Source organism: Astyanax mexicanus, chromosome 25 (assembly GCF_023375975.1).
Source record: "Astyanax mexicanus isolate ESR-SI-001 chromosome 25, AstMex3_surface, whole genome shotgun sequence".
Taxonomy (NCBI): Eukaryota; Metazoa; Chordata; class Actinopteri; order Characiformes; family Acestrorhamphidae; genus Astyanax; species Astyanax mexicanus.
In genome coordinates this window covers 7,206,167-7,318,763 of record NC_064432.1, presented here as the reverse complement: position 1 = coordinate 7,318,763, position 112,597 = coordinate 7,206,167, and the positions used below count along the sequence as shown (strand labels likewise).

General features: G+C 37.4%; 1 protein-coding gene across 3 annotated transcripts; it reads right to left on the bottom strand.

The window, feature by feature from the left end:
- Window positions 1-2,775: 2,775 nt before the first annotated feature.
- Window positions 2,776-97,548, bottom strand: pax5 (paired box 5). Of its 3 annotated transcripts, none has more exons than XM_022681744.2 (11): window positions 97,285-97,548; window positions 67,690-67,855; window positions 60,272-60,469; window positions 57,835-57,899; window positions 52,707-52,832; window positions 40,832-41,022; window positions 26,175-26,307; window positions 19,246-19,347; window positions 11,226-11,312; window positions 10,407-10,493; window positions 2,776-6,087 (listed from the first exon to the last, which is right to left on the bottom strand). In XM_022681744.2, the coding sequence occupies exons 1-11, from the start codon at window positions 97,328-97,330 to the stop codon at window positions 6,005-6,007; spliced, it is 1,284 nt and encodes a 427-aa protein (XP_022537465.1). In that variant the 5' UTR covers window positions 97,331-97,548; the 3' UTR covers window positions 2,776-6,004. The 3 variants fall into 3 exon arrangements, with proteins under 3 accessions (XP_022537465.1, XP_022537467.1, XP_022537468.1); XM_022681746.2 differs by having other exon boundaries at window positions 26,175-26,304; XM_022681747.2 differs by lacking the exon at window positions 97,285-97,548 and adding an exon at window positions 84,591-85,366.
- Window positions 97,549-112,597: the final 15,049 nt, after the last annotated feature.

Genomic DNA, 112,597 nt, shown 5'->3' with positions numbered 1-112,597 from the left:
ATAGATAGATAGAGAGAGAGATAGATAGATAGATAGATAGGTAGATAGATAGATAGATAGATAGATAGATAGATAGATAGATAGATAGATAGATAGATAGATAGATAGTGTTTGTTAGCATGATTAGCTCTAAAGTAGCACTTGTTTGTATCATGGCAAGTTGATTGAGTTTGGATCTAGTGATCAACAATCTTCATACTTTCAGCAAAATATTTCACTTTTCAAAGTTCTGGGAAGAAAATGTTCTTTTTATATATTAATACTTAAACATTTACCCTATGTGGATGTTCAGTTTTTATTCTTTAAAAAAAGATTCTTCACACCTTATTTTCAAAAATGTCTGATTTTAAAAAATACCTATTTGTGCGAATCCTTGTCGAATCAATATCAGAAGCAAAATTAACACAATAACGTTCAAAAACGATTCAAAAGTATGTTGAATCTACGTTTATTTAAACAACATTAATCTCGGATATTAGAACTGATTTATTTGTGCTCATACAGCTCTGGAAAAAAAATAAGAGACCACCTTAAGTTTCTGAATCAGATTATCGGATTTTGCTCTTTATAGGTTTCTGTTTGAGTTAAATGAACATTGTTGTTTTATTCTATAAAACTACAGACAACATTTCTCCCAAATTCCAAATAAAAAAGCTTTTAGACCTCAAATAATGCAAAAAAAAAAAACAAGTTCATATCCATACATTTTTAAGAGTTCAGAAATCAAACAATATTTGGTGGAATAACCCTGATGGTTTTAATCACAGTTTTTTTTATGCATCTTGGTTTCATGTTCTCCTCCTCCACCAGTCTTACACACTGCTTTTGGATAACTTTATGCTCTTTACACTCCTGCTGCAAAAATTCAAGCAGTTCAGCTTAAACTGGTTTGATGGATTGTGATCGTTCATCTTCCTCTTGATTGTATTCCAGAGGTTTTCAATTTGGTAAAATCAAAGAAACTCTTCATTTTTAAGTGCTCTCTTATTATTAGTAGATTGATTATGCAGACAAGCTTTTGTATGAACGTTGTTGAATGAACGTTGATTCAATGTCGGCTTGTCAACACTAACCGTTGCCCATGAGGGAATGTTCAATGAAGGTTGTTGTTGAGGTGGTTAGTCCATCATCAACGTAAAAAAAAGGGTGCAATGCAAGCAAAATAGTAACGTCTGTTTGATGTTTTTTGCTATCAGGGCAGAGTCTAAAAGACGATGAGGCGATGAGGAGGAAGGTTACCTTGCCATTGACACTCTCTCAGTGCTTCCTTATCCTGAAATAATTTTCTCCTGGGTGGGAAGGGATGGATTTGCGGGGCGGTAGAGAGGGAATGTGATCAATGGAATAGTTTTAATATGCCTAATCCTGATGGCATTGGAGAGAGGGGTTAGGAAGATGTGATGAGATTACAGAAGAGAAAAAGAGAGAGAGAGAGAGAGCTAGGGAGGAGGTGGAGAGCAGGTCGGGTGGGATAGAGTGAATGAGAGAAGATGAGAAAAGAGCTCGGACGTTTGGTTTTGATGGCACAGCAGGTTTTAAAGTGTCCCTGTGGGGAGGGGTTGCGTGGTGGTGACCTGGCAGAGGACAAAAGGACTGTGTGTGTAAGAGTGTGTGTAAGAGTGTGTGTAAGAGTGTGTATAAGTGTAAGAGTGTGTGTGTACAGTACAGGTTTGAAAGGAGGTGACGTGAAGGGCAAGAACCGCACCAGTAAAGCCCACTCAGTGTTACTGCTCAGCGTCACAACTGTCAATCACTGTCCTCTGAGCCAATGGGAGGCTTCTCCCAGTCGTCTACCGTAACCTGGGGTGGGGGGTCGAGTCAACGGCGAGGTCCAATCCCGTTACAGTGGGATGGATAATTGAGAACAGCTGGAATATCAAAGAGGAAACAGCTGTGTTAAATTCGGCGTAAATATTTCCTGCGTAAAGGTCATTAGGGGTTGGGGCAAAATTTTGATACTGTGATATATCATATTATTATCGATACATAGAAACAAATACACAGCTCTGGAAAAAATGAAGAGAGCACTTGAAGTTTCTGAATCAGTTTCTCTGATTTTTATATTATAGGTTTATGTTTGAGTAAAATGAACACTGTTGTTTTATTCTATAAACTACAGACAATATTTCTCCCAAATTCCAAATAAAAATATTTAAGTCATTTAGAGCATTTATTTGCAGAAACGTTTTGGTGGAATAACCCTGGTTTTAATCCCATGTATCGATAATGTATCGCAAACAAAATTTATACAATATATCGCAATATCAATATTTTCTCCCACCCCTACAACTTATTCTTGTATCATAGTGTTGGGTTTGGTATGGTCAGATTTTTAAGGTTTTTATTACCTTCTCTACACAGGTTGCTGCAAAATGATCACTTATGAAATGCCAATAATCACTTTTTTTGTTTAATTAAGTGTAATTGAACCCTTAAAACGAATAATCATAAATAAATAAACGTATCCTAATCAGTTCTTGTCCTCGCTATTGTACGTGATTTTTTTTAAATTTGTGCCTTCCTAAATGAAGAAAATTGAGTCTGTAAAATAAGTTTGGAAAAAAGTTGTCAAAATAAAAAAGGGGTAATTCATTGGAAGGGCTCAGAGGTTCTTAATAAATTAAGAGTTCTTCCTAAAATATGTCTCTTCATATTTTATAATTCTTTACTTCCAATTTTACAAAATTAAATGTTTGGTAAGTTTAAAAAAGGACAAGTATGACTGAAGAATCTGTTTATCGTTTTACGTAATATATTGTATTGAATTAGAACATTGAGGTTCTAATTCTACCCTAATTGAAGGCTTCTTCCCAGAACTTTAAAATGTATTACTTTTAAGGAAACAAATGTGTTTTTGTATAGAATTGTGCAGGGAATCGTTTATATTTAAGAGCATAGCGGAAGAAATGTCAGATAGTGTATAAAAAAAAAGAGCTTGACGAACGTTTGATTGACCTCTCGTTTGGTTTCTTTAGGTAGTTGATTAACCGCGTAGTCTGATTGCGTTTTAAGAACTTTCGCTCGGTCTCTTCAGTCTGAAACACAACTCTCTGGTCAGTGGCACTGCATTGATTGTTGATTGTTGGTTGGTGGGCGGGGTCAAATCACATGTCTGTCAAATCACATGTCTGTCAAATCACATGACCTGTCTGTCATGCGGGCGGGTGTTGCTTTTTTCAGTATTTTAGTGACGCGTGGTCATTGTGGATGTGACTCGGTAGAAAAAGTAAAGGCACTGTCCTCGATTTCAGCTGGTGTACTTCAGGTTCATAATGCCTCCGGCTAAAAGGTTAAAAGGTCAAAGTTCACCAGTAGCACTGCGGTGAACGGCATCAAGGGTTTCTTTAGAGTTGCATAACGCGCAACTTAAGGTCTACAAACGAAGGTAATCCTAACACTACCTCACACGCCAGAAACGTCCAACATAAAAAAGGTCAAAACTATCAGCTTCTTTATATATATATATATATTTATACTGTACTGTATATTCGTAGATATATTCCGTTCGTTTTTTTATTTGTTTGTTTGTTTTGTTTTGTTTTCACATTTCACGTCAAGGTTTTGGTGTCTTTTGTGAATTGCTACTATACCTACATACACTGTTTCGTCCACTTAAAAGCTACTCAGCAATGCACAGGGTATTCAAACCAATGAAAAAAACAAAAAAAAAAGAGAGAAAGGTAAAAAGAAAAGCAACCGGGAAATGCACATCACAGACAGACAATAGCTAAATAAAGACACGCTGGTCTTTTCCTCTAGAATCTAAAGTTAGATATGGATACATAGGTCAACGATGGGTTCGAAAAAAGCTCTGGTGGTGGCAAACGATAGCTGAATAGCCTTATAATAGCCTTATAATACATCTTAGAAGGACACACAGAGACACGATAACGGCTTTACATGGTCGATGGCGTCACAAACAGGATCGAGAATCCGTAGAGTTTGGTAAGGCCTTCACCTCGGTTTCATGCATTGTCTTGGCGCAGTTTGAACGGGAAGGTGGTTTAGTACGTATATATCTCTGCTATGATTTGTCTCTGTGCTTTATTTATTGGAGATGGAGCTTGGATGGAATCTTTGGGGACGTTAAAGGAGACAATGACATCACATTTTGTTATGGGTTGGTGGCATTTCGTCAAAAACAGGATTCGAGAATATTAGAGCTGTAGTTTCTGTACAGAGTTTTTAGAAGGTGTATAAACTTCAACAAAACTCATTCAAAAAAAAAAAAAACATCTCACACTCAGTGTTACAACAGCCTGAAAACTCTTCCAAACGTTGGATGTTCCACAGCGTAGCAAAACGTAGCGTAGCACTGTTAACTTGTGTCCGCGGTAAACTTTTACACATACATTTATATATATTACTCTGTCTCCATCATAAATAGCTTTAAATCTGACAACAAAAAAAAAACGCACACTCGACCAGGGCATTCTGTACACAAGTGATTCGCATTTATCTACACCCAGAAGAAAAAGAAAAAAGAAAAAGAAGAAGAAGGAGAAGGAGGAGGAGAAGAGTGGCTACTGCCGTCCAATCAGCTCCGTTATAAAACCGTTAAAAAAACTACAACTCCGCCCCTCCTGTGTGCTGCTCAGTATACAACATGATTACAATCCAGTGTATTAGAAAAGAGTCCAGCTTGTACTTTGTCAGAATCTCGTCGTCACAACGTCAGCAGGGATTGAGCTGAACTGTACATCTTGATTAGCAACAAAAAAAATGATGTTAGCTTTGAAAGCACTGCAGTTGATTTGATTGGAGATCCAGATCCAGGACTGGTTGGTTGGTTGGTTGGTTGGTTGGTTGTTATGGTTAAATTCACTTTAACGTAATGAAAAAAAAATGGTGTCTGTGGTGTGTTGAGGTATGTGTTTAGCATTGATTTGTGGTTGGTGTGGTTCTCTGGTTTTGTTAAACTAAAGTACTAGTACTCCAAAAATGTTTTCCAACCTATGCCATTTCCATCACTGTCCAATGAAAATCCAAAGAAGTATCTATGGAGTCACATCAATGTCAAAGGTAAAAAAAATCAATATGCGCTGAACAAAATATGTCTCTTAAGCTTCATTTTCTCCTCTCTGATGTTTTTTCCCTCTCAAATTCACAGTTCTCCTCGCGCGCTATGAGAATTACCTGCGACTGCTGTTTTCGCTCGAGTGTAGAAAGGGGTGGTTTTGACAGTTTGTGGGTAGAGTTAGAATCTCCTCCCTCAGCCAATGTTATCGGCTGATATCTCCAGGGTTTGTGAAGGACCGCCTACAACCAAAAGCCGGAGGAGGGCGAAGAAAAAGACTGTTTTGTTTGGATGTTAGCATAGCCTGCAAGCTAACTCTCCTGCTGTCCTTCTCCTTCCCACTTCTTCAGCTCTTGGGAGTAGGCGGTCAGTCACAAGCCCTGAAGATATTTGCCAATAGCATTCACTGAGGGAGGAGACCCTGGCCCCGCCCCCAGAACGTTGAAAACAATCTGCAATCTTCAACAAAAGCCTCACTTGAGCAAAAACAGCAGCCTCAGGTAATTTGAGAGGACTCAAAAAACTCTTTAAACCACCTCTTTGAAATTATAAATGAAGGGCACCTAACTTTTCACACCTAAAGTGTGAATCTGTCAACGAGTTTATAACCTTTAAGCACTCACCCCTTGGAACAAGAAAGTAAATACAGGAAGAAGCTCCTGTGTTCATAGATGTAGTTTTTATCTAAATGTATCAAAATCAGGATCAATTTAGCCTGGATTGGTCTTTTTTGGTTTTAAAAAGTGTGTGTCTGAGTGTCTGCATAAAATGACGTAGGCAGAAAGTTGTCGATGGGCTTGGATGATTGTGATCGGCAGGAAAATGACATGTTTACTCTTCTTCGCTCTATTCTTTCTTCTCCTTCCTTCTTCTTCTTGTCCTCCTCTTCCTCGTGTGCAGGCAGTCTCGTGTGGGCTGTCGCTGGTGCTAGCTCGTCTGCTCTTCCTCTGTCTTCCTCTGCTCCTCCTCCTCCTCTCTCGGGCATGGTCAGTGACGGTCGTAGGCAGTGGCAGTCGCTGCGGCAGCAGGTCCTGGCCCCCTCGTCGCTGCGCTGTAGTAGTATGGAGATCCTGTAGAAGGAAAAGAGGAGGACAATTAGGGGTCCATTATTGGCGTAAGAAGATATTGATATAATTGAGTATTGTTTTTAACTTAACTTAAGTTTTTAACGCATGTCTTAACACATTGCGCACTGTAAAAAAAAGCATCCAAACCTGCCCACCTGCAATTCCCCCAGTGCCATTTCCACACCCCAGGTTGCCGAGTATAGAACACAACAGCACAGGCAAGCCAAGAAAACATATGAGCTGGCTACATTTCTCCTGAACAGCTAATCACTGAGCTTCAGTAAGGTTTGCTAACCAAGCAAACAGAGTCACACAAAATCCACAATGCATTCGTTTAAACGTGCCATTTCCATACCCCAGGTTGCCAAGTATAGAACACAACAGCACAGGCAAGCCAAGAAAACATATGAGCTGGTTACATTCATCCTGAACAGCTAATCACTGAGCTTCAGTAAGGTTTGCAAACCAAGCAAATGTGAGCTGATGTATCAGAACCGAGTCACTGTGCTTTCCTCCGAGCGCGCTGGCTAATTGGCCTTCACCCCTTGTGTTGAGGCATCACTAGTGATAAAGGATATACAGATGAATGGCAGCTGAATGGGTAAATACATTGTAGAGAAAATGGGGAGAAATTTTTAATTTAAAATGATTATTTGTCATTTTTGGGCACATTGAACACAGTCCTACACACTCTCAGTGGCATTCAACTCCAGGCAACTCATTTTACTTGATAAACGGCATAGGGTCTTGCATTGTCTTGTTGAATTATCCATCATTTGCTGACTTTTTTTTCTTATTTTAGTGAACAGACAGAATAAACACATCATAAACATCAATGTATGACTGCTGGTCCCGTTTTGACAGGCAATTTGTTCACCATTATTTTTTCAAAACACAACGTGGAAAAAAAAAAACCCTGGCTGAGGAGGAACAGGCGGCTCAGTATTAGCATGATTTGAAGGCGGTGACTGGAGCAGTTTGAGTCAGTGCTGTTATTCTTGCTGAGATCTTAAATGACACTGTCATTGCCCGAGGCCGAACCCTGAAGGAAAAAAACAATTTCCAGGCCTATAAGACACAGATCCATCTCCATCAGTGTGCTGCAGTTAAGTGCTGATAGACCTCTCAAAGATGAAAGGCCTTTAGTATCACACGGGCTTAAGAGCAGAACATTTTTCTTCATTAAACAGAAAAAAGGAGGGAGGGAGGGACGGAGGGAGGGATGCAAGGAGACATACCTTTGATATACCTTTTTAATACAGCCATTCAAATTACACGATTAAGATTTTCAAAAAAAAAAAAAAGGCTGCAAGCTAACTCTCCTGCTGTCCTTCTCCTTCCCACTTCTTCAGCTCTTGGGAGTAGGCGGTCAGTCACAAGCCCTGAAGATATTTGCCAATAGCATTCACTGAGGGAGGAGACCCTGGCCCCGCCCCCAGAACGTTGAAAACCACCTTTTTTTCTGCAATCTTCAACAAAAGCCTCACTTGAGCAAAAACAGCAGCCTCAGGTAATTTGAGAGGACTCAAAAAACTCTTTAAACCACCTCTTTGAAATTATAAATGAAGGGCACCTAACTTTTCACACCTAAAGTGTGAACCCCGAGTTTATAACCTTTAAGCACTCACCCCTTGGAACAAGAAAGTAAATACAGGAAGAAGCTCCTGTGTTCATAGATGTAGTTTTTATCTAAATGTATCAAAATCAGGATCAATTTAGCCTGGATTGGTCTTTTTTGGTTTTAAAAAGTGTGTGTCTGAGTGTCTGCATAAAATGACGTAGGCAGAAAGTTGTCGATGGGCTTTTCACTGTAACCAAAACAGGTCTGACCAGAGACACGGGCGACACAAGACCCGTGAACCTGTAATACCACAGCAACCACCTAGCAACATTGTAGCGCCTATATTGCACCATGAGCGAGGACTTGAGTTTCACAACTTGTCCTATAGCAGTGACCTGGGATGCCAAAGTACCCACTTAGCAACACCATATCTATCTTTTGGCACCACTTTAGGAACCACCTGAAATATCTTAGGCACCACTTAGCATAACCATAGCAACCGCTGTGCAACATGGTAGCAATTTTTTTGCATTTATTTAAAACTTAAAACACCAGCAACCAGAGATGTGGACTTGAGTCACAAATGGCTCAGATCCTTGTGAAAAACGTAGGATGCCACAGCAGCCATGTAGCAACAACATTGCAACCACTAGCAATATGCAACGACAAGGCACCCATTTAGGAGCACCACATCAACCACCTAGGGAACCACAGCAATCAAGTAATTGCACCACAGCAACCACCTAGGGATGTGGACTTCAAACCTGAAATACTATAGGAACCACTATACAACACTGTAGCATCCATCTAGCATTCACTTAAAACACACCAGCAATCAGATCCTTATAAAAAACGTAGGATGCCACAGCAGCAACGTAGCAACAACATAGCGACCACTAAAAATACTTTAGCAACAACTTTGCAACCACTAGCAACACCATGGTTATAACTACCTGCAATGACAAAGCACCCATTAGGAGCACCACATCAACCACCTAGGGAATCACATCATTCATGTTACTGCACCACAGCATCCACCTTGGGACCACAGGGATTTTTTAATACAGCTGTTTAAATTATACTTTAACCTTGTATGTAAATAAAGACATTTTGTTCACTGGGGCCAAATCAAGACGTGGACTTAACAAGAACTTTGAACCTGAAATACCATAGGAACCACCATGCAACACTGTAGCATACATCTAGCATTTACTTAAAACAACCAAAAATGTGAATTTGAGTCACAAGTGGCTCAGATCCTTATAAACAACTTGTCCCATAGTAATTACCTGGGTGCAACAGTAGCCATTTAGCAACACCATACCAACCACCTAAAATACCCTAGCAACCCTTTTGCACCACTGTGGTATCAATTTAGCAACCACATAACACCATGCAATGCCAAAGCACCCATTTAGGAGCGCTACAGCAACTACCTAGGGGACCACAGCAATCAAGTAGCAGCACCATAGCAACCACCTAGATCACCACAAAATCAAATTCAGCAGCCAGAAGAGCTACAAACCTTCAAACCATCTGTAACTTGTTCAAAAGCAACCACCCAGAGTACCACAGCAACCACTTAGCAACACTAAAACAACCACCAGGGATACCACAGCAAGAACCTTGCAATACTATAGCACCTGTCTAGCCACCACTTAATAACACATTAACAAAAACCTGGAGTACCAAAGTAAACATGTCGCAGTACCACAGCAACCACTTTAGTAACAATATCAATCACATAGTAGGCACCAGAGCAACAACATAGCAATCATTTTGGAGATGTTCTGAAGCAGTTCACTTGTTCTCTTACTGCCTAAGTAGGTCCCTCCTTTTGATAGATAATTAATATTATTAATGTTATTCATATCACCAGTCTTAATGTTATGGCTGTGAATGAGATTGAGTGTGAGAGGGTGTTAGGTGTTGACATCAAGGTGACACTGATCTTTGCCTTGGAACACTTTATAGACACACACACACACACACACACACATACATTTTTGGCTCCAGAACCATTTCATAGTGTGTAGAAGAGTTTAAAAAAATAACTTGGAAAAATCAGACCATTAATGTCCCAAAGTTGTTCCATGTCCTAACTTTGATGGTGTGCACTCTTGAATTTGTCCTCATTTTGCACTATGCAAACACTCTACTGACCGGATCACCTGCCAGCTTAATAGAGTTTTTACTGAACTGGGAAAATCTGCTTTTTGCTATAGATCAACAATGAGTTGAAAATCTCTTGCTGGAGTCGCTCAATTACTTTACATAATTACCTCCAGACAGCCTGGAACGCTTTTACTTGTTATATTTTCTGTTTTGCCCTTTTGGCCTTTTACCTTTTTATTTATTTTATTAATATTTTCTTTATACTCTTACCTTTTAGCTACTTAATGTTCTAATCCTCTTTATTTTTGTGTGTTTTTTATTTTAGCCTGAATTGTTTTATTAAATCTTAAATTTTGTTTGTTTTTGTAATGCTTTAACCATCACATTGTTTATTGTTTTGTTTATACAGTTCCTTATTTTAGTGTACCCGATTGAACTTTGATTTTATTTTAGTTTTAAGTTTATTTTTCCATTTTTCTTTTGGCTGTAAATGGATAGATAAAAAAAGTGTTACTCTTAAAGATTGATGAGGTTGATGAGATTCAGCCTACAGCAGTTTGACACACTGTATAAGGGAAAAAAAAACTCCTCTCACGATTTGTGGGTGTGGTTTGTGTGGGTGTGGTTTATGTGGGCGTGGCTGTACCTGCAGGCTGTGGAGTCTGGCTGGGGAAAAGGCCTGATGAAGCTGCTCTCTCTGAGCCCAGAAGAGAACCGTACTCCTGCTGAAACACTGTGGAAAAAAACAAAACACACATGGGTCAGATATAGATATATCTGTTATATATATTGGCAGTTAAACAGGGGTTCAGATTTTTATTGTTAAATAAAAAACATCCACCTAAAAAAAAAACATTGCTATTTTTGTATAGTCCTCTCCTGCTTATCACTTATGGTATCAGTTATGTGATTTTCAGGCTGTTAGGCAGCTGCTTAGAGGAGCCCATTGCTGCTAATTGTTGAAATTTGAAGACAAAGTCAAATAATTTATAAAGTTAATTACATAATTACTTCAAAAGTATTTATGAAGCTACAATGAAAGAAAAATCACTTTTAGCTCTCGTAGTAGTGAAATTTGAGATTTAAATAAGCATTAACTTTTAACATTTCACATTGTTGCATACAAGTTGAGAAATGCAGCATTAAAAAAACTATGCTATAAGTGGCCTACATAAGAAAAAAAGGGGTTGTATTTACAAACATTCTGATTTTCTTGTTTTTTTCTTAGAAAAGCTTTGCAATATTCACAGTAACAGAATAGGTCCCCACATTTTTTCATGCTATTCTATGCAAAATCCAGCATGGTTTGAACCACCAAGGCGTGTGTGATGATTTAGGCATAAAGTTCACTTCCAGCTAAATTAGCTTCTTAGCTTTTTTGTAGCTTTTTAAATCTATAGAAACAACCATCAGATAAGTCCGTTTCTGATCAGCCACAAATCGTTCTGTTCTGTGGTTTACTTACCCAGCAGGCTGGGGTTGGGGAACCTCCAGGACTCGTTGTATGTTGAATACTGTGGGTGTGAGTATGGACTGCCCGAGAATTCACCTCCTGATGCGAGAAGACAAAGACAAAGAAAGAAAAGAGATCAGAACTGGTGTAGTATATCACACCATTCTTACACTTTTGAAACCTCCATTGTCTGCAGTAGCTACTAAAAGAAAATGTTCAGAAAAACGAGTCGATCAGGAAAAGCACCCATGTCTACGTCGACCCGTAAATTATAGTATTCATGGCCACGCCCACCTTGGCTTGCGACCGCCCAGAGGCAGAGATGATAGCCGAGCAGCAAAACCGCATCGCCAGATAGGAGCTAACAGTGCTAAAAACAGCATGGCAGTACGTTCCTGTGTTATTTGTGCGAATATCTCATTAGTTTTATATGCTTTTCCCAGTAACAGTTCTGTTCTAAAAATACTAGTTTACAGTAAAAATCCATCCCGAATTTTTTTAACTTCCGGAGATGGACTACCCACCTCTGTGTGTAAGTAACTACAGGTTTACATAGGATCTTCAGGGGATTTTGCGTTTTACAGAGATTCTAAGACTAGGTCAGTATGGGCTGAACTGCACTGATCAGGGCATTATTACACATGTTGTAAAGTAACATATGACATTGCAAAGACTGTTATTAGTGTAAACATGTCTTTATTTTGAACTGTTTCTAACTGTTGTTCATTTCGCTGCCTCACAGTGCTGTTAGCCAATCAAAGGCAATATGTTTGCATGTAAGAATATTCAATATTCAAGCAAGAATTCACTTATACTAGAGACCACAGACTTTTTAAAATGAATAAAAACACAATAGAATATTTTTGTTTGTTGGGCAACATTATGTAGATCACTTTTTTGTTAGGGGCATCATGATAAAGCAAGGATGATTAAAATAATCTACCCTAAAATATAATTTATTCCATAGAAGGTTGGCAGACAACATTTCTCCCAAATTCCAAATAAAAATATTGTCATTTAGAGCATTTTCTGGCAGAAAATGAAAAAAAGCCAAAGGATGCAAAGAATAATGCAAAGAAAACAAGTTCATATTCATATTTATAAAAAATGTTTTAGGAGTTCAGAAATCAATATTTGGTGGAATAACCTGGTGGTTTTTAATCAGTTTTCTTCATGCATCTTGGCATCATGTTCTCCTCCACCACCAGTTTTACACACTGCTTTTGATAACTTTATGCTCTTTACACTCCTGGTGCAAAAATTCAAGCAGTTCAGTTTGGTGGTTTGATGGCTTGTAATCATCCATCTTCCTCTTGATTATATCCCAGAGCTTTTTTTCACTTTGGTAAAATCAAAGAAACTCATTTTTTAGGTGCTCTCTTCTTTTTTCCAGAGCTGTATGATGATTGGACGTGCTATGAACAGTACAACACTACCACACCATTAGGAACCTCTACAACTCAATCAAACACAATGCTAAGAATTGCCCTTATCAGCCTTAAATGTTCCTCTTATACTGTCCTATTTTTATAAGATTTTAATAAAGTATATTTTATTAGTGGCCCAAATTAATCAAACAAAAACACAAAAACATTTATTGCTATTGGCTTGGTGTTTAATGGTTTAATGGGTAAGACTATAGCAATTATAGAATTCCTGAACATATCTAGCCAAAACTAAAGCATTTATTGACCTTATTGTCCAAAAGTGGTGCTGAAAGTTCCGAATACCTAACGACTGAGTGTGTGTGTGTGTGTGTGTGTGTGTGTGTGTGTGTGTGTGTGAGAGAGAGAGAGAGTGTAAAACTCTAGGACTATCAACTGCATGCAAGTGTCAATTTGCGATGGTTTTTCTCCACCGTTGCTTCACTAGTTTTCTCTCTCTTTCTCTCTCTCTCTCTCTGGGGATCTCTCTCCCTCCGCTGACTGCCACAAGCTTAGAGGCCCCATCTCTCTCTCTCTTTCTCTCTCTCTCTCTCTTTCTCTCTCTCTCTCGCTCTCTTTCGCTCTCCATCTCTCGCTCTGTCCGTTCTGCCTGGCTGCTTTCGGAGCCCCCTCTCCCCCCGTGTGTCAGCCCCCTGCTGAAAGAAAGGGAGCGTGAGCTACTGTGAGCGCGCGCGAGAGAGAGAGAGAGAGAGAGAAAGAGTGAGAGGAGGAAGAAGAAGGGAGGCACAGAGGAATAAAGTGGAGGAGGAAGGAGGGATGAATGATCGAGACAGGGAAAAATGGGAAATAATGCTCGCCTGATAATCAATTTCCCTCAAATTGTTTTTTTTTTTATTTATCTCGTCTTATTTGATATTATTTTTATTCGTGGCCTAATACATCTCCATCCACCCTGACCTGAGATCTGTTCTGTTTTCTAAACAGTTACAACAATCAGGATAAATATTAGCAACAAAACCCTTCTGGCGGTATTCCTCCACACTGCGGTGTTTAAGAACTCCAGCAGCACTGCTGCACATAATACTAATACTACCACCACCATGCTTAGCAGCATCACTGCAGAGCTGAGAATTGTGGAGGAACTGTGGTGGTCCTGATCTTTGAAGAACAGGGTGAACAGGACTACAATCTGTAATTCTAGAACTACAAAGTGCTCCTGTATGTAAAATGAGTGTAGAAGAATCAATTTCTGAATCAGTTTCTCTGATTTTGCTATTTATAGGTATATGTTTGAGTAAAATGAACATTGTTGTTTTATTCTATAAACTACAGACAACAGTTCTCCCAAATTCCAAATAAAAATATTTAAGTCATTTAGAGCGTTTATTTTTTATGCAGAATATGAGAAATTGCTGAAATAACAAAAAAAAAAAGATGCAGAGCTTTCAGACCTCAAATAATGCAGAAAACAGTTTTAAGAGTTCAGAAATAATGAATATTTGGTGGAATAATCCTGGTTTTTAATCACAGTTTTTTCATTTGCAATTTCATGCATCTTGGCATCATGTTCTCCTCCACCACCAGTCTTACACACTGCTTTTGGAAAACTTTATGCTCTTTACACTCCTGGAGCAAAAATTCAAGCAGTTCAGCTTGGTTTGATGGCTTGTGACTCCATTTTTTTCTAGAGCTGTATATACTAACACGCTAAATGAAAATGCGTACCTAAACTTTCCCTCTAAGTAACTTTTGTGTAATGACACATTACATGATAACATCATTTTACGCTAAAGGCTAAAAATGAGGAACATAACTATATAAAGTATATTGGTAGAAAAACTTTACTTTACTATGTCATCATCTCTAATTTTGTCTATTTTATACTTTTAATATGCTTTTCTTCTTCATCTGTTTTAAATTAAATTGTAAATGAATATAAAAGTCTCCAAACTATGAAGGAACACATAAGGAAAAGTGTTTAACAAACCAAAAAAATACTTTGTTAACTTTGCTGTTTGCTGTTAACTTGTTAACGTATCCTTTGCAATGCTTGCTCTTCTTTTACTGGTCCTGATGAGTGCCAGTTTCATCATAACATAATTATTTATTTTTTGGGGCGAAAACACATGAGGATACTTCAGATTGACTGACCTTTCTTCTTTGCGTAGCTAAATAGTTCTTGTCATAATATGAATCATACCACAGTTAGTTCTGAACCTGCAATGTGATTGGCTGGGAGGCGTTCTATAAGTGCTGGTAACTGGTATCAGCAGGTAACGCACTGTAACCAAAGCTCTCCATGTATTACTCTGTCACATACAGGTAACCTAGCATCGATGCGGCGCTTACAAGTCATACAACGCAGCTACAAACAGAGCAGCCATGGAACTACTTTCTCTGCCTCTTTAACATAAAATCTTTCAATAAACAGTGATAATGGAACTGCGGTACGATTGCAATAATACACTCCAGGTTCGTGCTATAACGTGTAATATTGAAACTGCACAATATTACACCTTATAGCACGAAAAGGGCAAGAAATGTGGCAAATTAACTACTAAGATGAAGTTCAGCACAGCTGTTAACTGAAAGCTGAACTTTCCAGGTGACTGTTTTGAAAAATCTAAAATATGAGGACTTTAGTATTATTCTACAAAGCGGAAAATTTTTAAATAATGAAAAAAAAACATTGAATTTAAGGTGAAAAAAGGATCTTAGTTTTGGTTTGATTTAGACAAGAATTTCTATTAGCTAAACGCAGTTTGCGATCTCAAGCTCTAGCTGGCTCCGCAGGGCAGCGATGGATGGAGAAATACAGTATCAGGAAGGACGGAGGTGAAAGGGGGTCATCGCCGCGGTTACCGCTTCCCTCCTCGTCATGCGGAGTGTCAGGTTGTTTAAGGAAGGGGCTGAGAAGAGGGGGATGAAGCGATGTGAGGGAGCGAGGGACGAGGAGGGGGGGGGGGGGGGGTTTGGGGTCCCCGGCGAGGCGACTAGGTGGCAAGGTCGTAAATGCTTGTCAGAGGAGAGGGAAACACGGGGGACGCGGGCGGAGCCTCTGGCAGACAAGGTTACGCCTCTTCCTCCCAACAAGACCTCCCGAGTCACGGCGGCGACGCGCTGACAGGATGTACGCTGACGGGCCGAGACAATGCTGTTGTTGTTGTTGTTGTCGTCGTCGTGGCGGTGGTCCTCGCTGTTTTGGTCGGGGTTGTTTTCGCAGCGTTGAGGGACCCGCTGCGTGCTGGAGGATGCTGGGAGATGTTGAAGGATGCTGAGCTTCACTGAGTCTTTTGTTTAGTATTCCCCACAGTCAGGCTTCAGGAACGGGGACCGGCGGAGACTCGCTGCTCGCTGTGTCGTCTCTGTGCTCTTACAGCGCAGAGTTTAGCATTTTGAGGTTATCGCTATTTGAAAATCGCAGGCGTTCTTAACCTTTACGCGAGCGACCAACACAAAGTAGCAAGTGACTGTGAAGTACGAAGAAAATGATACATGGTTTTCAAAATGTTTAAAAAATAAAAATCTTAAAAAAATGGCGCCCAATTTGTACTCAGCCCACTGTCTTCAGAAGTCTTTTATCATATTTTTTTTTTTCGCACTGGATTATAAGGCGCACCGCCAATAAACATAGCGGGAATAAATACATTTATGTTAGGAACAAAAGTTTACAATTTTAAAGCGAAAGGAACCAAAAGTTTAGAAAGCAGAAGCTTGAGGACATTGGGCTGCCTTGTGTGTGATAGGTCCAAAAAAATGCTAGAAGCCAATCGGGTCATAATGTCACTTCACCACGTCATAATTCACTTGCATAAAGTTGAGGAAAGTTCAACTATGTGTCGCCTCTCGCGCCCTCCGTAGGAAAAAGAATAGTCGCCCATCGTGTTGTGAATGGTCCTCTTTCTAGTGTGAACGCAAGGTTACAGTTACAGTTTTGTCTAGATTGGCACTTTCCTTATTAGAAAGGAAGCATGGCGACTCCCTTGTTCACTTCGATTTAGGCATCCTCAATAGTGTCGCCTAAAATGCGGCTTATAATCCAGTGTTGTTAATTAATAGTCTGCCTTATAATGTGAAACATATGGAACATCTTTCTAACCTCCCCCCTTTTTTCTAGGCTAGTTAGCTTTAGCGTTAAACTGGCAATGGTGAAGGCCCCTGAGAGAAAGCTGTGCGACCGGCGGAGGCTCTGTGCTCTTACAGCGCAGAGTTTAGCATTATCAGGTTTTCGCTATTTGAAAATCGCAGGCGTTCTTAACCTTTACGCGACTGACCAACACAAAGTAGCAAGGGACTGTGAAGTACAAAGAAAATGATACATGCTTTTCAAAATGTTTAAAAACAAAAAAAAATCTGAAAAAAGAGTGGCATCCATTTGTACTCAGCCCATTTGTATAAAATCCAGTGTGACTTACTGCCTTCAGAAGTCATTTCTGTTCATAAACGTCTATTTTCTGGTCTATTTTGTACATAATGTGCTTATAATGCGATTATAAGGTGCATTTTATGTGATACTAGCAACTAGTAACTACTGTAATAGTAGGAACAGGGGTGTCACCCTGTTTTTCTTCTTCTCTAAATTCAGCCTGGAAAGCTAAGCTAAGTTAAGCTAAGAAAACAAAACTGTAATTCCTCAAAAAAGTCCTCAGACATGTCAAACGAGCACTGGATGTTGATCTACACAGATTTAACGCAGTCCTAAAAACTGTTTCGTTTGGTGAGTAAAGCGCTTTTGCTTATTTACAGTAAGCTTAGAATTCCGCTAGGCGGCTAATGCCACACAACAGCTCTACACTGAGGAACCCTGAGTGCTCCGGTAAGCCAGGGTGATATTAGCTAGCGGTTCGTCCCACGTAGCTTGTTTTAATATGGTAAACAAGCAGACTACAGTTCGAAATACTCACCTCTGAACAGCAAGAGGCCTCAGTGGTTTGTTGGAAAACATTAATGACCAAAGAGCATCATGAAAACCAAGAAACTCACTAGAAAGCTCAGGGTAAAGGTAAAGTTGTGGAAATGAAAGGGGTATGGTAGAACTGGCACTAATGGCACTAAGTAGAGAAGCAGAGGGCCAAGTGGCCCATGGTCACTCTGGAGGAGCTGTAGAAATCCACAGCTCAGGTGGGAGAATCTGCCCACGGGACAACTATACATCTTTTAGGCTTTTAGGGAAGAGCGGCAAGAAGAAAACCAATTCTGAAAGCAAGCCAGAAGCTCTGTTGGTCTAGTCTCTCCAAAAAGTAGTTTCCATTACTTTTTTCCAATATTGTTTTCAAATAATTTACATTTTCATGCTTTTTTTTTTTTGTTTAACTAGTAGTGCGCCTTATAATCCGGTGCACCTTATGTATGAAAATAGACCAGAAAATATACTTTCTTTTTAGGCTAGTTAGCTTTAGCGTTAAACTGCGGTCAACTGCGTCTCTGGCGTAAAAAAAGGGACCCTGGCTGTGAAGTATTCAATGAGAGAATGGTGAAGGCCCCTGAGAGACAGCGGTGTGACATCGTTGGTGTGTCTTCGCAGCGCTCTGGTCGTACAATGCGGAATCTCGGCGGGTTTGTAAACCTGTGTACGCGAGCGCTAGTGGTGGCGTTAGAAGAAAGCTGGAGGAGAAACAGAGGCTGAGGGACGAGTGCGGGAGAAAGAAGGAAGGAATGAATGAATGAATGAATGAATTAGTCAAGGGTCAGCGGTGATTCTCATTAAAAACAAATTACTGATGTTGAGAGGGGACAGCTGTGAGACTGGGGCCTAATGGCCCCCGCCATCCTGGCTCTGAAACTCAGATACACCCCCACCAGCCACCAGCCACCAGCCTGCCCTGCCACAACCCACCAACCGACCGTCACCCCCCCCAACACACACACCAACGCACACACAAACCCAACTCGCCCCCGTCCAGCGTCCCAGAACCCCCTGGGAGTGTGCTGTCAACCTGGCAGACGGGGGGAGACAGGAAGTGGCAAAGACAAGCCCACCTCCCACAGGGACCTCAGCAGAAATAAAGGAGGGGTGAAAAGGAGAGAGCAAAAGAGAAAAAGCGAAAGACAGAAAGAGGGAGAGAGAAAGAAAGACGGTATTTGAAGAGCATAAGACAAAGCCGACAACTAGAAGAACTAGAAGTGTGAATTTGATATTTCAGGAATCAGTTTTTCTGATTTTGCTAACTATAGCTTTATGTTTGAGTAAAATTGAGTTAAAACATTGTTGTTTTATTCTATGAACTACAGACAATATTTCTCCCAAATTCCAAATAAAAATATTTAAGTCATTTAGAGCATTTATTTGCAGAAAATGAAAAGAAAATGGCTAAAACAAAGAAATAAAAGAAATAAAAAAGATGCTTTCTTAAAAAAAGCTTTCAGACCTCAAATAATGCAAAAAATAAAAAAACAAGTTCATATTCATTCATTCATTCTTTGGTTACAGTGCATTACCGGCTGATAATGGCTCTCACGGAGCGCCTCTCAGCCAATCACATTGCAGGGTCGGAATAACGGTGGCGTAATATTGCTTACAGATTAGTTTCACAGCAGTTGCTAAATAATGTATCATCTTCCAGTGATACTGAGCCTGCTGTTTAACTTATCTTAAACTGAAAGAGTATTATGGGATGTAGAGAGTTCAGTGTGTTTATGGAACTCACCCGGTACCATTCCTGTGAGCGAGGGGGCCGAGTAGCTGCCCTGCCCGGCCGGGGGAACGTGAGGAGGGTAACCAGGGAGCGTGGTGCTGGCCAGGTCACGACCTTGAAACACAAAAACAACCATCTTAGTCATTGATGACATCATCAAACGACCATAAAATATCAGATGCAAAAACAGCCCACCATTGGTTATGATGTCAAAATCTCATATACATATTTATGCCCATTAGACAGTCAGAGCAGTAGTTGGTCAGGTGGTCACCAACATTTGTAGATGTTATGTTATTTGTTAGGTTATGACAGAGACTGTAAAAAAGATGGATTAATGTTCATCCAACGTTTTACCTGCTTAAAGCTCCACTAGGTAGGATTGAGATTTTGTGCTCGTGGGCTCCCCCTACAGTTGTAGAGTGTAATAAATGATTCAGGCAGATTAGTTTCTCTTTCTCGTTTTATGGCTTTCACAGACATATTCGGTCTCTTTCCAGCTTCTGCCAGAGTGTCTGTATGTTAGTTTGTAAAGAATGAACCAGTAGTCCTTATAGAACTGTTAGAACTAAAGGTCGGAAAGCAGGTCGCAGTTCTCGCAAGCGTGGGTCGCGGCTGCCTCGCAAAACTTACAGAGTCTGGTTTGAGCTCGGAGGAGCTCCGGCACACGAGACACGAGAGCACCGCTATTCCTCCTATTACACCTCAATGCAGCGCTGAAGTGAGTTTGAAGCTGTAATTTTACTTCTTTAAAAAGATCAAACATCAAGGAAATCCTACCTAGTGGGGCTTTAAACGGATGTCTACTGGGCGCCTACTGGTAAGAATTTACATGTACCAGTCTGAAAGGTAGAGTACATTTTTTTTTTTGTAGTTTTGTAGTGAAAAGCCTGAACCCTGTGGTGGAAACATGCACTGTATCTGATGTAACAGATGATTTAGAAGGTCATACAGTCGTTCCTGGACCTGTACGACATTCCGTAACAGAGAGTGAAGATGAGCAGATCAGATAACGTGTGTTAAATGTCACGACTGTCCTCACTTAGCCCTGATAACGACTCTGTACACGCTTCTACTGCCCAGCGTTTTCCTTTTTTCCTTTAATGCGGCGTTCTGACTGTGCAAGCGCACCTGAGCTCATGTTTCTGTCCCAGTAATGGGGCCTTCGGTGCAATTAAACACACACACACACACACACACACACACACACTGATGTGTGACAGGGTCTGGCTGCCTCTTGTTCTTTTGTTTTTTTTTGGACACGTTACTGCGTTCACATTACAAGCCACTTTGCTAAAATAAGACTACCTTTATAAAGGGTTTATAAATGGTTAACAATTAGTTTATTAACGGCTACTAATTGGGTTGTAAATGCCTTAAAAATCAATAATAATCAGTTATAACACATATGAAGAAAGGGCAACAATATAGATGGCCTTGGGGTACAGTATTTGGGTACAAACAACAGGTCATTGTTGCCCTTTCTGCGTATGTGTTATAACAACTGATTATTAATGATTTTAAAGGCATTTACAACTTAATTAGTAACCATTAATAAACTAATTGGAAACCATTTATAAACCCTTTATAAAGGTAGTCTTATTTTAAAGTGGTACCAAAAAAACCTCATATGTGAGATACAACTCTTTATAAAGCTTTATAAAGGGTAATGGATGCGTTTGTTAGCAGCTCATATGTGAAAAAAAGGCCAGGCGGTTTGCTTTTGCTGTTTTTTTTTTTTTGCAGCTAGAGCTGCACAGCTGCACCAAGAGATGAGTTTGTGAGTACGAGAGAGAAGCACGTAGCGCTAATGCTAATGCGTGAAAGCAAAAAACGTTTACATTTATGACAAATGTTCATGGATCGGCTACGTATCAGATTTAGAACCACATATAAAAAAAGTGACTCAAATATGATTAAAAAAAAAATCGGATTTGATTTGGCACGTTCACACAGCCATGAAAAAATCAGATTTGAGTCACTTTCAGCCTGGTAATGTGAACCTATTCTATACAACTTTCCCTATCTTTGTCTCTCTCTCTCTCCCTCTATCTTTCTCACTTTGATCTCTCTCTCTTTTTTTTCTTTTGTTCTATCCAACTTTCTCTTTCTCTCTCTATCTTCCTCACTGATCTCTCTTCCATCTATCCTTCTTCTTTCTCTTGTTCACACCCTTATTTCTTTTTGTTCTATCTATGTATCTATGTATCTAACTTTCTCTCTCTCTCACACACTCTCTCTCTATCTCTTCATGAGGTAAAACTCATTAATGATCAATTTACGTTTGTACTAGGGATGGGAATAATCAGTGCATCGGATGATACGATATTATCACGATTATAATAATATCACGATCAGAGGTAAAAGTCTATATATAATATATATAATATATATATATATGTATATATATATATATATATATATATATATATATATATATATATACATATATATATATATATATATATATATATATATATAATATAGTCACCTATATGACCATAACCTTTTAACAGTAAAGAAAAAAATTGATCATAGAAACCTATGTCACTTGTTCTTGAAAATGTTTTATGGGGTGATCTATACAAATACTGTTTACTTTATACTTTAATTTATGATTTGTTTTGACTTTTTTACATCAAATAATTAAAAGTAACTATGTAACTTTTACTCAAAGTACATTTTAAATTGAGTACTTTTTTTTACTTTGACTCGAGTAGATTTTTAGATGGGTACTTTTACTTTTACTTGAGTAGAATTTTAGCAAAGTAAAGGTACTTTTACTTAATTACAAATTTTCAGTACTTTTTCCACCTCTGATCACGATACTGTGATTCTGCAATACTCAATATATCGTGAGATAGTTCTCTATGATTCTTTTTACTATCTGTTACTGTTACTGAAGAGGGTCAAATATTCCAAAATAAGTAAATACCAGGAATTATATTATAGATATATAGATGCTACATATCGATAATGTATCGCAAACGAAAACTGATACAATATATCACAATGCTGATATTTTGTCCCACCCCTAGTTTACAGTGCTGTTCCAAGACATCCAAAACACATGTCAATGTATTACAAAGAGAGAGAGAAAGAGAAAGAGAAAAAGAAAGAGAAAGAGAGAGAGAGAGAAAGATATAGAGAAAGAGAAAAGCTAGAAAAGCTGGAGGCTGGATAGACTCATCTCCTCCTCTATCCTCTGTTCTCCTGAGCTGCCATGTCCGGCCGTTTTAGTGAGCGCGAGGCGACAGAGAGACATTAGTGGAGACTGGATACTAATCCACTGCGGGTCAGCGGACAGGGCACACACACCAGCGCGCGAGAGGAACACACTCCTCAGAGAGAGGAGGCAGACAGGGCCAGGTCCTCCGAGAGCGATTGTCAGCCGGAGTGAGCAGTGGAGAGAGAGAGAGGGAGAAAAGAGAGAGAGAGAGAAGAGAGAGAAACGAGCAGCGAGAGAAGTTAAATCTGACAGCCCTCCAAGTGGGCTTTACCCTCCTACACTCTTCCTCCATTCCCCGTCTCTTTTCTACACATTCTACACTCAGCGGCCACTTTATTGGAAACCCCACAACCTCGCTGGTGTTCAGTTAGAGACTGGAGCCAAATTTTTTTCAGTTTTTTCTTCAAAGAACCTGTGACTGTAGAAGGCAGCTGTTCCTAATAATGTGGCAGCTTCTAACAGGGGTTCTAATTAAGTCGCCACCAGTGAGTGAGAGCACAAGGTACTAAATTAAGTGTTTCTAATAAAGTGGCCACCAGTGAGTGAGAGCTAAAGGTTCAAAAGTAGGTGTTTCTAATAAAGTGGCCACCAGTGAGTGGGGGCTAAAAGTTAAAAAGTAGGTGTTTCTAATAAAGTGGCCACCAGTGAGTGAAAGCACAAGGTACTAAATTAAGTGTTTCTAATAAAGTGGCCACCAGTGAGTGAGAGCTAAAGGTTCAAAAGTAGGCGTTTCTAATAAAGTGGCCACCAGTGAGTGAGAGCTAAAGGTTCAAAAGTAGGTGTTTCTAATAAAGTGGCCACCAGTGAGTGGAAGCACAAGGTAATAAATTAAGTGTTTCTAATAAAGTGGCCAATAAGTGTAAATACAATATAAGAATGTGGGTGTTTCTAATAAAGTGGCCACCAGTGAGTGGAAGCACAAGGTACTAAATTAAATGTTTCTAATAAAGTGGCCACCAGTGAGTTTCCACTCACTGGTGGCCACTTTATTAGAAACATTTAATTTAGCACAAGGTCCCAAAGTAAGTGTTTCTAATAAAGTGGCCAATTATTGGAAGCAAAAGATACTAAATTAAGTGTTTCTAATAAAGTGGCCATTGTGTGAAACACAAGGTACTAAATTAAGTGTTTCTAATAAAGTGGCCAGTGAATGAAAGCACAATATAAGAATGTGGGTGTTTCTAATAAAGTGGCCATTGTGTGAAACACGAGGTACTAAATTAAGTGTTTCTAATAAAGTGGCCACCAGTGAGTGAAAGCAGAAGGTAAGAATGTGGGTGTTTCTAATAAAGTGGCCACCAGTGAGTGGAAGCAGAAGGTAAGAATGTGGGTGTTTCTAATAAAGAGGCCAATTAGTGATACATACGAGAGTACTAAATTAAGTGTTTCTAATAAAGCGACCAGTGTGTGAAAACACAAGATACTAAATTAAGTGTTTCTAATAAAGTGTCCAGTGAGTGAAAAAACAAGGTACTAAATTTAGGGTTTCCAATAAAGTGTCCATTGAGTGGAATTAGAAGGTGCAGTAGGTGTTTCTAATAAAGTGGCCAGTTACTAAAAGTACGAGATAAGGAGGTATGTGTTTACAATAAAGTGGCCAGTTAGTAAAAGCACAAGGTAGGAATGTGGGTGTTTCTAATAAAGTGGCCAGTGGGAAGGTGGGTGTTCTTAAAAAAAGTGGACAGTGGGAAGGTGGGTGTTTCTAATAAAGTGGCCAGTTACTGAAAGTACGAGTTAAGAATGCAAGTGTTTCTAATAAAATGGCCAGTAAGCACTTCTTCTCTCTCTAGACACTCTTTAGAGGGGTGATGAATATTATAGGTAATGATGCTCTTTACCTGTAGGGGGCATTATTGATGTAAAAGAGAGAATCACAATGTTTCATTTTTGACAGGATCTCTGACTCTCACACCATTATAAACACAGGTCCTGCTCTCCCTCAGCCCTCAGAATTCCCAATCCCATGATTCCCTCGTTATGGCCTGTGTCCGAGGGGCTCTTAATTAGCTCCAGCTCATTCCCAAATGGACAGATAGAGAGAGAGAGAGGGAGAGAGAGAGAGAGAGGGGAAAGAGGAGAGGAGTGAGGGAAGGGCTGGAGTGTGTGAATAATTACTAGCCTCCCTCCATCATTTTGTCCCAATGGGTAAATCAGAATCTGCATCACAGAGCGGCGTGTTTAACAGGTCTGAGATCAGCTTCTATCACTCTATCACTCTAATTTAACCTCAGAGGAAGAGCGAGAGCATGATGACAGGGAAAACTGTACGAGATGAGATACGGTTGGACGTGATGGAGGCGTAAAAGGTTCCATATTGCATCCTGCGGCAAGATTTTCTTAAAGATGCAGTTGCAGCTGTGCCTGTAGATCCTGCTCTACACCCATAGGTTCCTGAAACTGACAATCTGGCAACCAAGGAAGTCAAGGAAGTGTTGCAATCAGGGAAAAACATTCCTGAGAATCACATGCTGTGTGTGGATGAGCATTATCCTGCTGAAAATCTCAGTTAAAGGAAATATATGTGCCCTTATATCACTACTAGGAGTGACTGACTGATGACTGTAATTTTTGGGATTTGGGGGATTTAGTGCCCTCTCTGGTGAGACTAAGTAATTGCATCGAGCATGCGGAAGAATCATTTTAAACTGGGCGGGTGTGATGCGGTCTCCTTTCAGACCGGTTTAATCCGATTCCAGGTTATGTTCAGTCTCTTCACTCTTTCATTTCTTTGTTTTTACTATGAGTGAATAAGTTACGCTACTGAGCTCCAAGTTTCCTCTTCTGAAGTCTCCAATACTCCACCAGCCACTCGCGTTCAGTAAAACTGAGCCGGATCCTCTTTTAGAGGCTGTACGTGTGACGTAAATTTGTAAAGACGCGTGACGTGACCAGAATAAGAACTCCAGCAAAAAGTGACCTGACCCACCAGTTTTTAGAATAAATATATATGTTTAATGAAACCGTTAAACACTATGTTTAATCCTTTTACCACCAATTTAGATACAAAATAATATGCCACTTTAAGTATATATTTTTAAACATATATATAACATGGAAAAGTACATACATTTAGCATTTAAATTAGTACATACTAAATGTACTATTTTAAAACAACTTAAGTATATTTCAATTTTAATTAAGCTATATTTGAATACAACGTAAAAGCATTAGGTTGTTCTTTTGAGTTCTGTTTTCGTATAACTTCTGCGAACTTAAGCAAATTTAAGTATTTGTTTTTGAACATCATTTTTTATACACTTGAAGTATATTGCACATATATATTGTATTAATGCACATATTGTGTACACCTTAATGCTACTGGAAACATTTAAACTTAACCAAATATAATTTAAAGCATATTGCGTAAAAAGAAATGTTATGGAAATGCTGAGAAAATATATATATATTTTTTTATATATATTTATTGCATATTTTCATGAAGTAAAATAAAGAGAAAATGTACTTTTAGTATTCCTTACCTAATTTAAACATTCTTTTAATACTCTTAAGTATAATTCCTTTTTAAAAGGGTTCTTATATTATTAATAAACCACCAGGAGAACTCCATACTCGAACATCACTGCTCCAGTATCTTATTAGCTGTTTGTAGAGGCATGTCTATCAGGTAAAAGTCTCTCACCAGGAGGAACACTACCCAAAAGTAGCTTCTAAAAGCTCCTTTTTTATAAGACAGTTTTTTGTCAAGACTCACCTGAAACCAGTGGATACGATTGGGGTCCTGCTATGCCGGGGCCGAGCTCTGCTCCCGTCTGATTGGCCAGACTGCTCTTCATCTCCTCCAGACCGCCGGCAAGAGACGCCATGGCCGAGTAATCCGATGTCTGCTGAGAAAAAGAGAGAGAGTCAACGAGTCTCCAACAAACTAAAGTTACTGTTTGTGTTCTTCCAACATTCTGCCTTTGGATCAATACAGTATAAAAAGAGACAGAACCCAAGAAAGGTTATGTTTTGTCCACTTAACTCAGTAGTAAACCTTGGTAGTAAATGTTTTCTGATTTGGTAGTAAAACTTTTTTTAATGTAGTTGTAAACTTTTTCTGATTTTAGTAGTAAACTTTTTTCTGATTTTGATATTAAACCTTTTCTTTGATATTAAACCTTTTGGTAGCAATTTTTTTTTCCCTGATTTTAGTAGTAAACTTTATCTAAATTTGGTAGTAAACTTTTTCTGATTTTAATAGTAATATTTTTCTGATTTTAGCAGTAAACGTTATCTAATTTTGATAGTAAACCTTTTCTGATTTTAGTAGTAAACTTTTTCTGATTTTAGCAGTAAACCTTTTCTGATTTTAGAAGTAAACTTTTTCTGATTTTAGAAGTAATATGTTTCTGAATTTAGCAGTAAACTTTATCTAATTTTGGTAGTAAGCTTTTTCTGATTTTTGTAATAATATTTTTCTGAATTTAGCAGTAAACTTTATCTAATTATGATAGTAAACTTTTTATGATTTTAGCAGTAAACTTTATTTAGTCATGATAGTAAACCTTTTTTTATTTTAGCAGTAAATTTTTATCTAATTTTGGTAGTAAACCTTTTTTGATTTTAGCAGTACATTTTTCTGATTTTAGAAGTAAACTTTTTCTAATTTTAGCAGGAATATGTTTCTGAATTTAGCAGTAAGCTTGATCTAATTTTGGTAGTAAGCTTTTTCTGATTTTCGTAATAATATTTTTCTGAATTTAGCAGTAAACTTTATTTAGTTATGATAGTAAACCTTTTTTGATTTTAGCAGTAATTTTTCATCTAATTTTGGTAGTAAACCTTTTTTGATTTTAGCAGTAAATCTTTCTAATTTTAGCAGTAAACCTTTTATGATTTTAGCAGTAAACTTTTTCTGATTTTGGTAGTAAACATTTTCTTATTTTAGTAGTAAACCTTATCTAATTATGATAGTAAACCTTTTCTAATTTGAGAGGTAAGCTATCTGTTATTTTGTCGCTTGCCACGACAACACCTGTGATTGGTGGAGGGTGTAGACAGGGCATATGAAACAGCAGAGAGTAAGCAAGTTTATAAGCTTGAGAAAGTGCATTCGGCTTCAGGCAAGGCTCCTGATTATTTTTTTGTCAGGCCTTTACTCTAATAAACACAGAATAAGCTCTTGTAATACTGTATTCTTTCAGAAGAAGAAACACTTTTTGTTTTTTTTCTGAATAGAATAAGATATATATGCATTATTATTGGAGAGCTGAGCACAACCATCACCTGATTGCTTTAATGCAGGAGCTTCACTGCTCACTGCGAGATTCACACGTATCAGTGTGCCGGATCTTGTGTCTGCGTGACCCCAGACTGACCCTACTTGTGGCGTTTCATGACCCATTACTCATAATGATCCGGAGCCGACATCGCTGCGTCCCCGCCGCTTCATCTCCATTGGCTGTAATGGCTTTTGTCAGGCAGGTGGGGATGCGCGGCGATGGCCATCTTTAGAGGGACTCTCTGAAGGGAAATGGATGTCACTTCTGCTTTAGTCTGTTAGGAGGGAGTCTAATGATCCTGAACAGGGCCAGCTCTCTCTCTCTCTCTTTCTCTTTATCTCTCTCTCTATCGCTCTCTCTTTCACACCCACACCTGCTATTACCACCCGCTTAGCACTACAACCAACAACTGCACAGTAGAAATGCGCAGCAATACACAGCATTACGCTTTGCAATACTCTATCGATTCTCAAAAAAATAACACAGTATTGATTTTGTTCCCACAAGTTCACATGTAAAGATTGAAGGCAGACAGAGAGTGTCCCAATCCCAAATACTAATTTACTAATTAATAATATTAGCTATTTTTTTGAGTATTAAGCATGTCCCATATATAATAGTCTCAAAGTTTCTGAATTAGTTTTTCTCTGATTTTGCTATTTATAGGTTTATGTTTGAGTAAAATGAACATGGTTGTTTTATTCTATAAACTACAGACAACATTTCTTCTAAATTTCAAATAAAAATATTGTAATTTAAAGCATTTATTTGCAGAAAATGAGAAATGTCTGAAATAACAAAAAAAAGATGCAGAGCTTTCAGATCTCAAATAACGGCAAGAAAATCAGAAATCAATTAATATTTGGTGGAATAACCCTGGTTGGTTTTTAATCACAGTTTTAATACATCTTGGCATCATGTTCTCTCCTCCACCAGTCTTACACACTGCTTTTGGATAACTTTATGAGGTTTTCAATTTGCTAAAATCAACAAATCTCTTCATTTTTAAGTGGTCTCTTATTTTTTTTTATTTTTTTCCAGAGCAGTACATCTTAGCAAAGGAAATCCTCTTAATTGTGGCCTAAATACATAAAAAAGCGCTTCTTATTCTGGTTTTATTCTGGTTTATAGTAACATTTTAGGAATTATTATCCTATTTTTAGCTTCATTTTACTTAAGTGTAAGTGATTTAAACTATTAAAGATGTCTTATTGTGATCACTGGTTCGAATCCTGTTCATGTAGTCCGCCATCAGCTAACGGAGCCTCAAGACAGCACAATTGGCCTTGCTCTCTCTCTCTGATTGGGTACAGTAGATGGCCCTTTTTCCCCTTATTACTCCAAATGGTGATGTTGATCAGCACAAGGCTGCATCTGTGAGCTGATATATCGGAAACGAGTCGCTGCGCTTTCCTCCAAGCGTTAGCGCTGTGATGCTAGTCAGTAATGCTGCATCAGCAGCAGTTCGAAAAGAGGCGGAGTCTGACTTCACATGTATCGGAGGAGGCATGTGCTAGTCTTCACCCTCCTGGTGTATTGGGGCATTACCAGTGATAGGAGGAGCCCTAATGAGTGGGTTGGGTAATTGGCTAAGTAAATGGAAAAGAAGAAAATGGAAAGAAAATTTAAATAAAATTATATAAAAAAAAAGACAATTTAACTTAAATTAGGAAACTTAGTTTAGATCAGGAAATAATGCTTTAAACAAGCAAAAATATTATTTTGAGCCACAAGAAAAAGCCACTTTTATCAATAGTTTAAATTAATTACAAAGATGAACAATGGTTAAGATATTCGGCAGATATTAAAACTAGGTTTATGCAGATTTAACATGCTAAGATTGAATTTTTTTGCAGTGTCAGCAGCAGCGACATCTTCAGAACTGTTAATTATAATAATTAACACATTCTGTTAATGTGAAACAGGTTGGTGTGTTAATATTTAAAGTACTAATCTGCCAAATCTGCACAATTATGTTTGTAATATAGCCTATACTTATACTCAGTTATAGTGTATAGTATACAATTATGATGCAGTTAGGAAAATATATATTTTTTATGATATTGGTGTCTTAAATTAGACTCATTCTTAAAGTATAAAATATTAATTCTACACTAATTAAAGTCTTTAACAAGGAGCTTTAATTCAGGCAGCTGTATTTATAGTGGTATAGATGAAGGATTTTATTTATTTAAGCCAGTAGGGAAGATGCTGAGCACCTTTTATGTTAGAGTGCAGATTTAATAGTCATTTGGAATTAAGCAGTGAGTGAGTGTGTGTGTGTGTGTGTGTGTGTGTGTGTGTGTGTGTACGAGACGCTGTGACCCTTTAAACACCCGTCTGGTCATCAATACGGTGAGGGCAGTGGACTGTGACCCAACCAATCACAACTTATGCTGTCGGCTTCCTCTCTCTCTCTCTCTTTCTCTCTCTCTCTCCCTCTCTCTCACACACACACACTTTCTTTCACCACCTTTTCCTCTTTAGAGAGAAAAACAAAGAGAGAGAGAGAGAGAGAGAGAGAGAAAAAGAAAAAGAAGGAGAAACAGTGATAGTATTATATAAAAAAGCATAAACAGTAAGTAAAAAAGTGAAAAGGAAGAGTTAATGAAAGAGAGACAGGTCCAGAGAGACAGAGACAGAAAGAGAGAGAGGGAGAGGGAGAAACAGCTATAGTATTATGAAAAGAGAGAGCATAAACAGTAAGTAAAAAGGAAGAGTTAATAAAAGAGAGACAGGTACAGAGAAAGAGACAGAAAGAGGGACCGCTTTAAAGAGAGAGAGGGAAAAGAGAAAGAGAGGGAGAAACAGTGATATTATAAAAAGTGATACAAAACAGGTAGTAAAAAAGAGAAAGAGAGAGACAGAGAGACAGAAAGAAAGAGAGAGAGAGAGAGGTACAGAAAGAGAGAGCGAGAGAGAGAGAGAGTGAAAGAGAGACAGGTCCAGAGAGAGAGACAGAAAGAGAAAGAGAGGAAGAAGCATCGATAGTTTTATAAAAAAGAGTAAAAAAAGAGTCAACAGTAAGTAAAAAGGGAGAGCTAATGTAAGAGAGACAGGTACCGAGAGAGAGACAGAAAGAGGGACAGGTTTAAAGAGAGAGAGAGAAAGAAAGAGGGACAGGTTTAAAGAGAGAGAGACAGAGAGAGGGAGAAACAGTATATATACATAGAATATAGTATAAAAAGAGAGTGCATAAACCGTTAGTAAAAATGAAGTGTTAATAAAAAAGAGACAGGTCCAGAAAGGCAGAGAAAGAGAGAGACAGAAAGAGAGACAGGTCCAGAGAGAGAGAGAGACAGAAAGAGAGAGAGGGAGAAACAGTGATAATGCACTGGAAGCTGAAGTTCATATAATATGCCAGTAAAACCCCAGTCTGACCTGGGTCTGAACCAGGTCCCCACACTGCAGGTCTCTAGTCTTGATGACGGGCTTGGTTGAGTTCTGTTATCAGATCTCTAATTCCCTCACACTGCTTTTCACACGTCCTCTTCACCCATTCCCCTGGCTCCGCCCCCCTGTCTGGGAGTGTCTCTGTCCGTGGTGCTGAAGTGAGTGTATGTAGATGGGGGTGTTAGCAGTAGTAATTGGAGATGATGAAGTTTGGCCGTGGTCCTGACAGCAGCCTAGTGAAGATGGATGATTCTCATTTCAGCCTGTAAATGTTGTCAATTCTACAGCTCCGCAAGCCATCATCCCCCCCCATCACACACACACACCCTCAGATCACAGCTGGGACAGGGACTGGAGAACGGCCAGATAAAGAGAGGGACAGACCCCGATGGAGAAATGAGAGCATCACAACAGACAATGGTACAGATGAAAGACAATGACTCAATATTAAAAAGAAATTAAAGAGACAGTTTGGTGGAAAAAAATCTGATTTACGTATCTGCCCCCTTAAATTCTAACGCAGTAATCAGCCAGGTGACAGGTTTGGGGTCTTAGTGCTTAGTGAGACTTATGGCTTAGTGAGGCTAATGTAGCAAACATTAAGATCAATACCGTTGTCAATGAACTGGCTTGCTATAAGGTTCTGAACAATACTTGTAAACCAAAATACTTGTGAACCAAGGCGTGTGACAATGCAACCCTATGTCTCGGAAGTTGTTCACCATCGCCCTAAAAAAACTGTCTCAAAAGCTCAACAAGGAAATGCGGAACTTGTTCATCTGCAATGATATCATCCTCTTCGCCTACGAAGAGTCCCAGTCAAAACCCAAGCAATGAAGAATGACCAATGCAAAATGGGAACCAATGATGCCTGGGTCTTTTTTGTTGATTGATTTGTTGATTTTTAAAGCTGACAAAGAGATCTAAAGAGACAGCGAAGACATGTTAATGAAGACAAATGATGTCAAATTATAAGCTCATCTATTAATCCCTGGTAGATCGTTCTACCAGTATTTAACTATGGCTGCGAAGTGGGGACTATACGAAAAAAACAACAACACAAAATCAACAAGGCAAAATCTCCAAGCGATAGATACTCAGCGTTAATAATTCCAATTAATCTATACTTCCAAATAACAAAAATCAAGGGCGCTTACATCAACGCACTACAACGAAAGTTCCAATGGGAAGGTTCCAATGGGAATGATGCAATAGCAGAAAACCAATTGACTAATTGCCAAATATTTTTCGATAGTCAAAAGATCGATGGTGCAAGCTCTTGGAAAGTGCTTTCATTGATATTTGTTACCTTTCGCTTAAACAAAGCTATTGACTGACTGATTGAAGATATTTCATATTTGTTATGTCACAGAAATTAACATATTGGCTTATATGTAGGGCTGCTGAAAATAATGTTTTGATATTATGCATCGATATCGCAATTTACACATGCACAATAGTTACATCGCAGGATGTGTGAATGATGTTAAATTAGATTAAAAACAGTTTTTGCTGCTTCATATAACATCAAAGAATTATATCTATCAAATTTGATTTATTTTACTCCAAACATTAATTCACAAATTGCATTATTAATACAGTGACATTGATGTCAGATGCAAAGTTAGGTGAGAATTTGTGTATTTTTAATGTCATTTTTTTCCAGTATTGTACAACCCTACATACATGTACTGTATGCCCATTTACATTGAAGTTATAAAGAGTGTTGTAGGCATGGCTGGCAAACATATATGGCAGCCAATCAGAACAAATAGAACACAGGGGAAGTGTAGGATATGGAGCTTCAAAGAGTTGAACCCATTTAGCCTCGTGCTCAAAAACAAAACAAGCCCAGATTCACACACAGCCAATTCGTTTACCCTCGCTTGCATCCCATTTACATAGCATATCTTTCTCTCTCTCTCTCTTTTGCTCTCTCTCTCTTTCTCTCTCTCTATCTCTCTCTCTCTCTGGGTTCTGACACCGCTCTGCTGTAATGGCCCTTCTCCCAGCGCACATCAATAACAGATGAGGCCCCTAATCGCACAACACCAAAATAATTTCACCCCAACCCAGCTCGCCCTGCCCTGCATTTACATAATACTATTTCACCCTCTCTCTCTCTCTCTCTCTCTCTTTCTCTCTCTATTTAACTCTCTCTCTCCCCCTTAACTCTCTCTCTATTCCCTCTCTCCCTCCTCTCTCTGTAAGCATTGTCTCCTGAAAGAATTCCTAAAATGAAATATATTACAGGGACCGTGTGTGTGTGTGTGCTATTTAGCGGGTGTGAGGTATTAAACGAGGCTGACTGTGGGGAAGCCATTTATCGGTGTGTGACTCCGGAGCAGAGTGTGGCAGCTCACACTGTGATCAGTCGTGCGGTAGTGGTGGGAGTGCACACACACATTCTTGATTTGTTGCCTTGTGGGGTCTTTTTCTGACTTTGTAACAGCGTTCTGGGGACGTGTAATACACACAAAGTCACTACTGTACATTTAGGGTTTATACACTTTTTCCGTGCCTTTAAGGCAATTTTTTTGACTGTACGATTTTTAAAACATCAGTGCAGACATGGACAATAAAACCAAAATAGTAGGTCTAAAATGAATTTGATGAAAATGTTGACAAGCAATCATTAATAACAATAAAATGTGTGTCAGATCCTGAGAGCTCCATTGTTTAGGGCTAAATTACTGAATTAACTCTGAGCTGACGTATTTGTTGGCTCAAAACTGATTTTCTCCATCGCTAAACGGAAACACAAAGATTTGTAAATTGATTTGGAAATTGCTATTTTCCCATTTTATGACTTTTTCAGGTTTTTAATGACCGTATGATCCCTGTTCATTGCAGTTTGGGCAGTGTGTTCTACTGTGTGAGTGTGTGTTAGGTCTGTGAATACTGGATCTACATTTAAAAACACCATAGTGATTTTTATTATTAGTTTACATGTAAAAATGTTGGGTTAGTTTAGATTTTCTAGGCTGAGATTAAGAGAGTTAAGAGGGTTGGATAGGTTTCCAAAGCTTTTCTACACTAAGATTAAAATAGTTAAGAGGGCTGGTTGGGCTAGTCTAGTTTTTCTATGCTAAAATTAAGAAGGTTAAGAGGGTTGGTTGGGCTAGTCTTGTTTTTCTATCCTAAGATTAAAAGAGTTAGGAAGGCTGCTTAGGCAAATCAAATTTTTCTAGGCGAAGATTAAAAGAGTTAAGAGGGTTGGTTGGACTAGCCTATCTTTCCTATTCTAACATTAATATGGTTAAGAGGGTAAGCCTGGTTAACCTTGATTTTTAGGCTAAGATTAAGAAAGTAAGGGAAATGGTTTGGCCAGTCTAACTTTTCATGCTAACATTCATATGGTTAGAATGGTTGGCTTAATGGTTGGTTAACCTTGATTTTCTAGGCTAAAAGTAAGAGACTTTAGAGGGATGGTTGGGCTAGCCTAGTTTTTCTACGCTAATATCAAGAGACTTAATAGGGCAGGTTGGGCCAATCTAATTTTCCTAGGCTGAGATTAAGGTTATTAAATGTTTTGGTTGGGTTAGCCTAGCATTCCTAGGATAATATTCAAAGGTTTAATAAAGCTAGGCCTTCCAACTAACCCTCTTAACCCTCTTAATCTTAGCCTAGAAATTACGCTAATTGATAGTGAGCAAATTAATTGTCTTGGTTTCCATTTACTTCTAAATGACTGTAGATAAATGCAAAACCCATTAACCCCCTTTTATCTCAGCCTGGAAATTATGTTAATTATTAGTAAGCTACACTAATTCATTCATCGTGTCTGTTTCCACTGTAGATAAGAGCCAACCATTCCTCTTATTCCTGTTAGTCTTTAACCTATGGAAACTTATGGATATACAGCTCTGGAGAAAAAATAAGAGACCACTTAAAAATTATGAGTTTCTTTGATTTTACCAAATTAAAAAACTTTTGGAATATAATCAAGAGGAAGATGGACCAAGCTGAACTGCTTGAATTTTTGCAACAGGAGTGAGTAGCATAAAGTAATCCAAAATCAGTGTGTAAGACTGGTGGAGGAGAACATGATGCCAAGATAAAACTGTGATTAAAAACCAGGGTTATTCCACCAAATATTGATTGATTTCTGAACTCTTAAAACTTGACTATGAAAATGAACTTGTTTTCTTTACATTATTTGAGATCTGAAAGCTCTGCATTTCTTTTTTGTTATTTGAGACATTTCTCATTTTCTGCAAATAAATGCTCTTAATGACAGTTTTTTCATTTGGAATTTGGGAGAAATGTCAGTAGTTTATAGAATAAAACAACAGTGTTCATTTTACTCAAACATAAACCTATAAATACCCATGAAAACTAACTTTTTTTAGGCTGAGATTAAGAGGGTTAAGAGAAATAATTGGGCTAATATATTTTTCTATGCTAACGTTAACTAGCCTAGCTTTCTTAGGATTAAGAGGGTAGGTTGGTTTCATGTTTTATTTATTCTGAGCACACTTCACATTTCTCCCGGTCCCCACAATGTCCATTAATAGAAGTGAACAGATTCTGACCTTCTGTATTTTACATTATAGTGCCTCGGCTGCTCTGAGGGGCTGTTGTTTTGCCCGAGGCGTCTCCGACTGAATGCCTTAATGCCTGCTTGACCCAAACGTCACTCTGTGACCTTATTCATTATCTTCAGTCAGTCACAATCACACACACTCTTTCCTCCACCCTGCACTCGTTTTTTCCCTCATTCTGAGCCCTGTCCTGTATGAATATCAATATTTTGCTGATGTTTATTGGGCCTTTTGTCTCTTTCTCTCTCTCTCTCTTTCGCTCTCTCGCGCTCTCGCTCTGGTTGGATAATTAGTTCAGCATTAGGCCCGTTGGCCTGTTGATTTATCGCCGGCGTAACGCGACGGGATCGAAAGAGGAAATTCAAATGAAGTGAGGCTGACAAGCGCACGCTGTTTTATACGCTCCCCTGCGAAGCGAGGGACACTAATTAATAGATCCACCGACACTTAATGGTCCAAGCAGCACTGCAGACAGAGAGAGAGAGAGAGAGAGAGAGAGAAAGAGAGAGAGAGAAGTGGGGAGGGAGGGAGGGAGGGAGGCAGGGGTGGGTGTGTTTCAGAATTGGGGGGCAGAAAAAAGGCTAAAAAAAAAAAAATAAATAATAAATTTTAGAAAATATTAAAGCAAATGGGTCAATATCAATATACTGTGCCTTTTGGTCCCCAAAATGTTCTTGCATATTTATTATATTTATAAGAAATCATATTTTTCTTGATTTATCACTTTTATTTTCACTTGCATTTTCATATGTATTCATATGGACAATTTTAGCGAAAATTTGCAGTTAAAGAAAAAGTGGTTGATTTAGAGTTGCGTTAACGTTCTTAGAGAAACAGTAATTTACAATTTCCAAGTTGACTGGGTGGACATGGAATTCTCTGACACAGTTTAATAGCTTTATTTTATTTTTTTTTTTTAATGAAAATAGCTAAATAAATAATTGTACTGTCTAATTTTACCAACATTTTTTTTACAAAGTCTGTCACAATAATGTCGTTACTGACTTACAATGCAATTAATGGTATAACTCTTTTATTGCGATTTTCTAAATGAGATAATGAAGCTGATATAGAGGAAATCTCAGTAGATCAAAGGTCAAAAGGTCAAAACCTGTAAAAAAAAAACTCTTTTATGCTGCAGTGATTTTTAAATGTTACACTAAAAACTGAAACATTGAATAAAAGGAGGTCATACTATTGTTTTGCACCGTGTGTGAAATATAAAAGATTAAATATAGATCAAAAAATAAATGTAGGTACAGAGTGGTATAGCGGTCTAAAGCGCTGCCGCGGTATTATCAGGAGATCACTGGTTCGAATCCTGGTCATGCAGCTTGCCATCAGCTGCCAAAGCCCTGAGAGAGGACAATTGGGCTTGCTTTTTCTCTCTCTGGGTGGGGACAGTAGATGGCACTCTTTTCTCCTCATCACTCCAAATGGTGATGTGGATCAGCACAAGGCTGCATCTGTGAGCTGATGTATAGGAACCCAGACGCTACGCTTTGAGAAGTTGAAAAAGAGGCGAAGTCTGACTTCACATGTATCGGAGGAGGCATGTGCTAGTCTTCACCCTCCTGCTGGGTTGTGGCATCACTAGTGATGGGGAATATACAGCTGACTTGCAGCTGAATGGGTGAGACAATTAGCCTATAGCTAAATTGGGGAGAAACAATGGGAGTAGATTATAAATAAATCGGTAACATTTTCTATGAATGTCATCTCTCATAGCACATTATAAAGCATTCATAAGGCACTATAAACATGGCTATACATATTTATAAACATGTATAATCCACCAAGCACATAATAAATAATAAATAATTCTTAGTCATAAATCTTAATAAACACGACTATAATGGGTTGTCCATGTTTATAAATATTTATGGCCATGTTTATAATGCCTTATGAATGCTTTATAATATGTTATGAATGTGTTTTTCGAGTCTAATAGAGATGACATTCATAGAAAGTGTTACCAAAAAAATCAAGAGTTTTTTATACAGTATCACCCAGCCTTAATTTACATCAATAAAAAATCGTATATACTTATATAATGGTGTACGACACTATAGGGAACACCCCTACTGCTATATTGTTTGCGGAACAGATAACTAACTGTCTTTATTCCTGGTGAATCTTTTTTATCACAGGTACTGTAGTTACTGCACATGTGCAGAAGTGTCCTTGTCGTCCTGCAGAACTGCTGAGTGCTTAAGGTCGCTATAGTGACAAGTGCAGCACGAGAGACTCCAAGTAGAGTCCAAGTTGATCTCCAATCCCCCAGACACACACACACACACACACACACACAATACACACACACACAATACACACACACACACACACACACAGAATACACACACACACACACACACAACCTCTTCCTCCGTCAGTTTCTGTCTTTTTGTCAGACTCCCAAGAGTTTTCAGGTTCAGCTGTCGGCTAGGGGACAGATCTGCCCGTCAATCATGTTAAACAAGGGGGTTTGAACCTCACACACACACACATACCCTATACACACACACACCCTTATACACACACACACCCTTATACACACACACACACACACACACACAGTCCTCCTGACAGTCCCCAAATTTTTGACTCTCTTACAATGTAATTGTCCCAATTTTAAGGACCAAAACACACACACACACACACACACACACAACACACAAACAGAGACACACACACACACTCACTCAGGGGAGGCGGTGTAACCCAGAGGTTAATGCCCCGGTTGGCAGGTTGGTGACCTTTAACCCCTCCAGCTTTAGTGCTCAGCAGTGAAATGGACTGAGGAATTATGGGGCTTTGAGATGAGTCTATAGAACCCCTGACAGTGTCTGTGTGTGTGTGTGTGTGTGTGTGTGTGTGTGTTTGTGTGTGCATTTGACTTTGAGTGACACCTTTAACACTTTGTGTGGTGTTTGTGTGTGTGTGTGTGTGTGTGTGTGTTTGTGTGTGTGTGTGTGTGTGTGTGTGTGTGTGTGTGTGTGTGTGTGTGTGTGTGTGTGTGTGTGTGTGTGTGAAAAGGGGGCGGGGCTTCATAAAACCAGATAACACAATTTAGGTTTATTTTACAATTTAAAATAATATTATATAAAGGTAAACTTTGTTTTGTTTAGTAGAACGTTTTCAAAATGTTACAGTTAACATTCGTAGAACATTCAATCAGGCAAATTCCTTAGTTTTTCTGAGATCGGTTTTATTTAACGTTTTTAAACGTTTTAAGAACGTTGCTGCAACATCACTTGTTTTAAAGTTACATGTTTATTTAACGTTTTTAAACGTTTTGATACCGTTGCTGCAACATCACTTGTGTCAAAGTAACATTTTTAGATCTCTAGTTGTTCTTAGACCGGTTTCATTTAACGTTTTAAACATTTTCATAACGTTGCTGCAACATCACTTGTGTCAAAGTAACATTTTTAGTTCTTGAGTTTTTCTTAGAACAGTTTTATTTAACGTTTTGATAACGTTGCTGCAACATCACTTGTTTCAAAGTTACATTTTTGGTTTTCTAGTTTTTCTAAGAACATTTTATGTAACCTTTTTTTTAAAACGTTTTGATAACGTTGCTGCAACATCACTTGTTTTAAAGTTAATTTTTTAGTTCTCTAGTTTTTCTTAGATCGGTTTTGTTTAATGTTTTTAAACATTTTGATAACGTTGCTGCAACATCACTTGTGTCAAAGTAACATTTTTGGTTCTTTAGACTTTCTAAGAACGTTTTATTAAAAGTTTTTAAACGTTTTGATAACATTGCTGCAACATCATTTGTATCATTTTGTAACATTTTTGGTTCTCAGGTTTTTCTGAGAACGTTTATGTAACGTTTTTAAACGTTTTGATAACGTTGCTGCAACACCACTTGTGTCAAACTAACATTTTTGGTTCTCTAGTTTTTCTTAGAACATTTTTATTAAACCTTTTTTTAAACGTATTGATAATGTTGCAAGGCAATGTGAAATACTGAAGATGGATTGAGGCCTGGTAGTAGGGACCTTCCATTTTTGAAGTTCAGTTTATGTATCACCCACAGTGGACAGCGTCCATAGGACTTGGCAAAAGTCATGGGACTCAATTCAAGTTTCTGTCCAAACAAAACATCAGGCTTCCCACAAAACACACACACACACTGCTGCAAGCTTAAATATATACAGTAGTGTGTCCTCACAAGCTTTCACTTTCAACACACTGCAGAAAAACACTGCATGTCCTACATCATGCTGACTCCAGCCTACTCTACATAATATCTCCTTCCAGTGCCTTAGCTCAGCTCGAGCTGCTCAAACCGTCAAAATGACATCATCAGAAATGTTTCGTAAGCATTTTTTTATTATACTGTACATCACTACCACAGTATACAGTACTGTAGCACTGTTGCAGCTGAGCAAAGCAGCAGGCCTTTGTTTGTATGTAGTGCGAGAGCTGTTAACTGGGGGGGTCTTGGCTTTTTAGATTAGCCAATGAAGTAATTCATATAAAAATTGTGCTTTGTCTACATTTAATCAGCTGTTCACAGCTAGAAAAGGAACAGTACAAGTATTTTGTACTGTTTTTGTATCTTATTCTGTTTGACTCTACTCTGTTTAATTGTATTAAGCATGTTAGCTAACGGCTAGTTAGCTTGTAGCATTAGATTAGAAGTACATTATATACTTAGATACTGTAAGTATTTACGCCATGATTGATTCCATTTCCTTCAGTTCTACAGAAATTAGAAGTGTATCGAAGTAGTTGTGGTGTGAGCGTACATTGTGGACCTCTACCTCACTCTACCTCGCTCTACCTCGCTCTACCTCACTCTGCCTCACTCTACCTTGGTCTACGCATTCGTGACCCAGTAGGTAAAAGTCCTGAAGTGAAGTGTGTGAGTTCGGCCTCAGACTGCCCTGAAACAAGTGTTTCCTACTTAACCCTAAACCTCTGGGTCCTAACCTGACTTCACCCAACACAAAACCTCTATAGGCAGCTAAAGAGCAGCGGCGGGGTCAGGCTTTAAGCTCAAGCTCACTGAGGCGAGGGGTCGGCGCCAGGGTCCGACAGGTCAGGGGTCAACAGTGGGGGGTCAGGGTGGGGAGAGTGGGGGTCAAGCAGTTGCCGGCAGCCAGGCTGGGAAGAGCAGAGCTTTGAGAAGTGGGGTGGCAGAGGGGGGTGGCTACAGCCCCCGCCCTCGGATGCAGGCCACGCCCCTCGGCTCTTACCTGGGCGGGCTTGCCGTGGTTGTTGTTGATGGAGTCTGGGGTGGGGTAAAGGTCGGGGTAGGGCTGTCGGTCAAACACACGGTCCAATACCTCGAGCTGCTGCGGCGTGAAGAGCTCCCCTCGCATCTGCTTCCGCAGGAAGTCCCGCCCCGAGTGGGCGTGGCCATTCGCCAACGAAGAGTCCTGAAGATCTGAGGAGGAGAAAAGAGCAGTGTTGCTGTTAGAAGGGGGGTAAAATAATGGAAAAACACAAATTTTCCTCACTAAAAATACCTTTAAAAAACACCTTAAAAAAGCTTTTTCTGTCAGTAAATTTTGTATTTTATTTTTATTTTATAGCTCAAAAATGAAAGAAAAATAGTATTGCTCTATGTTTCTTGAAATTCAAGACTTTTTAAATCTATATAAATGTATATGCCTGAACAAAACTAAAAAAAAAAAACAACAATTGCCATGGGAATCTAGTTTTTGTGATCTCTAAAACTTATTTTGTTTAGATAAAAAGTAGTTTTTTTGTCTTAATTTTGAGATCTAGGGCTCTATTTTCACACTTTCCGTCTGCGTCGTTTAAATACTAACGGTGCTTCTGAAAATATCTAAGCTGATGGGTGTGGTGGTCTCGAAATAGGGTATGTTCAGGTACTTAAAAAAATTCTGGCGTATTGCTATCTTGACAACAGATAACACAAAGGTGTGCCGCTGACTGATTAGAATCTAGGCAGACGTCTTGAGTCAGACATTCAGTCATTGCTATCTTAGCAGTGAATTTTCAACCCAGGCACGTAACTCAACACGTGTACACTCCCACTTGTTTCACACAGCTTTGCAAATTTTTACATCAAACAGTCTTCTCTGCTAAGAAGTCCTGGAAACGTCCAAGTAGCTGCGTCCCTAAAATAGTAATGCGCCAAAGTCAGAGCACATCTGGCTCTTAAAGAGAATGTCAGGCAAATGACACACTGATTGGCTTATTACTATTAAGACAATTACTACATGCCTTTTGCGTGTTTCAGGTTTCGAAACAACAAGGCATACTTTTCCCGTTGTTACGATAGCGAAAACACTAACATAGTAGGGAAATAGTAGGGAAAATAGGGATCCTAATATTGTTCATATTCTCTAATCATAGAAATACGAAGTGTCTTATATGATCAGTTAGTTTCTCTAAATTTTGCTATTTATAGGTTTACGTTTCAGCAGGATAATGCTCTCCCACACACAGCATGGGATTCTCAGGAATGTGTCCGCCTGATTGCAACACTTCCTCGTCTTCTTCGGTTGCCAAATTTATCGACAGTCGAGCATTTATGGGACCAGTAAGGATGTCAGCTTCAGGAACCTATAGAGTGTAGAGCAGGATCTACAGGCCCAGCTCCAACATCATACCCAACCGAATCTCATCATGTCTAATCTGACCACACCTATATACATATATCATTTATGCACTATATAGTTCAGTTTCTGAATCAGTTTCTCTGATTTTGCAATTTATAGGTTTATGTTTGAGTAGAATTAACATTGTTGTTTTATTCTATAAACTACGGACAACATTTCTTTCATATTCCAATATTTGACAAATATTTGGTGGAATGATAATTGGTTGGTTTTTAATCACAGTTTTACTCATGCATCTTGCATCTTGACATGTTCTCTCCTCCACCAGTCTTACACGCTGCTTTTGGATAACTTTATGCTATGCCTTTACACTCCTGGTGCAAAAAATCAAGAAGTTCAGCTTTGTGGTTTGATTATATTATTCCAGAGCTTTTTAATTTGGTAAAATCAAAGAAACGCATCATTTTTAAGTGCTCTCCTATTGGACAGATCTTCCAGTATGGACAGTATTGTGTTTTTTTTTTTTTTCGTAGATAAATTAGAACTAATTTAAGCAAAATCTTTACAGGACTCACTGTTTTGTACAGTTTTGGAAAAAATGGACACTTACAGGTGAACAAACCATACAAACCCACACACACACATACACACATTTAACACATTTATTTAGGCCTACAATTTAAAATACATATTTAAAAGACCCAAATCTTTTTAAATGCATGCATCATCCAACAGCAGTACATGACCATGCCAACATCAGTTCATAATAAACAGGTTCAAAGGTTTTTTTTTTTTTTTTGTCCTTCCTGTGATTTACATATACCTTTATGGATACACAAAACATCTCTTTCTCCAAAATATGTCGACCTCCACTTATTGCAGATATAGAACAATATCTAGCTAACTGTTTGGCTCTAGTCTTTGAGAAGCCATGGATCTGCAGGCCTCTAACAGCCAATCGGTGTACGTGACCAAGGCTTCCGAAAATAAGCACAATCAGAGTACATTTGTAGCTTAAACTATTAATACACTCTACGAGTGGCTGGTTTTTCACAATATTTGTACAAAAAGCTTCGTTCATTGATGAGTCAAAACAGCAGCTTACTTCAATCAGAAACACAGATATAACCCTGGTTGGTTTTTAATCACAGTTTTAATCATGCATCTTGCGTCTTGACATGTTCTATCTCCTCCACCAGGCTTACACACTGCTTTTGGATAACTTTATTTTATGCCTTTACACTCCTGGTGCAAAAAAATCAAGCAGTTCAGCTAATTTAAGCAATATCTTTACAGGATTCACTGTTTTGTACAGTTTTGGAAAAAATTGACACTTATAGGTGAACAAACCATACAAACACACACACACACACACGGTGTGTGAGCGTTAAGGCTGCAGTGTGAGTGAGTTATTACAGAGCTGTTGAGTTTCTGAAGAGACAATTATAAGAGGCGAGAGAGCTACAGCCTCCAAATGATTACAGAGAGAGAGGGACGGCGGGGGAGAAAAGAGAAAGAATAGAAACGAAAATCCCTGATATAGAGCCAATTCATTTCTCCAAAACGCCTCCGAGAGCTTATTCTACAGACCTGGAGGGCAGGAGCAATCCAGGAAAGAGAGAGAGAAAAAGAGAGAGAAAGCGAAAGAGTGTGGAGTGATAAAAGAACCAACAGACAACAGTTCGTTTCTTTTTTTTCCTCACAGAAATCCTTTTATTTGAGTATGAAATCTTAATATCTGTCTCATAAGTCTTATATAATAGTATCGACCATAGTATAAGGTGTCTATATATGCGTGTGAATATATATATATGATTATATGAATATATGCTGTTATTTGCATTGAAAGTCTGAAAGCCACACACACATATATATATATATATATATATATATATATATATATATATAGAGAGAGAGAGAGAGAGAGAGAGAGAGAGACATATCTGCATGCGAGCCACCCCTGACCACCCACACACAAACACACACATATACACACACACACAGCGGTGGTGAGGAGTGTATGATCTGCAGTGTTTTTGACCCTCTTAATCCCAGTGGTCAGTGTGTCTGATAGAATTCAATTGATCAATCATGTCTGTGTGATGGCACCATTTCAGCAGGCTTATTGCTTTCACCCCCTTTCAAAAGAACACACACACACACACACACACACACAAAAGACTGGCTGTGGTTGAGCTTCTGTGCACCTGTCCTCCTGAAACTACCTTCTGAAGGCTGTGGTCCCACCTCTCCTTCATAAAAATTAAAGAAAGCATTTTTTTTTTTTAAATATGATTTTCTTACTCGATTACTAAAAACTAAAAAACTAAAACACCTCTGGAATATAATCAAGAGGAACCAAACTGAGCTGCTTGACTTTTTGCACCAGGAGTGTAAAGAGCAAAAAGTTATTCAAAAGCAGTGTGTAAGACTGGTGGAGGAGGAGAACATGATGCCAAGATGCATGAAAACTGTGATTTTGAACTTTTTTTTTTTTCCAGAGCTATTTAGTGTATAAATGATATATGTATATAGGTGTGGTCTGATTAGACACGATGAGATACGGTTGGGTATGATGTTGGAGCTGGGCCTGTAGATCCTGCTCTACACTCTATAGGTTCCTGAAGCTGACATCCTTACTGGTCCCATAAATGCTCAACTGTCGATAAATCTGGCAACCGAAGAGGACAAGGAAGTGTTGCAATCAGACGGACAAGCGAGCATTATCCTGCTGAATATGTGTCGTTAACGGAAACGAGCGAAATAACTAAAAATTAGAGTGAAAGAAAAAACATTTTCGTAAACAGAAACTAATAAAAACGATAATTAAAAGAAGAAAAAAAACAGTAACTAACTGGAACTGAATAATGTTATGCTTGTTTGGTGTTTCTTGTGCTGTGTGTGTGTGTGTGTGTGTGTGTGTGTGTGTCAGCCTACACAGATCAAAGTCTAAAGCTATGAAAGGATGAAAGGAGGGACACCAAACCTCTAAGAAAGCAAGACGGCTCAGAGGTATCACCTGTCCATCCTCTCCTCCTTCTCTCCTAGTGTCCTCCATCTGTCTCTCTCTCTCTTTCTCTTTTCTTCCCTCCCCTCCTTTTTCAGACAGAGTGAAATATGTCTGCTGCTGACACAGATGTGCAAATGCACACACACGGCTTGTCTAGTCCCTGTAGAAAAGCATTTCCTCCTTTCTTTTTCTCTTTTCCTTCTTTTATCTTTTCTTACCCTCCGATTTCTCTCTCATCAACGTATTTCCTCTTTACTTCTCTCCAAATCTTCTTATCTATCACTCTTCCGTCCTGTTCTCATCCCCCCTTTCTAGTTTTTTATTCTTTCTCCTCTTCTTATCTTCATTAATATCGTCCTCTTCTCTTTTACTTTCCTCTTCCTCTGTTCTTCCTCTGTTCTTATCTTTCCGCCGTGCCCTTGTATATTTCTTTTGTTCTCTTATCTCCTCACTTTTCTGTGTTCTTGTTCTTTCTCCTCTTTTCTTATATTGCTCTCTCCTGTATCCTCATGTCTTTTTCTTCTGTTTATTTGTCTCCTCCTCCATCTTTTCATTTTTCTTTTATTTTCCTATTTTCTCTTATATTTCCTTTTTCTATTTTTTTCTTCTTATATTGTCTCTTTTTTAGATTTCAGTTTTCAGTCTTTATATCTTTACTTCCTGATAGTTTTCTCCTCATTCTCTTATTTGTTTCCCTTTTTTCTTCTCGTTTATTCTCACCAATTTATTTATCTTTGTCCACTTTTTCCCCCTTTATCTTTCATGTGTTTATTTCACCCTCTTTTGTTTCTATTTTCTCTATTCTGTCTCACTTGTTCTCCTCTTCTAATGTTCTGCTCTTCTCTCCTCTTTTAAATCTCTCTTCTTTCTTTTCTCTTTCCCTAATTATTTCCTCCTTTTCTCCTATTCCTTCTTTTCTTCTCTTTCTCCTCTTATCTCCTCACTTTTCTGTGTTCTTGTCTTTTCTCCTCTTTTCTCATATTGCTCTCTCCTGTATCCTCATTTCCTTTCCTTCTGTTTGTTTGTCTCATCCTCCATCCTTTAATTATTCTTCTTTTTTCCTATTTTCTCTTATATTTCCTTTTTCTTGTTTTTCCTCTTATATTGTCCCTTTTTTCCTTGTTCCTTGTTTTCTTCTCGTTTTTCCCCCTCTTTTTGTTTCTATTTTCTCTATTCTCTCCTCTAATGTTCTGCTCTTCTCTCCTCTTTTAAATCTCCCTTCTTTCTTCTCTTTTTCCTAATTTTTTTCTCCCTTTCTCCTATTCCTTCCTCACTTTTTAGTTTTCTTGTCTTTTCTCCTCTTTTCTCATATTGCTCTCTCCTGTATCCTTAATTCCTTTCCTTCTGCTCATTTGTCTCCTCCTCCATCCTCTTTCCTTTCTTCTTTTTCTTATATTGCCTCTTTGCCTCTACTCTTCCCTCCTGCCCTCTCTCTCTCTCTCCCTCTCTCCCTCTTTCTCCTCCCCCTGTTTATAGTGACTGGTCAGACACAATGACTGTGTTTCTGGAGGCCCCACAAGTCAAGTTCTCCCTTTCTGCTCACTTCCCTTCTGCCCGAGTGAGGTCAGCGGGTCACCACGGGGGCTTCCCCCAAACACACACACACACACACACACACACACATATGCGTAAACGAAATCCTAAGCATCCTTGCGTGTCCCTCCCCTCCACTGGCTGCTGGTTCCTTTCCCATTTCTGAGCAGCTGTGGGTCACACCGTACTGCTCCACTGAACACACACACACACACACACACACCACACCACACACACACAAAACCACCTCTCAGACCCTGCGCTGCTCGGTTCACCCAGTTTGAAACAGAGCCCATTAATGACTGCTTCACAAGAACCTCACACTTATACCACTTATACCTATATTACCTATATTATAAACACAAATAAATAAATAAATAAATAAAACACACAATAACCTGGTTGTGTATGTTTTTTTATGTTGTCTGAAATCTTCATAAAAAAATGGTCCAATAGAAATGCTTTAAAATGACTTGAAATAAAAAAAAAACCCTAAGAGTTGCTGATAAATGTCTTCAACATACAGCTCTGGAAAAAAAAAAATAAGAGACAGTTTAAAAATGATGAGTTTCTTTGATTTTAGCAAATTAAAAAACCTCTGGAATATAATCAAGAGGAAGACCACCAAACTGAACTGCTTGAATTGTTTTGCACCAGGAGTAAAGCAGCATAAAGTTATCCAAAAGCAGTGTGTAAGGCTGAAAAAACGCCATTTCGGTCATTTTGTTTGAGAACTTCCAACAGTACACAGCAGGGGTTAGCCAGCAGACTTTTTCTGAGGGAGGGATCTGTACCTACTGTGCATGGCAAGTCAGCAAATGTGGAAGATGTAAGTACTATCAATTGCAATAAATATCAACATCAAATTAATTTTTGCACCAGGAGTGCAGGCATAAAGTTAAAGCCAAAAGCAGTGTGTAAGACTGGTGGAGGAGGAGAACATGATGCCAAGATGCATGAAAACTGTGATTAAAAACCAGGGTTATTCCAACAAATGTTGATTGATGAACTATTAAAACTTTATGAATATGAACTTGAGGTCTGAAAGCTCTGCATCTTTTTTTTGTGTTATTTCAGCCATTTCTCATTTTCTGCAAATAAATTCTCTAAATGACAATATTATTTTTGCACCAGGAGTAAAGAGCATGAAGTTATCCAAAAGCAGTGTGTAAGACTGGTGGAGGAGGAGAACATGATGCCAAGATGCATGAAAAAAAAAACTGTGATTGAAAAAACAGAACCAGGGTTATTCCACCAAATATTGATTTCTGAACTCTTAAAACTTTATGAACATGAACTTGTTGTTTTATTTGCATTATTATTTGAGGTCTGAAAGCTCAGCGTTTTTTTTTTTCTGCAAATAAATGCTCTAAATAAGAATATATTTATTTGGAATTTGGGAGAAACGTTGTCTGTAGTTTATAGAATAAAACAAAAATGTTAATTTTACTCAAACATATACCTATAAATAACAAAATCTGAATAACTGATTCAGAAACTGAAGTGCTCTCTTCATTTGCTCCAAAAATCTATTAGATCGTCTAAAACTATAAAAAAAAATGTGCATTATTTAATATTCAAGCCAGCAAAGAGCAGAAGTCAACCTCTTCCTGAGACCACACACACACACACACACACAACCTCTATACACACACACACACTATATATACTCAGCTCTCTGTGAGAGAGCGTATCACGCTGTCACTGAGCTGACCTCCTGCAGTTACACCATGTCAATTAAACCCACAAATTCATTTAGCACTCTCTCTCTCTCTCTCTCTCTCTCTCTCTCTCTCTCTCTCTCCGTCACCCGTCCTGCTCTGTGTTAATTAAACAGGCATGCATCGCTCTAATTGGTGAATAGATTAATGCCAGAATATAAATATATATGTGTGTGTGTGTGTCTATTACAGTGTGTGTACGTCTTTTTTTGCGTAAATGAGTGCGAGCTAAAAATCACACTCTTTCTCTTTCAGAACTTATATTAACATATTAATATTAATATCACTAATATTGTTTTCCCCATCATACGCCGCATAAAGCAAGAGGGCAGAGCGAGAATTAATTTAATGCTTCTTCCTGCCAAAACATGGTCATTTCTGCCACCATTTGCCAGCCAATTAAGCGTGCTGGTGCTGATAAAGAATACGTGCTGGATACAGTGGACAGAGCGCAGGGAAACAGAACGTTTTCCTGTCCACCATTCTACCTTTTTTAGAGAGCTGCCTCTGAAATAGAAGTCAGATATGCTGAAAGAATGAACATCCAATACAGTAGAATTCAACCTAATGTAATCTGCAAAAAAATGAAGAGAGCACTTCAGTTTCTGAATCAGTTTCTCTGATTTTGCTATTTATAGGTTTATGTTTGAGTAAAATTAACATTGTTGTTTTATTCTATAAACTACAGACAACATTTCTCCCAAATTCCAAATAAAAATACAGTAATTTAGAGCATTTATTTGCAGAAAATGAGAATTTGGCTGAAATACCTCAAGTTCATATTCATAAAGTTTTAAGAGTTCAGAAGTTTTCATGCATCTTGGCATCATGTTCTCTCCTCCGCCAGTCTTACACACTGCTTTTGGATAACTTTATGTTTTCCGACTGAAAGATACTAGCTGTACAGGGCAAGGAAAGTAATGTCGGACGAGCTGACTTTACCTGAGCTAGCCTTAGCATTTGTTTACCAATCATCACTGCTGATGTAAATTCATTATTAGAATGACAATACTCAAGCAAACCCATTATTAAAATAGCACTGCTGAGGTAAGTGTAGGTAGGTAGATAGATACTTTATTGATTTAATGAGGGGAAATGTATGATTAGAATAGCACTGCTGAGGTAAGTGTATGATTAGAATAGCACTCCTGAGGTAAGTGTATGATTAAAATAGCACTGCTGAGGTAAGTGTGTGATTAAAATAGCACTGCTGAGGTACATTAATGATTAGAATGGCACTGCCGAGGTAAATATATATTTAGAATAGCACTGCTGGAGTAAATGTACTGTGCTTTGGTTGTTTGGTTTTGGTTTTCTGCCAGAATTGTTCATGTCTGTGACTCTGTAGTTAAACTAGAAAAAAAAAACAGATTTCCAGGTAATCCAGTAGATTTTTGTATTTAGTTTTATTTAAAACCGATTAGAGCTCACCTAAACCGAATATACAATCTCCTTGCTTAATAGCATCAGAGTTTAGGAATATAGCTACACTGACTGGTGCGCCACCGACTGATTAAAACCCTGACAACAGTCAACAGCCTCCCAATCATATCGTAGCCACATAGGAGGGCCGTACGATACGAACGTGCCAAAGTCAGAGCTCACCCGCCTCTTAAAGGGAATGTGAGGCAACCGGCACACTGATTGGTATTGTTATTTCACGTTACGCCCAAAATAAACCACACCCATGAATAATTAAGGGCAATTAGTACCTCACATTTTTTTGTGCGTTTCAAGTAGCACAAGGCTTATTTTTTGCAACCTTTACTATAATCTGTATGGTGATCTGTGTGCTATAGATCGCAAAAATAAGGCCCTATTTGTTTTAATCTTAGATATAACTAGATATAACACCAGACATCCTACTGTTGTGTCTATGCATTATTTCACTATGCATGTTTGTGTGTCTGTGTGTGTGTGTGTGTCATCTGGAGCTGCCTTGTGTACAGCAGGGGTCTGGCCATAGATGGCTTTTTAATGTACACGTGCACAAACACACACACACACACACACACACACACACACACACACACACACACACATACAAACAGTGGCTCTGTTGGATTGAGATGTTTATCTAAGACGTGCCAGCGGTGTCCAATCCCCCAACCCTCGCATCTGTCAATGTTCAGCCACTTCCATCTGTGCTGTGTGTGTGCGTTTGTAGGTGTGTGTGTGTGTGTGTGTGTGTACTGGCTAGAGCTTAGATCGTCTGCCCGAACCCAACCTGACCGGGCCGAGATTTCCCACGACATTCCTCGGGCCGGGTCGGGTCGGGCTCCAGAAAATAGTCTGAGATGCAGGCATCTGTTTTTTAATGATATTTTTATTTTTAAATAAAGCTCTGGTGTGATAATCACAATGTTGCTAAGTAACCAATTATTATTGTTAACGAAAACGAACCAAATAACGAAAACTGAAAGTGAAAAAACTAATTTATTTATAAGCACTGTTTTCACTCCCGCAGGTCTACAGCGGGGGGTCTTGTGCCGATTCTGTCCGCGAAGCGGGAGTCGGATTTAGCAGGGAGTCGGATTAGGCACAACAGCGGCAGCGCGGCGGCACCTCGCGGTCCGCGGTGCTAGTTGTAAGCGCTCGCGCTAGCCGAAAATACGACAGAAAAACTGAGGGAGCTGCAGAATTATGTATGGGATTAGAATATGAACACGAGGAGATAAAATAGAAACAGGAGATACAGTGTGTGAGAACCTTTACCTGTGAGTAGCTCATACACCAGAACACGCAAATCTCTCTCTCTCTCTCTCTCTCTCTGTCTCTCTCTCTCTCTCTCTCTCTCTCTCTGTGTCTCTCTCTCTCGCACGTGAACTCCTCCGTGTTTGACCTGCAGCACTGTGTTTATCTGTTCTTAAAAATCTTTAAAATTAAATAATAATTCTATGCTTCTATGTTAAAGTGTTAATTAACATAATTCTGATCATATTTCGCTCATTCAATCAGCCAGAAAACAGACAGTTTATTTAGGTGGGCTCTGGCTCATAATGACGGTTTATGGTTCGGGTTGGGTCGAGCTCGGGCGGAACTTGCACAGGCTTGGGCTGGGTCGGGTCGGATTTTTTGGGCCCGATCTAAGCTCTAATACTGGCTGGTACAGTGTCTCTCAAAAGTGAGGACACGCCTCACAGTTCTGCAAACGTTTTTTCGCTGGACGAGCTTCGTCCTGTTGAAATCATTAAGCTAACTGTAGAATGTCAAATTTCCTGTAATTAGGTCCAAAAGGTGATCTCGCATTTTATAAAATTGAGAAATCCAGAAACCAGCTTTTCTGGATGCATATAAAACTATTTTCCCTCCCCCTACAGATTTCTTTTGATTGTACTTTTTTGTCAAACTAATATTTTCCCGATTATCAAACAAACTTAAATATCAGACAAAGAAAACCTGAGTAAATATAAAAAGCACTTTTTAAATGTTATTTTAAATTTATTAAAGGAAAATCTAAACCTGAAACTAATAGCTAAGTTGCTTACTGATAACTGGCAACGAGTCTTTCACATCTCTGTGGAGGAATTCAGTTTTTTTCAAGCATAAACATTCTGTTTAAGATCATCCACAGCATCTCAATCAGACTTTAACTAAACCACTGCTCCAAAACCTTCATTTAGTTTTTTTTTTTAAGTCATTCAAAGGTGAACTTGTTTGTGTGCTTTGGGTCATTGTCCTGCTGCAGAACCCAAGTAGCCTGAGCTTGAGGTCACAAACCTTTTCATTCTCCTTCAGAATTCCTGCTTCCATCAATAACAGCAAGTTTTTCAGATCCTGAAGCAGCAAAGCCTAACTGTGGTTAGGTTAGCGTAGCTTGCTTTAGCTCAGCATTAGCTTAGCTTAGCCTAGCCTGGCTGGTTAAGTTACCCTTCTGGCTGTCAGACGGCATTAGCCCTTTTCCCTTCATTCCCTTTTTTCCACAAAAGACGAGCCAGCGCTGCGGGCTGTAGGTGAGCATGCCGTGGCTAAGCGCTAGCCTGGGCTAAGCTAACGCTGCTGCTGGTGTACTGTGTGTATATACGCCGTTACTCAGCAACGCGTCGGCGGAGTGATACAAGTTTAGTGTGAGAAGGCCGTGATGTTATCACAAATATCAGCACGGCTAGAACACTTCTCAACCAATCAGATTGTGAGGTCGGAAATAACTGTTGTATAAAATCTTCTTTATAAACCATTTATAAGCCCTTCATAAGGCTAGTCTTATTTTAAAGTGGCCCCATATTGCTCATAGCAAATCGTGCCCTTTAAAACACGTAATCAAGCGTTTCCTTACTTTCGTCTCTCTTCCTCTTGCTGGCGTCGGCCGCGGAGCTGATCCCCAGAATCCCGCTGATGGAGTAGGAGGAGCCTGCAGCATCACTGGTTACCGCGGAGACCTGGGTCACGGCCACTGTGGAGACTGACAGGTCACAGAGGTCAGGAGCTTCATAATGACCATACACAACATCCCACCTCAGACACAACACCATAAAATGTACGCATTCGACTGGTCGAAAGCACCCAGGTTGAGTTGGGTCCAAAATAAGTGTTAAATAAAGAAGTACTTGATAATGAAGTTTAACATTTTACAAGCAAAACATTTACCTCAAAGCTGATGGGATGTGGTGTGAGTTTCAAGTAAATATTTGATGAGCTCAGGTGAGGTGTCAAACCTGATGATGTGGTTTGAGTTGTGTCAGGATTTGAATACAGTTTTGGAATCCTTTGGCTTGATTTAAAACATGATGTGGTTTGAGTTGTGTCAGGATTGGGTAAAGTTTTGAGTAAAAATTTGGTGAGCTTTTGGTCAAATTAAACTATGATGATGTGGTTTGAGTTGGGTCAGATTTGAGTAAAACTTTGGAATTCTTGTGTTGGATTTAAAATATGATGATGTTGTTTGAGTTGTGTCAGGATTGAATACAGTTTTGAAAACTTTTGGCTTGATTTAAAACACCATGTGGTTTGAGGTAAAGTTTTGAGAAGCTTAGGTCAGCTTTAAAACATGGTTTGAGTTGTGTCAGGATTGAATACAATTTTGGAATTCTTTGGCTTGATTTAAAACATGATGTGGTTTGAGTTGTTTCAGGATTGGGAAGTTTTGAGAAGCTTAGGTCAGCTTTAAAACAATTTGGTGACCTTTGGTCAAATTAAAACATGACGATGTGGTTTGAGTTGAGTCAGGTAAAATTTTGATGAGCTCAGGTGGGATGACGTGGTTTGAGTTTGGTCAGATTTGAGTAAAAACGTGGAACCCTTGGGTTTGATTTAAAACATGATAAAGTAGTTTGAGTTAACATTTGACAAATTTGGGCCAGATTTAAAACAATGATGTGGTTTGAGTTGGTTCAGGTACATTTTTGATTAGCTCAGGTGGAGTGTCAAACCTGATGATGTGGTTTGAGTTGGGTCAGATTTGAGTGAAATTTTGGAAAACTTGTGTTGGATTCAAAACATGATGCTGTCGTTTGAGTTGTGTCAGGATTGGGTAAAGGTTTGAGGAGTTTAGGTCTACTTAAAAACATGAATTAATAAAAAAAAATTGGTGAGCCTGAGACAAAGTTAAAATATGATGCTGTGGTTTGAGTTAACATTTGACGAACTTGGATCAAATTTAAAACATGAAGATGTGGTTTGAGTTGTGTCAGGATTGGCTACAATTTTGGAAATCTTTGGCTTGATTTAAAACTAGATGGTGTGGTTCAATTCAACATTTGACAAACTCAGGCCATATTTAAAACATGATGGTGTGGTTTGAGTTGGGCCAGGAAAGGTTTTTGATGAACTCATTGGGAAATCAAACCTGATGATGCTATTTGAGTTGTGTTAGGATTGGGTAAAATTTTGGAATTCTTTGGCTAGATTTAATACTTGCTGGTGTGGTCTGAGTTAACATTTTATGAACTTTAAATTTAAAATATGATAATGTGGTTTGAGTTGGGTCAGGTAAAATTTTTTGATGAGCTCAGGTGGGATATCAAAACTGATGATTTGGTGGTTTGAGTTGGGTCAGGATTGAGTGATGAGTTTGAAAATTTTAGTTCAGCTTAAAAACATGTTGATGTGGTTTGAGCTGGACAGGATTGGGTAAAATTGTGAGTTGCATGGGATAGTGTCTGAGTTGGGTCAGATTTGAACAAATATTTGACGAGCTCGAGTTGGATTTAACACGTGTAAAATTCCTGTCTTGTGGGATGATGTAGTTTACTCTGTCAGGTTGAGTTAAAGTTTGAAAAGTTCAGGTCAGCTTTAAAACATGATTGAGAAAACATTTGTTGAGCTTGGGTTGTGCTTAAAGCATTATGATGTGGTTTGTGTTGGGTCAGGTTTGAGTAAAATTTTGGAATCCTTGGTGATGCTGTGGTTTGAGTTCATTTTTGACGAACTTGGGACCGATTCAAAACATGACGATGTGGTTTGAGTTGGGTCAGGTAAAATGTTTGATGAGCTCAGGTGGGAAATCAAACCTGATGATGTGGTCAGGATTACAGGAGTACAATTTTGGGAAGCTTAGGTCAGCTTTAAAACATGATTGAGTAAAAATGTGTTGAGCTTGGGTTGTATTTAAAGCATAATAATGTGGTTTGAGTTGGGCCAGGTTTGAGTTAAGTTTAGGTGCTTAAGCTTGGCTTTGCATTAGCCTTAAAACGTAACTACAAGATCTGAGTTGAGTCGGGTTGCAGTAAAATTCGGCGAGATAGTGTCAGGTTGGATTGTGAAAACATGACGAGGTCAGGTTTGAGTTAGAGTCAGTTTCAGACTCTGAACTGGGTGGTACACAGAACATTTCAGCCCCGATTAAAGCTGTAATCCACCGTGTAACAAAGTGGACAGCGGGAGTTTGTTTGTGATACATTTTCTGTGAAGCTGACACTTGATAGCGCTGGACTTGTGCGCTTAGCGCTCGTGGCTAACGCTAAACCTTCAGCTTGATCTGGCAGGTTGCTTTCTTACTACTCAACTGGGCATTTTCCCGCTGCCAAAGCCCTTTTAGAAAAACAAGCTGTCAGTGTGTTTTGTGTACGCGGCGCGGATAAGACGCTAACGCGCTAGCGGCTTTTCGACCTGCTAACTCTGGGCCGCGGGCGGCTCGGCCGCGGAGGGTTCTTCCTGTCAGCCCCGCAGCCGCTGTCTCCCTGCCTTATCTCACTTCCTGTCAGCTGATCTTCAGCTTGAGTGACAGTACGGTGGCCCCCGGGGGACGCCAAGGTGGGAAGACGCGGCTAATCCAGGCTCCCAACAGACTGCGCTAAAATGGAGTGGCGAGAGTGTGTGCGGGTGCACGCGAGAGAGAGAGAGAGAGAGATAGACATAAATAGAAAGAAAAAGAGAGAGACAGAGTGAGAAGAGATAAAAGGCCTTTTCTCGCCCCTCTCTCGCACTTGTTTGCTAACCATGTGGAGAACATAATGAATGCATATCCCTCCATTTTTTCCTCTTGATTTATCATTTCAATTATCTGCTTTTCTCATTCTTTCTTTCTGCCCGTGTTTTTTTTGTTTTTTTCTTCCTCCTGGCCGACCGGAGACCCGAAGCAAAGCGCTCTATATTCAAAATCCCTAAATTTCAATTTTCCGCCTGAGCATGAGAACGATTTATCATCGTAATCTGGAGCCGGTGCCGCCGCGGCGCGAGGGGAAAATTAATTTAGATTAAGCGGCGATGTGCGATTATGAAGATTACTGACAGAGAGACAGAGGCACATCCCGCACTTCGTAAGGGGTGGAGGAGTGGAGGAGTGCAGTCGCACCTTTGCGACTCAGACTGAACTCAGGGTGGAGTTACCTAAAGCTTATGAGGCATTTACAGATCAATCCTGAGAGAAAACATCCGCAGCTTTAAAAATATAAATTAATACTTTGGGAAATTCTTGGTTTTAAGAGTTTAAGCCAGATTTAAAACATGATAGGATGTGGTTTGAGTTGGTTCAGATTTGAGTAAAATTTTGGAATCCTCAGAGTGGCATTTTGTAAAGCTTATGAGATTTCCAGAATCTCAAAAAAAATTGGGAATTTCTTGATTTTAATAGTTTGGAACAGATTTAAAACCTAATTGACTTTGGTTTGAGTTGGGTCAGATTTAAGTAAACATTTGGCAAACTTGGGAAAGATTTGAAACCTGATTAGATGTGGTTTGAGTTGGGTCAGGTTATATTTTGATGAGCTCATTGGGTTGTCAAAACTGATGATGTGGTTTGAGTTGGATTAGATTCGAGTAAAATTTTGGAATTCTCGGGTTAGACTGATCTCAGGATGGTGTTTATGAGGCATATTTAGATCAATCCTAAAAGGAAACATCTGCAGCTTTAAAAATATACATTTATATTTTGGGAAATTCTTTATTTTATGAGCTTGGGACAGAGTGAAAACCTGATGGGACTTGGTTTGAGTTGGGTCAGATAGGTCCCTATATGTTCCTGGCCCTAACGAGTGCCAGTTTCATCAGTCATGCCGTATTTGAGAGTCTTTGTGACTGCACTTGAGGATAATTTCAAAGGATAAACTCTACCTCTTCACTACTTTACTTTAACTGATGCTCTCAAACACTTTATTATGAGACAAGAAATTCAAGTAATTAACTCTTGACAAGTTCAGCACAGCTGTTAACTGAAAGCTGAACATTTCAGGTGACTCTACCTCATAAATCTGACTGAGAAAATCCAGCCAAGATTTGTAAAGCTGTCTCTAAGCAAAACGTTCTACTTTGAAGAATCTAAAATAAATAAAATATATTCTGGTTTGTTCGACACTTTTTTGTATCCATTATACAGCATATAATACAGCTCTGGAAAAAGAAAATTAAAGAGCGCTTAAAAATGATGAGTTTCTTTGATTTTACCAAATTAAAAAACCTCTGGAATAGAATCAAGAGGAAGATGGATGATCACAAGCCATCAAACCATCAAACCAAGCTGAACTGCTTAATTTGCACCAGGAGTGTAAAGAGCATAAAGTTATCCAAAAGCAGTGTGTAAGACTGGTGGAGGAGGAGAACATACAAATATTGATTTCTGAACTGATTTTTTCAGAGCTGTATATATATATATATATATATATATATGTACTGAATCTGAGGGAGAGTCACCTGGAACAGTTTTCTCAGTGTTTTGAAGGAGTGCCTTCAAAAAGAAGTCCCTATTAAATTCCTAAAAAAATAATTCTGAGGAATTTCATATTTAATATGATTAATCTACAATGTGGAAAATAAATTAAATAAAGAAATAAAGAAAAAACACTAAATAAAAAGTAATTGAGCGGCATATTTGTTCTAGAGCTGAAGCGCAGTGATGACTCTCGACCTCTAAAGGCTGACTTTGGTGGAGTTTCTTGATGCGGAGTGCAGAAGGGGTGCAGAAGGCGAGCGTACGTCAGTTAGATCACAGCGGGGGCAGCATCAGAGTGCCATCAAACTTCGGAGCTTACCTAAATTATGAGCAGAGACGCTTCCTGATTGGCCGGGCGGCTGCTGGACTTTAGTGCGAATAATCCTGCGGTAGACAAAGAGGAAACAGACATCATTCGTATGTGTGTGTGTGTGTGTGTGTGTATAAGTGTGTGTGTGTGGGTGAAGTGGCTGACATGGCAGCACAGCCTCACACTTCCTGCATGATTGCTCAAGCAGAGCGCTCTCCCCCTTTTCCCTCTCTCTCTCTCTCTCCCTCTCTCTCTCTCTCTCCCTCTCTCTCTCTCTCTCTCTCTCTCTCCCTCCCTCTCTCTCTCTCTCTCTCTCTCTCTCTCTCTCTCTGTCATTGTACACATGGTGTTAAACCAGCAGGCTGGACTCATGAATATGTGTGGCTTTCTGTTTCATCCCCTCTGTTTCTGTCGCTTCTTTCTCTCCGCTCTTTCTTTCTTTCTTTCTTTCTTTCGTTCTTTCTCCTCTCTATAAGCAGCTTTTTGCTGCTTCCTGTTTCTCCTGCTCAGTTACTGCTAAGTACTCCTTTACAAACACACACACACACACACACACACAGATACGCTGTGATCATCTACCGACTACACCTGGATGCACATTATTCTCATAAACTCTATTTTGTTGCTAAATAGTGTTTTTTGGAGTGTCATCACTGAAGAACCGCTCCAGAGAACTCCTGGAGCATTTTTTTGTATTTTAAAATAAACTAGTAGGTCTACAGACCAAACAATTCTTATCAAACAATGACTTCTTCAAACATTGATTCCTTCTACATAATTTCGCAGTGCTTTATCTGTATTGTTTCTTTTCAGCAGCTTTTTGGCAGCAAGCCCTTACTCAAATGCAGAGGTGGAAAGTAATGAATTACATTTACTCACATTACTGTAATTAAGTAGATTTTAGATTTTAGAGTCATTTGTAATTTTTAAAGTAGTTTTCAAAATAGGTCATTTTACTTTTACTCAAGTACATTTTGACACAACTAATTTACTTCACTACATTAGACAACTCCCCATTACTGAGTAAATAATTAAATGCTGGGGGGAAAAAAACTAATTGTCTAAATTCAAAAGAAATTGAGTTTTGTTCTCCATGGCAGCGCAGCTGAACGTTTCCCAGCAGTGTTTATTACGGTTAGCAGGAGAGACGCTGTGTGAATCAACTGTGCTCGGGGGAACCGGTGTTCTGTCGAGTTATGCTACCCATCGATATGTGCTTCTTTACGGAACAGTTTTTTTGTATGTTTTCATGTTTTTCATGATAATTCCTTAAGTTTTTATTAGAAACATTAAACAATCTGCTTAAATGTAAAAAAAAAAACATGTAAATAGCAGTTAAAGCATAGCAATGGCAAGTTAAAAAATAATAATGAACTGTAAAACTATAAAAATACGGTTTATAGTCGCCTATTTGACCATAACTTTTTAACAGTTAAGGAAAAAAATGGATCATAGAAACCTATGCCACTTTGTTTTATGGGGGGGTTGAACAAATACTGCCTGAAAGGTCCAAATTATTATGTGGAATAATAGTTAATTAAAAACTATTTAATTTATGATTTGTACTTTTTTACATCAAATAAATAAAGGTAAACAATAAAATAAATAAATAAAAGTAACTTTTTTTACTCAAAGTAAAAAGTCATTTTAAATTGAGTACTTTTTTACTTTTACTTGAGTAGATTTTTAGACTTTTACTTGAGTAGAATTTTAGCAAAGTAAAGGTACTTTTACTAAATTACAATTTTTCAGTACTTTTTCCACCTCTGCTCAAATGTGACTTCAACAGCATTGCTGAGGTAAATTTATGACTAAAACTTCACTACTTTCACTACTGACGCCAAATTCTAACCAAAATTGACTGTAAACTGTGGTAAATCCATGATTAGAATAGCAAGAGGTACATTTCCATTTCTGACTAACGTTGCACTGCCGAGGTAAAGCCATGACTAGAATAACTTTATTTAGGTCTATTTCTAATCAAAATAGAACTACCCAGGTCAGTTCACTGCTAAGGTACATTTATAATTAAAATAGCACTGCTGAGGTAAATGGAGGATCACAGTAGCACTGATTGGGCTGGGGTAAATGTTTGACTAAAATTGCAGTGCAGTGGTACATAGGGGTACATTTATGATTGGAACAGCATTAACGAATAATTACATAATGACAATATAATAGCATCATAGCGCATTTACACTCTTTTAAAAAGCAATTGATTTTTTTTATTAATAATAAAATAATAATAAATTAAAAATTCTGACGCCGGAATTGAAATATAAAAAAAATATATTAAACAATATATATACAAAATTTGTTTATACATAGAATGATAAATAAATAGCATAATTTATTATGACAGGCCTAGAAACAAGTCATTTTTTAACACATTTTCTTTTTTCTTATCACTTTATCTTCAATATCTCCAATAGCTGAGAACACACACCTGTTGATTGAGCTGACGCTGGGCACGCTGTCGTTGTCACACACTCTCTCCGCCAGTAGCCGGTCTCGTATCTCCCAGGCAAACATGGTGGGGTTTTGGCGTTTGTAATCTGCGATTTTGTCGACGACTTTGGGTGTAGCAACCTTTGGTTTGGATCCTCCGATCACCCCTGGCCTGATACTGCCCGTTTCATAGTACCTGTCGATCAAAGATTCAGCCAATCAATCATTTATCTCATCAGTTACACAGTTGAACTACACCAAACCAAATGTTGTCCAGTTCCAGTATCACTACACTGTATGTCTAAATGTTTGGCCATATTCCTTATAATGAATGTATTGATTTAGATACCTTAAGTTGTACCCATTGCTGAAATAGCACTGCTGAGGTAAATGTATTACTAAAATTGCACTGCTGTGGTAAATTATGAAGAGAATGGTATTGCTAAGGTAGTTAGTGATCTAAAGCTGTGATTAGAATAGCCTTGCTGAGGTAAATATAGGATCACAACTGCACTGCTGAGCTAAAGTTCTGCAGTAGAGCTATACCAAACTAAATGATGTCCATGTTTCCGTATGTTTAAATGTTTGTCCATATTCCTTCTAATGAGTGATTGCTGAAACTGCACTGCTGAGGTAAATTTATGACAAAAATTGCACTGCTGTGGTAATTTACGATGAGAATGGCATTGCTAAGGTAAATGTAGAATTACAGAAATATCACTGCTGAGGTAAATATAGGATCACAATAGCACTGCTGAGCTAAAGTTACACAGTAGAACTATACCAAACCAAATGTTGTCCATTTATCACTACACTGGATGTCTAAATGTCCACATTCCTTCTAATGAATGTATTGATATAGCTACCTTAAATTGTACCCATTGCTGAAATTGCACTGCTGATGTAAATTTATGCTAAAATTGCATTGCTGAGGTAAATTATGAAGAGAATGGCATTGCTAAGGTAGTTCGATAGCTAAATCTGCGATTAGAATAGCCTTGCTGAGTTAAATCCATGAATAAAATTGCACTGCTGAGGTATATATATGTTCACAATAGCACTGCTGAGCTAAAGTTACACAGTAGAACTATACCAAACCAATTGATGTCCATGTTTCCCTATGTTCAAATGTTTGTCCATATTTCTTCTAATGACTGTATTAATTTAGCTAACTTAGGTTGTACCTATTGCTGAAATAGCACTGCTGAGGGAAATCCATGAATACAATTGCACTGCAGAGATAAATATAGGTTCACAATAGCACTGCTGAGCTAAAGTTACACAGTACAACTATACCAAACCAAATTATGTTTTCTAAGGTAGTTAGCGATCTAAATCTGTAATTAGAATAGCCTTGCTGAGGTAAATTTATGAATAACATTGCACTGCTGAGGTAAATCTAGGATCACAACTGCACTGCTGAGCTAAAGTTACACAGTAGAACTATACCATTCCAGATTATGTCTGTATTTCCCTATGTTTAAATGTTTGTCCATATTCCTTCTAATGACTGTATTAATTTAGCTAACTTAGGTTGTACCTATTGCTAAAACTGCACTGCTGAGGAAAATCCATGAATAAAATTGCACTGCTGAGCTAAATATAGGATCACAACTGCACTGCTGAGCTAAAGTTACACAGTAGAACTTTACCAAACCAAATGATGTTTGCTAAGGTAGTTAGCGATCTAAATGTGTGATTAGAATAGCCTTGCTGAGGTAAATTTATGAATAAAATTGCACTGCTGAGGTAAATATAGGATCACAACTGCACTGCTGAGCTAAAGTTACACAGTAGAACTATACCAAACCAAATGATGTCTATGTTTCCCTTTGCTTAAATGTTTGTCCATATTACGTCTAATGACTGTTTTAATTTAGCTAACTTAGGTTGTACCCATTGCTGAAACTGCACTGCTGAGGTAAATTCATGATTAAAATCATACTGCTAAGGTAAATTTATGATCATAATTACACTGCTGAGGTAAATTTATGACTAAAATTGCACTTCTGAGGTAAAGATGAATGTGCCAAAGTCAGAGCACACCTGGCTCTTAAAGGGAATGACTACTGGCACACTGATTTAATGGTTTATTTCATGTTACGCCCAAAAAACACATTATTTAAGAAAATTAGGACATGCCTCTTGCACGTGTTGAGATGTGCAAAGCATATTTTTTGTGCCCTCACGATACCAAAGAGATACTAACACGTCTTAGATCAAGCTGAACAATCTGCAATTGACGGATTCACTATAGATCACTAAAAAAGGGCCCTAGTTGTCTATGGGTAATGGTAATGTGTATCTAATACCTAATTTGCATAGTGTGTACATATACATATAAAGCTCTGGAAATAATAGAGTTTCTTTGATTTTACCAATTTAAAAACCTCTGGAATATAATCAAGAGTAAGATGGATGATCACAAGCTGATCATCAAACCAAACTGACCTGCTTGAATCCAAAAGCAGTGTGTAAGACTGGTGGAGGAGGAGAACATGATGCCAAGATGCATGATTTCTGAACTGTTAAAACTTAATGAATTTGAACTTGTTTTTTTTTTTTTTGCATTATTCTGCATCTTTTTTGTTAGTTCAGACATTTCTCATTTTCTGCAAATATATGCTCTAAATGACAATATTTTTAGTTTGAATTTGAAAGAAATGTTGTCTGTAGTTTATAGAATAAAACAACAATGTTCATTTTACTCAAACATAAACCTATAAATAGCAAAATCAGAGAAACTGATTCAGAAACTGAAGTGATCTCTTCATTAATTTCTTCCAGATAATTTTCTGTGCATAATCTTTAAGCGTTTAACACACACACACACACACACACACACACACACACACACACACACACACATTATTATACACACACTCTTTATTATAAACACAGAAATTCCCCAGAACCTCCCCATTACCTTTTTGTGCAAATAATAAATAAAAAAAAATCACAAGCGCAATCAATTTACACAAAATGTACGTATCAGGCATTAAAAGCAAAACATGTAAACAGGGATTATCATCCACACACACACACACACACACACACACTCTATCTATGAACACGTGCGCCGCGAGCTCTCTCCCTGCAGTGTAAACATAGAACAGCAGAAGTTTAATAGGCAGCTGTGAAAATCCCCTATTAACGAGAGGGCATGGATATTCATACACTTTATTTACTGCAGCCCGCAACATATTACTAAACATATGTGTGTGTGTGTGTGTGTGTGTGTTGGGTGTATGTGTGCTTATGTTGTTCTTTGCCCGTGAGCCCAAGAGCCAGGGAGGAAATTAACACACACACACACACACACACACACACACACACACTCTAACACACACACACACACTCTAACACACACACACACACAGAGCCGGAGCGGAGCGGTAACGCTTGAGTGAGTTGGACTGGGGGGCTTGGGGGGGGGGGGGGTTAGAGCAGGGAGAACAATGGCAAACACATTTTTTGATATAGCTAAAGGCCCGAGCACTAATCCAACACCTTTCATCCATTCAAACGCTCCCTCTCTCTCTCTCTCTCTCTCTCTCTCTCTCTCTCGTGTCTTTCCTTCTCTTTCTTTCATCCTCCTATTCTTTATACATCATTTCATTCTAAGTCACTCTGCCTAAATCTCTCTCTCTCTCTCTCTCTCTCTCTCTCTCGTGTCTTTCCTTCTCTTTCATCCTCCTATTCTTTATGAATCATTTCATTTTTAATCACTCTGCCTAAATCTCCCTCTCTCTCTCGTCTTTCCTTCTTTCTTTCATCCTCCTATTCTTTATAAATCATTTCATTCTAAATCACTCTGCCTAAATCTCCCTCTCTCTGTCTCTCTCTCTCTCTCGTGTCTTTTCTTCTTGTTTTCATCCTCCTATTCTTTATGAATCATTTCATTCTAAATCACTCTGCCTAAATTTCTCTCTCTCTTTCCCTGTTCTCTTTCGCTCTCTGTCCTAAATATGTATCTTTCTTTCTCTCCCTCTCTTTCTTCTATTTCATATTCTCTTTGATGCTTTTCTCTTATTTCTGTCGTCTTCCAATTTTCCCTCTCTCTTTACTCCTTTCTTTATTTTTTTAATTCTTTATCAATCATTTCATTATTAATCAATCTGCCTAAATCTCTCTCTCTCTCTTTCTCTCCCTGTTCTCTCATATTCTCTCTCTCCCGCCATCTGATGCTCTTCTCTTATTTCTGTCTTCTTCCAATTCTCCCTCTCTCTCTCTTTCGCTATCTTTTCTTTTTTCCTTCATTTTTCTATTCTTTATAAATCATTTCATTCTAAATCACTCTGCCTAAATCTCATCTGTCTCTGTCTCTCTCTGACTCTCTCTCTCTTTCTCTGTCTCTCTCTCACTTTCCTTTCCTTCTTTCTTTCATCCTGCATCTGCATGAATCTCTCTCTCTCTCTCTTTCCCTCTCTTTTGTGTCATTCCTCCTTACTCTTACCTTTAATTTTTTATAAATAATTTCATTATATATCACCCTTATTCTTTCTCATCCTCCATCTGATGTACTTTTCTTTTCTGTCATCTTCCTCTCTTGCTGTCCTCTCTCTCTCTCTCTCTCTCTCTCTCTCTTTCTCTTCTTTCATATGTTCTTCCCATCATGAACACTAAAACACTAAAACTAAAAACTTAAGTATTTCTAAATTACTTTTGCTTATTCTCTCTCTCTCTCTTTCTTTCATGTCTTTCCTTCTTTCTCTCATCTTTCTATTCTTTGTAAATCATTTCGTTTTAAATCAGCCCATATTCTCTCTCGTCCTCCATCTGATGTTCTTTCCTTTTCTCTCATCTTCCTCTTTTCCTGTTATTTCTCTCTCTTTCTTTTCTCATGTCATCTTGCCATCATTAAACACTAAAAACACTAAAACTAAAAAAATTCATTCTTTCTAAATGACTCTTGCTTATCCTCTCTCTCCATCTATCTCTTTTCTCTCTTATTCTTTCCCTCCCTCTTACTCTCTCTCCCCACTCTCTCTCTTTCTGTCTCTCTCTCGTGTCTTTCCTTCTCACTCTCATCTTTCTATTCTTTGTAATTCATTTTGTCTTAAATCACCCTATATTCTCTCTCGTCCTCCATCTGATTTTCTTTTCTTTTCTGTCATCCTCCTGTTCTCTCTCTCTCTCCTTCTCTTCTCTCATGTCTTCATCCCATCATTAAACACTAAAAACACTAAAACTAAAAAATAAGCATTTCTAAATGACTCTCGCTCCTTCCCCCTCTCTCTCTTTTCTTTTCTTTCTCTATCTCTCTTTTCCTATCTTTCGTTTTTTCTCTCATCTTTCTATTCTTTGTAAATGCTTTCATTTTAAATCGCCCTATATTCTCTCTCGTCCTCTATCTGATGTTTTTTTCCTTTTCTGTCATCTTCCTCTCTTCCTGTTCTCTCTCTCTCTCGCTCTCTCTATCATCTTCTCTCATGTCTTTTTCCCATCATTAAACACTAAAAACACTAAAACTAAAAAAAAAATCATTCTTTCGAAATTACTTTTACTTATTCTCTCTCTCCCTCTCTCTCTCTCTCTTTTCTCTCTTATTCCTTCCCTCCCTCTCTCTCTCTCTCTCAGCAGATGTATGCCACCACTGTCATTCTGATGCAAATGGTAAAATGTGATGAATCTGTTCTCTTTGTGACGGAGGAGCGAGAGAAAAAAAGGGCTTTGACTCCAGCTTCCATTGGCAATGAGAGAGGGAAAGAGAGAGAAAGAGCAAAAGAGAGAGAGAGAGAGAGAGAATATTTTTGAATTTGTAACTGCAGGAGAAAGGCGGTAAGCGCTGACTCAGCCGGCTGCAGGGACATTGTTCCCTCTGTAAATATATGTCAGGGTGATTTGGACGGGGTTGGAGGAAGATTGTGGGATTAATATGTTTAATTTCAGGTTTTTGTGGTGGTGTAAAAGCATGCCGGATCATTAGGCTGCTCTGTCACGAACAGTGTAACACGAATTTTGACCTTTAACTGCTTATAAGAGCCGGATTTTAAAGGTGAAGTGATGGTTCATCCTGCTAGAGTTCAGCACTCCTCTCTCATATACTTTTCATAGTGAATATATTGTTCAAATACTGTTCATATGCTGTTCATAGTGAATATACTGTTCATACACTGTTCATTCACTGTTTATGCTGAAATACACTTAAATATACTGTTCGTATACTGTTCATATTGAGTATACTGTTCATATGCGGTTCATATACTATTAATACTGAGATACACTTAAATATAAGGTTCATATACTGTTCATAGTGAACAGTACTGTTTATACTGAAATATTCTTTCAAATACGGTTCCTGTACTGGTCATAGTGAATATAGAGTTCATAGTGAACATACTCTTCATATACTGTTCATATACTCTTCATGTACTGTTTTACTGAAATACCCTTTCAAATACGATTCATATACTGCTCATAGTGAATATACATTTCGTGGTGAACATACACTTCATATACTGTTTATATACTGTGCATAGTGAATATACTCTTCATATACTGTTCATACAGTGTTCATAGTGTGTATACTGTTCTTATGCTGTACATACACTTCAATATAGTCCTCACATACTGTTCATAGCGAATATACTCCTCATGTACTGTTCATGTACTGTTATACTGAAATACATTTTCGAATACGGTTCATATACTGTGCATAGTGAGTATACTCTTCATATACTGTTCATATTCTGTTCATAGTGAACATACTCTTCATATACTGTTCATATTCTGTTCATAGTGAACATACTCTTCATATACTGTTCATACAGTGTTCATAGTGCGTATACTGTTCATAGCGAATCTACTCCTAATGCACTGTTCATGTACTGTTATACTGAAATACATATTCAAATACGGTTTACATTCTGTTCATAGTGAATGTACTCCTCATATACTGTTCATGTAGTGTTATACTGAAATACATTTTCAATATTTTCAAATACGATTCATATACTGTTCATAGTGAATATCCTTTAATGTACTATTCATACACTGTTCATAGTGAATATACTGTTCATTTACTGCTCATGTACTGGGATACACTTTCAGAAACTGTTTGTTTATATTGAATTACACTTTCATAGACTGTTGAAAAACTGTTCATATACTGTTCATAGTGAATATACTGCTTATACACTGTTTATAAACAAAATTATTTTACTGAAAAGATTCAAAGGTGGCACAGCTACTGTAGGTAGGAGTGTTTAATAAATAGAGTGGAGGACAGTGAATGAGATTAAACACAGTGTTTAAAAACTCCAGCAGCACTGCTGCAGTATCTGATTCGCTCACTGTACCACCATGCACCACCACCGTACACCACGAGTCTCAGTGTCCTAACATTGTGCTTGATTGGTGTATTTCTACAGTATATAGAATATATACTATATAAAATAAAATATAGAGTCTTACCTGCCCAGTATCTTGCTGACGCAGCCGTGGCTGACCCGGAGCTGTCGGGAGATGTCGCACGGACGCACGCCCTGGTGAGCCAGCTCCACTATTCTCTGCCTCACCACGTCCGGCAACGGCCTCCCGTTCACAAACACCCCCCCCAACTGATTCACCCCTCCATGCCCTGCAGAGACAGTGAGAGGAAGAGAAGAAGAGTCAGGGTTAAATAAGAGAAAAAAAAAAAAAACACAGTCGCTGTCTATTATATAGAACAGAACATTTATTTATTTACATGTATTTGGGTTTATGTTTTTTTAACTCATTTTATTGGCTTGTATTTTCAAATGAGTCTCAACACTAATACTAATATAAGTTCATCTTAATAAAACACAAAATGACTTTTTCGAGACTGAGTTCATCTATACATCGCTTTTCAATTTGTCAAACTGTATAAGAACCAATCACGCAAGCACACAGGCAGCGCTAGATATATTTTACATACTGTTCATCCAGTGTTCATAGTGCGTATACTGTTTATATGCTGTTCATTTACTGTTAATAGTGAATATACTTCTCATATACTGTTCATGTACTGTTATACCGAAATACATTTTCACTATAGGGTTCATATACTGTTCATAGTGAATATACTGTTTATATACTGTTCATGTACTGGAATACACGTTCATAAACTGTTTGTTTATATTGAATTACACTTTCATATACTGGCCGTATCTGAATACACTTTCAGATACGGTTCATATACTGTTTATGCAGTGTTCAATTAATTCAATTCAATTTTATTTATATAGCGCTTTTTACAACAAAGGTTGTCACAAAGCAGTTTTGCAGAGAAAAAAAACAGGTATGTGCGTATACTGTTCATATCCTGGTCGTTTACGGTTTATACTGAAATACACTTTCAAATATGATTCACATGCTGTTCATATACTGTCCATAGTAAATATACTGTTCATATGCTGTTCATACAGTTTTTATAGTGCATATACGATTCATATATTGTTCATAATGAATATACTATTCATATACGGTTCATACAGTGTTCATATTTAAACACACTTTCATGTGCTGTTCATTTACTCTTTATACTGAAATACACTTTCAAATACGGTTCATATACTGTTCATATATTGTTCATCGTGAATATACGGTTCATACAGTGTTCACAGTGGGTATACTGTTCATAAACTGGTAATGTACTGTTTATACTGAAGTACACTTTCAAATACGATTTGAATACGATTTTTTATGAGTCATTTGTCATTTTTAAAGTAGTTTTTAAATTAGGTCATTTTACTTTTACTCAAGTTCAATTTACTTCACTACTTTTTAAAACTTTCCATTACTGAGTAAAAAATTAAATGCTGGGGGAAAAAACAACTTGTTTGAATAGAAAAAAAAAATTGAGTTTTGTTCTCCATGGCAGCGCAGCTGAACTTTTCCATACATTGTTTATTACGGTTAGCGGGAGAGACGCTGTGTGAATCAGCTGGGGTCTGTGTGTGCACGGCTCAGTGAAACCGGTGTTCTGTCGAGTTATGCTACCCATGGATATGTGCTTCTTTACGCCACTGCACATGCGCCGACCAACTTTCTTTTTTGTATGTTTTTTTTTTATGTTTTTTTTATGATAACTCCTTAAGTTTTTACTGGGAACCTAACTATAAAAATACGGTTTATAGTCACATGTATGAGATTACCGTTTTAACAGTAAAGAAAAATAAATGGATCATAGAAACCTATGCCACTTGTTCTTGAAAATGTTTTATGGGATGGTCTGAACATATACTGCCTGAAAGGTCCAAATTATTTAATTTAATATTTATTTAATTTATGATTTGTTGTACTTTTTTAATTAAATAATTACAAGTAACTATGTAACTTTTACTCAAAGTATATTTTAAATTGAGTACTTGTTTACTTTTACTCGGGTAGATTTTTAGATGGGTACTTTTACTTTTACTTGAGTAGAACTTTAGCAAAGCAAAGGTACTTTTACTTAATTACAAATTTTCAGTACTTTTTCCACCTCTGTATTATATATATGCGTGAGAAATACTATGTGTGGCGTCACGTGAGGTCACGTGAGACTTCAGCGTGAGACTTGAGAACACTGCTCACAAGACAGACCCTCACAATGTATAGACAAAGCGCGGTGTGAGGTAACAGAAAAAAGACTACAGTCTTTTTATTGTCGAGTAATAGCAGAGTACGCGAAAGCGAAAGAGAGATGAAAAAAGACAAAAAAGAGCGAGAGAGCGGATATAAGAGAGAGTGAGAGAGCGCGAGAGAGGTAGTTGCGAGTGTGACTTGAATGTACTCGCCCCTCCTTCCTCCCTTTGTGAGGCGTCTGTCTGTCTTTGACCTGAAGGTCACGGTAATGCATTCTCCTCCCCGCCGCCTCGCTCATAACATGTGCCCCTAGAGGCCGAGTAGTGAATTACACATGACCCGCTCACCCCCTTAGCTCTCTGTGTGTGTGTGTTTTGTGTTTTGTGTGTGTGTGTCTGTGTTACATAAACCCTTCCCGTCTTATTTCCTCCTCTCTTTTAGTATCGAGACAGCCTTGGCCGGCCTAAGCCGAGACGCGCGAAAGCAGTTTAATTCACAATACGCGCTCTGACTCTCCGAGTCTGACTCCGCCCTTTATCCCCTCGCGCTTCTCTTTTAGAAGAACACTGTTCATACCTGTCCGATAACATTATGTGCGGGTATTAAGATGCTGTGTGTGGCGCCGGACCGGAAATCTGTAGCATTATGCTATCAGAGTATATCCCTTCTTACATTCAGTTCAGGGAAAAAAAAGAGAGAGTGTGTGTGTGTGTGTGTTAAATATTGCCATGCTGTAATCCAGTTACTCTGTCATATTAACATACTGATTGCTTCAGAGGGGAACTCACACACACACACACACACACTGGGACTGGGGTGTATGCGCTAATCCAGCCTGCAGGGATAATAGTTCTTAAACACAGGCCTGCAGGTTATATCAAACCAAACACACAAAACACACAAAAAGCCCATCAGTTCAGTGACAGTCCAGCATTAACAGCCCTCTCTCTCTCTGGCTATTTCATTCGTTTACAGAGGCGAGACTAAAGCAGATGTAGCTACTTTATAATGGACAATAGTTCCGATATTTTTTATGCTCCCAATCTCGACATTGATATCAGAATAATCTTAAAAAAGGAATTATTTGGTTTTATGAACATCCCTTTCAGACAGCTTCCTCTTACAGCGTCCACAGTTAATCCTGTTGGATGTGGTTGGTCCTTCTTGGTGGTATTACCCTGGCTGACATTACCCTGGATACCGTGGCTCTTGATGCATCACAAAGACTTGCTGTCTTGGTCACAGATGCTCCAGCAAGATGTGCACCAACAATTTGTCCTCTTTTGAACTCTGGTATGTTTTTACCCATAATGTTGTGTGAATTGTGGGCAATATTTTGAGCAGTAAAACTGTGCTCTTACCCTTCTAATTGAACCTTCACACCCTTACAGCTCTTACTGGTGCAATATGAAATTAATGAAGATTGGCCACCAGTTTAACACCAGTAAAGTTTTCTAAAAGAAAGGATTGATTCTGAAAAAATAAATGAAGTAAAGTTTATTAAAAGAAAGGATTGACTGAAGTTCAGTTCCCTTATTTACTCTATGTAACATTTAAGTCTTGAAACCGAGTTGAAGTTACTTAAATTTATCAGAGAGTTGCAAAACTTTTTTAAAGTAAACTTTACGTATAATTTTTTTCAACACACAGAACACAACAGCAAGTGGGAATGGAGGAGCTACTGAACACCATGTCATGTGACCGAGAAAGACAAACCTCCCCCCAGGAAGTCCTGTCACTGTCTGTCTACTACAAACTCCTAAAATGCACCTAAAAACAAACTCCATTTCCCATGATACACCTGCCTTCAACTCTCCGGACATGCCGGATCACGTAACTCATCGGTGTTCCGGTTCGCCCTCCTACTGATTGCACACACCTGGACTCTATATATACTATATGCACTATATACAGCACTCACTTTCACTCACATCTTTGCCCGGTATTGAACTTATTTTACATATCTCTTCTGCCTCGTGCTTCTTTTGTGTTTTTACCCTTTGTTGCTGACCCTTTTTGCCTTTTTGACTACTCTTTAGCTTAGCTTCGGTTCTGACACATTTTTGTTTTTTGATCATCCCTTGCCCTATTTACTCTGTTTTGGATTTCCTGTGTATGACCTCATTGTGTATGTTGCTTTTTACACTGTCATTTTGTTGCCTTATCCCTTATTTAATAAATTATCTATATTTTATATCCGTTTGTCTGTCCCATGCTTGGCTCCCGTGACAACCTGCTTACAGTCACAATTGTGATATACTGAATGGCAGGTAAATAAGTGAATAAAAACTGCACAGACAGCAAAACTGAGGAGAGTTCTCAGAAGGTAAAAGAGTTTTTGAGATTCTGCAATGTGGCAATGTAGGAACTCATCATCATCGCCCAATCATAGTGCATTTACTCACTATTAAACAGTTATTACACCTCAGAAATAGACAGTGAACAACAGATATCAGTCCAGAAGCATAAAATGCAAGGTATTAATGGAACTGGGAGCTGAATGGAAATGTAAGTCAGTCAGAATGAATTATAATAATAAAGCAAAAACACTACACAATAGTGAATAAAAAAAAGCCACTACTAAATATATCAGTCCAGAATTTCTCATCATATAAACTGTACCTAAAAATATGTGATAGTGATTTTACTTCAGTATTAATCAACTATCTGTATAATTTATACACACATGCACACACCTGCTTCTTACAGCTGTTATTATTACACAATAATTACACATATCTATTACATATCTATTAGATACACAGACTCTTAGATTCCACACTAATAGATTATATTTCTTATATTACTGTTTATAAATAGGTGTTGATCAACAGTTACAGTAGATACAGTAGTCACCAAGCGTAACCTGTTGTACCAACACTCCTGCATGCATGTAAAGGTTCTTTTTCTTCTTCTATTGTTTATCATGAGGAAAACGCTTACTATATGCACTCTTACTGTAATTGGTCTGAAGTAATTGATGGTCCAAATAAAAAAGGTTTTCACATTTCTACTAACATTAAAACTACTCACAACTGAAGTGAATATGCCAGAACCAGGATTAAGAAATACTGATTTACAGTGAATTTACAGTTGATCACAGTCTGCACTATTCTTTCCAGTTGTCTTCTTAGTCTGTACTTTGGGTTTCTTAAGGTCCAATCAGTGATCACTTCTAATTTGACTTTATGTCTCTCAATAAATTTTGCTTGATCATTTGATCACTTTTCACACTTTTACACTGCATTTTCTCTAAAGCAGACATGACTTAGTGACTATGTATCTGATCACTTAGGTCCAACACTTGATTATTTAGGTCCAATTTCACTTGAGTCTTGTTTTGCCATCACTTTGATCATTTGCGACTTGACATAATTTCTATTCTGATTATTTTCCATCACTAAATCACCTAGGTCCAACACTTGTTCACTTAGGTCCAACACTTGATCATTTAGACCCAACACTAAATCACTTTGGTCCATCAATCAATCTTAACTTTCAATCATTCAAAACATTATCCATGGGAATTGAACTCAATCACTTAGGTCCAACACATGATTATTTAGGTTCAACATTCTAGGTTCTAGGTTCAAAACTTGTTCACTTAGGTCCAACACTCAATCATTTAGTTTCAACACTAAATCACTTTGGTCCATCAATCCATCTGAACTTTCAATCATTCAAAACCTTATGCATGGGATCGAACTCAATCACTTAGGTCCAACACATGATTATTTGGGTTCAACATTCAATCACCTAGGTTCAACACTTGATCACTTAGGTCCAAAACTCGATCACTTAGGTCCAACACTCAATCACTTAGGTCCAACACTCAATCTTAACTTTCAATCCTTCAAAACATTATCCATGGGATCGAACTCAATCACTTAGGTCCAACACATGATTATTTAGGTTCAACATTCAATCCCCTAGGTTCAACACTTGTTCACTTAGGTCCAACACTCGATCATTTAGTTCCAACACTAAATCACTTGAGTCCATTACTTGATCATTACTTGATCATTACCTTGATCACTCAATCACAACATTCAATCATCAAACACATGATCACTGAGATCTAGCACTCAATCCCTTAGGTCCAACACATGGTTACTGAGATCTAACACTCACTCACTTAGGTCCAACACATGATCTAGGTTTAACATTCAATCACTTCAGTACATCACTCAATCACTTGGAGCCAACACTCAATCCCATCATTTAGGTCCAATATTAAGGTCCAACATAGGATCATTTAGATCCAACACTTGATCATATAGCTCCAACACATTATCACTTAGGTCCAACACATGATCATTTAGGTTCAACATGCAATCACCTCAGTACATCCCTTAATCACTTAGAGCCAACACTCAATCACATCATTTAGGTCCAACATTAAGGTCCAATATATGATCATTTAGATCCAACACATGATCACTTAGGTCCAACACTTGATCATTTAGGTCCAACATTCAATTATTTCTGTTCATCACCCCATCGCTTAGGTCCATCTTAGGTTAATAACTTGAACACTTAGGTCCACTACTCAATAATTTAGGTTCAGCATTCAAGCACCTAGGTTCAACACTTGATCACTTAAGTCCATCACTGAATCATTTAGTTCCAAAACTAAATAACTTAAGTTCATCGCTTGATCACTTTGGTCCATCACTCAATAATTTAGGTTTACATCCAATCGCTAAGGGCCACCAGTTGGTCACTTAAGTCTAACACTTAATGACTTAAATTCAACACTCAATCACATAAGTCCAACATGTGATCACATATATCCAACATTCGATTAATGGTCCAGTCCTTACTTATTTAGGTTAAAAACACAAACACTCAACATTCATTCTCTAAGGTCCACCACTTGATCACTTAAGTCCAATGCTCAACTACTTAAGTTTAACATTCAATCACTTAGGTCCAACACTCAATCACATAAATTCAACACTCAATCACAAAAGTCCAACATTCATTCTCTTATGTCCATCATTTGATCAATGAGGTCCAACACCCAATAATTTAGGTCCAAAACATAATCAGTTAGGTCCAACATATAATCACCTATGTTCAACACTTGATCACATACATATTCAACACTCAATCACGTAGGTTCAAAACATGATCACTTAGGTCCAACACTCAATCACTTAGGTCCAATACTCAATCATTTAGGTCCAACACTCAAACACTTAGGTCCAACACTCTATTCCTTACGTCCAACATGCAATCATTTAGGTCCAACATTAAATCATTTAGGTCCAACACTTAATCACTTAGGTCCAACACTCAATCATTTAGGTCCAACACTCAATAATTTAGGTCCAACACTCAATCATTCAGGTCCAACACTCGATCATTTAGGTCCAATGATTTAGGTCCAACACTCAAACGCTTAGGTCCAACACTCTATTCCTTACGCCCAACATGCAATCATTTAGGTCCAACACTTTTTCCACACATTTAATCATCTACATCCAACATTCATCCAAAACCTAGTTTCTCTAAAAGTGACTATTACTTAATTAATTACATGCAACCACTATTTGTTTTGTAGCTTCTGCAGATCAGCTCACTTTTACACTACAATAATGAGGTGGTCATATGCATATCTGACTATCTCAGAATTTCCTCAAGACACAGTGGACCTAGTTCACACAGGCACATTTCCTGGACGCTTATGATTGGATCAAATGGCAGATGTAAACATTGCCGTTTCATAAAACCAGTCAAATTCATATCAACCCAGCCCTACTTTTCAGTATGCTAGCAACTAGCGTGGCTTCAGCTCATGAAAAAATAAAAAAGCTTCACGGCTGTTTGTGTAAACGGTGTGTGTAAACTCCCTTAATCGTTGTTTAAGGTGCTAAGCCGTGTGCTGGAGGGCTTCCTTCTGCGGCCTTTCTCTGATCCATACAGAACAGAAATTATTTATGAAAACACATATTAAAACAGTCACTGTAATAGAGGATCACCCTGAGTGAGGCTGAGGTCTAATGTTTAAAGCTGCCCTCTATCTTGCCCGTGTCCTAACAAGCAGACCTGATCCGCGGCGGCGTCTGGCGAGCGGAGAATGAGCTTTCTAAGCCAGCAGGCCTGTCTGTTTCGCAACCAGGAGAAATCCACCGTGCAATAGTCCAGATCATTCTCACTCCGCATGAACAGCATGAGTGGAGCCTTTACGAGCATTGTACAGCAAAATACAGCAACGCTCAGTAATGTACAGCAACGTGGAGCAACATACTGCAAAATACAGCAATGTGCATCAACATACAGCAACATACAGCCACGTTAAGCATCATACACCAACATACAGCATAAAAGAGCAACATACACCAACATACAGCAACGTAAAGCATCATACTGCAAAGTAAACCAACATGCAGCAAAATAAAGTAATGTAAAGCATCATACACCAACATGCAACATAAAACAGAAACATCCAGTAATGTACATTAACATAGAGCAACATACAGCAACGTAAAGCCTCATACACCAACATACAGCAATGTACACCACCATACAGCATCGTACAGCAATGTACACCACCATACAGCAACGTAAAGCATCATACACCAACATATAGCATAAAAGAGCAACATCCAGTTATGTACATCAACATAGAGCAACATACACCAACATACAGCAACGTAAAGCATCATACACCAACATAAAGCAATGTACACCAACATGCAGCAATGTGAAGCATCATACACCAACATACAGTAATGTACACCAACATACAGCAACGTGAAGCACCATACACCAACATTCAGCATAAAAGAGCAACATCCAGCAATGCACATCAGTGTACGCCAACATACAGCAATATGAAGCATCATACAGCAACATACAGCAACATACAGCATCCTAAAGCAGCATACACCAACATAAAGCAACGTACACCAACATACAGCAACGTAAAGTATTATACAGCAACATGCAGCATAAAAGAGCAAAATCCAGTATGTACATCAGTGTACGCCAACATACAGCAACGTGAAGCATCATACAGCAACATACAGCAATGTACACCAACATACAGCAATGTAAAGCATCATACACTAACATACAGCAATTTACACCCACATACAGTGATGTAAACTAAAATGCAGCAACATACACCAACATACAGCAATGTAAAGCATCATACAGCAACGTACACCAACATACAGCAATGTAAAGCATCATACAGCAACGTACACCAACATACAACAATGTACACCAACATACAGCAATGCACAGCAATGTACAACGTACACCAATGCACACCAACTTACAGCTAAATACAGCAACATACACCAATGTACACCAACGTACAACAACATATACCAACATACAACAACATACACCACCATACAACAACATACACCAGCATACATCAACATGCTGCATCAATGTACACCAACTTGCACGTACACCAAAATGTACAACATATAGCAACATACAGTAGCATAAAGCAATGCACAGCAAAATAAAGCCATACAGCAATGTACACCAACATACACCAACATACAGCAATGTACAGCAATGTACACCAACATACACCAACATACAGCAATGTACACCAACATACACCAACATACAGCAATGTACACCAACATACACCAACATACAGCAATGTACACCAACATACACCAACATACAGCAATGTACACCAACATACACCAACATACAGCAATGTACACCAACATACACCAACATACAGCAATGTACACCAACATACACCAACATACAGCAATGTACACCAACATACACCAATCATCGTAGCCTACTTCATATATTTGCGTGAATAATTGATGAAATTACTGTAGAAACGATTGGGACGATAGAAGGTAAGTAGCATGATAGACACTTTTCTATCGTCCCCACGATACAATATTTATCATCATATCGCACAGCTCTACAACATACAGCAAAATAAAGCAAAGTACAACTACGCACTGCAACATACAATGACTGCCTCAGTCTACCTCACTTTACCTTGTTCTACCTCGCTCTACCTCCAGCTTTATTATGTCACATAAGCACAGTCAGCAGGATGAAAAGCTCTGTTGTTAATTGCAGGTAATGCATTTTGAGTTTACTGTTAGTCTCAGTGTTATTGGAGCTCTTTCAATGTGTTTATTATAAAAACTCTTATCGCCATAATGTATATATGTATATATATATATATATATATATATATATATATATATATATATATATATATATAATACATGCATAAATACACCCTGACACAGGCTGGTAGCGCTGTTAGATAAAAGTATACAATTTATCTAACAGCGCTACCAGCCTATGTGAGGGTATATTTATGTATGTATGGACAGAGTGTGGATATTTGTTTGGGTGTACATGTGCATGTTCGGAAGTCTGTCAGATATGTGTACGTAAGGATGTGTGTGTGTGTGTGTGTGTGTGTGTGTAAATGGAAGTGTTCCTGGAGCAGTGATTGATTTAGTGCCGTGTGGAAGTGAAACACACACACAGACTGAAACACATTCACGCTCCTCCAGCCAGAAAATCAACCCGATTAGAGACGCTCCTCCGTTCTCATCCTTTATCACACTTTAAAGCACACACACACACACACAAACACACACACACACACACACACACACACACACACACACACAGAGCATGGTTAAACCCAACAACAAAACAAATCGACAAACAGGAGTAAAATCAGTCTGATCTGCTGCTTTTTTTTTTTTTTTACAACAAATACATCATACACTTTAGGTCCAAATAAAAATATGGTCATTTAGAGCATTCATTTGCAGAAAATGAGAAATGGCTGAAATAACAAAAAAGATGCAGAGCTTTCAGACCTCAAATAATGCAAAGAGAAAACAAGTTCATATTCATAAAGTTTTAAGAGTTCAAAAAACTAATATTAGATGGAAAACCCCTCGTTTTTAATCACAGTTGTCATGCATCTTGGAATCATGTTCTCCTCCTCCACCAGTCTTACACACTGCTTTTGGATAACTTTATGCTCTTTATACTCCTGGTGCAGGAATTCAAGTAGTTCAGCTTGGTTTGATGGTTTGATGGCTTGTGATCATCCATCTTCCTCTTGATTATATTCCAGAGGTTTTCAATTTCGGTTGAAACTCATCATTTTTAAGTTTGGGTGATTATTCAAACTGCCGGAATTTTAGAACCATGGTAGAACAATTGCCTTTAATAAAGGCAAAGCAAATGTTTATTTGACTTCAAACAATAGTGGAACCCTTTTTGTTGATAAATAAGAAAATTGTAAAGGTCCTTTAACTTATTTGATAGACAGGAATCAACACAGTCAACGTTAACCTAGAAGCACTGCCTTTATTAAAGAACCCTTCCATTTTTAGTGCTATATAGAAACATTTTTAAAGGATCTTTAAATGTTGCTTGTTGCTTATATACGTATTAGAAACCTTTAAAGCAAGAGTTTATTCCCCACAATTGAAGCATATCTACTGCTCTATTCATCCAGGGTTGTTGAAACTGTGTATAGAGAAGCAAAAGGGTTTAAAAACTACTAAGAAAAATAGGAATCAACCAAAATGGAGAAGCATGCTTTTCATTGGACAGCAGTGATATATGGGATCTATTTGGAAAATAATAATTTTTGTATTCAAAAGGTTCTTTAAGTTGCCATGATTATATTATGATGGTGATGATGAATGAAGTTGCAGTCATACAGCACCTTTCTAGACACCCAAGCACATTTTACAGCAGCAGCCAATCGCGTACAGCGCATCCTTTTCAAACCTCAGAGCCAATCCATGTCTGGCTTTACAGTCATACACAGAATCATACAAATACATAAAAAAAAAAAAAAAAACCTCTTAAGTACCACAGGAACATGTGCAACCAAACTAGGGGTAAACGATATCGCAAATAACGCAATGTGTCATAAAGTTCTCATGACATTTAGAGAAAATTATGCTAATTTTGGACACGATATGTCATTGTCTCCAATGAAACCAGGCAAATTCTTAAAACCCAGAGATTTGAACATCTGTATAATCTTTTGTTTTTGATTAAAAACATTAAAAAGGTGCTTTTTTTATTTGCTGGTGCACCACTTTAGGGTGCTTCACGTACTACCAATGGTACACGTACCACAATTTGAGAACCACTGTTCTAGAGTGTCCAGTTTTATCTCCGGAATGTTTTTGGACTGTCGGTGGAAACCGGAAACCAGTTACACCAGTTCCAGAAGAACATGGAATGCATTGTTTTTTACCTAAATAAATTACATTTTAAATCCATTGAGTTTTTTTGGGATTTCTCGGTAACATGGGATTTCGCGCGTTCAGTAGCTCCTCCATTTCCACTCGCTGTTGTGGTTTTTTTTTTTACATGGATCTCCGTGGGAACGTGCACACAAAGTGTAATAGCTACTTAATAGCTATTTTATTAAACGTGAGGACAACAAAACTCAGAGATGTGCATCTGGACGGGACTAAAATTAACAGAGGACCATGGAGTTCAGCGAAAAACAGTAGGTAACTCAGTCTGTAATTTTCTCAGAGGACAGAGTCTGAGAAAAACACGTACATGGTCGTTCCGGACGGGAATAAAATCACAGAGGACCCCCATAAAAGAGAAAATTACCCCATCCAGATAGGGCTTAAGTGAATTCATAGGCAGAATTTGAGGCAGTGCCAAAAACCGCAACAATACAATTGAATATCACACAGACAATAAACTGAAATTTACACGTTACATATTCTGATATCAATGTGAAATGTGATAAATAAAGGTTCTAAATTAATTGAATCTTCTCTACTTAAGGTTTTTCAGCACTTGTCTTTGCTGCAGTATATTTTTCCCAGGATAAGAGATTTTTTTTTACCTCAGTCTACCTCAACATACCTCACTCTACCTTGCTGTATCTCACTGTACCTCACTCTACCACATTTTACTTAACTATTAATCTTACAGTCTTATTATATATACTGAAATATTAGAAATGTGTTTAAAAAACACATCACCATTATTAAAGCAATCTATCGCAATATACAACTGATTTTCAATTCCCTATGCTTAACGTCAACACTCATACTTCACAGGAAATTTGGCAGTGTTAAATCAACACTTATTAGTGTTAAACTTCACACTCTCAGTGTTAATTTAACACTAATAGTGTTGATTTAACACTGCCAAATTTCCTGTGTTCAATTGTTATTTTTTTTTCTGTGTGAAAAATCAGGACAATTTCTAGAATTTCCCCTTTGGGGATCAATAAAGTATCTGTCTAGTGGCATTTATATGCAGGCCTTTAGCTCTCTCTCTCTTTCTCACTCACTTTCTCTCTCTCTTTCTCCCTCTCTCTCTCTATCTTTCTCTCTCTTTCTCTAAGAATTACAGTGACTTATAGTGGAGGTTTGAACAAAATATAATAGCTATATTTTTTTCTTGTGAGCCACATACACTCTTAGTTACTTGAGTTTATTTTATTGTTGTTGTTTGTATTTTATTGCAGACTGACTGGAGTTAACCCTTTAAAACCTGATTTAATGAGATTGTTAAAAAAACTCTCTCTCTCTCTTTTTTTTCTCTCTCACATACACAGAATAGTGCTTCTGGAACTGGAACATTTAGAAACACTTCACACCTCGTCTCGCTCTCTTAGTTCCCAAATGTTTCACAAGATTTTAGTCCAGACTAAAACATTTATTTAAAAAAAAATGAGAGAAACACTCACATTCTCTCTCTCTCTCTCTCTCTCTATCTCTCTCTCTCTCTCATTCACACACACTCTCTCTCTCTCAGACACACACACACACTTACACTTTCACACACAGGCAGACTAAATCAGCGTGGATCCTTTAGCGGGAAAGCATCCAAATCGCGTGTTTGTGGTTGGTGTGACATCAGTGTAAAGGTTGGTGACACTCACACGCGAAAGCAGAGCGATTCGCTCCACTTTCCACACCACTAACACCGGCACACACACACAAAGAAAGAGAGAAAGAGAGAGAGCTGACAGTACTTGCAACATTTTGCTTCTACAAACAATCCACAAAAAGGGTAATAATGTTATAATCAAGTTCAAATAACAATAATGCTGATAAGGAGAATGATGGTCAATCACCAAAATCCCAGTGATTAAATTATTCCTCGTGCACAGAAAGAAACAAACAAGATAAAAAAGACACAAAAAAGAAGGGGGAAAAAACTAATAAATATATAAGAAAAGAAAAAGGAAGAAAAAATAGGCCAAAAGTAAAGAATAAAATCGAGAAATATTAAAAACAGACCAAATGAATGAAAGAAAAGAAAAGAAAAAAGAATGAATAGAAAATAAAATGAAAGAGACAACTAGAGAGAGGGAATGCAATAGAAAAAAGTGACAGAGAGGAAAATATTTTAAAAAAGAGGCTAAAAATTAAGGCAGTAAAACAAAGTCTCCTTTCTGACTGAGTGACCAAATCTAAACTAAACTATTTTTTATTAAACTCTATATATTCTCTCATACAATCAGCCCTACACTGAGTTATTACCTCAGTAATAAACGATATAATACACTAGCAATAACATTAGTTATAAATTAATAATTACTTCAGTATTAAACTATTAATAAATCATTATTAAACTAGCAATAAACAAAACTTTCAATTCATTCATTAACAAATGTATTTGTCAGATAGAATCACGTATAAAATCAGTAATAACGTACTAATACAAATAGTTACAAGCTAGTAATAAATTCTGTAATAAACTTCACATATTCTGGACAGTACACTCTTAAAAACTCATTTTTTAAATCAGTAATGATTTAAATTATAATAAACTCAATTATAAACATACTAATAAACACAGATAAAAAATGATATGAACTTTGTAATACATGCAGGAATACAAATAATTAAGTAGATGCAAATTATATAAAGTCTACTAAATTCAACAACACACTTTATGTTAAATATACTGAACGTGTTGGTGAACTCTCGAGCAAAAAAATAAACAGTTTTAAAAGTCGGTTAAAAGTGGAATACCTAATAATAAATAATGTTAATTACAAAATTAACTCAGTAATAAATTTGCTCAAACCAGCGATTTACAACTGTAATAACCGAGTTAATGACTACAACTATAATAAACTCAGTATAAACGCAGTAATAAAGCCCAGCAATAATATATTAGTTAGCTGTTTAAAAACGCAAGAGTCCACTGAACATCCATCAGTGATCTGGATGCGCGCGCGCACACAATGCTAGATCCAAACACACCAATACTGGACCTGAATATATATACATCAACTCTACGCTATATCTAATCACGCGCTTTCCAAACACGCCCAGCGCAAACTGACCGCACTAAAAACACTCAGGCTTTAGATGATGCTCTACAGGGTGGTCAGTGGAGGTTTTGGGTCATGGTCGGCTTTTGCCCGCTTCTTGTTGCCCTTGGCCTTTGAGGCCTTTGCTCCCTGTTGTGGTCGCCCTCTCTTCTTACCTCCCTCGGGTCAACATAGAGAAGGTCCTGACTAATACAAAGGGTCTACGAGATCCCAGTACACCAGCCAACCCAACCACACACCAAACTCAACATCAGTCCAACTCAAACCGCTTTAAACGACTTTAAAAAACATAAAACCATTTTTTAATCCACTTCTGAATTACTGTGATTTAAATAAGATTTGGACAATGGTTGTAGTTCACTCAATGTTTTAGTTAAAATATAATTTAACACTTGCACAGTATTATTACTTCTTCATAAAATTATAGTTAAAACACAGATAACCCGTTTATCCGAGACAAAACTGGAATTTTGAAGTTAAACTAATCACGTTCACACTTGGGTTAACATTGCACAATTTGGCTTAATTTTAGGTCCATTGTGCCCATAACGCAACGGATCCAAACCCAGCAGCAATAAAACCCAAACACACCGAAAAAAGTAACCATTACAACGGACCTTTAACGTTGAAATGTGATTGAAATATGACTGAAGTAAAGTCTGTTGTTGTTTTAACGTAAAAACGTTACGATTCTAACGTTGAATCAAGGTAATGTCCTCAACCATCTTTTTTACATTTTACATTTTTTGACATTTCTTTTTTGTACATGTCATTACCATACATAAAAAACAGTTGGCTGGAGGGATGAAAATGTGGCTTTCTAGTAATTTCTAGTAATTGCTTTTTAATTTGGCACAAATTCTTCACCATACCTGGTGGTATGTTTATGTTCTATTTGTTTTACTGTTGCGTTTTGAGATTAAATGTTCAGTAATCAGATTGGTAGTGGTGATGGGTAACATTCTTTATACTCAGCTTTACTACAGTGATGTGAGTATATTGTGAACACTCTGTTAACCATATGTTTTAGTTTTATTTATGTGAGCTATGGTTTATTAAAGGTTGAACGTACAAGGTTGAAACAACGCTGCCATATCACCATAACACCAAATTCAACGTTGCAATGCCAGCTGGGAAGAACAAGCATCTATAAGGACAAACATATAAACATCAAAGAAGAATCGAAGTGGACAATTGTGTTGGATTTGAGTTGTGACTCAACTCAATTCTCAATTCAACTCAAAATGATACAACTTAAAATAGCATATTTCCACAGTTTAATTTATGTAAAAAAAAAAATTAAAAACCTGCAAATTTGGTCTGAATCGATTGGCTTAAGTTCTTAAATTCCTTAAAGTTGTATCACTACATTTTCTTTAAATCCTACAACAAATTAGCACAAACATGCTTTTAATCAGTCTTTTGCTGATTTGTGAGATTTGCGTGCGTGTTTTGTTGTTTTGTGTAGTGAACTTACTGTGCATCGCGGCGAACGGGTCGTGTTTGCAGTGGATTTCCATAGGTTAGCTGTTACAGCCAGTTTAAAACGGCCTCACAGATATACAAAGAAAAATTTAAATAATAATAATAAATTGGGAACTACACAGTCCCAAATGAGGTCCACATTTAAAAACTAAAAAGGTCGACCAAAAATGTTTAAACAAAATATTTTTACAGCTGACGTTTGAGGCAATTATAATTCCTTAATTAGGAAAAAAAAACTAAATAGTGAATATTTATTTTTTTAGGATTAATTCGGGAGAAAATCCAGATCAAAACGGGGGAGGGGGGGTGAGGAAGAAAGGGAAAAGTATTGTAGTAGGAGCTGTGTTAAATCCCTTCTGAAGCGCAGAGCAGGTCTGTCTGTATGAAAGAAAATCATTCAGAAAAAAACTAGTTTTTTTGCCCTTTTTGTTTTAAGTCCCATCAGATTTGAGAGCAGCCGGGTAACTCCGAGAGAAAGCCGGTCCGTGTAGTAGGAGGAGGCGGGGGGCGTCTGAGGAAAACTAAACCCCTAAACATCTTTTCTGACTGGAAAAATAAAGAGAAATAAAGTGAAAAACAGTCGCTGATGTCGCTTAAAGTAGTGTAGCTGTATCCAGTCCGAGAAAACGGCCGGTAAATGTGCGTAAAAGGCGAAAATGTAAAAAAAAATCCCCTCTGAAATGCTCAGATTTCTCCACAGAAATTCAAATCCGCAGATCCGACCGTTACGCGTCCGGCGGTCACGGCGCGAGCCCCTCAGAACGCGCTCGCGAGCGGACAGCGCTGCGCGGCACCAGAGCGCTGAATCTTAGCGCGCGCCGCCAGCCGGTCCGCCTGCCAATCAAAGAGACCGCGGCCAATCACAGCACAGAGGCGCTGGCGTCACGGCCAACGGCAGGTCACGTGCAGCTCGCGGCGACGCTGATTGGCTGCTCGGCCGGAGCCTTGAGGCCCAAGAGCCGCTGTTTAATTTCAATTAAAAAAGAGAGAAAAAGAGCAAGAGGACGGGGTTCAACTGAGTCAATACCGACCAGCTCATTAATGACGCTCCAGAGCGCAGTTTTAATACCGATGTCGTTTAATTGATGAACAAACAACGAAAGAATTAAATAGATTTAAAAAAAATTAAAAGACACAGACCTGACTGACTGAGTACTGTGTCACAATCACTGACCCTGACTGACTGTATGAATACATACATATATATTTAGGTGCATAGGCCACATAAATACATAAATAATTAGATTGATAAACAGATGAATAAATAAATAAATACGTAAATAAAACAGCAAACAAACAACTCACAAAAATATAGCCTAAGTATAATAATTTGTTTAAATAGTAAACATTAAAATAGCGTCTGAAGGGACATACACATAAACGCAACATAAAACGCCAATAAAAAGGCAGAATAATCATAAGAAAAGCGTTTTTTTATATTTTCAAAATATTGCTTTCAAAAATGTATGCAATCAGTAGGATAATACATAAACGAATAAGTATATAAACAAATTAAAAAACATAATTACACAAACAAACAAATGCATAAAGTGGCCATTTTATATAGGCTACGTTTTTGGTAGATTCCTGTTGTTTTGTTTAAATTGAATATTATGTTCTAAGTCAAATATGTCTCTATAATTAGTGATTGTAATAATAAATATAATGCGTTGTTTTTAAAAATATGTATTTTTAAAACATCTCTCAGGTCAAACCAGACGCTTATTATGTCTCTCTCTCTCTCTCTCTCTCTCTTCTTTCTCTCTATCTTTTTATTTCTCTGCATGTGTGTTCAGACATTGGCCTAAGAATAAGTTGAATTAAAACATGACATTTTTCAGGTCTGTTAACAAGGTGGTGTGTTTACAGTAATATTGATGTAATGGAAAACATTGGAATATGGAAATATAAACAATATTAATGTGTACAATATTAATGTATTTGTTGTGAACATTTTCTGTATACTGACTGCACAGGAATGAGATTTAAAGTGGAATAAAATATGACTTTTACAGTGTGGGAGAAAACAATAAGCCAAATAGAAAAAATAACGCTAAAACTGATTTTAAATTATAGCATAGATGTTAAATTATAACACTGAAAATACAGTAAGGCAAATGAATAGCAGCTGATGTCACAATGTTCACACTTATAAGTCTTTCGCGAGGTTAAACACGGGGTTACAGCGAGGGTGTGAGGTTAGAACGTAGGCAGGAACCCTTTGAACTATGGAACACACACTTATACTGATGAACCAGAGAAGCGCTAAAATTTCGACACCAATTCTGTCGCTAGAGGGCGCTGCTCCAATCTAGATCTATCTATCTCTCTTGTTGCCTTTCTTTTTTAAATAAAAAAAAAAACAAAAATATAAAAGTTGTAGGAGTGGCCTCAAAAAAAAAGACCTACTAGAGAACATTATATACATATATTAGTGTATCACCTTTTTTAGTTTTTGACACAATCTAAATGCCTTCTGTTATTTAAATTGTGTAGGATTCAGTGACTTTTTGTGAAATCAGTGAATAAACCAATAGAAATGCTCCAAAATGAAGGCTCAAACGGTTTGATTTATTTTTTTCTGTAAAGTCACTGTTTTCAGGCTTTTGTGCGACATCGGCAAAACTATAAACCTATAATATAACATATAACATTGTAATATACAATGTACAAAGTCAGTGTAGTCTGCAGAGTTAGTGTTTCAGTAAAGGCATGTTTTTCCCCCACAAACCCACACATTCTTACCCACAACACAAGTACGATTTCTGACTAATATTTGTCTGTCAAAACTGTTAAAATATGAATAAATATACATATAGTCAGGTCAATAGTATAGGTACGGGGGTATGACCAGTGTGGAGCGTATTATAATAAACACAACGTTTACTCAATTAACTTCAAAATATTGAACAATTTCAGTTATTCTGAATCAACCCAACAAACTGAGCTCACAACACAGAACTTAACTAACAAGTCATGACGATGATGAAGGTGAAGCTAAAGTGTTGACAGTGTTCTTGCCACACACACTCTCTCTCTCTCTCTCTCTCTCTCTTTCGCTTTCTGCAAAAGCGCACGAGCGATAGGGGAATTAAACACAAAGTAAAAGGAGGAAAGATGGTGGTGGTGTGTATGTGTGTGAGAGAGAGTGCTGCTGTGGGCAAAAAAACGACAATGATTTAGCAGAAAAACAAGACTTTATTTATTTATTTATTTTAGATTATTTTGGAGGCATTTTAAATGTTTTTTTGTCAATTGAATTATTTAAATTTGCGATAAATGTTTAGCGGCGGTTAAAAAAAACACGTTTATTTAGTTGGCCATTAGTTTATGTAGGCAATTTATTTATTTAATCAAAGGGATTGTGTTGGGGCATTTTTAAATTTGACTTATTCATTTATCTATTTATTCATTCATTTAAATCACACAGCGATTTCGGGGGCAAACTTTCTCTCTGTTCTTTTTTTTTTTCATTTTGTAATTTACTTTTATTTCTTTATTTATTTTGAAGCCTAATCGCGCGCGGGGGTGAGCTCGTGGCAGAGCTGCATTACACGCCCGCGTGGCCACACGAGAATCCCATATCTCTTAAAAGTTAGCTTTCATTAAACTAACATATAAATAAATAAATACATATAAACAGAGTAATAAATAAGCGCGGTAAGGTGTAAAAACAGTTCCAAACCTAATTATTGTAGCACTACAGTGATCTTCATTATTATCATTGACATTTTCGAAAAAAAAATGTCGTCTCGTGCATATTTGTTAATTTAGGTCTAGAGTTAAAAGCGAAAGCTGGTGGTCAGAGGTTCAACAGAGGTTAAAAGAGTCAATAAAAAGTCTAAAAGTGTGAAATTACAGGTTATATATGAAATCATGTTTTAGGTCAGTTATGATGTATAAAATAAATACACATATTTTTATATAATATGGACATGAGACATGAAAGAAAACGAGAAAACTAGTGTAAATAATAACGTTTGATAAAAAAACGAATTGTTAATGACCTGAACATCATGCTTTGAGTTAGATAAATCTACAAATAAATCATTAAATGTTTACTTCTTATTTTTTTGTCTTCAACACTCTAAACACTATATATATATATTTTTTTTTTTTACAACAGCTACAGTTAAGAAATATACGTTAGAAGAACTATCGGACCTTGTATACATTTTAAGGTTTAAGGTTTAAATAACGTTTATATGATGCCGACAAAAATGTTGTAAATTGTTCTTTATGAAACTAACTGTGTTAATTATCTATGGCATCGCTTAAAAACATTCTGTTTTTTTAAATATACTGCTGTCTTAAGTTCTCTCTACAGAAAGCGGTGGTGAACTGACCGCGGTCTGACCGTTGTGAAGAAGAGGATGAGGAGCGAACAGCGAGTAAACACGTCTAAACATTTATCTACACGGTCAGGAGTAAGACAGAGGAGGAGGAAGATCAGGAAACAGAGGGGTTAATCGTGAAGTGGGTGGAGGAGGAGAAGAAGAAGGAGGAGGAGTTGTGGATGAGTCTGTGAAAGAGAATGAAGAAGAGGAAGAAGAGGCATTGAGTCAAATATAGAGCATCCGTGCAAAATAGTGCAAGAGTAAAATAGTGCAAGAGATCACTTTTGGTTCCATGAAGAACCTTCAAATTTGATGGTTCTTCACAAAATCACGTCTGTGGAAATGCGTCAGGGTGAAGATCCTTAAAAACACTTTCACATTATTAAAATAAGAAGCTTTAAACCTTAAATCCTTAAAACCTTCTGCTCCTCCCGACTTTAGTCTTTATAGCGTTGAACCTGATGGTGTCATCTTTACCAATCAGAAGAAGTATAGATTAAGAAAATCACTAGAAGTTAGGGATTGTCAGTAACATGCCCTTTCAGTTTTGGATCGTTTGAGGGTTTGATGGTTTTTCTTGTTTCAAGGTTTAATAAATTGAATTTTGTAACTTTATACAGGAAACACTTTACTTTATTATTATCATTTCATATTTTTGGTTGGTTATTGATTTTACCAAGTGTTATCTTAAACAGTTATTCATATATATAAATTCCAAATTTTACATATAAATATATATATATATATATATATATATATATATATATATATATATATATATATATATATATATATATATATATATATATATATATATATTACTATTACCCTGATCAAACAAACCAACTACATCAAAATATTCCACTGCACATAACTGATGAGGACAATTAAATGGTTTAACTGCTTCGCAGTCTATCAGAACATAAGCACTGAAGGTGGTGATCCAACAGATCTTGCTTCTACAGTAGATGATTCTTCAGCGCTTCACCACAACATATTATTTGCAGTCTGTACAGAACAGTAGCATTTAGCTAACAAATAATGAACTTTTGATAAAATGGTAAAGCAGATTTATATGGAGACATATAAAGGAAGAACACAAAGTTTGTACCATAAACTTTTTTTTTTTTTTTTTTACAAACATTTACCTCACCTGAAAAATGTCTTACTTACAAACTCTTAATTCTTTTGGTAACCAAAGATGTCCAATGACAAGGAACATCTTAAATTTATCTCAGTAAAATAAATTTAATAATTAGCTCTCTGCAAAGGCTTTCATTGTTAGGAATGAGTTCTTCTAAGAATGTTTTATTAAAAGCCCCTTACAGCACCATAAGATGCTCTTTCACTGCTTCGGGTTACGATTAAGAAACATACAAAACTTCCTCAAGCAACAGACTTTCTTTTCCAATACGACTTCGAAAGAACAAGTGGTTCTACTTTTGCAGCCTTCAAAATGCCCTTTACTATTTTTTTTATTGAATGGTTTCGGTAGAGCTAATTTTAGTTTTCTTAAAAATCTGTCAGTGAAAGCCTTTTTGGGGGATAAATTGAAAAGATTTGTGAAGGTAAAGAACATTTTAAGGTTAAAAGTACTTTCACCAAAGTGTAAATAGAGATGAGACGTGCAAAATTCTAAACTGATAAAAAAAATCCATCCTTTAAACAAGAGTTAGTCCATGATGCATTGGATCCATAAACAGTGTCAGCTTAACCATCTCTCAAAGACACATTCCACAACAAAAACAAAGATGTTAAAATTGTACAATTATGAATTGAGGCAGCATCCATGTTTAACATCCATCTTTATTCAGAGATGCATTTCACTATCAAGTGAAAATGCATGTAGTTAAAATCTTCTATACAACTCTACAAAATACTACTCACAAGATGTGAGCAGGCATAATATGGTGTTGAAATGATGCAAAACTATAGTTTTTTATATTACAAAGATATTTATTACAAAGATTATTATTATTTACCAAAACAAAGCTGCTCTTCTGATGTATAACTTAAATAACCCTTTCTTGCACTTTGAACGCTGCATTAAAATGTGGGTTTGGACACTAGTTAACAGTGGAAAGGTTGTAGTGGTGATTTTCTCTGGGTTGCAGTTGAAACCACAGTGTTTGCATGCATCAGTTTATTCTTTCGCTTCACCTGTTGAAAATTTCATACCTGATAGATCTAAAATATAGAAATCACAATCTTGTATTTTGGGAATTCCAGGGACCGAAGAAAAGCACCTTTTACTGGTTGAATATCGTTACTTTAACTGTTCTACAACATTGCTTTTTAGATTATAAAATCACTTATACTTAAAAAAATAAATAAAGATGCTTTATTTGTCTTTACAAAACTAAAACATGGTACTTCGTAGAAACAAAAGTGTTTTTTTTTATGATACGGCTCAAAAAACCATTTGAATCACACTGAATTTGAAGAGAGTAGTTGCCGCAATTTAACAAAAAATTCTCCTTAAAGGTAAATAAATAAAAATTAAAAATTAAATATGGAATAAATAACAGCATGGGCGAAAACTGCTGAAGCACCAGTGTTCTTCAGTTCTACAGGGGTTCTGCTGATATGATGGCCTTAAATGTGGCTTTATTTTATTCAGCATTCAAATCCCTTGAGTTCTGCACCCAGAGACTCCGCCGCCATTGCAAGCTGCATAGAAAAATAACTGCAACCAAAGTGCTAATCATGATTTTCCATCGAGTCAGACATACACCACACACACACACACACACACTTACACAGGTCTATAGGCGTACAGACACACCACACACGACTTCTCGCTGTCAATCGATTGCACCCTTCTGCTCACAACACAAGCAATCAACAGCTTCGATTTTCTCAGAGTCCTCCTTTTTACACTACTCCACCCGAGAAGTGCCGAGGGTTGAGGTACAGGTCACTCGTCATATTCCAAAAAATGTAATGAGGAAAAAAAAAATCAAAAAATGTTTTTGGTTTTCTACACTGCAAAACAGCTTGCAGATGTCCTTACAGTTATGTTAAACCTTTCTTTTTTAATATAAAGTAGCATACTCAATGTCATTTGCTTAACCAACATAACTTTTTATACTCATTAAAAGGCAAACTGAAATAGATAATCTTTACTGTGCTCTTATAGCCTTCAAAACTGAGGCCAGGCAAGCATATTTTATAAACGTAAACAGTATAGTATACTGTGTAAGCAGCTGAAGGTAGTCTGGGTGGAAAAACTACACAGTGATGGTGAGTAAAGGGAGGAATAAGGAAGACACACCCAGTATGCAAATAGATTGTAAGAGGAGCCAAAGGGAAAGGTGTGAGATTTACGCATCAAACATAAATTCTTCACCAAGTTCGGAAAAGCACTCTTAAGCCATACACCTTTAGAAATGCTGTGAACAGCATTTCTAAAGTTTTAAGAGTAAAAACCTGAAAGAAAAATTTTCTACAAACCTCCTACAAATTAATCACTTTTTTAAATTAATTACAATACCATAAAAAGTACAGTAATTTTTGTTTAAAAAAGCAAATTTGTCAGAGGAAATAGACAAAATCGTTTATCTTTTTAAAGCTTTTAAAGCAACTACTTTGTTTTAAGATTAGAAAACACATACAATTTTGGGGGGAAAGACTACATAGTGATGGTGAGTAAAGTTAGGGAGGAAGACACATCCAGAATGCAAATAAATTGTTTCTAGGAGCCAATGGGAAAGCAGTGAGATTTACGCATCAAAGTTACGCTGCCCGAACAATAATTCATCACCAAGCCTGGAAAGGTTCTTTTAAGCCACAAACCTTTACTGTCCAATTAAAAAAGAGTTGTGGGTGTGACTATGCCAGAGTATATCCTATGAGCACACATTTTACCCAAAATAAATTAAAGTGTATCTGCAAGAAATAATTAAATACCATGAAAAAAGGTATTTTTGTAAAAAGCTTACCTTATAAATGTGGTTATTTAGATGTGTGAGTGGAGTGTGAAAAATATTTCTAAAGTTTTTAGAAACTTTACAAAATCAAAAAGGTCTCAAGAAGGATCCATAAATTGGACCAGGAAGAGTAATAACCTGAAAGAAATAGGTTCTTCAAACCTCCTACAAATTACTTTTTTAATCAGTTATTTTAGTGATACCATGAAAGAACTACAGTATTTTTTCTTTATTTTTAAAAAGCTAATTTTATAAGAAGCTTTTTAAGGTTTAAAGCAACAACCTTGTTTTAAAATTAGAAAGCACGTACAATTTTAAAAATAAATGTGTTTTATATGTTTTTTTTGAGTGACTTTATAAGAGGACCACTTTTGGTTCTATAAAAAACGTGTTTTAATAAAATAGGTGAACATATTTTTTCTAAATCCCTTACCTTCACAAATCTAAAAGGCCAAAACTTTTCAATGAGTTCTATAAGCGATGCCACAGAAGACCTCATGTTTTAAAAAAGACATTTGTGAAAAGAACCTTTTAAAGGCTTAAAGTTAGTTTAGTTCCTTAGAGAACCAATTTTGAACACTGTTGAATCTTCTGTTGATTCTTAAAATGTTTTTAAGATACTTTACACTTTATGCTAAATAAAAAAAAATGGTTTTAACTTGGAACCAATTAAATTATGCAATCAATTGTGGTTCTTCTATGGGATTAAACTCTAGGAGAGAACCCTGAATAGCACTTTTTTGCTTTAAAGAGTGTTTGGTTGATTAATTAAATAATAAATTATAAGTGTAAATTGTAAAAGGTTCTACTGTACAGGTTAAAACAAGCCAACTGGATGTTCTGCAGGTTCCAATCCAATCTGAATTAGCTTAGTTAATTCATATTCAAATGATTACAAGCACAATTTGACAATTTTAAGTGTTTTCAATTAATAACTTGTTCATTTTAGTAGGTATACAGTATTTACATTTATATCTAAAGCTGTTTTTCCTCTGCTCTCACTTCTCTCACACCTTGGATTTTAGCGTTTTATCTTAAACCAAAAATCTCCCAAAAGCAAAAAATTGAGTGTAAAAGACTCAAGTTTCTGAGCTGGTTGATGCTCAAAATACTCTGAATTTCCACAGAAGTTCTAGAAGTGACTCAGTGTGGGAGGAGCTTTACTTTTACTCAAGCAATACTTCGCGGAAGTAACAAGATTTTGGCTTGAGGACGGTTTTCTGATGTTCTAATTGTCTCTAGATTCTCTATAAAGTTGCGAAAAAGTTAAAAAGTAACCAATGGTTTCCCAAGTCTCCATCTCTTTCATTTCAACAAGTTTCAGAGTTGCCAAAGAAATAAAAAGTGTAGAAGTGTGCCACGAAGAGTTCTTCAGAAAGATCTTGTAGTGTAGAAGAACACCTTTTAGCTTCCTTGAGAGCCATTCAACTGCTTTAAATGCTCTTAAAGAACTCTTTCAAAGTTCAAAGGTGCTCAACACTCTTTAGAAAAGTTCATGACTTGTAAAACCAAGGTTCTTGAAAGAATAACCAGCATAAAGAACCAATAGAACATTGAGTTTCATTGAGTTTTTTGCTGTTACGTTTCTGAACAACATTGAACTTAGTAAAGAAACCTGTGAAGAGTTCAAATTTTTGTTCCAAGCATAGACTGTTCTTATAACTCCACATTTCTAAGACAAGAACAAAACTGTATATTAAATTCTAAATCAAAGTCAAGGTGATATAGATTAAGATTACTATTTAGAACCAACAATCAGTGCATAACAAGAAGTTCTCAAACTAAAATTCAAAATCAATTTTATCTTTTCAACTCTATATTCCTTTCCTAACTTTCTCAACTAATATGAACAGCTCATTACAACCAAGAACTAAAACAAGTGCTATAAACAGCTGTTTGGCGCCAAGAAACCAGAATACATACTTATTTTACAGTCTAAAATCAGAGTTAATTTAATCTCATTGAATTTCATCAATTCTTTATTTTATTCCTCAGTCTTTGCCCTTAAAAAATAAAAGGGCTAGACCCAACTCTTTAGAACCAATAACCAGCACACATACCATGGTTTAGAATCCAAATCAAGAGTTATTTTAGTCTTGTCAACTCTTGCCAATTCTATGTTCCATTTCTTGCTTTTCTATTTCCTACGTTTCACTCTTAAGAACCAAAAACAGCACACATATAAGTTTAAAAACCTTAATCAAGAGTTTATTTAGCCTCGTCAACTCTTGCCATTTCTATATTCCATTTCTTGCATTTCCATTTCTTACATTTCAGAGTTATTTTAGGCTTGTCAACTCTTGCCATTTCTATGTTCCATTTCTTGCATTTCTATGTCTTGCTTTTCACCCTTAAGAACTAAAAACAGCACACATACTAAGTTTAAAAACATAAATTCAGAGTTATTTTAAGTTTGTCAACTGTTGTCAAAACTATTATCCATTTATTGCATTTCTATTTCAGACCATAAACAGCACATGTACTAAGTTTATGAACATGAATTTAGAAGCAATTCCATTTCTTGCATTCCATTTTTAGAACCCAAAACAGCACACATATCAAGTTCTAGAACCTAAATTCAGAGTTATTTTAAGCTTGTCATTTCTTGCATTTCTATTTCTTGCTTTTCATTGTTTAGAACCGATAGCAGCACATATACTAAGTTCTAGAACCTAAATTCAGAGTTATTTTAGGCTTGTCAACTCTTGTCAATTGTAGAACCAAGAACAGCACATGTACTAAGTTTAAGAACCTGAATTTAGAAGCAAAACTAAGCGAACTGCACTTGACTTGCCAACTCTTTCCAATTCTTTATTCCATTTCTTGAATTTATATTTCTTGCTTTACACTTTTTATAACTAAAAACATCACACATACTAAGTTTTAAACCCTAAATTCAGAGTTACTTTAAGCTTGTCAACTCTTGTCAATTCTATATTCCATTTCTTGAATTTCTATGTCTTGCTTTTCACTCTTTATAACTAAAAACATCACACAAACTAAGTTCTATAACCTAATTCAGAGTTATTTTAGGCTTGTCAACTCTTTTCAATTTTAGAACCAAGAACAGCACATGCATTAAGTTTTATATCCTACATTCAGAGTTATTTTTACCCTTGTCAACTCTTGTCAATTCTATATTCCATTTCTTGAATTTCTATTTCTTGCTTTTCACTCTTTATAGCTAAAACCATCACACATACTAACTTCTAGAACCTAAATTCAGAGTTATTTTAAGCTTGTAAACTCTTGTCAATTTTAGAACCAAGAACAGCACATGTTCTAAGTTTAAGAACCTGAATTTAGAAGCAAAACAAAGCGAATTGCACTTGACTTGCCAACTCTTGTCAATTCTATATTCTATTTCTTGCATTTAAATTTTAGAACCAAGAACAGTAGATGTATTAAGTTTTGTAACCTACATTCAGAAACATCACACATACTAAGTTCTAGAACCTAAATTCAGAGTTATTTTAGGCTTGTCAACTCTTGCCAATTTTAGAACCAAGAACAGCACATGCATTAAGTTTTATAACCTACATTCAGAGTTATTTTAAGCTTGTCAACTCTTGTCAATTTTATATTCCATTTCTTGAATTTCTATTTCTTGCTTTTCACTCTTTATAACTAAAAACATCACACATACTAAGTTTTAAACCCTAAATTCAGGGTTATTTTAGGCTTGTCAACTCTTGTCAATTTTAGAACCAAGAACATAACATGTAGTAAGTTTAAGAACCTGAATTTAGAAGCAAAACAAAGCGAACTGCACTTGACTTGCCAACTCTTGTCAATTCTATATTCCATTTCTTAAATTTCTATTTCTTGCTTTTCACTCTTTATAACTAAAAACATCACACAAACTATGTTCTAGAAATTAAATTCAGAGTTATTTTAGGATTATCAACTCTTGACAATTTTAGAACCAAGAACAACACATGTATTAAGTTTTAGAATCTACATTCAGAGTTATTTTTAGCTTATCAACTCTTGTCAATTCTATATTCCATTTCTTGAATTTCTATTTCTTGCTTTTCACTCTTTATAACTAAAAACATCACACATACTAAGTTCTAGAACCTAAATTCAGAGTTATTTTAGGCTTGTCAACTCTTGCCAATTTTAGAACCAAGAACAGCACATGTACTAAGTTTAAGAACCTGAATATAGAAGCAAATCACAGCGAACCGTATGGAGCACCAAACCAAGCAAACCGAAATAAACCCCACCAATAAATAATACCAATAAATTAAAAACCACAAAGCCAAAGTTTCAAAAGTTTCTACAGAAGCCACACTACAGCCCATAAACACACCCGGCAGACCACCTACAGACCCCTGCTGTAGTGCTGGGGTTAAAATACTGGACAGAAGTGAATGAAAGTAAGTTAGGAGGCAGAGTAAAAGAATGCAGACCCTACCGGAGCGTCCGATTCGCACTGCTGGACCTTTCTGCTCCAAGTCCATGTTGGGGGACAGAGGGATGAGTCCAGGGGGCACAAACAGGACACAAACACACACACACACACTTTCTCTCTCTCTGTCTGTCTGTCTGTCTCTCTCTCACACACACACAGTTAGTGTGCGTCTGGCGGATCCTGTGTGTCTTTTTTCAGGGCTGTGTCTTTGTGTTTTGGGCTGCTGCTGTGGCTCTTCCGCTGCACAGTGCTCACTGGGCTGAGACTAAACACTTTAGGAGGAGAAGGAGAGCAGCGATTAAAGGGAGGAAGGGGAGCCGGGTGTGTGTGTGTGTGTGTGTGTGTGTGTGTGTGTGTGTGTGTGTGTGTGTGTGTGTACACTCATTGGCCTCTGTTTCCTCTTCTGTCACACACCACACACAAAAAGATATATACACACACAAACAAGACAAGAACATATGTCATGTTATATATACAGCTCTGGAAAAATAAATAAATAGAAGAGAGCACTTCAGTTTCTGAATCAGTTTATCTGATTTTGCTATTTATAGATATTTTTGAGCATTTATGGCTGAAATAAAAAAAAAGATGCAGAGCTTTCAGACCTCAAATAATGCAAAGAAAATAAGATCATATTCATAAAGTTTTAAAAGTTCAGAATCGATCAATATTTGGTGGAATAACCCTGGTTGGTTTTTAATCACAGTTTTGTTCATGCATCTTGGCATCATGTTCTCCTCCACCAGTCTTACACACTGCTTTTGGATAACTTTATGCTCTTTACACTCCTGGTGAAAAAATTCAAACAGTTCAGTTTGGTTTGATGATCAGCTTGTGATCATCCATCTTCATCTTGATTATATTCCAGAGGTTTTCAATTTAGTAAAAATCAAACAATTATTGCATGTATATCATTATATAAAATGTATATTATGTACAAAAAATAAATATGTACATATGTATGCAACATGATATTAAAAAATAGTATAGAAAATATAAAAAGTTGCAGCAACTTTACAGGAAAGAGATAAATCCTAGGAAAGTCAATGTAAAAGACTTTTAATTCAGGTAATTTTTGCAGATTTTCTATTGATCCATTCATCAAGAAAAATTAAAAAAGAAAAACACTGTGTAAAATTATGTAGTAAAATAAAAATAACAAAAACGGAGATACTTGTTTTTCATTGGACAGCGACGATGTGCATATATTTGTACACAGTGTGTCTGCATCAATACCGTTATAATTTATAATGTATGTATACATATGTAACCAGACATATATAAACACATTTAGCCTACAAACAGACACACGGCGGGTGCACGCGCGCTCGCACATCTGTTACACTGTTTAAGCGCCATTTTTTTAACAGAAGTTTCTCTCTCTCTTTCTCTCTCTCTCTCTCTCTCTCTCTCCCCCTCTCTCTCTCTCTCTCTCTGTATCTCTAGGGATTGTTGAACCACAGTTTCAAGGTGCAGCAGCTTGCATTTGCACGGCATGTATATAGTGTACAGTTATGTACAACACACACACACATATACACATTAAAGATACACACATATTTTTTATTAGAAATAAGACGATAAACAATTAAAACACACATTTAAAACACTGTATTAAAACCGAGCCTTCGGACGTTTGCAAAAGAAGACTTCAACCTTACTGTGCCTATTTTTAATAATGTAATTATTTATATTTTTTGAGTCATAACGTAATGAATTACCAAAACGGAGTGTGTGTGTGTGTGTGTGTGTGTGTGTGTGTGTGTGTGTGTGTGTGTGTGTGTGTGTGTGTGTGTGTGTGTGTGTGTGTGTGTGTGTGTGTGTGTGTGTGTGTGTGTCGGAGGCGGATCCAGCGCATGCAATCACCAGCCTGCTCGTACAGAGAAAATAAAAAACTTTAAAAAAAAACAGTATTAGAATGAATTTAATAGATTTGAAAATTAATTTAAAATTAATTTTATTAAGCCAGTTAGGTGTTTTATATGGTGAAGTAATATTTAAACGTAATACAACAATAGCAATTAAAAAATTACGTTTTTTTTATACAACTAAAAAGTGAAGTGAAAAAATAACAAACTGGTTGAAGTGACAGGTGTCGTCTCTTCTTTCTTTTTCCCCCTTTTTGTTGTTGTTTTTTCGTAATTATACATTTAATCTATTTAGATGTATTCTGATCGTATTACGTATTATCTCTACAATGAATGATCTCAAAAATTAATAAAAACACCTACTTGTATTTTTTTTACGCAAAAAGAGCCCATGGTGATGTATGTGCCACAAACCCTTTAAAAGCTGTGTTTCATTTTTAAAGTGTATTTTTTGACGTGACGTGTTAAGTGCCAGTTATAAAATTACAGTTGTGTCATTTGTTACATCAGGATTTTTATCTTTAAAAATTTACAGCCATCTGCTTACGAAAACGAAAAAAATGAAAGAGCTGCTCACTGAATTGATCTGATTCAAACGATTTTTAAATACAGCTCTGGGGAAGAAATTAAGAGACCACTTCAGTTTCTGAATCAGTTTCTCTGATTTTGCTATTTATAGGTATATGTTTGAGTAAAATGAACATTGTTGTTTAACTCTATAAACTACGGACAACATTTCTCCCAAATTCCAAGTACAAATATTGTCATTTAGAGCATGTGTGTGCAGAAAATGAGAAATTGCTGAAATAACAAAAAAAGATGCAGAGCTTGACCTCAAATTATGTTTTTTAATCACAGTTTTCATGCATCGTGGCATATCCTCCTTCACCAGTCTTACATACTGCTTTTTGATAACTTTATGCCATAACTGGTGCAAAAAATTCAAGTAGTTCAGCTTGGTTTAATGGCTTGGGATCATACATCTTCGTCTTGATTATATTCCAGAGGTTTTCAATTTGGTAAAATCTAAGAAACGTATCATTTGTAAGCGGTCTCTTTTTTCCAGAGCTGTAAATCTCAAACATATAAGTCTCACGTTTGCATTGTTTTAAATTCGCTAAAATTATTATTGTTATTGTTGTTGCTATTATTATTATTATTATTATTATTATTATTATTATTATTATTATTATTATTATTATCATTATTAGTGCGCGTGCGTGTGTAGGCTATATATGCGTGCCCTCATTTGCCCTGACCTCTGTCCTCGTCGCGCGCTGGCGGAAAAAAGACAAAACAACAGAAATGCTTGGACCCTTTAATCGCCATTCTTGATGGCGTGTTCCATTGAGCGCCGCTGAAAGGCAGAATAATGAAGCTCGAGATTATATTCGGTTAAAATAGCGCGAGCCGCGGGGGTCAGAGCGGATAATGCGAGCCCGGGGTCACTCATTTAATTAGCGGAGTTTAAGCGCGGGACGGGGAGAGAGTGCACGCGCGCTTGCGGGTGGGGGAACTTTGGTGAATCACCACAGGTCTGAATCTAACCTGCCGTGTCGGTTCGAGCCGGAGGGTGAAACCGAGATACACAGGCCGCCGATTCACTGTGACTGACTGTGGCGGTGATAAAAAGGGGCCCGGGGTGGTTGCACTGGTTGTACTGGTGGTACCGACTGGTAACAGACATTCTGTAGTGGTGGTCGTATTGTGCCAGACTGGAATAGTGAGAAAAGACTGATTTGTGACCGGGTACTGAATTGAAATGGTGGTACCTGATTGGCATGTTGGTTGTTGAAGTGTTGGTATCAGGTTGGTTTCATAGCCAAAGTTGTGGTTGAGGGGTTGTTGGTCATGGCTGTGAAGGTGAGACCAGCTTGTGATGGTGATCCCTGATTGAAATGTTGGTTCTGGATGTGGTGATAGTACTGGTTTGCAGTGTTAGTACAAGGTTACCACTCTGGGGATCTGCAGACCAGTTTAAAATAATGCAGTCAGATTTTAAGAGCAGATTGGGATTTTATAGTACCATAATGGGATGGCGTATTTAAAATATAGTATCAGTTTTGGATGGTGGAACCGAATTTAGCTGAGGTTCTTATCCAGAACGATTTACAAGGTTATTCCTATCGAATCCCAGTGTCCCACGTGGTGTCTCAGTGGCATGCGGTGGTTTTATCCACTGCACCGCACCAACCACAGACAGAAAAGTGGTACTAGTGGAATAATGGTATAACATACTGAAACAAAAGTGTTTCCAGACTGGGATGATGGATCCGGATTAGGATGCTGCTGCAATCAGTTTGGGACCAAAGCATGGTAATGCCACGCAAAGACACAGTCCGACAGCCCACATCCTGCCCAACTATTCAGACACTATGTTCCCGACCACTGCTGCTGCTGGAGGTGCTGCTGGTGATGGTTTTCTCAAAGCCTTCAGATCAATTTCTCCAGCGTGAAGAACAAGTTTAAAGGACTTCGATTTATTTGACTAATTATCACTGCTTTATTTCGGCATGAAATACATAAGAAAATGTTCGTTTTTAGTTTGGTTATTTCTTTCTTTATTTGCGTATTTATTGGAAAGCCGTCAAGTAAATATGTTGTCTGAATTCATTTAAAACAGGAATATCTGTTAACAATTTATCAAGAAAAGTAACATAGCCGACATAAATTATTATGGTATAAATACAAAGTATATATGCTGCTGTTACAGTCAATACAGTCAATTGTATTGAAATACAGTAAATAAGCATCGGTAGCACTAATTAAATATTAATAATCCGAGCTAGGTATTTCAACGTTGAATCAACGGTTAATGAATTTGATGTTGATTTTAAAAAGTGAATGAACCTTGATATGGCAACCTTGATATGTTTCAAGATTGTAGTTCAACCTTTAATAAACCATAGCTAACCTAGATAAGACTTGAAAATCCTATATTGAACAGAGTGTTAACAATAAACTTACATCACTGTAGTAAAGCTACATAGTACAAAGAATAGAATCCGCCACTACCAATCTGATTAAACATCTCAAAACACAACAGTAAAACAAATAAAAAAAAATACCCCGAGGTATGATGGAGAAATGATACCAAATTAAAAAGCAATTACTGCAAATGGAATAAAATCACTTCTTCATCCCTCTGTCCATCGTTTTTTATTTTATACTGATGAAATGCAAAATGCTGAATAAAAAGGCAGAAGGTTGAGGACATTATGTGGATTTTATTTAACCTTAAAATTTCAACGTTTCCACAACCATTAACATTAACCGTTGAAACAACAACAGACACTACTTTAATCATATTTCAACCACATTTAATTCGGTTGTATAATATTAATAATAATAATAATAATAATAATAATAATAATAATAATAATAATAATAATAATAATAATAATAATCATCATCCTGGGTTTATTTGCCAATTGCTTGGATTATTCACATATTAAGGTACGCCTAACGTATTTTTTTAAATATATAAAACATGCACTTAAATAACCCATAAACAAAAGTATAAACAGGGTCACGCCGTTTCAAAAGCAGTGGATCACTTTCTAGAATGATCTACAAAAAAACTCGTCAGAAAACAAAACCCCTTTTGTGATGCAAAACAGAATTCAGACGAAAAGCAATTCAGACCAATTTCACCGTTTCATGTCGCCTAAAGTCTCTTCCTTGCTTCGCGTTTCCCTCCGCGTTGTTTATTTATTTATTTATTTATTTATTTATTTATTTATTTCCTCTTAATTGCATTAATAATGTAATTAAGGTGCGGCGCCTTATTGGCCGCGCTGCCCGGGCGGAACCGGAAATAATTGCGTTAGACCGAGACGCAAGAAGCAAAGCGGACAATTAAAACAATAAGTAAACAAATAAATAGAAAAACAAAAAAAATCAACAAGCATTAATGAGGCTGTTTTCCATTCAGCCGCCTTGTCTTTTTGGTTTGGGCTGGAAATGGGAGCCGGCGGCCAATCAAGCAAAAAAAAGTTTAAACCTTCACTCTGGAGGAAAAACACTGAATATGTTTAAAACAGTCCACCACAGAAATACACAAATCTCACATTTAAAACAGCCTGGCAGTGATTAACATGCTGATAACAGTGCATCTGTGATTTGTATTAGTATTAGTTTGGCCCTGAATCAGTAAATACAGCTCTGGAAAAAACATGAGACCACTTCAGTTTCAACAACATTTCTCCCAAATTCCAAATAAAAATATTGACATTTAAAGCATTTGTTTGCAGAAAATGAGAAATGGCTGAAATAAGAAACAATATGCAGAGCTTTCAGAACTTCAATAATGCAAATATTCATAAAGTTTTAAGAGTTCAGAAATCAATATTTGGTGGAATAACCCTGGTTTTTAATCACAGTTTTCATGCATCTTGGTTTCATGTTCTCCTCCACCAGTCTTACACACTGCTTTTGGAAAACTTTATACCACTCCTGGTGCAAAAAAATCAAGCAGTTCAGCTTGGTTTGATGGCTTGTCATCATCCATCTTCCTCTTGATTATATAAGGTTTTCAATTTGTTAAAATCAAAGAAACACATAAAACCCATTTAATGTGGTTTCTTATTTTTGTCCAGCTGTATTCACTAACAACATATACTTGCTAGCGAACTTGCTACTTCACTACTTACCTTCTTAATGTTTAATTTTAGTTTAGTTTACTCTTCAATGAAACATAAAAAACACTTATATAGTGTTGTAAATAATGGTCTACTACCACTTCTAATATTTAATTTCAGCTTGGTAATCCTGTCACAGAACATAAAAATCATACCAAATTGAAAACCTCTGTATATATAATATGTATAATATAATAAAGATATAATGATTTCAATTGTATTATTTTGGCCCTAAATCCGTCACTTGTTCACCAATTGCGTCCTGACTGCTTCACATCATTTTAACGTTTAAAGGCTCATTTTAGTTTGGTAAGCTTCTCACAGAAGCATACAGAAATCTTTTATTATGTGTAATTATGTCACTGATTCAGTAACTAGCGCTTGCTAGCTTTGTCGATTATCAACTGGCTGATTAAGACAGTTTTAATGTTGAATTTTATGGTTGAGTTCAGTTTATTAAATCCAAATCACACATTTTGTTGTGTTCCATCTGACGAAGAATCTAACGCTTCATTCGGTCATTAATAGGAGCTGCTATGAAATGTCTTAAATTATATTTTCCATCCAAGCAGCAGCAGAATAAGCCTTTCTCTGATTCACAGCATCACTATTATCGCCGAAGACATGAAATACAAAATATCCTGGTTGATTAGCTGGTTTTGACATGGTGAGAAAATATGAAGATGTCTGTCTGCAAAATACACCAAAAAAGTTTAGTTTCTGATGAAAATTTCAAGTATTATTATGGAAGGAAAAGGTCTTTTGAACAGATCAAGGTTTTTCAGTGTTTTATTTTTTGGTATAAACACATGGTTTTAAAAAATCTTTTGAATACAAAATATGATTGAACATTTGTTGAATATGGGTCTTGAAAGAACGTTAAAAAGGACCGTCCATGTCGATGAAGTTGAAGAAGGTACTGTATCAAAAGCTTTGAATATACAGCTCTGGAAAAAATAAGAGACCACTTAAAAATGAGGATTTTACCAAATTGAAAACATCTGGAATATAATCAAGAGGAAGATGGATGATCACAAGCCATCAAACCAAACCAAGCTGAACTGCTTGAATTTTTGCACCAGGAGTAAAGGCATAAAGTTATCCGAAAGCAGTGTGTAAGACTGGTGGAGAAGAACATGATGCCAAGATGCATGAAAATCATGGTGAAAACATAGATTTTTATTTGTTCCCCCAACAGGACTTTTTTTAAAACTCACTGAAAGCTGAACTGAAATAGTTTCATATTCAGTTTATATCAAAGTCTTTCCATAACTTTACATTCTTCTTACAATTAGTTGCAAACTTAGTTGCAGAGTAAGTGGTAACTTGCTCTTTTAGCCTTCAACACTAAGGCCAAATAAACACGATTTGTATAAGTTTAAGTATACACATATGAGTGAATAAAGGATGGGAAGACATGCCCAAAATGCAAATAGAGGGTGCAAGGAGCCAATGAGAAAGTTTTTTTTTTATTTATCCTTCAAGGTTTTTCTGCCCAAAAGATAAATTTATCACACATTTTAAGCCCCTGAAAGGCACTACACTAGCCAATTATATTTTTACACCTTGTTCGCAGAAATTAGAACAGAAATAAATAAAAAGACTGTATTTACATGAAAGTATTAAGTATTGTGAAAAAGCTCATTTATTTGGGTTTTTTAAAAAAAGCATAGTTTCTTTCTTTTTACGTAAAGCCAACAGCCACTTAAAAAAGCAAAACTTTCCACTATATAAAATATAAAAACAAATCTTGAATTATTTAAAGTTCTGATTCTTTGTCTTTTTAAATCTTTCTTATATATTAAGCAACAGCATTTTTAGTTTTAAATATCTGTGCAAAAATCTAACCCATACATTCATAGTGTGGTCCAATTTACTTTTTAACTGTTAAATTTGGCTTTTTTTTAACATCTACTCTGAAATTACAGTCAAACTGATGCAATTATGACTTATTCTGAAACCAAAATAAGCATAACAGGCCCACATAGACCTAAATGTAAATCTCTTATGCATGTAAAACGAGGACTCGCGGATATTAATTAGCCTTTTGTCCACAGAACAGGCCCCCTGTTCATATGATGGGTTTCATAAAATGGGCCCTTGTAAATAATGAGCTGTAAGTGTATGGAAGTGTGTGTGTGTGTGTGTGTGTGGAGAGAGCGTACTGAAGTCGATTCCGACCGCTCTGGGCCTTGTAAACCTGGGTGTAAACATTTGGCGCAGCACCAGGCCAAACAAAAGAGGACATGCGGTTTCGCAGCGAGGGTTTTTGTTCCTGAACCCCATGTGACGTGTAGTGACACGCAGGGGTCAAACTGGGCCTCCGCGAGAGACCCAAACATTTCACTAATGATGCATTCAGCCACAAATAAGCATGCAGTCTCATCTTGGAACAGAGGAAGATCCTGTAGTCTGGATGTCAGTGTGGCTCTTGCAGTAGTTTCTACACTGGGTCTCTCCAATGACTGATATGCAAGGCTCTGAAGACATTAAAAAAATGGCTAAATTAATTTTATGAAGGTACCACCCCCCCAAAAAAGAATCAAGCACACACCAAAGGATATCAAGTGATAATAGAACATTTTGGCTATTATATACAGTTGCAAGAAAAAGTATGGGAACCCCATTGGGATCTTCATCTACGTCACAACAATAGACAAACACAGTCTGCTTAAACTAATACCACACAATAAATGATATATGTTTTCATGGTTTTATTGAACACAACATGTTGACATTCACAGTGAGGGGTGGAAAAAGTATGTGAATCTTTGGATTTAGATTTAATAACTGGTTGATCCTCCTTTGGCAGCAAAAACCTCAACCAAACGTTTCCTGTAAGGAGGAATTTGGGATCATTCCTCTTCTTCACTAAACTATTTCAGTTCAGCTATAATATTCTTGAGATATCTGGTGTGAATCTTGAATCTCTCTTGAGGTCATGATGCCACAGCATCTCAATTGGGTTGAGGAGATCAGGACTCTCCAGAAGACCCAGTATTTTCTTCTGTTGAAGTCGTTCGGTTGTTGATTTACTTCTATGGTTTGGGTCGTTGTCCTGTTGCATCATCATCCATCCTCTGTTGAGCTTCATTTTTACTGCAAAATGTCTTGGTAAACTTGGGAATTCATTTTTCCGTTGATGACGGCAATCCGTCCAGATCCTGAGGCAGCAAAGCAGATACAAACTATGATGCCCCCTCCACCATGTTTCACAGTTGATGATGGTGTGCTGGGCCTTTTTTTCACCACACATAGCGTTGTGTATGTTCCTTCCAAACAACTCAATTTTGGTTTCATCTGTCCACAGTATATTTAGTCAGTACTGCTGTGGAACATCCAGTTGCTCTTTTGCAAACTTCAAATGTGCAGCAATGTTTTTTTTGAACAGCAGTGGCTTCCTCTGTGGTGTCCTTCCATGAACTCCATTTTTTTATATTGTTTTATATTTTTCTAATTGTAGGTTTGTCCACAAAAATGTTAGCATGTGCCAGAGATTTCTGTAAATCTTTAGTTGATACTCTAGGATTCTTCCTCACCTCATTGATCATTCTGCACTGTGCTCTTGCAGTCATCTTTACAGGATGCTTGCTATGTTAGCTAGTTGGCTCTCTATAAATTGAATGGGTTGTTTAGCTTAGCATAATTCAGCTGCTATTCCAAACTGTAGTGCTGTAGTCATATAAAGCTAGCTAATACTGTAACAGGTACACAGCTATAGCTATAGTATTTGGTCAAGCTTTGAGGCTAAGCTAGCTATCTCTCTATAATGGTAAATAAGTTGTTTAGCTTAGCTTATACATGGAATATAATGGAATATAATCCATATAATGCTAACTTGTACTGTAACAGGTAAACAGGGTGGTATGCTGAAAACGTGCTGAAGTTATAGCTTAGTGTTTGGCCAAACATTTAGGCTATAATTGCTATGTTAGCTAGCTAGCTCTATATAAGGTTAAATGGGTTGTTTAGCTTAGGGATAGCTTCTAATTTCCTAATTTTTCTTCGGGATAAATAAAGCACCCATCCCTCCAAATAGTACTGTAGTCATGTAGCTAGCTAATACTGTAACAGGTACACAGGATGGCATACTAAAACTAGCTACAGATATAATGTTTGGCTATGCATTTAGCGGAAGCTATGCTAGTTAGCTAGCTCGCTTAATATAAGTTTGACTGTTTAGTTTAGCATAACTCAGCTTCTATTCCATACAGTTCTGTAGCTAGTACTGCTACAGGTACACAGGGTGGCATTCTAAAAAGATATAGTTTATTATTTAGCATAGTGTTTGGGCAAGCTTTTAGGCTATGTTTGCTGTGTTAGCCAGCTAGCTCTGTATAAGTTTGAAAGGGTTGTTTAGCTTAGCATAAGTTAGCTTCCATGCTACACAATACCATAGCCATAATGTAGTTAGTACTGTAACAGGTAGCTACACGGGGTGAAAAGCTGACAACTAGCTGAAGCTTGTTTGGCCAAGCATTTATGTTTTTTTGCATTTATAGTTAGCTAGCTTGCTCTGAATATACTGAAATAGGTTGTTTAGCTTAGCATCTATTCTGTAAGGAGGAATTTGGGATCATTCCTCTTCTTCACTAAACTATTTCAGTTCAGCTATAATATTCTTGAGATATCTGGTGTGAATCTTGAATCTCTCTTGAGGTCATGATGCCACAGCATCTCAATTGGGTTGAGGAGATCAGGACTCTCCAGAAGACCCAGTATTTTCTTCTGTTGAAGTCGTTCGGTTGTTGATTTACTTCTATGGTTTGGGTCGTTGTCCTGTTGCATCATCATCCATCCTCTGTTGAGCTTCATTTTTACTGCAAAATGTCTTGGTAAACTTGGGAATTCATTTTTCCGTTGATGACGGCAATCCGTCCAGATCCTGAGGCAGCAAAGCAGATACAAACTATGATGCCCCCTCCACCATGTTTCACAGTTGATGATGGTGTGCTGGGCCTTTTTTTCACCACACATAGCGTTGTGTATGTTCCTTCCAAACAACTCAATTTTGGTTTCATCTGTCCACAGTATATTTAGTCAGTACTGCTGTGGAACATCCAGTTGCTCTTTTGCAAACTTCAAATGTGCAGCAATGTTTTTTTTGAACAGCAGTGGCTTCCTCTGTGGTGTCCTTCCATGAACTCCATTTTTTTATATTGTTTTATATTTTTCTAATTGTAGGTTTGTCCACAAAAATGTTAGCATGTGCCAGAGATTTCTGTAAATCTTTAGTTGATACTCTAGGATTCTTCCTCACCTCATTGATCATTCTGCACTGTGCTCTTGCAGTCATCTTTACAGGATGCATCCCAGCATCCAGAAGGGGAAAAACACACTACACGCCCACACTAAAAACTGATTGGCTGACTCACAGACTCTTTGCAGAGAATGGGCCAGTCCTGCTCCATGAATTTGCACACGAGGTGAGCACCATCTGCAGGAATCAGCGAGACTTTATTGATATGCAGTAAACTCCCGTGACTTCCGGGAGACTTGGCAAGTCTGGCTCTGTGCACAGTTTAAAATGAATAAAACACATTTAAAACACATTTTTAGGAATAAATCTACATGGGGTACTGATGGGTGTGGTGGTCTGGAAGTGAGGTGTGGTTACGTAAATATCTGGCGTGTTTCTATCTTGGTGGCGGGCAATACAGGTGCGCCACTGACTGATTAAAACCTTGCAACAGTCAACAGTCAGCCGTTCAATCCTGTCCTAACCATGCAGGAGCGCCCACTTGTAACCACACTGCATAAATCCAGCTTTTACACCAACAATAAACAGAATAAAGAAAAAATATCATTGCTGTTCAATTAAATGAGCTGTTGGCACACCTTCACAGCGTAAATGCACAGGTGCGCTGTTAAAATATCAATGCGCCAAAGTCAGAGCTCACCTGCTTAAAGGGAATGACTACTTGCCCACTGATTGGTTTATTTCATGTTACATCCAAAACACACTCATGATTAATGAAGAGAATTAGTTAATGCCTTTTGTGACGTTTTCGAGCTGTGTAGGGCATTTTTTTGCACCTTCTTGATACTAAAGACGCAACGATACTCCCAATCTGCATGATCTGCAATTGACCTGTGCGCTATAGATCGCTAAAATAAGGCCAAAACTAATGGGAATGTCCTCTCTGGTTCAATACTTTTGGAGGGGCAAAAGTATTTGGTGGGCAAATGAATACTATAAATACTAAAAAAAACACTAAAATAAATGTATTTCTTTGTTTTTGGCAGAATCTTACATTATAGTAAGATGTTTCATCACTAAAACATAATTCAGGTCTTAAAACATCTGAACATCTTCTCGGTTGCCTTCACTCTCTCATCAAAAAAACCTTTTTGAGAGATTTTGAGATGTATTGAGATGACCCACCTCACGTAAACCGTCTTTCCTACAAGGTTGAAGAAACCCAGCTGTCCACATCCCACAATATAGCTATTAAGATGGTCTATAGCATCTAAATAGACATATAACTATCACTTCCATGATAATCGTATGCCCAAATAGTCGATCAGAGCACAGTGAGGGTCAATGTTACACTCCAATAGCATTGAGGCATCCACAGCAGCATCGGTGCATTGTGGGGGTTTGGTGGTGGTGGGGGGGGTTGGCCATTTGAGTTGATTTCCCAAATGAAAAATCTTCCTCATGCAGAACATCCTCGCGGAATGCGAGATTGGAAAGAGCTCACAGCGCCTCCACTCCATCTTCAACACCCCGCTGAGCTTGGATCCGGCCGGATTTCTGCCTCTCTCTTTTAAAACAACGCCGGCTAGCGTGGTTAGCCTTCATTCTAGCTAAAGTCGCTCGTTGTCAGCGGCGGCGGACTTTTCCAGAGAAAAGAGATAAACGTGGCAGACTTTTTCCAGCGGCAATTGGGGAAATGTAACCTTTCCAAAGACAACAATCCACCCCATTGATGGCCTTTTTTGCCACTGACACGCATGGAGACCTCCTTAGAAAAATCAGATGGCATTCAGACATGAAGCTTCCATCTGCCGCTGAGGCTCACGCTCAGGATCTGATAGGGTACACACACAGGCCCATACTAAAGATCATTCTCACACACACACACATACCTACAAACCTATTTCTATGAAATATTTAAATACGTTTATGAATGCTATTTATTCCATGCAAAAGACATATGACCTTTTATTAGCAACCCCCCAAAGATTCTCAGCACCCTGTTTTATTAGCAGGTTTAGCTATAGTAGGTTACATAGCTACAAGATACAGTATAATCAGATGATGTTTTAGATGGCGTCATTACTATATACTCTATAAAAGAGAAAACAAATAAGAGAGTTTCTTTGATTTTACCAAATTGAAAACCTCTGGTATATAATCAAGAGGAAGATGGATGATCACAAGCCATCAAACCAGGCTGAACTGCTTGAATTTTTCACCAGGAATAAAGGCATAAAGTTATCCAAAAGCAGCGTGTAAGACTGGTGGAGGAGATCAAACAACAATGTTCAGTTTACTCAAACGTGTATCTATAAATAGCAGAATAAGAGAAACTGATTCAGAAACTGAAGTGGTCTCTTATTTTTTACAGAGCTGTATCTATTGTGAATAGGATCATTAAATTACTAAAGCAATTTTAGAGTCAATTTGAATATAAGACATACAGTACCATTCAGAGCCTTGTATCCAGGGCACTTGTATCCAGGGCACTTGTATCCATGGTATCTTAACATAACTTCTAACTTACACCCAACACAATGTCTTATAAACGCTAAAACTCACTTTGCCATTATAACTAACACAGTTTCCAGAAATATATAACATACCGTGTCTAATGTTGAACAGTATCTCGCAATACAACTCAACAGGGTGTCATAACACCGAACACGACCTAAAACACAATGTCCTGTAACAACCAACTAAGTGTCACAATAACCAATAAAGTGTCCTGTAGCAACCAGCAGAGTGTCAGAATACTCAACACAGGTCCCATAGTACCTAACAATGTCATCAAATCCAAAACATTGTCATAATACCCAACACAGCATCCTGTAACAGCCAACAGTGTTATAATACCCAACATAGTGTCTTGTAAGACCCAACCCAAGTGTCATTATACCAAACAAACAGTCCTGTAGTACCCAGCAGTGTCATTATACCCAACACAAGGTGCAATAATATCAAACAGTGTCATAAAATCCTACACTGTCTAACACTGTGTCAAAAGAGAGTCCTGTAGCATCCAACATATAGCACCCTACAATAAAACTCAGCACAGTGCCCTGTAACAGCCAACATTGTCATAATACCCAACACAGAGTCTTGTAAAACACAACAAAGTGTCATTATATCAGAGAGGTCAGCAAACAGAAGGTTCGGTAATACCAAACAGTGTTTAAATTCCAACACTGTGTCATAATACCAAAGCAGTGTACTGTAACAGCCAACAGAGTGTCATAATACCCAACACAGCAAAGAATCCTGCAAAGAAGAATGGGCCAAAATTGCTCCAAAGACATGTGAAAGACTAATTGCCAGTTACCTCAAGTACTTGATCGCAAGGGTGACACAACCAAGTTATTAGGTTTAGGGGGCAAATACTTTTTCACATATTTTTTCTTACCTTTAATAAATGAATTTATCATTTTTTTTTATTTACTCAGGTTATCTTTATCTGATATGATTACACACAAACATAACATCCTTTGACGTTGTCTAACACATTGCATAAAAGCCAGCCCAGAGTCTTGTAAGACCCAAAAAAGTGTCATTATACCAAACGTAGAGGCCTGTAGCACCCAGCAGTGTCACGATACCCAATACAG

Excerpts from the sequence above, each read along its gene's own strand:
- pax5 (XM_022681744.2), bottom strand. The coding sequence starts at position 97,330 with ATGGACTTGGAGCAGAAAGGTCCAGCAGTGCGAATCGGACGCTCCG. Across the intron at positions 11,313-19,245 it reads GCTCACAGGAATGGTACCGG|GAGGTGAATTCTCGGGCAGT; the intron begins GTGAGTTCCATA and ends TTCTCGCATCAG. Across the intron at positions 6,088-10,406 it reads CCAGACTCCACAGCCTGCAG|GATCTCCATACTACTACAGC; the intron begins GTACAGCCACGC and ends TTCCTTCTACAG.